Raw genomic sequence first — 141,975 nt, 5'->3', positions numbered from 1 at the left:
CGGCAGAATCAAAAATAAATGTAGAATTATTTCCAACATTATTTTCTAGTAGCTTCCTACCTATTTCAACTGGCAACTTTGATGGCTAACTTAGTGATAAGAGATGAGTCACTTATATAGCTGAGGAATCTTTGTATTCATAGTGAACAAAGAGGGGTGGAGGGGAAAAGGGCACTGAGTTTCATTTCCCTGGACAATCTGGTAAAATTCTGGATTTTATAGAATACCATGGAGATGTTTTACATCCTCTAACTATGGCCTTAGATCATGTCCTAAAAGCTGGCCATTGCCTACAAAAGGACAAGGACTGGAAGGAAAAGCATCATGCTACATGGGACAGTGTCCTGAGGACAGAAGACAGGCTACTTAAAGTTAAATCTGGGGATAATAGGAAAAAATAAGGAACCCAATCATACCTTAACAATAGGTACAGAAAGTGAATTAGAGAATTCCTCTTGGAGTAATTTTGGCTCATTCATAGTGATAAAGAACAAACCATTACTTACTGCTGAGGGGTCTTCCCTGCATCTATGGTCTCTCTCCCTGCTTATTGGTCACTCAGCTATTCTGTTCAAAGTAGAAAGCAAAGGCAGTCATGATCCCATAGCTCTGTTCTCAGCCCCCTCCTCTGGTCCCTCAGAACACTCTTCAGGGAATACAAATGTTTTCCTTTTGGTTAGAGACCAGCTGAGAGGTTGGAGAGGCACCTTGTTTCAAATACAGAAACTTCTCTAGGGAAGGGCTACAAAAATATCTATGTTCTCAACAATTTTACCAAGGAGGTAGCATCCAAATGATGGAATTTCTTTAGTATAAACACACTTGCAATCAGATTTTCTTCTTCCTTATCTGAATCGCTTTCTCTTTCTTTTCTTTATGGATAAAGGGATGAAGAATTAATTATATTTCCATTCCCTCTTCAAGTAGTTTCAGGTCTACAATGTTCACAAATTGGGAGAGAAAATCCAGAAGGGCTGGCAGATCAGCCTCTAAAATGCTTGAAACACAGATAAATCCTGAGTCAGCAAATGGGAAGAGAAAGAATATTTAATTTATTAAAATGGTCACATTTCTAAGCAGTATTTGGCTTGTTACATCAAATACTGAATTGGGACTAGGTAATTGAATCTTGGCAATTGGAACTAGTAAATTAACAGATAAAGAGAGTAATATTTACCTTTATTTTTTTTTAATCATTTTATTGAGATATATTCACATACCATGCAGTCATACAAAACAAATTGTACTTTCGATTGTTTACAGTACCATTACATAGTTGTACATTCATCACCTAAATCAATCCCTGACACCTTCATTAGCACACACACAAAAATAACAAGAATAATAATTAGAGTGAAAAAGAGCAATTGAAGTAAAAAAGAACACTGGGTACCTTTGTCTGTTTGTTTCCTTCCCCTACTTTTCTACACATCCATCCATAAAGTAGACAAAGTGGAGTTTGGTCCTTATGGCTTTCCCAATCCCATTGTCACCCCTCATAAGCTACATCTTTATACAACTGTCTTCGAGATTCATGGGTTCTGGGTTGTAGTTTGATAGTTTCAGGTATCCACCACCAGCTACCCCAATTCTTTAGAGCCTAAAAAGGGTTGTCTAAAGTGTGCGTAAGAGTGCCCACCAGAGTGATCTCTCGGCTAGTTTTGGAATCTCTCTGCCACTGAAGCTTATTTCATTTCCTTTCACATCCCCTTTTGGTCAAGAAGATGTTCTCTGTCCCACGATGCCGGGTCTACATTCCTCCCCGGGAGTCATATTCCACGTTGCCAGGGAGATTCACTCCCCTGGGTGTCTGATCCCACGTAGGGGGGAGGGCAGTGATTTCACCTTTCAAGTTGGCTTAGCCAGAGAGAGAGGGCCACATCTGAGCAACAAAGAGGCATTCAGGAGGAGACTCTTAGGCACAAACATAGGGAGGCCTAGCCTCTTCTTTGCAGCAACCGTCTTCCCAAGGGTAAAACTTATGGTAGAGGGCTCAACCCATCAAACCACCAGTCCCCTATGTCTGTGGTCATGTTAGCAACCATGGAGGTGGGGTAGGTGAATACCCCTGCATTCTCCACAGGCTCCTCAAGGGGGCACTACATCTTGTTTTTTTTCCTTGTTTTTCTTTTTTTTTAACTTTCCCTTCTTTTTTAAATCAACTGTATGAAAAAAAAAGTTAAAAAGAAAACAAACATACAATAAAAGAACATTTCAAAGAGACCATAACAAGGGAGTAAGAAAAAGACAACTAACCTAAGATAACTGCTTAACTTCCAACATGTTCCTACTTTACCCCAAGAAAGTCACATAATATAGCAACCTTTCTGTGAACTTGTTCCTACTATATCCATCAGAAATTAACAGACCATAGTCATTCCTGGGCATCCCCAGAACGTTAAATAGCTTATCTGTTCTTCTTGGATTATTGTTCCCCCTTCCTTAATTGCTCTCTATTGCTAGTTCCCCTACATTCTACATTATAAACCATTTGTTTTACATTTTTCAAAGTTCACATTAGTGGTAGCATATAATATTTCTCTTTTTGTGCCTGGCTTATTTCACTCAGCATTATGTCTTCAAGGTTCATCCATGTTGTCATATGTTTCACCAGATCATTCCTTCTTACTGCCGCGTAGTATTCCATCGTGTGTATATACCACATTTTATTTATCCACTCATCTGTTGAAGGACATTTGGGTTGTTTCCATCTCTTGGCAATTGTGAATAATGCTGCTATGAACATTGGCGTGCAGATATCTGTTCGTGTCACTGCTTTCCGATCTTCCGGGTATATACCGAGAAGTGTAATCGCTGGATCGAATGGTAGCTCTATATCTAGTTGTCTAAGGAACTGCCAGACTGACTTCCAGAGTGGCTGAACCATTATACAGTCCCACCAACAATGAATAAGAGTTCCAATTTCTCCACATCCCCTCCAGCATTTGTAGTTTCCTGTTTGTTTAATGGCAGCCATTCTAACCGGTGTTAGATGGTATCTCATTGTGGTCTTAATTTGCATCTCTCTAATAGCTAGTGAAGCTGAACATTTTTTCATGTGTTTCTTGGCCATTTGTATTTCCTCTTCAGAGAACTGTCTTTTCATATCTTTTGCCCATTTTATAATTGGGCTGTCTGTACTATTGTCATTGAGTTGTAGGATTTCTTTGTATATGCAAGATATCAGTCTTTTGTCAGATACATGGTTTCCAAAAATTTTTTCCCATTGAGTTGGCTGCCTCTTTACCTTTTTGAGAAATTCCTTTGACGTGCAGAAACTTCTAAGCTTGAGGAGTTCCCATTTATCTATTTTCTCTTTTGTTGCTTGTGCTTTGGGTGTAAAGTCTAGGAAGTGGCCGCCTAATACAAGGTCTTGAAGATGTTTTCCTACATTATCTTCTAGGAGTTTTATGGTACTTCCTTTTATATTGAGATCTTTGGTCCATTTTGAGTTAATTTTTGTGTAGGGGGTGAGGTAGGGGTCCTCTTTCATTCTTTTGGATATGGATATCCAACTCTCCCAGCCCCATTTGTTGAAAAGACCATTATGGCTCAGTTCAGTGACTTTGGGGGCCTTATCAAAGATCAGTCAGCCATAGATCTGAGGGTCTATCTCTGAATTCTCAATTCGATTCCATTGATCTATATGTCTATCTTTGTGCCAGTACCATGCTGTTTTGGCAACTGTGGCTTTATAATAAGCTTCAAAGTCAGGGAGTGTAAGTCCTCCCACTTCGTTTTTCTTTTTTAGAGTGTCTTTGGCAATTCGAGGCATCTTCCCTTTCCAAATAAATTTGATAACTAGCTTTTCCAAGTCTGCAAAGTAGGTTGTTGGAATTTTGATTGGGATTGCATTGAATCTGTAGATGAGTTTGGGTAGAATTGACATCTTAATGACATTTAGCCTTCCTATCCATGAACATGGAATATTTTTCCATCTTTTAAGGTCCCCTTCTATTTCTTTTAGTAGAGTTATGTAGTTTTCTTTGTATAGGTCTTTTACATCTTTGGTTAAGTTTATTCCTAGGTACTTGATTTTTTTAGTTGCTATTGAAAATGGTATCTTTTTCTTGAGTGTCTCTTCAGTTTGTTCATTTCTAGCATATAGAAACATTACTGACTTATGCGCATTAATCTTGTATCCCGCTACTTTGCTAAATTTGTTTATTAGCTCTAGTAGGTGTATCGTTGATTTCTCAGGGTTTTCTAAATATAAGATCATATCATCTGCAAACAATGACAGTTTTACTTCTTCTTTTCCAATTTGGATGCCTTTTATTTCTTTGTCTTGCCGGATTGCCCTGGCTAGCACTTCCAGCACAATGTTGAATAACAGTGGTGACAGCGGGCATCCTTGTCTTGTTCCTGATCTTAGAGGGAAGGCTTTCAGTCTCTCACCATTGAGTACTATGCTGGCTGTGGGTTTTTCATATATGCTCTTTATCATGTTGAGGAAGTTTCCTTCAATTCCTACCTTTTGAAGTGTTTTTATCAAAAAGGGATGTTGGATTTTGTCAAATGCTTTTTCAGCATCTATTGAGATGATCAATTGATTTTTCCCTTTCGAGTTTTTAATGTGTTGTAATACATTGATTGTTTTTCTTATGTTGAACCATCCTTGCATGCCTGGAATGAACCCCACTTGGTCATGGTGTATGATTTTTTTAATGTGTCTTTGGATTCGATTTGCAAGTATTTTGTTGAGGATTTTTGCATCTATATTCATTAGGGAGATTGGCCAGTAGTTTTCCTTTTTTGTAGCATCTTTGCCTGGTTTTGCTATTAGATTGATGTTAGCTTCATAAAATGAGTTAGGTAGTGTTCCATTTTTTTCAATGTTTTGAAAGAGTTTGAGTAAGATTGGTGTCAGTTCTTTCTGGAAAGTTTGGTAGAATTCCCCTGTGAAGCCATCTGGCCCTGGGCATTTATTTGTGGGAAGATTTTTGATGACTGATTGGATCTCTTTGCTTGTGATGGGTTGGTTGAGGTCTTCTATTTCTTCTCTGGTCAGTCTAGGTTGTTCATATGTTTCCAGGAAATTGTCCATTTCCTCTACATTATCCAGTTTGTTGCCATACAGTTGTTCATAATATCCTCTTATAATTTTTTTAATTTCTTCAGGATCTGCAGTTATGTCACCTTTTTCATTCATTATTTTGTTTATATGGGTCTTCTCTCTTTTTGATTTTGTCAGTCTAGCTAGGGGCTTGTCAATCTTGTTGATCTTCTCAAAGAACCAACTTTTGGTGATATTTATCCTCTCTATTGTTTTTTTGTTCTCTATGTCATTTATTTCTGCTTTAATCCTTGTTATTTCTTTTCTTGTACTTGGTTTAGGATTGGTTTGCTGTTCATTTTCTAGCTTCTTCAGTTGATCCATTAGTTCTTTGATTTTGGCTCTTTCTTCCTTTTTAATATATGCGTTTAGTGCTATAAATTTCCCCCTTAGCACTGCTTTTGCTGCATCCCATAGGTTTTGGTATGTTGTATTCTCATTTTCATTCGTCTCTATATATTTAGCAATTTCTCTTGCTATTTCTTCTTTAACCCACTGATTGTTTAGGAGTGTGTTGTTTAACCTCCAGGTATTTGTGAATTTTCTAAGTCTCTGATGGTTATTGACTTCTAATTGTATTCCATTGTGGTCAGAGAATGTGCTTTGAATAATTTCAATCTTTTTAAATTTATTGAGGCTTGTTTTATGTCCCAGCATATGATCTATTCTGGAGAAAGTTCCATGAGCACTAGAAAAGTATGTGTATCCTGGTGATTTGGGATGTAATGTCGTGTATATGTCTGTTAAATCTAATTCATTTATCAGATTGTTTAGGTTTTCAATTTCCTTATTGGTCTTCTGTCTGGTTGATCTATCTATAGGAGAGAGTGATGTGTTGAAGTCTCCCACAATTATTGTGGAAACATCAATTGCTTCCTTTAGTTTTGCCAGTGTTTCTCTCATGTATTTTGTGGCACCTTGATTGGGTGCATAGACATTTACGATTGTTATTTCTTCTTGCTGAATTGCCCCTTTTATTAGTATGTAGTGGCCTTCTTTGTCTCTCAAAACATCCCTGCATTTGAAGTCTATTTTATCTGAGATTAATATTGCTACACCTGCTTTCTTTTGGCTGTGGCTTGCATGAAATATTTTTTTCCATCCTTTCACTTTCAGTTTCTTTGTGTCCCTGTGTCTAAGATGAGTCTCTTGTATGCAACATATTGATGGTTCATTTTTTTTGATCCATTCTGTGAATCTATATCTTTTAATTGGGGAGTTTAATCCATTTACATTCAACGTTAAAACCGTGAAGGCATTTCTTGAATCGGCCATCTTATCCTTTGGTTTATGTTTGCCATATTTTTCCCTCTCTCTATTAATATCCTTTATTGTACCCATACCGAATCTCTTTAGTACTGAACCTTTCTCCAAGTCTCCCTGTCCTTTCTTTGTTTCTGTGTCTGTAGGGCTCCCTTTAGTATCTCCAGTAGGGCAGGTCTCTTGTTAGCAAATTCTCTCAGCATTTGTTTGTCTGTGAAAAATTTAAGCTCTCCCTCAAATTTGAAGGAGAGCTTTGCTGGATAAAGTATTCTTGGCTGGAAATGTTTCTCACTCAGAATTTTAAATATATCGTGCCACTGCCTTCTCGCCTCCATGATGGCTGCTGAGTAGTCACTGCTTAGTCTTATGCTGTTTCCTTTGTATGTGGTGAATTGCTTTTCTCTTGCTGCTTTCAGAACTTGCTCCTTCTCTTCCGTGTTTGACAGTGTGATCAGAATATGTCTCGGAGTGGGTTTATTTGGATTTATTCTATTTGGAGTTTGCTGAGCATTTATGATTTGTGTATTTATGTTGTTTAGAAGATTTGGGAAGTTTTCCCCAACAATTTCTTTGAATACTCTTCCTAGACCTTTACCCTTTTCTTCCCCTTCTGGGACACCAATGAGTCTTATATTCAGACGTTTCATATTATCTATCATATCCCTGAGGTCCATTTCGATTTTTTCAATTTTTTTCCCCATTCTTTCTTTTATGCTTTCATTTTCCATTCTGTCATCTTCCAGGTCACTGATTCGTTGTTCAACTTCCTCTAGTCTTGTACTATGAGTGTGTAGAATCTTTTTAATTTGGTCAACAGTTTCTTTAATTTCCATAAGATCATCCATTTTTTTATTTAGTCTTGCAATGTCTTCTTTATGCTCTTCTAGAGTCTTCTTGATTTCCTTCATATCCCGTACTATGGTCTCATTGTTCATCTTTAGTTCTTTGAGTAGCTGCTCTAGGTGCTGTGTCTCTTCTGGTCTTTTGGTTTGGGTGCTTGGGCTTGGGTTATCCATATCGTCTGGTTTTTTCATATGCTTTATAATTTTCTGTTGTTTTTGGCCTCATGGCATTTGCTGAACTTGATAGGGTTCTTTTAGGGTTTGTAGACCTATTGAAGTCCTTATCTCTAATTTATCAGATCTACAGCTTCGTGGAGTACACTTTCTCTAACTAACCAGCAGGTGGCGTCCACGAGCCACCTGTTCTCCACAAGCCAGTTCTCCCCTGCTTAGCCTTTTTGGTGAGTGGGGGAGTGAGTCTTGTGGGGCCCAATTGGTGTACCAAGCTTGCGTGTGTAGTTGGTATTGCCTGCCCTGTATGTGGGGCGTGTTTCTGGGCAGTCGGGGAGGGGGGGTGGCCCTAACAATCAAATCTCCCTGATGATCCTAGAGTTTTAAAGCTGCTGCAATAGTCTAATCCTTCAGTTCAGTCCTGCCACAGTTTGTCTCTGCCACTGACCCACAAGTCTTTGGTATTGGCGTATGGCTTCTGAGACTTGCAAGTGGGCCCCTCTTCCAGGCCGTGCACCCCGGGTCCTCTGTTGAGGGATGACTGTGCTATGTCACAGGTGAGTGCCGTCCCCCCAGGGCAGTTCTGGGCTGCTGGGCTGTGTAGGGAGGCTCCCAGTCTGCTGAAATGATGGCTGAATGGGGCTTTGTTAATTCACACTGCTCCACCTTCCCATCTCTGGGACTATCAGCTGAGGTTGCAGGGCAGGCTAATGTCCAAGCCCAGTTTTGTGGTGTGTGCCTGTTATTTGAAGCACTTCCGTCACACTGGGTTGTCTGGGGCAGCTCTGGGCTATGGGGCTGGCGATGGGCAGTAGTGTTTCCTGTCCACCAGGATGGTGGCTGTGAGCGGACACCCCCCTTTTCTTGGGAAGTTGTGGTGTTTAGTGAATTTTCTCAGCCACTGGATTATTGCCTTTTGTCTCAGAGCTCTCTTAGTTCTGCTCTTGACTTGACGTGCCCAAATTGCAATTCTCTGAAGCTTTCTGTATTGGGCTTCTTAGAGTAATTGTTTTAGAAAAAGGAAAAAGGATTAAAAAAAAAAAAAAGGGCCCTCCTCAGAGATCTAATGGGTTCTTGAAATGCTAATAGACAAAGCAACCAGGGCCATTAAGGAAAGGTCCACAGGGCAGAGAGATCAGCTTTTCTTCGGGATTTGCATATGCGCCTCAAGGCCTGAGCTCCGCCCTTCCCCTTTCTGTGTTCACCGGAACTCCAAAAATCCTCCGCTTTTATTTTGGAGTTTTTCGTGTTTTTTTTTTTTTTTTTTCCTATGCCTGTCTCCTCTCTGCTGGGCTGGCAGCTCTCAGATTCTCTGGTGTCTGGTCTCAGTCTATCTATGGTTGGAATATGGATCAGTAGAATGAGTTTCCGATAAGAGCTGCTACTGCAGTTCTCCCTTCTCCTTCCGGGAGCTGACAGCCCCTCCTCCCACGGGACTGAGGCTGGCAGGGAGGGGCGCGGGTCCCCTGGCCGCAAAAACTTACAGATTTCGCTGATCTCAGCAGTTCGACATTTTCATGAGTGTTGTATGAAGTATGCCCAAAGACAGATTGCTCTGTGGTGTCCAGTCCACGCACTTCCTGGCTTTTTACCTACTTTCCTGGAGGAGTAACTAAAACTTACAGCTCACCAGTCTGCCATCTTGCCCCCTACCTTCATTTTTAAAGAAAGCATTGTTTAAAAAAGTCTGTTTCCACAATACCCTTGAATCATCAGTGTAAAACAGCACTTCAACAACATTGAAGGCCAATAACTCCAATGAATACAAGACTTATTTCTCATTTATTTGTGATTTTGCAGGGGCCCAAATCAGTGAATAAAAGTCAACTGGCTTTCACATAAAGGGAATCAGTTACTCCATTATTATCTTTAGAATCATCATAATCAACACCCTACCTGAGCCTTCACTCTCTTATTTCACTACTGTTGATAGTGAAGGTCAGAGCTTTGATGACCATGAAAGCAAGAGCAAAAGGAAACGTCAAGTTAAAGTTCTACTGGTTCAAGCAATTTATTAAAAAAAACCCTATTAAACAATCTCAACTGAAAAATGGGAATACAAAAGGGAACTTTAAAGTCTCAAAAGACTGTGCAAAATTCATAATTAGCATTTAAACAAAACAAAACAAAACTGAAGGTTTGGCGCCCATTCCCTTTCTGATGTTTGCACTCTGGTCTCCCAGGGCAGTGGTTTTCAAAGTTTGTTGTGTTATCAGAATCACTTGGAGAACTAAGAGCGCCTTCAGAGACTGAGGCTCATTTATGTAGGGAAGACCTGGGCTTCTGTATCTTTACCAAGTTCTCCAGCAATGGTTTTCCAAACCAGGCTGGTCAGAATCACCTGGGGAGCTTTGGGGAAAAAAAAAATCTCTGGGCCTCAATTCTGGAAATTTTGATTTGGAGGTTAGGACCTGGAAATTTTAAAACACTTTTCTCAAAAAATTTTTTTTTTTTACAAACAACTGAGGTGATTTTTATCAGCCAGGTTTGGGAACCACTGACTAAAGACACTTATCTAGGGTCTATTAGAGAACCTTACGGCTCTGAGTTCACTAAGAATATTCATAACTTCGGGTAGGTTATAAATCAACATCCTAGAGAGAATTTAACAAATTAAAGCACCTAGAAGTGATTTGGTACTAAAAACTCTACCCAATTTTGCACTTAAATTACCTAATGATTTTCTGTCTATTCATTCTCCATCCCCAGGCCAATTCCTACACATAATATTTGTTTCCTATGGCTGTTAAGTGCTAGCCACCCAAAGTTTTCCCACAGAAATTAGTTCTGTTAACCTCTTCTTCCATTCAGATTCTGAGACCTGCCAGGAACAGATCTATTTCAGGGCACCATAGCCAAGTGATGTCACTAGCGGCACTATGATCAGGCACATCAACCCAGAAACTGCAAACCTTGCCCCCACACTAGACACTAGAAAACTCTAATGTGGAAAGAAATGCTCTCATCACAGAAGATAGGTAATTTAAAAGCTTGACTATTCTTGAAGTCAAGCAAGAGAAAGCTAACTATGACTTTATAAACTGCAGAAATAGTGACTTCTGGGTCACCTCCAGTAGCCCAAAACCCCTAGATGTCCAGCTCTCCTCTTCTGATTCCCAGAATCAGATGTTTAAATCAAAGACCAAGAGAGAAAGAATCTGAAGGCAATGAGCTACAAGGAATTTGGAAAATGACATTTGATCTTATTTTCCTCTTGATCTTATTCTTAATACTAATATCCATCAAATGGAAAAATAAGCTAAAAAAACAACTGAGAATTATGATTTTTAACATATAGATGCTGAGTTCTAATCCTTCCCACAAAATTCCAGATAACAAAGTGAGGGATGACATAATCCTCCTTATACAAAAGACACTAACTCGGCCACATCAGCTAAAAACAGGTCAGAGCAAACATCCAGGAGATGCAGAAATGCACCTGGGTCCCAGGTTGTCTCTTCTAAGTGACGAAGGATCTCTTTTACTGGATAGTCAGCAGGAGACAGTTCAAAAGTACTTAACAATACTGCTGGGTGGGCAACCAAAGGGAAGAGATGGAAGGAATTCCTAGAACTGAAATGAAAAACAAGAAGTCCAACACTACTAGCAGCAGGCCCAGCTGGAGGAGGACTTGGTTTGCAGATTGATATAGTTCCCTTGGGTAGACAAAGACATGATGTCTTCTCTGGAATTGTTCATCATCTTTTCAATGAGAACTCTAAAAAATAAGCAAAAAATAAGCCTCAGAAGCTGGCTGCAGGAAAGGGAGAAATGACAGACATTGTCTGTCTTATCACTAGACAACATTCAGAAAAGCCACAGGTTTAAGTGCCCCTTGGTCATCAGGTATCTCAAGAGAGAAGACAGCATCCCTGACCTTTAGAAGCTGGCATTCCAACAGCTTGATCTGTTCTTGTTTGCTCAGAAACAAGAAAACAGGGTCCACAGGGTTGCCGTGGAAGGTGCACAAGACTGTGTGCATATCCCCAGAATAACATGGGCTACTCACCTCATGGCCTCGTTAACATTTTTATTCTCCTTGACTGACGTTTCTGTCCAACCTGTGAAACCGTTTTCTTTACTGAACCGGTCAATCTGGTCCCGGCTCACTGCCCAAGGGGACAGATCACACTGGCAAAGAGAATAAATAAAAGGCAACCCCATAAAGTCCCCGGGAATAGGAACTTTGTCAAATACCTGTGACTTTAAAACATTCCATGACCAATGGATAAGAACACCAGCATCTAAAATCTATACAGTTGACATTCTTCCCAAAGAAAGTTCACCCTCAACATCCCTGGAAAAGCGAAAGGGATGATGATTCTGCCAATTTAAGAAGGGTAAATGGACGCCCAGAACCAGAGAGCATTTTAAATACACTTACTCTCTGACCACAGATAAAGGCCAGGGGCCACTTTCCTAGGCTGACTGCATACCTTGTTGGCCAAGAGCAGGCAGGGCACGGGGTCTCCACTGGGCAGCGTGAGCTTGCTGTCCAAGTCCTGTTTCCATCTCTGGCTGTTGCTGAAGGTAGTGGCATTGGTAACATCAAACATAATAACGCAGGCAGAGGCATCCCGATAGTACAGCCTGGTCATGGAGGTGAAGCGCTCCTGTCCTGTGGAGAGGGGCGAGGGCTCCAGAGGAGGTGATCCTGAGAGCCAGTCTCAGTCCCCTCTCTGACACCTGTCTTCCCTATCTTTACTGTGGTCTGGGGCAGTGTGCATGGTGGTTAAGAGTCCAAGTCCCCACTCTGCCACTTACCATCTAGGTGACTTTGGGAAAAGTAAGCTCTTAGTGCTTCAGATTTCTCATCTATAAGGTGGGGCTAAAAGTAGTCGCTCTATCACAGGGTGATTGTGAGGATTAAGGAGTCAGTAAATCTAAAATGCTTAGAAGAGTTCTTGGCACATAAGTGTTAGCTATTATTATTATTGTCCTTATTGTCTAGGTATCTTGTTTCTCACCACGGTCAGCTGAAAACATAGAAAAAGCATCCTCAACCTGCAGTGAAAGCATTTCCTGTGGTCTGGACAATCCATGACCTTGCCAGTCAGCCCCTCCAGCCACACAAAGACTGCTCTACTTCTGTTCAGGGGCAAAACTTTCAGTTTATGTATCCTGAGAGCAATCGTTCCAGTTTCAGGAAAGAAAAAAAAAATATTCAGGTTTTGCCGCATCCCTTTTTCTCTGTGAGCTTGCTGGCTACACTGAAGTTTCTTTCCTTGTTCCTATCCAGCCTTCCCAGCTCACCTGCAATATCCCAAAGCTGGAGTCGCACCATCTCTGAGTCAGACCACTGGAGAACCTTCAGAGCAAAATCCACTGAAAATATATGCATATTATGCTTTAATAACATTTACCTTTGAAAAACCCCAACCAAATATACGGTTACAATTAAAATGTCCCCGTTCCCCTGTAAGAACATCCAGCAAAATGAAGGATTTAAAATTTCAAAGACCCTTTCCTGACCATTCTGCTTCCCCTCCTAAATAATATGAGGTTCTCTATCTCATGGATTTGGGTTAATCTCATTTATTTCGAAGCCTTCAGTAGGCCACGGTGAGCCCACACTCATGTATTAAGTGTGGGATAGATCATTTCTACTCACTCTCCAAAAGGGTCACCAGCTTTTACTCTCCTGTCAAACCAATTTATTTGATACTACTTGTCTCAAAGTCTGGGGACAGGAGGGTGGCAGTAATTATGTTTAACAGTTTCTGAGAAATTTAGGTGGTTTTCTCAGAGAAGGGTTGATGGGGAGGAAGGGGGAAATGAGGTAAGTTTGGACACTTCTGCATCTTCCATATCCAATTTCATTGTTATTTTCAAATCCAGCTCTATTATAAGAAAAACACACCCTGGGAGATTCTACATTCTCCATAAGGATGTAGGAATTATTCCAGACAGGATTCTCAGGGAAAAGGAAACCACTGTATGTTTACTACTCAAAAGCTGTGCTGGAATCTGCTACCACATCTGTACAGTCTTGCATTGGAGGTGACGAATCCATTGCTGAACAAGCAATCCAGGGGGAAAAGCTTTCTGACAAGGAGAGAAGTAGAACAATTTCTGAGATTCAGGCATACATTTTTCCACATCTGTCACAGAAGTAAAAGCTATGAGAAATTTAGAATAAACACTGAAATAATGACCTGGAATCAATTATATTCTTTATTAAATGTAAACTTGAGCAATTGCTAAAAGTTAGCTAGTAGGACACTTTTAACCCAAATCCATGAGATAGAGAACCTCATATTATTTAGGAGGGGAAGCAGAATGGTCAGGAAAGGGTCTTTGAAATTTTAAATCCTTCATTTTGCTGGATGTTCTTACAGGGGAAGGGGGACATCTTAATTGCAATGCAAATGCTTGTTAATTATTTTTATTCAGTATGAACACCAGCACAAAATTCAGATTAGTACACATATTTTTTCCATGACAAAAAGTTCTCTTAACAGAGATAAATGTTTAAATTATTCTGCCCCTTCACCATCTCTTTTCAGATAAACACTTTTAATTAAGGAGAAGGTATCTCTACCTCTGAAAACACAGTGCAGTTGAGTCCAAAGGCCACATCTAGGAAAGAAATGAATTAACTCTTGCTGTTACCTTCCTTCCTCCCAGGGAAAAGGGGTGGAAAGATAGGTCAGAGAAGTGGCATATTTCACATTCTTCAAAGAACTCCTAGGTTGCCTGTAAGTAATAAATGGACGGCAACCACACAGCTCACGCTGGTAAGCATCTGATTCTGTGGCCTCTGTCAAGGGTTCTGTGTGTCTCCCACCCCCGCCCGGGTGTCCCCATAACACAGATAGGGCCTTTCAGATCAGATTAGTGTCCCAGATTCTGCCTCAAGGTCAGGTTAAACACCTTCCTGTTCCTTCCTCAACAGGTGGCAGGAATTCCCGAGACAGGCAGGACAACGTCCCAACTGGCACCTAATCAGGCCCAGGGTCTCAGCTGGCTCTGCTGCTCGCTAACATTTTTTTTCTGTGACAGCTTCAACCCCTGCGGAAAGAGACTGGAGTTCGCAGGTCGCCCGCGAAACGCAGGAATTGCTCATAGTCGCATCCCTCCCTACTCCATTTCTCAATTTCACACCTTTGTCCTATGTGTCTCTTTCCAGGCAGTGGGCCCAAGCAGGGAAAACCTCACTGGGGAAACTAAAGAGGCATGTAAATCAAACATCCAGCAATTACTTTCTCCAGGATCCCAAACACGTATCTCCTGACCCTTCCTGAGGAAGGACTCAAAGACGCCAACCCCACCCCCACCCCCACCCTAATCCTCTTTCCCCCAAAGTGGTCTCACCTCCCACCGTGGACTTGTAGTGTTTGCTGAAGCTGTCCTGGGAATATCGCTGGACCAGTGACGTCTTCCCCACTGCGGCGTCCCCCACCACCAGCACCTTGAACAGGTGGTCGCGGCTGCCCATGACGGGCTGGCAGGGTGTGCTTTAGGGAAGCGCAAAGTGGGGGAGTCGCTTGTTTTAACCCCTTTGGCTTCGGACCCTCTTCAAACTGAAATTAGGCATTCTCGCCCACCGCCCTTTGAAATTGCTCTGAAGAGAAAGCAAAAAAAAAAAAAAAAAAAAAAGGAAACTTTACACTCAACCTATATGCGCTTCCTCCCCGCGAGACCGCAGCCTGGGTGGGGCTCCGAGCCCCGGGTTCGCACCTTCTCCCCCTCCCGGCCCGGCTGCCGAGAAACTGGACCGGGCAGGCACAGGGACTTTTCCCGAGCGAGCGGCCGGCGGGGGACTGAGTCCGGGCCAGTTTATTTCACAGTTGAAGCCAGAAGATGGAGGCCTTCCCCTCAGTGCACAAAACAAATGCAGTGGAGAGAGCACGCCGCACCTCAACTCCAGGACCTTAGCCCGCCGCGGGCAGCGGTGCTTCCCGCCTCCCTCCGCACGCGCGTCACGTGCACGGTCGCTTGCAGCACTACATTTCCCACCTCACCTCGCGGGAAGAGAACTAGCAGAGTGCGGAGGCTCGCCCGCGAGGCCTCCTGGGAAATGTAGTTTCTGCCCCATTTTTATTTTTAAAAACCTACATAAAATTTCACAGCTTCCAAACCCCCATGGACCCTCATCCCCGTTTAAAACCTTATTTGAAAATAATTCTAGATCAGAAAAGATCCTTCATAGGCGATTTGTTCTACATGATCTCACCTGCCTGAATCTGTTCTTTAAAGGTTTCATGGAGCCAAGATTAAAATTTATTCCATAAATTCCGTTAATTATTCCATTAATAAAAGTTCAACTCTCATCTCTCATCTCCAAGTGAAGTCCATTTCCTATTCCTTCAAGTTGATAGGCAAGCTCAGGACCTTATTAATATGATGAAGGCTGGATTTCATAGTTTCCACATGACCTAATACCAGGCAAGTTCAGAGAAATTTGATCCAAGATACCCACCCTCAGAAAAACCCAGTGCCCAAAGTTATAGTATTTAGTAACCAGCCACAGCAATAAATACAGACAGAAAACAAGAGACAGTTCCTCACTTTCACTTCCACAATCCCTATTCTAGCTGTAGTACTCACATACCATTTAAGCTGGAAGCTAATTGGAGCACACTGGGAATCCTGCTCCATTTATTACTGCTGTTGTTCATGAATCAACATTAAACTACAGTTTTGCAAATAGTCTGAATTTTCAGACTGTAACTTTTCTGAACTGCCTATCCTTTAGGCAGGAGGTAAGAGGACATGATCTTCATGGCAAGCAAAACGAGCTGCATTTTTCTATGCTTTTTCCAGAATAGAAGTGGAAGCAGCAGGACCATGGGAAAACTGCCCAGGGGCCTGACAGTATGAAATCCTGCTTAGGTCTCTTGGTAGAGTGGTCGCCACTTACGTTCGGTGAGGAAAGAACGTCAGCATGGTTCACCACTTATTTAGCTCAAAATGTTTGTTACTCCAGATGCATGAGGTCACGCTAGGTCACCATATCTTTAAGGATGTCTCAGACCTTTTTCCAATGGCTTTTTCTCTGTCCTCATTTGCTTTGACACAGTTGACCATTCACTCCTTGAAATCTATTTTTTGCTTGGCTTCTGTGACACTGTTCTTTGTTAGTGATCCTCTCACCTCCCTGATGATCACATTTTTCCTTTCATGATTTCTCTCCAACCCATCTTTCCCTAGATGAAAACTTGACTCTTGTTCCCCTACCAAGTGTAAAGTGCACTTGTCTTGACTTTATTTATGTCTTTATCTCTAATCAATCATTGCCCAACTGCCAAGAAGATATCTCCACTTGCCAAAGCCTCTCTCTCACTACATCTTGAACACAAAAACTGCTCCTTTTATTAGCTTCCCTATTTTGGTCATGGACCTCATCATTCCTTCCCTTCACTCAGGCTTCAAACCTTAAGCATATTAACATTTTCTTTTACACATGTCCCTTTAGATCCCCCTCCCCTTTTAAAAAGTCAATAAACACATCCTACCGATTCAACATATCCTACCATCAAAACTGTTTCTCCCATCTGTCTCTCTGCTCCGTACTCAGTGCCACTTTCCCACTTCAGCCTTTCGTCATCTCACATCCGGATGACGTCAGTATTCTGTTCTTTGGTCTCCCTGACTCCAGTTTCTCTTCTCTTCAGTTCATTCTACACAACTGGCCAGGATGATTTTCCTAAATCAGCATTGTTTGTTCCTTCATTGTCTACCATTTATTTTCTAAAAAACTAGCTAACCTCCCCAAGCAGCCTCCATTGAGGTGGCCCAACCCTATCTCACTAACTCCATCTCAACTGATCTCAAATGGGAATTTCCTCCTTCCAACAAGGTGAGTGAGGTTCCTATACTCTCGAAAAGCCCATCTCATTTTTGACTTTTTGTTTCTTTGCACAGAGTGCTTCACCTACAGGAATGCCCTCCAGGCTTCTTTCTACCCGTCTAATCTTAACAACACTTTAAATTCTCAAACACTAGAGTAAAGACTCACCTGGGGCATTGGTTATATATGGACATTCTGATTCTGCAGGGCTGGGGTAAGGACTCAGAGGAATCTGCATTTTTGGCAAGTACTCAGGTGAGTCTCAGACCAGATTCCACTTTGAGAAATGCTGCTTTAAGATCTGACTTAAGTATCACCTCATTTATGAAGATTTCCCTTATTATTTCAGGCTTTATTGATTACCTATAGCGTTTACAATCTTTTTGACCCCCAGTCATTTAACCATGTGACCAATTTACAATTATCCGATGTAAGTTACCAATATATTTCAAAGAAAACAGGAATTCAAATACAAAATTTTGGAATTGGCCCTGGCAGTCTGTGGGGGAGGAAAAACTATCCTTAGTTTCCCAAAGCAGAGAATGTGAGGAGTGAAGTTTTAAGAGGGAAGATTAGCAAATTACTAGTGCTCCCCAAAGGCATGGAGTTTCTATAAAAGGAGCAGACATTCCTTTGGTGAGGGTAGGGGCATATTTCTTCGATAATAAGTTGCAATTCTGATGGCAGTTCCCCAGAAAGAGGGTTATAAATAAGGGAGAGAAAACACAGAGTGCCAAACAACTGATTTGCATATACATGTTTGGAACACAGTGTATTGGAAGCTGGAGAAAGTGGTCAGCCTTGCTCTGTTACTGTCACACTTCATATGGGTGTCTACTTCTCTTTTATACTCTTTACTTACCACTTTTAGTTTGAAAAATTTCAAATTTATAGAGAACTTAGAGTACAATGAATATATCCTTCAGCTGGATTTACCAATTACTAACATCTTGGTACATTTGCTTTCTCTCTTTGTGCCTGGGTAGAACCATTTGAAAGTAAGTAGCAGATGCTTCATCTCTATATACTACAGCATACAGATCCTAATAATGAAATTATTCTACAAAACCAAAATATCATTATCACACTTTAGAAGATTAACTTTAGTTCAATAACATCAACTAATAATCAGTTGGCTTTTACCTTTCCCTACAGCCTCCCTCCCCCAACATTTTCTTCTTTTTTCTCCTCTCTTATGCAGGATCCAGTCAAGCTTCAAGCATTGCATTTGGTTGTTATATCTCTTTAGTTTCTTTTAATCTAGAACCCTGCTGTCCAATACAGCAGCCAATAGCCATGAATGGTTATTTAAATTTAAATTGATTAAAATTAAATAAATTTAAAAATCAGTTCCTCAGTTGTACCAGCCACAATTCAGGTGCTTGGTGGCCACATTTGGCAAGCAGCTACCATATTGGACAGTGCGAATATAGATTATTTCCATCATTATAGAAAGTTCTATTGGACAAAAATCCCTCCCTTTTTGTTTTTCATGATATTGACTCTTTTGAAATAGTCCAAGCCAGTTGTCAAGTAGAGAGCCCCACCTTCTGGATTGTCTGATTGTTTCCTCATGATTAGATTCAGGATAAACATTTTAGGCAAGAACCCTATATTGGGAATGTGGTGCATATTGCATTGTGTCACTAATGTCATGTGGTCCTGCTATTGGTGATGCCTATAGTGTGAATTCAATAAATACTTGTTGAAGAAATAAACCTAAGACTAGGCAATCTCCTAAGGGCTTGGGCGCTTGATTCAAATAGAAGAGACAGAGGTTATATGATCTCCACAACCTTCACAACCATATGAGGAACAGAGCAGAAAATGGTTTTTAACATGAAATGGAGACTGCAGACACAGTAAGTGGCTCAGCAGTACGAAGGAGAGGGACAGACTCAGGGAAGCTGTCCTCTGACCCCAAGACCCAGACTCACTGGGATCATAACTTTTTGGTGATTATTTTGGGAAGGAGAAGGCAGTTTGATGGAATGCCTGTGACCCAGCTAAGCATCCAGTTGGAAGGCTGTGTCTGCAGCAGCATGCCTAAGGAAAACTTCCAGAGAGAAAGCCTGGCAGGTTCAAAGAGCCACCTGCCTGTCACTCTGCTGGCTTGTGCCCAAGACACCAAAGCTAATTTTGAATCTGGGAGTATTCAGAAAAATGTAAAACCATAGTTCTTATTGCTTTTTTTTTCTTTTTTTTTTTCCTTTTTTATCTTCATTTTATTGAGATATAGTCACATACCACGCAGTCATACAAAACAAATCGTACATTCGATTGTTCACAGTACCATTACGTAGTTGTACATTCATCACCTAAATCAATCCCTGACACCTTCATTACCACACACACAAAAATAACAAGAATAATAATTAAAGTGAAAAAGAGCAATTGAAGTAAAAAAGAACACTGGGTACCTTTGTCTGTTTGTTTGTTTGTTTCCTTCCCCTATTTTTCTACTCATCCATCCATAAACTAGACAAAGTGGAGTATGTTCTGTATATGTCTGTTAAATCTAATTCATTTATCAGATTGTTTAGGTTTTCAATTTCCTTATTGGTCTTCTGTCTGGTTGATCTATCTATAGGAGAGAGTGATGTGTTGAAGTCTCCCACAATTATTGTGGAAACATCAATTGTTTCCTTTAGTTTTGCCAGTGTTTCTCTCATGTATTTTGTGGCACCTTGATTGGGTGCATAGACGTTTATGATTGTTATTTCTTCTTGTTGAATTGCCCCTTTTATTAGTATGTAGTGGCCTCCTTTGTCTCTCAAAACATCCCTGCATTTAAAGTCTATTTCATCTGAGATTAATATTGCTACACATGCTTTCTTTTGGTTGTAGCTTGCATGAAATATTTTTTTCCATCCTTTCACTTTCAATTTCTTTGTGTCCCTGTGTCTAAGATGAGTCTCTTGTATGCAACATATTGATGGTTCATTTTTTTTGATCCATTCTGCAAATCTATATCTTTTAATTGGGGAGTTTAATCCATTTACGTTCAACGTTATAACCATGAAGGCATTTCTTGAATCAGCCATCTTATCCTTTGGTTTATGTTTGTCATATATATTTTTCCCCTCTCTCTATTAATATCCTTTATTGTACCCGTACCGAATCTCTTTAGTACTGAACCTTTCTCCAAGTCTCTCTGTCCTTTCTTTGTTTCTCTGTCTGTAGGGCTCCCTTTAGTATCTCCAGTAGCGCAGGTCTCTTGTTAGCAAATTCTCCCAGCATTTGTTTGTCTGTGAAAAATTTGAGCTCTCCCTCAAATTTGAAGGAGAGCTTTGCTGGATAAAGTATTCTTGGTTGGAAATTTTTCTCACTCAGAATTTTAAATATATCGTGCCACTGCCTTCTCGCCTCCATGATGGCTGCTGAGTAGTCACTGCTTAGTCTTATGCTGTTTCCTTTGTATGTGGTGAATTGCTTTTCTCTTGCTGCTTTCAGAACTTGCTCCTTCTCTTCCGTGTTTGACAGTGTGATCAGAATATGTCTCGGAGTGGGTTTATTTGGATTTATTCTATTTGGAGTTCGCTGAGCATTTATGATTTGTGTATTTATGTTGTTTAGAAGATTTGGGAAGTTTTCCCCAACAATTTCTTTGAATACTCTTCCTAGACCTTTACCCTTTTCTTCCCCTTCTGGGACACCAATGAGTCTTATATTCGGACGTTTTATATTATCTATCATATCCCTGAGGTCCGTTTCGAATTTTTCAATTCTTTTCCCCATTCTTTCTTTTATGCTTTCATTTTCCATTCTGTCATCTTCGAGGTCACTGATTCGTTGTTCAACTTCCTCTAGTCTTGTACTATGAGTGTCCAGAATCTTTTTAATTTGGTCAACAGTTTCTTTAATTTCCATAATATCATCCATTTTTTTATTTAGTCTTGCAATGTCTTCTTTATGCTCTTCTAGGGTCTTCTTGATATCCTTTGTATCCCGTACAATGGTCTCATTGTTCATCTTTAGTTCTTTGAGTAGCTGCTCTAGGTGCTGTGTGTCTTCTGATCTTTTGATTTGGGTGCTTGGGCTTGGGTTATCCATATTGTCTGTTTTTTTTATATGCTTTATAATTTTCTGTTGTTTTTGGCCTCTTGGCATTTGCTTAACTTTATAGGGTTCTTTTAGGATTTGTAGACCAATTGAAGTCCTTATCTCTAATTTCTCAGATCTACAGCTTCGTGGAGTACACTTTCTCTAACTAACCAGCAGGTGGCGTCCATGAGCCACCTGTTCTCCACAAGCCAGTTCTCCCTTGCTTTGCCTTTGTGGTGAGTGGGGGAGTGAGTCTTGTGGGGTCCAATTGGTGTACCAAGCTTGCGTGTGTAGTTGGTGTTGCCTGCCCTGTATATGGGGCATGTTTCTGGGCAGTCAGGGAGGGGGGTGTGTGGCTCTAACAATCAAATCTCCCTGGCGATCCTGGAGTTTTAAAGCTGCTGCAATAGTCTAATCCTTCAGTTCAGTCCTGCCACAGTTTGTCTCTGCCACTGACCCACAAGTCCTTGGTATTGGCGTATGGCTCCTGAGACTTGCAAGTGGGTCCCTCTTCCAGGCCGTGCACCCCCTGGTCCTCTGTTGAGGGATGACTGTGCTATGTCACAGGTGAGTGCCGTCCCCCCAGGGCGGTTCTGGGCTGCTGGGCTGTGTAGGGAGGCTCCCAGTCTGCTGAAATGATGGCTGAATGGGGCTCTGTTAATTCACACTGCTCCACCTTCCCAACTCTGGGACAATCAGCTGAGGTTGCAGGGAAGGCTAATGTCCACACCCAGTTTTGTGGTGTGTGCCTGTTATTTGAAGCACTTCCGTCACACTGGGTTGTCTGGGACAGCTCTGGGCTATGGGGCTGGCGATGGGCAGGAGTGTTTCCTGTCCACCAGGATGATGGCTGTGAGCGGACACCCCCCTTTTCTTGGGAAGTTGTGGTGTTTAGTGAATTTTCTCAGCCACTGGATTATTGCCTTTTGTCTCAGAGCTCTCTTAGTTCTGCTCTTGTCTTGACCTGCCCAAATTGCAAGTCTTTGAAGCTTTCTGTATTGGGCTTCTTAGAGTAATTGTTTTAGAAAAAGAAAAAAAGGATTAAAAAAAAAAAAAAAGGGCCCTCCTCACAGATCTAATGGGTTATTGACATGCTAAGAGACAAAGCAATTAGGGCCATTAAGGAAAGGTCCACAGGGCAGAGAGATCAGCTTTTCTTTGGGATTTGCATATGAGCCTCAGGGCCTGAGCTCTGCCCTTCCCCTTTCTATGTTCACCAGAACTCCAAAAATCCTCCGCTTTTATTTTGGAGTTTTTCGTGCTGTTTTTTTTCTATGCCTGTCTCCTCTCTGCTGGGCTGGCTGCTCTCAGATTCTCTGGTGTCTGGTCTCAGTCTATCTATGGTTGGAGTTTGGATCAGTAGAATGAGTTTCCGATAAGGGCTGCCACTGCAGTTCTCCCTTCTCCTTCCCGGAGCTGACAGACCCTCCTCCCACGGGACTGAGCCTGGCAGGGAGGGGTGTGGGTCCCCTGGCCACAAAAACTTACAGATTTCGCTGATCTCAGCAGTTCGACTTTTTCATGAGTGTTATATGAAGTATGCCCAAAGTCAGATTGCTCTGTGGTGTCCAGTCCACGCAGTTCCTGGCTTTCTACCTACTTTCCTGGAGGAGTAACTAAAACATACAGCTCACCAGTCCGCCATCTTGCCCCGCCCATCTCTTATTGCTTTTGTTGCCACATTTGCCTCCTTCTGTGGATGCCCTCTCTTCTATCCCTACTAAGGATCAGAAAAGATAGGAAAAAGGTAAAACTTAGAGAGAAAACTTTAGTTTGAAGTACCCAGTGTGTGGTCCCAACTGTCAGTGTGGCACTGGGGAAGTCTCTTCCTTTCTGGGCATCTCTAAAATGAAGGAGTTCCCTTCCAGCACTGAGATGACTTCTGTTCTAATTTCCTATGTCCCTTTAACTTCTGAGAGAGGTGAGGAAGGCAGAGATTATTTAACCTGTGGCCCATATTTAGTTATCCACTGACAACACCCCTCCCAGAATTAAACTCTAAAATATCAATATGCAATAAGAGGTTCCTAGGCAGGAGCTGTGGCCTTACAAAAGGTATAAACACTTGTGAAGATGGGATGCATTAATCTGAAAGGAATTTGGTCAGCTGTAGAGGCAAACAAAACAAAATAAAACAAAACAAAACAAAAAAATTGAGATTGCTCGTCACACTGATTTAGGCTCTGTCTGTTGGAAAGAGTCCAGAGTCTTATAGGCACATCTGCCTGTCTGTCAGGTATACTTCTACTGTGGAGACTGATGCAGTGGACTAACAAGGCCTGATTCCATTATACTTTCAAATTCTGAAACTAACTTCCCTGTTAGGATTCCAAACCCTCCACGTCCCTCCTGATCATCTGCCTTCCCATGTAGCTTGCCTTCAGGCAGTGAACATGCCAGTTAGGCCAACCAGTGTTCCCAGCCCACTGACCAGTTTGCATCTGGTCATATGCACTGTCCCGTGAGTCTGTGGGTCAAAGTTAGCCTCCCTGGGTGAGACGACTGAGTTTCTGAGCCTCTGAGGATGAGGCCATGCCCAGGGCCACAGCACACTCACCCCATGGAGACCTGTCTGTGAAGCCAGGCTGCACAGCCTTGTCCAGCTTCAACTCTACCCAAGTCACAGGTGAGTACAATCAAGGGTAGATCCAGGCCTATCAAATTCTTGATTCACTACATTCTTTGTATCATCCCAAACTGTATATACAGTTTTGCTACCACCAATTCAATCCTCCATTATATAATAATAATAAAAGCTTCTGTTTAGAGAATCTTCTAGTACCTGACAGCCCCTCGGAGAAGGCATTATTGTCCCATTTTGCAGATGGGACAATTAAAGATGAAAAGAGACTAATTATGGCCACAAGATGAGAAAGCTGGGATTCAAATTTATGTTTGCCTACCTCTAAAGCTTGTGCTTAATTAACATTATTTTTAAAATTAAGCTGCATATAGGCACTAGAGATGTCCCAGAAGAAGAGTAGCATCCTCAGCATGTTTTTTAGGAGTTTCCTCAGTGCAAAAGTGGACAACAGGACTCTTTCTTATGGAGGGTGGGAGATAAAGAAAAAAGAGGTCTGCTCTGATTGGAGAAGGCAGCCTGGAGGGTGTACCTGGTTGGTTGAGTAGAAGACTTCTAAGTAGGCCCTGGAGCATCCTAGAGGACTGTGGCTGCCTGCTTTGACCTTGACACAGGAGAAAGCTGACCTAGAGGTTTAACAAAGCAAGAGACACAATGGGTGGGCATGAGATGGAGTGTTCTGTCCTTCACAGCATGGAGGCTACCATGGAGAAGGATGAGCTGCTCAGCTCCTGGCTTGGCGTGGCTCCCCCAATAGTACTTCAGCAATGCTGACATCTCCCATCCACCTTCCTGGAGCTATATGGCAGGGCGGTGTGGGTTTTTGGCCTGGCAATCAGGAAGGAGACCTTGTTTACTATTCCAGCTTTGACACAAATAGCCTACATCACTTGGTGGCAGGTCATTTATCTGTTTAAAGCATTAGTTTCTCTTTCCACAGATTTCTAACTCCTAAAAATCAAATATTTCATTTCTGAATAATTTGTGTAGTAGGGAATAACTTAGGTTATGTACTTGAAAGTTCTGCACGTGACAAACTGTGGCAAAGTCAAGGCCAGATACATATGTGGGTATCCCAGGCAGGCCACAATTTTGGGCTCCTTCAAAGCAATGTTTTCTATATACCTGTTCAGCCTTTCTTGGGTATGAGATTAAGAGAAAACAATTTCTGTAATGAAAAGTATGTTGAAAACAAGGAATTTATGCCATGCACAGAATACAACATAATGTTTAAACTTATTTGGATTTTTAAAAAAAAATCTCCAATAGCTAGATAGTGCTAGATAGTGCTAGTCATCCCTGCTTAACCATGAATATAGCCATAAAATCTTTTTTTTTTTTTAATTTTAACATTGCTTTAATCAAGTAACGTGGCTGTTTGAGAAACAGGGTGTTTTTAATAGAGACAGTTGAAAAGAGCAAAGTGAAGAAATTATTAAGATAACCTCTGTGAATAAAATTCAAGTTATGTGAATTTGAATTTCATTAAGTTTGGCACCAGACTGAACACTGGTCTAAGCCAATATTTTCTTAGTGTTTAGAAGTACTGAACACTTTTTCCTGCCATGAAGTCTTTTAAATTATATTTAAAACTTCTTTTCTGGTTGGCCAAACTGTCCTCACTTTTTTGAAATATTCTTTATTATTTTTTTAATTTTCCAAGCCAGATGTTTTCTTAGGCATCACATTAAAAGATTTTATATTTAGACAATAGAATATAATGTCTGTTTGCAGTAAACACACTATGCCAGGCATTATTCAGCTTCAGGATTTTAGCTGAAGGAGACAGCTGACTTCAGGAGACTGTCAGCTGGCTGATCTCAGGATGGTGTTGTCTGTAATTATGCTGCGAAAATATCAAGATAGGCTAGTGCCTGGGTTGTTTTTAAAAGTCCATTGGAAGATACTATTTTGGTAGACAACTAACATTTTGCAGTAACATAAGGTTATGAGCATAAGGTTTTTCTTATGAGCAAAAACGAGATAACAGGCACCATATTTCTGATTGTTTCAGCGATGTCTTTGTGTTCCTTGTAGAGGGGTACCCTGGCCAGCTGTTTCATTTGGCCCTGGGCATGGTAGGAACGCATGGCATTGCGTTCAGAGAGACCACCCAGTGTGTGGATGTCTGACCTTGGGCAAGACACTTAACCCCTTGCCAAATGGTGATAATATCTATCTTGTAGAATATTTTGAGACTTAGAGATAATGTCAAAGTCATATTTGAGGCTATTATTACTTAAAAGTACACTGTATAGTAAAACACCATACACATAATTAACAGTTATCTTCTTTACATTAACCCTTAATAGCCTTATTAACATATTGCTGTGTGAATTAGTTTTATAGGCCCGTCATAAAAGTCTGCTTTCTGAGGTCACCAAACATTTACACTCCATAAATTCTACATAATATTGTCATGTATCCTGGGTGGGCAGTGGTTCCTAGCCTAGAAGACCTGGGGCTGCACTGTGACTCTGTTCTCTAACTGCCATCTCAGAAAAATTGCTTAGTCAGAAATGTGTGCGTATATCTCATAAGGTTATCACTCTCTGCACACCAAACTCCAGTCTAATGGAACTATTTGTAGTTTGCAGTTACACCAGGCTCACTTCCCTGCTTAGCACATTGTTGTCCCTCCAGGAAGGCTTTCTCCTACAACCTTCTGCGAGGCCAACTCCTATTCTTCTCAGCTTAGATCCATCTCCTTCCAAGATGACTTCCCCAACCCCAAAGACTTGATTAGGTGCCTTTTCCATCTGCCTGCTCCCTTTGTACCCTTGATTTATCCCCAGGATTAGTGTTCTGACATCACTTCATCATTGGTCTACCCCCTCATACACTTCATTGCTGTTTAGTATTTTAGGATTTAATATATGTTGGGCACAAAGCTTAATGCTTTATGTACTTTATCTCACTGAGGTCTTATAACAAGTCCACAAAATAGATATTAGTATAGATGAGGAAACTGAGGCTCAGAGAGGATAAATTATTTGCCCGAGGTCACACAAAAATAAGCAGAACAGCTGGGATTTGAATCTGGGCCTGTTTGACTCCAAATTCTTTGCAGTCCATTATAAATTTCTTAAGGGCTGTTTTAGTTTGGTAAAGCAAACAAAATGCAACATACCAGAAATGGATTGGCTTTTACAATGGGGATTTATTAACTTACAATTTACAGTTCTAGGCCATGAAAATGTCCAACTCAAGGCACCAACAGGGTGATACCTGGACTCTGAAGACATCCAGGACAACTCTGCCACGTGGAAATGGTGCATGGCTGTGTCTGCTGGTCCTTCTCTCCTGGGTTTTGTTGCTTTCAGCTTCTGGCTTCATTGGCTTCCTTTCTCAGCTCTTCTGGTGCTCTTCTCTGTGAGCTTCTCTTAGTTTCATCTCTTCGATTCTGTATGTGGTTTATCCTTTTATAAAGGACTCCAGTAAAAGGATTAAGACCCACCTTGAATGAGGTGGGTCACATCTCAATTGAAATAACCTGATCAAAAGGTCCCACCTACAATAGATCTGTACCCACAGGAATGGATTAAAGGAGCATGATCCTTTCTAGGTACATATACAGCCTCCAAACTACCACAAGGGCTTACAGGGTGTAGCAAAGCGAAGGCATGTAGTAAGTACTCAACAAATAATAGTTATTATTTTATTACTATTAATTTGACTCAATCAGATTGTAAGCCCCTGGACAGAAGGAATCATGACTCATAGATGCTCGCAACCCTGGTCCAATGCCCCATCAAGGCTGAATGTAACCTGTTTGAGAGCAAGGAACCTGCAGTTGGATTCTTTGTTGGTTCCAGAGTACCATTACTGCTTCGCAGTAAATCACTGATGTGTGTTTTCTATCATACAATCGCCGTATTTAAGAGATGTTTCATTTCTTGTCCCCTTTCCACCTTGGAATAAGGATGGGATGGTACTGCAGATGGCACCCAAAACAAAAGCTAAAGCGCGTTTTGATGAGACACACAGGAACCACCAAGCACCTAAATAAACGACCTCTTTATTTTACCAAATATAATTTATCAGTTAAGTCGACATTTGTCAATTCAGTTATAGTAACTATAAATAATTCTCTTAAGACACAGTTTTGTAACTTTTTAAGGATGACAAGAGGAAGCCAATATCGTTCCTTGCAGCCAGGCCAAAAGTACATGCAGTTTGTGTAATCAGGGGAAAAGAAATTAATCTTCCATGGACGTCAACTTCATTTTCTTTCCCTCTCACCCCCACCGCCCCCCTTCTGCTCACATACTCAGGGTGTGGGGCATGCCTACCTTTCTGTTTTTTCAGGCAAAGGAGGGTGCTCTGGAGTCTTCCAGGACAGCCTGGATGAACTCCAGTGATAAAGAAGGGGTGTGTGATGGGGCAGGGGTGACTGGAGATCACACGGCACAGCCTTGGCAGAAAAGGAGTTGGTTTTGGTGCCTATACAAGAAAACTTGTGTGCAAGTGTTTTGAGGTTGAGGAAAAGATGAAAGAGCAGAAACAAGCCCAGCTGGTGCTAATGAACAACTCCAACTGGAATACCTCTAAGATCTTTCCAACTTTAAGGTTTTATGATTCCAGAAGGTGGCCTGGGTAGAAAAGGAGGGAGAGAAGAGACAGTCTTTGGAGGTAGAGGGCCTGTTCCTAGGACAAGATCTGGTGCTGGTAAGAGGCAAGGTTGTCACCTAGACCTTCCCTTGGAGGCGGGAACTTTAGGCTACAGAGGGGTGGGTATCTGGGGAGACTTCTAAGGAGAGGCTAGAAAAAACCTGCATCCAAATGTCCAGATCTGTACAAGTGTGGGTGTGGGCAGATTGCTAGTATGTTCAGAGCAATGTGTGGGGAAGATGCAGAGGTTCTAGTTTTTTTTCTCAATCTTGTGCCAGGCAGAGAAAAGTAGAAGCTGCTGGTCGATGTCCAGCCTACTGGTTCTGAATCCTCTTTTGGGTGCCTGATGAAGAGAGGCTGGGGGAAGGGAAGGTAGAGTAGTTTAGGGAAATGAACACTGGTCGGGCAGTGGAGGGCAGTGGAGCTAGGGACTCTAGCTGTGGTCAGCATTGCAGAGATGGGATCTAGGAGGGAGAAAGACACAGAACCTGGCTTGGTGAAGTAGACTTAAATACTTACAAACAGGAAACCTTCTCTGCCAGACTGAGAGGGGAATAGTACCTTTGTAACCTGGGGAAGCAGGCAAGGTTAGTGCTGTGTTTCCCTTACCACTGCCTAGTCAGTGCCTGGCACAGTACCTAACGTGTAGTAGGCACTCAATACTGCTGATTGAATGTTTCAGACCGTGTCTTCAGATGAGCTCCTCGTGGGGAGGCTGCATATTTGCTGAATGAGTGAATAAAGGATGACTGTTTGTGGGCAGAAGCCAAGAGAGAGAAAAGCTCACCTCCATGGCATGACAGAATGAGTGATTTTAGGAAGTGACTGAGTCCAAGGGGACCACACGAGATTATGTCCTCAGGAGAAACAGCAGAAAAAATCACCCTTGGTTGCCCTCAACCTCCCAATTGTAACTCCACATGCCCACACTTAGTCCCTAATCTTGGAATCCAAACTGGCAAGCTCTGGGGAAAGGATGCTTAGAGACTCAGTATGAAGGTTGAACAGAGACAATCACTCCTCTAGGCCCAGGGAGGATGTGGATCTTGGCAAACCTATGGGGTGGACATGAGTCAACAGGGGAGACCAGGTCAGTGCTCATTTCCTCCTGGATGCAACAATCTCTTGGGAAAAAATCAGAGGAAGGGGCTGGTGCTATTTATCAGGCAATTGGGTAAGAGGCACGTCTGCAATATGAATAGACGTCTACTTCACTCGCTGTTTCTGAGAGGAGGAGGCCTAGGTTCAGGGCACAGGGCTAGGGGTACAGGGGCCAGAAGCAGCTGTTTCACAGTGCTGTGAGCTTGGTCCACTGCTAGAAAAGGATGAGATGTGGGGTGGGGGGGTGGGGGTGAAATGATATTTATCCCTCTGTTCAAACGAAAAAAAAAAAGAAAGAAAATAAAACAGAACACAAACACAAAACAAACAAACAAAAATGACAGAGCCTACTCACAAAGGGTTTCTCACTGGGTCCAAGACTGTGGTTGCTAAACAAAGTGTCCCCAGATCCCAGACAGACACTCCCCACTCCAGGCTACTTGGAGGCACCCACCATGAAATTGCACTTGGTGATTATCTCAAAAATCTACTTGCACTGCTTGTCTCAGTCCATCTGTCCTTCCTGAATTCTTGCTATACAAACTTGGCTCAATGTATAAAAATTCCCATTGAAAATAATGAGAATTCAGTATCAAAGGGAAGTCATAGAAAGAGATGGGAGTATGGGGTTGGGTAAAAGGGAGGGGAACAAAAGAAAAAATTCAAATAGAAAGTGCAGAGGGGTGGGGTTGAGTGACCAGACTAGTCCCCGACATCTGTGTCTCGGTCCCCAATGAGCCAAAGGACATGGAAGCTGAGTGCTAGGAGCCCAGTGCCAAGCAGATCCCCCAGAGCTGTCAAATATGGGATGGAGAAGTTGTCTGGGTCCAGGCCCCGACCCCACATCCAGTGTACCATCCAGTCTGCGATGTACAGGAGAATCAGCACCTGAAGAGACAGAAAGGCTCAGCCTGTAGCCATCCCTCTCTCCAGGGGGAGCCAGAGGCCACACGATCAGACCCACTCACTTCATCAGAAGGCTCAGCCATCCACAATCTTTAGCCAAGGAGAGCTCATCATTCCAGCCCTGCAAACTGTGTCTATGTCCCTCCACCGCACAATTACCAACTTGAGCAGATAACAGGCATAATAGGAGCTCTTTGGAAAGGAAAAGACTGCTACCACCTGGGTCACCCACATCAGCATTACATTCTGCTCCAAATTCACCAAACAAGGGACTTTGCAACTTAAATCCTACTTTGTTGCAGGAACACAGCCCTCTTGCCTGTAATTCTGGGTCACTCCATTCTTGGGTGACTCCAATCCCTGCCCTGTTGGCCTCTCCAGGAGCCTGGCAGGGGCTGGGGGTTGGAGTTAGCTTTCCGTACAGGGATTTCTTCTGTGAGCAGAGTGTAACAAGGACAGTGTTTGAGGCTGCTGCCTGCACAGTTGTCTGAGTAACAGCTGATTATTCCAAGCTGGCTTCCTGCTGACCCCTTCCACTCTGCTGTTGTGGGCTCAAAGAAAGCATGTTTAACATTTAACACTAGTTAGCTAAATATAAAGCAGACAATGCCAACCAGTTCCAAATATAATTTGGATTGTCTGTGCCCTTGCCTTCTTTTCATTAGGACAGGTAATTAAGAATGATTTAGATTTGAACCTTGCTAGAGGTCCAAGATCAACAATAGCTGGGAGATTGTTGGAAATGCAGAATCTGAGGCTCCACTATCGATTGACTGAATCAGAATCTGCATTTTCACAAGATTCATCTGTACTTTTTGTTGGAGATGCACTTGATCTAGAATACTGAGGTGGGGCATGCTGCATCTTCTACATACTCTGTACTCCCTGAACAACTGTATTTATGTAAGAAAGAAACGGTTTCTAACGGTTAAGCTCCTAACACAGTCATTTGGGAGGTTTTACTCTTGACTGCATTTTGCAAATACTGTGGTATGAGAATTCTTTTGTAAGGCCTTAGATGCAGGAACCAGAGCCCCTGGTAGGATCCAGAAGCCAGAAGTGATACTATTTTCAGGCAAACTTGGTTGCTTTTCTGTCCTCTTTCCAAGGAAGCCAGAGGTGTCAGTCCCAGCACCCTTTCACATTCCCCCTTGCCCTGCACAAAGCTGTCTTGTATGCCCGTGGCCCTGGTCCTGGGTGAGGGCCAGCCTCCCATAACTTCACACCCTTTCTAGCAGCTGCAGAGAAGTCCCAAATAAAGAGTGTGGCCAGGAGGCCTTCAGGACGTGTCCCCGGAAGGGAATGGACTGCAGCTGTTCTCACATTCCAGCCTCCCTAGCAGGCCCCAGGACACGTGGCTGGGAGACTGCAAAGGGATCAGGGAGAACCTTTACAGGGGATCAAGTGCCATACTCTGGCTCTTCACGGCCTGGAGAAGAGGGAGGAGGTCAGCATCTCCCCCAGGGTGTTATTAACGGGTTACAGAGCCAATGCTTATTCTTCCCAACCTAGGCTAAGGGGGTAAGCTGAAAACCTTCAACCACAGACCCTCGCCATACCCCGTTCTCTCTCCCTTCTCCCACCAGATGCTGAACATTTTACCCCACTTGCAAGGGAACTTGGATGACTTGAGAAATTGCTGCAGGGTAACAGCATTAGGTTGATAGGGGGGTGGGAGGGCAAATGCTTATCAATTGGTGATAGGTTGAATAAAATATTGACATATCTATATAAAAGATAATACAGTCACAAAAAATGAGGGTGCTCTTCTATTTATGTATTGATAAGGAAGGATCTTTAAGATAAATTGTTACGTGCAGAGCAGTGTGTATACCATGCTACATTTGTGTAAGAAAAGGGGGAAAGTAAGAAAAATAGATATGTGTGCTTGTAAAAGTATAGCATGAGCTGAAGGCTACACAAGAAATTGCTAACACTAATGGCCCATGAGGAAGAGAACTGGATGGCAGGGGAGAGGGCAGAAAGGAAGACTTTTCATTGTATTCACTATTAATCTTTAGAAATGTGGAACCACATGACTGTTATTATCTATTCAAAAAACAAATATACAAAAATTTAAAATGGAATAGCAAGGGCAGGGGTGGCTACAAAGGGCCAGCAGGAGGGAGGCTGGTGGTGATGGAACAACTCTGGATCTTGACTGTGGTAGTGGGTACAGGAATTGACACAGGTGATAAAATTGCATTGAATTACACCCACACACAAATGAGTGTCCGTAAAACTGGTGAAAGCTCAGTAGATTGTCCTAATGCAAATATCCTGCTTTTGATATTGTACTATATTTATGCCAGATGTTACCATTGGATGAAACTAGGAGAACAGTATATGGGACCTCCCTGTACATTTTTTTTGCACCTTCCTGTGAATCTATAATTATTTCAAAAGAAAAAGCTTTAAAAATGTAATACTACAACAAGGGAGAAAGCATCAGAGAATTACAGAATGGCAAGCTGGACAGGATCTTACAGATGATCTAGTGCAGTGGTTTAGACACTTTTTCAAGCTGGGGAATACTTTATTCAAATTAAATCTCCCGAAAAAGCTCAACATGCAAATTGGAGCCAAATGGTGCTCTGTGGTCAGGCCAGGTGGAGGTGGCACCCAGAGCTCACCTTCTTAGCACCCCATAACATCAGGGCACTGCCTAAAAACCATCACTTTCGGTTTGTGACTCTTGATTTACAAATGTGTCACTGAGGCTCAGAGAGGTGAAGCAACTGGGCCCAAGTCACACAGCATGTTAGTGACTCTGCTGGAACTACAGCCCTATCTCCTGAGCCTGTTTGGTGTTTATGGGCAGCCCAGACACAGAGAAAGAGGTGGCAGGATGTCTGACGGGCTGAGGCTGGGCCTCCTCTCCCATCACTGCAGGGCAGCCCTGGCCCCTCCCGTGCCCCTGCTGGTCCGTACCTGGAGCAGTGCAGCTGTCATGTAGAAGATGATGAAGATGAGTGTGAGGGTGGTGTGCCCGCCCTGCATACAGCTGATGGTGTAGAGAAACACTAGGTGTCCCGGAACCACAAGAAGGAAGAGGACCCGGGCCGAGCGAGAATTCACATCTGGGGCCAAGGGAGAAAGGGCGTGAAGAGGATGGGAAGGAGGGGCCATGGCCACAGAAGGCCTTTCTAAGTCAGGAAGGACTGCACCACACTCCAGGGCTGTGAAGGCCAATTGTCTCTACATCTCCATCCCAGAGTTCCCAGCCTCTTAGGGCATCCCACGAAAGGGAGCCCTGCCTGTATGTGCTCTGCCTTCTAGAACAGCTGGCACAGCCGAGCAATAGGAGAACTATGTATCTGGCCCACAGCTTTCTTAGGTGAGGCCCCTTCCCACCAGGGCTTGAATGGACCCGGGAGTCTGAGAATCTGCCATTACCACGGCTGAAGAAGGTGGTACAAGGACTGGGGCAGCGGCGAGGAGCTTGCTCAGAGTTCTCCCCCGGCATCCCATTCATGTGTAGGAAGGTGGAAATGCGGCTGGCCTGGACTGCCACCAGATTGCCCCCAACTCCTGCAGAGACACATGCGGGCTTAGACAAGGTAAGGGGATTATCCTTTTGTTCTTTGTCTTTTATCAGCAGAGGCATCGACCTCTGTCTTCATTTGGGTCTATGTGGGCATCACCCACCCACCAGTCCCCACATGAAAAGTGAGCCACTAAGAAGGAAGACAAAGACACCTCCCCTTCCAGGCTCCTCCCAGCCTCCCTCCATGGAGATGTGGCCATCCCCTGTGCCCCTGCCGTGGCTGTGAGAGTGCAGGGACGGGCACAGGAAGATCTATAGACTCAAACAACCCGAATTCTCCACTAGTGCACTGTGTGTGCGTCTGCTTTTAGCCACAGCCAAGGGAAGAAGGTGCTCCCTTCCCTCCCCACTCCATCAGTGCTCTGAGCAGACCCTGTCACCACTTTCAAGTTCAGGTTTGAACTCTGGAATTTGGTGCCTCTCCCTGGAAATGTTACTGTTTCCCCTCCCACCCCCAACCTATTCCCTGCTCTTCTCAGCACTGCTCTGGGCCCTGGGAGGCTGACTTCTACAGATGGACAGGCTGCAGATTGACTCCTCTGCCCTGCATCCAATTGGGTTTGTTCAAGGGGAGGCACCAGCAGGAGACCAGACGGCGGCAGGAGACAGGTCAGGTATTTCTTTCCCGATCCCTCCCTGCTTTTTGGAGGTGCCTTATTCCTGTGGAGGGCAGGGGAGGGGCTATTCCTGGGCTCCTCTAACACCACAGCCTCCCCATGACCCTTCAAGTCTGGAGGCTTCCCATTGTGGTGAATCTCCAGGTGCCTCGATGTCCTTCTGGTCCTTAAACCTTGCTCTGTGCACAGTCCCTTCATTAAAGTCTCGAACTCTGAGCTGGATTCTCTTGATCCTGCTGGAACCCTCACCAATAGAGAAACCCACCCCTTATAATCGCTTTCCCTGCCCCTCTCTTTTCCCCTCAGCAGCTGACAAGACTCACCATTTATCACAGGAGTGAAGACAGCCATCCCTGCAAAGTTGGGGTCTGAGACAGTCTTGTCCAAGATAAGGCCTCCCACACTACATAGACACAAAGACAAAATGACACAGAGACCAACGAAACGATTCGGCTCCAGCCTCTGGATGAGAGGCACAGGCCCCCCAGGCCTTAGGGAGGGAGAGGGGTAACAGTGGCTCCCAAGGGCCTCTCATCTTCCAGTCTCCACCTCCTAACAGTCTCACTCGGCACAGTCCCCTCAGCACAGTCCCGCTCCTGTACCCACCCCCACGTTGTCTAGAGGAGCCGCCTGCAGGGCTACCTGCCCATGAGGGCCCCTGTTGTTCTGCCTGCTCAGCATTTATTTCTCCTTCTGGCAGCAGCACTGGGCTCTGCCTTTGGGATCCACCTTTCTCAAACTCAGGCACTGTGGTTCAGGTAACATTGCCCAATGACAGCCAGGTCCCAGGCCCACATGGCACAGCATCACATCCCCAAGGCCATGGCGATGGGGGGGTTCAGGGACAACCACGTGATATCTTAACAGAGCCAGTGAAATGATTCTGGGAGTCTGTGGAGCTGGTGGGGGAAAGAATCTTTCCACTGGGACTAGTGGGAGCAAAAAAAGTATAAACTGGGAACTGTGTGCAGGCCACCACAGAGAAAAGCAGAGCCAAGACATGGAGCATGCGGGGGCCCAGGTGAGGTTATTTGAGCCCATGAATCCAGTTGTGCTGTTTTAGTTGCATAAGCCAATACATTCTGTTTTTTAAATTCAACCCATTTCAGGTGGTTTCTTTCTGTCACTTGCAACAGGACACATGACTGACACGCTTGAGGGCATTTCCAGGGTCTATGCCCAACCCCTCTCCCCATGGCTTAAAAGGATGCCTGTGGCAGGGCGGGGGTGTGCACCCAGGCCTGAGCCTACCTGCTGATGGCCATGGCAATGACGACAGGCTCCCAGCCTGAGTACAACACCTCCCTGGTGGCTGGGCTCCGTCGGGCCAGCATCACCCAGACAGGCAGCAGGGCCACGAAGAAGGCACACACCAGGGGGTAGATGTAGTGCCAGCCATCTGAGAGAGGGAGAGACCAGAGGGAGGTGAGCGCTGGTCCCAGCACCCCATGGCCTGCTCAGCCCACAGATCAACAGCAATGCCACATGAAATGCCCGGAAATATATCACCTCATTTGAGCCACACTGTCAGTCCAGGAGGTACACAGGGCCAGTCTTTCCATTTTATAGATGAGGAAACCAAGGCAGCCAGCTGCCCAGGCACTGAACTAATTAGGACAGAGACCAGAATCTAGATTGCTTGATTTTGATCCCAGAATTCATTATCACCCATGGCCCTTCTTCATTTTGCAAGCAGAGTCTAGTCTTCAGTTCCTTCCCCTGATTCTTTCCACCCACCCTTCCAAAGGCAGCACAAATTCGCAAGACCAGGTGGGACAATGTTCCTCAGACACTTTCCCCCATTCCTGCCCCTACCATCTGCATGAATTTGAGAGTGGTACTGAGCTTCCCCTCTTTAAAATCAGGAGCTATTACAAACTACATTCAAGCCAAATTCAAACTCAAATGCTTAAGAACCTAGAAGAAATCCTTGCACATTTGCAAAACCACTACCATCTCTCCCAGGCCCACCAGGAGTCCACCCTGGCCACACCCTCGGTGGCCTCAGCCTCACCCCGCTCCAGGTAGAGTCCCCAGCTGATGCCTGAGAGCAAGGCCAAGGTGATGAGGTCGCCCAGGCTGGCGGCAATGGGCGTGGCCACATTGTCTGGGTTGATCCCAATCTTGCGAGAGCCAATGATGACCCCAATCATGATCATACCTGGTGAGGAAGGGGAGGGGGCCAAGGTGAGAAGAGATAGAGGGGAATCAACAAACAAAAAGAGAGAGGGGGGGAGGCACCAGTTGAGACCTCCGGGGTAGCTGTGCCTCTTACTCCCAGGCCCCACTCTTCCCCTCCTTACCCAGTACCAGGGAGGCAATGAAGGCAGTAGCCACGCTGCTGGCACAGAGCAGGAAGGCGTGCGGGATGCTGAAGTGGCCATCAGGGATCCAGCCGAAGACGACGGCTGCAATGGATGCCAGGAAACCCACCACTGTGGCCTGCACCTGGGGAGAGGACTGGCACTCAGAGGGCTCTGGGAGCAAGGAGTTTCTTAGCTAAGGTCACCGAGCTCTGAGCTAGACCTCTTCTGGCCCTCAGCAGCCCCAGGAGGCAGGCTGTGGGCTGGACCGTCCAGTCCTTGCAGGCTGGATGATGTCTTTATTTATTTAGTTTCACACCAGACACTAGTACTGGGCAGTGCACACTGCAGGAGTCTGGTACATGTTACTGGCAAAATGAGTGTTCTGGGGATTGCGCTGGAGTTCAACTGAGCTGGAGACTTCAGTCCAGAGGGAAGTCCTATTGCCAGGACCTGCTCCTACAGCCGGGATCAAAGCCCCCTACACTGCCTGGAGCAGAAGACTGGCATGGGAGATGCTGGGCTCCCAGGAGCCCCTCCCGCCTTGGCTGTTTTCCTGGGTAACTTGGTTGCCTCCTAGAGCTACTCTGAGAGAAGACAGTTCGGCAGGGTGCTGAAGCTTCCTTTACAGCCAGCTGGGGCTGACCTAAACTTTTTGGAGATTCCAACAAAGGGGGAAACTTAGCCCCCTTTCTCTGGCCCCTGTTCTCTTACCTGGATGAGGGCCATGTTCCCGGTGATCATCCGCCAGAGCTCCTTGGGTGTGTCCATGTGCCCGATGTTGGCCTGGAAGAAGGACGGCAGGGGGCTGGAGTCCAGGCTGGAAAAGACCTTTACACTCCATCCATTAGGCCCCTGCCTGGATCAGGAGGCAGTGCATGTGGCACGGGACTCGGGGACTAGGGACACTGACCTCCAGGGAAAGGGAAGCAGGACTAGGGGTCCTGAGGTGAAAGGAAAGGAGTGCAGAAGCCTTGAGCTCCTGCATCTGGGAGTGGGAAGGGAGATCCCAAGGCAGCTTCCTGTTCTCTCCTCTTCTCAGGACACCTGCTGAGCAGAGGCAGATTCCTCCCTCTGCCCCACTGGTCTACGAAGCTCATTCCACATGGGTCAGAATGACCCAAACTCTGGCTCTGAAGCCAGCTCACTATCTTGGGGAAGGAAAGGTCAGCCACTGGTGCCAGACTGAAGCTGCAGGAATGTTTGGGGAGGAATGAAGTGGCACAGGAAAGGAGTAGTGGCAAGTTGGGGGTGGGCTAGCCTGGTGGCCACTTCTCTCCACAACCTTCTCCCGACTGTTGGTCATGCAGGGATACCCCTGCCATCTGATTCCCTTAGCCTCCTGAGTTTTATTGTTTCCTGCCTCCCACCTCATGGACCTGTATCTGGTTCTGTGCATGAAGCCTCATGGCTGACCTACACGGACAGGTGGGAGTGATGAGCACCCCTGGCCCTTTGTCTGTCTCTTCCCCTATGGAAAAGCAAGCTGCCATGGGGGAGAGGGAGGGGATTGGAGGGGGGCTGGGAAGGGCTGGCTCTGCTCCTGCCCAGCTGCAGAGTGGGGCTGGAGATCAGAGGCGGCCCCCATCTGTGCGGATGGAAGGACCAGCATGATGCCTGCCTGTCAAAGCTGCACAAACAGTCACGAGGCAGGTGGAGAAGCAGGGAGTGGGGCAGGAGTCCAGGGATGGCTGGGATATTCAAAAACCAAGCCTGGGAATCGCTTTGGGCAGAAAGTCCCTTCCCAGGAGCAGGACACCCAGCCTGGGATCTCCCTACAGCTGCCCAGCTAGGCCCTTCCCTTCCCACTGAGCCCCACACTCAAGGCCTGGGCAGTTGAGAAAGGCCTGAAGCCAGCTCCAAGTCTGGCTCATGCCACCCAGAGTTCACTCTGTGCCCCCTTCCTCCCAACTGGGACACTCACGGCAGTGGAGAGCCTCGATGCCAGGGTCATTTCCAGGTTCCCCTTTAGCCCCAGCAGTGCAGGTACCAGGATGAAGACCTCTGTCACCTTCTGGAAGACTTCCCAGTGCTACAAGGTGAAAACAGAACCCAGGAATTTCAGTGCTCACAAGGGCTGGCACTGAGGTTGAAAAGACAGTCTGAGATCAGGAGCTTGAGGAGGAAATGGAATCAGCAGGAGTGAGGACACCAGTCGCCTTTCCTCCAAGAACCCTGGAACCAAACCAATTCCACGGTTCTCTAAACAACACAGGCCCCCTTCCTGCCACTCAGAAGACAGAAGATGCAGAGGCTCTTTCAGACCCCTAGCCCAGCTCTACATCCTCTGCCTGCCTCCCAGGAATCACCTGTCCAGCTGAGCCTCTCCAGGCTGGCTTATACCCCACAATTCCTTTGCAATCCCCCCTTAGACCACAATCCCCAAACCTTTTGCCTTCAGCCCAGTTTCTCTGCTGCCTCAGCCTTGGGTGGTGTTGTCTCAGCTGTTGAGAGCTGGACTCCACAGGGCTGGGGATGAGCTGATTAGAGAATTTGTTTGATTTCTGTCTCCAAGGGCTTTGGGTCTCGGCCTCAGCAGCTCTCCCGAACAGGCTTGGCGTTAAGGCCGTGGCCCCCAAACCTCTGAATTCTGGTTTGAAAAAGGCTTTTTATTCACCCCCTGCACCCCTGCCAAGATAACCTTCTCCAATATCTCAGCCAGGAGAAGCTAGTGTACCCCTCACGGAAAGAGCACTGGACTGGGGGTCAGGAAGTCTGGGTTCTAGTCCCAAGGCAGCCACTTAGGACTCTCTTGCTGATTTCTTCACTAACATCTACTACATACTAAATATGTGCTAGACTAAGTGCTTTTAGTGTATTTTCTCATTTCATCCTCTCAACAACCCTACAAGGTAGGGGCAGTCTTCACCCCCAATTTATAAATGAGGAAACTGAGGTTCAGAGAGCTAAGAGGGAAAACTGTAGGATCCAGGAGGGTTTATTTAGAAAGGGTTTATTTATTTTTTAAATTGAAACAGGATTTGCAAGGAAGGCTGGGATGGTGTCCCCCTCCTGGCCTATGTCTGAAGAAATGGGAAGCCTCCAGGTCTGGAGAGGGAGAAGGGGGCAGTTGGCTGAGCGGATATGTGCAGGTTGATTAGGATTTCATGGTCAGGGAGGCAAAGCGCAGGAATGAACAGGAGCACTGCACTGAGACTTGAAGGGGCCTCATGCTATCTTCTCAAGGGGCCTCCCCACATGGACCCTTGTCAGGGGCGGGGGGAGCTTAGCCAAGTTACAATGATCTCAATTTCCTGCCGTAAAATGTGCCATTCAGGGGCCAGATCAGATGGTCTCTACAGGCAATTCCAGCACTGACACTCTAGAGTTAAATGTGAGCAAGGATATTGGGGCCAGGGCTAGAAACCAGGGGAGACTGGACATGGAGGGTGGCAGCTCTAAGGCAAGGACCTCTCTTTTTTTCTCAGAGTTTTGGGGTGGGGGAGGGCCCATTTCATCAGGGCCTAGGATTCTGCTTCAGGAAGCCCCTCCCTGAGGCCTAAGGAGGGGAGGAGAACCACAACACCTCAGCCACAGCTGCTGAGCTTTCACGGCACCCACAGGAAGAGCCAGCCCCTTCCACAGGCTGGAGGGATGTGAATCCCTTGTCGTCCACAGGACACCCAGAGAGAAGGCAGCGCCAGTGAGGCAAGGGGTAAGGAAACCATCTCTTGGACACAGGTGGTGCATGCCACTGGGGTTCCAGCTCCCTGCAGTCATGGCCTCACTCTTCTTCCTTGCCCAAACTGGACAAGCAGCTCCAGAGACAGGATGAATTCCTCTCCTTCACATCCCCTGATGAGGGTGGCTGACTGCAGACTTTCGAAGCTGCTCTCAGAGCCGGGCCACATGGCCCATCACCACCATAAAACATCTGCTGCTCCCCAACTTCCCAGCTGCCAGCTCAGTGAAATGCTTAGTTCTCCAGGTAGGTGCATGCAATGTGTATGTACTGACAGAGGGAAAATGTCCAAAAGGAAATACCCCAAGGGCATGCAAGTAATATTTTCTGAATTGTTTGCAATGAAAGTTCCTTGTCTTTATTACTATTTAAGAAAAAACATATATATAAAGCTCAACTAAGCTCCTCTGGCTGCTACTATAAACAGCCCCAAATCCCTTCACCCCCTAGCACATCCACATCCCTTCCTTTCAGCTACATGAGGGCTTAGAAGGTGTGGGGTTTTAGTAGTGATCGGATCAGGGACACACAGGCAAAAGGGAGAGAGTCACAGGCAATAAGCAGCCACAAGAACAGCCCCTATCTGCCAGGACTGCTCAGAACCTCACACCAACTGCCTCCAACCCAGCTGAAGCCCTGGATTGGCTCACGGATCAGAGTGGCCAATTCCTACATATATATTTTCTTCACCCACAAAATCCTCTCCAAGATGCAGGGCAGGCATGGAAGCCTCGGACACGCACACAGGTGCACTCACTCCCCATCCCCCTTAGCCCTGCAGCATGCTGGGGACTCTGGGAAGAGATGCTGGGAAGTAGGTGAGGTGGGACCCACCTAGAAAGTAGGGTGGCCCAGAAGCCGAGGAGTGGCAGCAGGGACAGTCAGTGAGCACCTCTTCTTCCTCCTATGGCCTAGTCAGGCCCAGCCTGCTCATCCTGGCTGGGAGTGCCTGCCCCTGAAGTCAAACTTGTCTGCCGGGCTGCCACCCACACCTTCCTGCTCTACTGGGGATGGAAAAGGTCATGTTCCAGGAAATGCTGTCCAGTTTGGAGGTGGCGGCGGCTACAGATTTAAACTGCTTCTTGGAAACATGGCTCCTCTTCCCCTCCTTCTCTGTCTTTGGGGAGGGGCTCAGTGGTCTCTGATTGTCTAGGAGTGAGGGATTATACTGCTCCCCTCTACACAAAAACAATCCTGCTTCAGAGCAGCCACCCTAAGCCTTGCACCTCAGTGGCCCTGCTGGACCTTGTTCTTCTGACCTGCCTCTTCCAATCCGTTGCCAGCTCCTGCCAGCTCCCTTCACCCCAAAGCTCACATACAGACCCTGCCTGCCCTCAAGTGTTCTAGCCTGCTGCTTCTTCTGCTCCAGGAAGAAATGGGATCAAGATATTAAAAAGACTTAAATCCCCAGGTACAAACTCTAAGCACCAGGCTGCAGGAGAACCTGGGAAGCTGGGCTTGGGTTGACCTTTCTGGGCGAGGACTGAGTCTGATCAAATTCAGGTAACCCCGGCCTTCACCTGTTGGAGGCTTCTCACCACGGCCCTTCTTCTCAGGGAAACACCAGCTGGCTAGGGCTGGACAAGTGTGAGAAAAGCATGCAGGTCCCTGACAGCAAGCAGGGGCAGAGGCATGGCATGTGGACAACAAGATGCCCAAGTGAGACCACATATGAATGTCTTTCCTAGGGATCCCAGCAGCCCGAGAGCAAGCCACCCATGAGGGGAATGCTGCTTTCCCACTCCACTTCCCCAAGCCCCGCACTTGCCCCCCCTCCTTCATCTTTGAGGACTCTTCCATACCCACAACAGGGGAGAAGCAGGAGTATGTGTTTGGGGAGGGGAGTCTTCTTTCCTTGGGATGCTTAGCAAGTGTGTAGCAAGTTAAAACAAGGACCTGGGAGTCTCATCTGCCGTAACATGGCTGGGAGTTCCAGTGAAGGTCTGGATACCACCTCCTGCCACCCCCATCCCTCACAGAGGCTGGTAGGAAAAAGGAGAGAAGGGGCATGCAGCAACTTTGGACCAAACCAGGGGGAAGGGCACAAAGCATCTGCACCATGGGACCTCCCATAACCCTATCCCTTCCGATTCTAATACTGTTTTCCCTCAAAGGGCACAGGAACGTTTAGCCATGCTGGGGATGTCGGAGTGGATCACAGGCCATTTATCTTTCTCCTACTTTTGGCCAGTACACCAGCCCATTATCTCCCCTCAGTGGTGGGCTGTGCACGTTGAGTGGAGAGGAAAGTAGATAAGAAGAGTTAGAATAACGGGGAAAGCTCAGGGTGGGGTGGGGAGTAAGACTAAGGACACATCTGAACCAGGGCCAACACAGACTTCGGCTCAGTTGCTCTGACACACTGGGGACACTGTAGAGCCGATTTTTCCAGACAGTCCCAGTTTCTCCAGCTCCCTCAGAATCTCTGGCTCACTGAAGGCCATATTAGGCATATAGGTGTGAAACCTTAGGAACTGTTCTGGTCTTCCTGAGTTCAGGATTGTTAAGTCACCTTTTATGTTCCCCTGGATGTAGAAAAAGAATCCCCTGTGGTCCCATATCCTGGCCCTTCGGTATCCTCCTGTGATGTCACTGCAGCTATCTGTAGAGCCTACTCCAGCCCAGCTGCAGCAGGCAGGCTGGAGGAGGAGGGGACAAGGACAAACCAGACCTTGTCATTCACACCAACTGGACCCTAGCTCTGGGCAAGCCTAGTACCACACTGAGGGCAGATGCTGGCCCAAACATTCCCTACCTAGGCCTCTCAAAGTCTCAGGCTCATGGGCACACGGTAGGGGTGGGGCAAGATGTCAAAGGGTTTCTTCTAGCTCTAGAATCCTCTTAGTGTGTGGGGGGAGGGGCAATCCCTTCCCACAGCCTTTAAGAACTTTTGACCCTGCTCACTTTAGAAGATAACTTCAACTGTTACAGCATCCAGTCCACCCTGTTTTGGGTAGGGAAGACAAAAGTAAGACTCATTCTAGAGTCTTTAACCAACTAGTGAGCCATGGCCTTGGAGAAGGCTACAGAGGTTAATAGTGCAGGCTCTGGAGTCAGATGGCCAGGGAGAAGTCACTAATCTCTCTAAGCCATAGGTTCCCTCTGTACACAATGGAGATAATTAAGATTCCTACCTCACAGGCATACAGAACAGCCCAACAAACATTAACCAGCACCATTACTATCATCTAGAAAACAAGATAACTTTCCTTAGTTCACCACAGACTCCTTTGAAGGCACCAACCATAACTCAAAAACTCTAAGAATGAGAACCAAGGCTGCAGGAAAGGGACAGAGGAGGTGGAGAAACTGCTACCCAGTCCCATTTCTCCTCCTCCCACTAGCCCCATTCATTGCTCCAGGAGGAGGGGCAGGTACTGGGAGGAGGAGCCTAAAGCCCATCCTTTCAGCTCCAGGCTGACTTCCTAACCTCCAAGCAGGAACATTCCTAAAGGGGGAGAGGAGGCAGTACCAAGCACACTGGCACGTCATAAACACCGTCTTCATTAGCAATCAAAAGCTAGGTACTGGGATCTCTTGAAAAGCCCAAGTCAAAGTGGTTCAAGTGGTTCAAGTGGACCGTGTTGAAGGAACCCGCTGAAACCAGCTACCCTCCGTGCCCACATCTGCGTGAGATGTCCAGCAAGACCCACTGCATTACCACATGCATTGTCTGTAGCTGTGGTTTGGCTTAGGGGAGATGATGCTGAGCTCCATCTATCCTGGGGGATTTCATAGTTAGGGACCAACTGGGGCGGAGGGGTTCCAAACGGCAAAGGCTAGATCTCCATCTTCCTCTGATTTTCTCAGTACCCAGAACAGAGTCAGGTGCTTGGCAGGAATCTGATACACACTGCTAATCAACTTAGATAAATGCAGCACCTTCAGAAAGCTCTGCACGTTTTACTGCACTCCAAAAACTTTTGCTTGGAAACATGACTTTATCTTTTGGACCTGGAGGTTCTGAGCAAGTCCTGACCCACATATACTAGCACAGCATGTCCTCTGGCTCTCAGCTTCCAGGTCCTGATGATTCTCATCCTTAATTCTACCAGTAGCCTCACAAAGAGCCCTCTTTGCTCAGGGCAGGTCCATGAAAAACAGGTGATGAGCAAAGAGGGGAGACGGTTCTGCCCAGGTCTGGTTGCATTTTGTCCCAATTTACACCACATAATTCAGCACTTTTAGGCCTTGTATGGCAAACTCCCAAATCACAGATTAGACAGCATGTGCCCACCTCTATCCCCCAAGGAGGCTGTGCCAAGGTTACAGGCAGATAAGCAACACAAAATGCCTTTCAGAGCCTTCCCACTTAATTTGAGACCCTCTTGGCAGCTGGACAAATTCCTGCCCAGCAGGGTGACAGAGGGAAGGCTTGAAACTGAACTTTTTACTACGGGTATCCTTGAAACCCTAAGTAAGGGTAAAGAAGGCATGCAGTGAAGACCTGGACCCAGCAGGAATGCCCAGGAGGGAGGGCAAGAAATTACCCTGTTCCTTCTCTCCTCTTCCAAGCCTGGGCTCTGGAAACAATTTTGCTTAGTTAAGCAATACTGCCCTGACCACCTCCCCAGGGCTACTCGGCTTCCTCCAGGTTTCTGGAGAAAGAAACTAGACCAAGAAGAAACTGAGGACATGTTCCAAAGGGAAACAGTATTCTAGGAAGTGCCAGCAGCTTCTGACTTGGGGGTAGACAGAAAGCTCCAAGAGTCTTCATTGCCCCGTAGGAAAAGGCGGCCCTGGGCTCACAAGAGCTGCCCTACCCAGGTCCTACCTGCACAATGTCCAGCACCATGCCTGCAGCCACAGTCCCAAAGCCTGCCAGGAGGAAGGGAAACAGCACTTGCAGCCCGATGGAAAAGGAGGTCTCCTTGAGTGGGGAGGGTGGTGTGGGGCCATGGTCTGTGCTGACGTCGTCACTTTCATTGCTCTGGCTCCCATTCTCCAGCAGGGCGTCCTCCTCCCGAACCCCCTTGGCATTGGCCCGAGACTCAATCACTACCACCTCCACCCCAGCCCCATCAGTCCCCAGGAACTCCGAGGTCCCGGCCAAAGGCTCGCACCCGGGGCCATCTGAAGAGCAGGGCAAGGCAGTGGGGCCAGTCCCGTTGAGCTGGTGGACGTCCTTTGACTCCGGCTTGGAGGACATGACGGGTAGGGAGGAGGGGAAGGGGGAACTCTCTTTTTTCGCTCTCTCTCTCTCCCTCTCTAACTCAGGAGAGAACTTAGTCTTGGGGTGAGCCCAGGCTTGGGTGCCGCAGGACCTCTCCCCACGGCTCTCCACTCCCACCAGATGCTGCAAAAACTGATCCACCAACGGGCAGCCCCATCAAGTACTGAAGCTGCAAGCTGGAGGGAAACAAGCAACTCCTCACCAGGCACAGCAGCCAGCCACCAGGGGTGCAGATGCCTGACTCCAACCGGCCTGCAATGTGCTTGGGGGAAATTTATCTGGCCTCTTATCTTCTTTGGTTCTCAGCAGCAGGCGTCTCAGAGAGGGCATCCAGAGTAGTGGATCCCAGGCAGGTCTGGGATACCCTGTGAAGTGGCCCCTCTTTCAGGAAAAGTAGCTTGAATTGAAATCTTTCAGAACCCAGGCTAAGCCTGGGGCTGTGACTCCCTCCCACTCCTGCAGCTGGGGTCCTTCAGTTTCCCGCAGCTCTTCTGGCTCTGCTGATCCCAGGGCAGAGTCTGCCGTCTTTCCTTTCTCTTCCAGAAATCTCCCTTCCTGGGAAGACCTTGTACCGCTCCTAATCCCTGGTCCTTAAAGTCACGGGGACCTGTGTGGAACAGCTTATGTGGGAAGGAGAAGGAAAAGAAAGAGAATGTTACGATGCATCCAAGCACAGCAACCACAGCTCATAATTCTCTCCCAGGGCAGACATAAAGCGTTTGCTATTCGCCTCCCTCTGTCCACTTCAATCACTTAATCCTTCACTGCCACATCTGGAGGCCGAACAGATGCAATCCCCACCATCCTCCCTGTCAGCAACCGGCTGCCCCACAAGGATCACCACCAATGTCAACAACAGTGAGATCTGACCAGCCTGGGATTGGGAAGACATGCAGGAGATCTTGGCATTGACTTCTCAGTGCCCAGGGGTGAGCAGGGATGTCCTCAGGGAGATACCTTCTTGAATGCCCATTAAGAATCCAGGATCTTTTTTTTTTTTTCCGCAGTGAACTGGTAATTTATTTATTTTTAATTAAGTTTTATTGAGATATAGTCACACTGCATACAAACCATCCAAAGTGTACAAGAACCCAGGATCTTTTGAGTGAGGTCTCCCAGTGGGGTCAGTGACAAATTTAGTCGCAAACTGCCTGCTACACAGCCACCCTACTGTAGAAGGTGGCTGTTTACAGTCCCAAGACAGAATGACAACTGCATGGGGCAAATAAACTAGGAGAATCTGATCATTGAGCAAATGCCCCCAGACCCCAAAACACCCCAGCCCTGATAAAAAATTCCAAGAGGATTTTCTGGGCAGTGGGGCAAGCCTGCCAGACAAAAAGCCAAGAGCCAGAGGCCTACCCATGCCTGCCCTTGAGAATCAACAGTGTTACAAAAAGCTCAGACTCTGACTTGGGTCCAGGACTCCTCTTCTCTCCCTCAGTTCTTAGCCCTGGAGTCTGTCAGATAGGGACAAGTGAGTTATTTCAGTTTGAAGGAAAAGAGGGGAAAACTATTATTACCCACATCTCTCGGTTCCCTAGGCTCTCCCTGTTCTCCAGGGTTACTTGTAGCTGGAGTTGGTGGAACTCTTAAAAAACGAGTAAGAAACCAAAGCAGTCTAAGCCCATATGCACTTGTTTGTAATCTCTTTAGCTGGAATGGTCCCACTTTTCTTGCCTGCAGGAGTCTCCAGGCCTTGGGTTGGGTACCCTTCCCACCCACCCCCCCATCTGCTTCAACAGCATAATTCTAACAAGTAAAAAAGAAAAAGAGAATTTTCTCAGGTAGGATGAACAAGTCTTTAAGTATTCCAAAACACACACAGTCAACTCTCCTTTGGGAAAGGCTGGAACAAACCCCAGGAACTGGCCTATGGAAATTGTCTCCTCTTTCTATCAACTCTGTCACCTAACAGGACTCCCTTTTCCAGTTCCATTAAACTGTCGTTCTTCCCAAATGTCTCATGAGAGATCCAGGAGTCTGCTGAGCAAGAGAGGCCACTGTCCTCTGCCAGAAAAGTTTCTGAGTCCGCTATACCCCGACATCCCCTACCCTCGTCCCACTTTCTTGGCATGCCCCTTAACCTGAAAGGGGGCTCGCAGGAAGTAAATCCCTCACGCCACTACCCCCAATAAATAGACTTCAGACGGGCCTAAGGCCCTGGGATGAAAGAAGCAAAAGTGAACCAGGACGCCCTAACCCCTCCTCCCAGGCGGGGACAAAAAAAGACCCACTTCAGTACCCCCAAACCCAGGGAAGGGGGAGAACTAACTGGGTGGCCTCCCCCCACCTCCCCCCTCTCCCCGACTCAGACTCAGCAAATGCGCAGCGCGCCAGGACTCCCGCCCTGCACCGCTCACGGCCACCCCCGTTCACCCGCGCCAAGACCCTACAGGACCGACCTGCCCCTCGCGTGGGAGGAAGGGGGGCGGCTGGCGTGTGGCGGCAGGGGCCCGTGGTCTCGGGGGGTGCTGGGTACCCCCTCTTCTCATCACTCCTCCTCCTCGGCGGTCCTTCTCGGCGTGCCTCCCCTCCCCAAACCCCCAGCCAAGGCGAGCGTCCAGGCGCGACACCCGGCTCGCTACATTTCGCCTCCGCGTTTCAGCAAGGCCGCCGCTCGGCTTCCACGAGGGGTGGGTGGCCGGGGAGGGCAGGATATACCGGCCCGGGGCGGGGCTGGCGACCCAGACGGGGGACTCCGGGACCGAGCTCACTCGCCCCCAGGCGTTTCTTCCCCGCTGCTTGGGCCTGACTGGTTGGCTGCTGGTGGCAAACGTGATCTGGGGCAGACGGGGTGGAACTCCCCCCTCCATCAAAAATAGATTCTGGACGGACAGCTGCAGCAGCCAATCCGAGGCTTGGGAGAGGGCGGGTTCGGCCTCGGCCCTGCCTCTTTCCTTCGCTTCGTGTCTTAGAGGCGGGGCGCCGGGGAAACGCAGTGCGCGAGTGACGGGAACTGGGAGCCGGCTCTCGGTACCCGCAGCTCGCGGGTCCCGGCGCCCATCGGCGGAGGCCAGAGGCTCCGGCTGCCCAGCGCTCCCTGCGCAGTGCCGCCTCCCCCAGGCCCGCTCCGGCGCGCTGGGAGCTTCTCGAGCCCTTTAACAGCCTGTGCGCCTGTGCGTGTCCACTCCTGCATCGCCAATGGCCTTCGAGAAGACGGAGAAACATCCACCCAGCTCTGACCCCGCGGCCTCAAGCAGTCTTACCCGTGCTCCTTCCTAGCGCTCAGTACCCGGAGAGAACCGTCCCTACCTTGTTCTTGGACCGAGCTTCTCTCCTGTTGTCCCGCCACGCCGCGTTTCCGCCAGATTTCGCGTTCCTCTAAGCAAATAGCTCAGCCTCTACGCAACCCGCCTTAATAAAGTCCCAGCCTTGAAAGGGGTGGGGATTGGCGGGAGGGAGGGAAGAGAGGTCGGACTCACGGCTGGGGTCCTGCGTTCACCACCTGAGGTAGGGGCAGAGGGGAGCCTGGCTTCCTATTACCCACTGATCCTGATGGCAGCTTGGGGAGAGATCCCGCACTAGATGAAATCCAACTTTCCCTGACGCACCTTGTGGGATCAAAGAGGGGTGTTCCCATAATCGCCTTTTGCCACTTCCTCCCCGGGGTATTTCCACCTCTCCCACGCAAACTCAGGACCAGTTCTCTTTGGGATGTTTTTGAGCAGGGTGTGTGACCTCCCCCATAAAGGAACTCCCACCCCCAGGTTTTCCCTCTTGCCAGTGGAACCCGTGACTAGTAGTTCCTTCCTGTCCTTTCCCCCTTGGGAAGTGGCTCAGGGGGCATTCGAGCCTGACTTCAGACCCCTGGTTGGAGTTTGGAGCAGAGATGTGCTTGGGGAGAGAGCACAGCGCTGATTATGAGGCCTTGAACCTCTCCTTCCTCCTGCTGAGAGACACACACTCAAGGATACATACAGCAACCTAATCAGGTAATACCTTTGGACAAGGTTGAGGTTGACAAATACATAAACTCAACCGTGCTCCCTCCCCTCTCCCCCATCCAATCCACCCAGGATTATTCCAGCTCAGCTGCTGAGGGGTTTGTATCAAAGGGTTTGCATCATAAGGACCCAGTAGAGGGAATGTCAGTTTCTTAACAGAACCCCAATTTTGGCTTAAACACTGGGTTTCTCTGCCTGGAGATAAGAAGTAGCTGCTAGATCAGGAAACATTGGACCCAGTCTGAAAAGATCAGGTTTGTGAACAATAGGTGAGGGATTGAATGGGGGAATTAAGGCTGATGTATCTGGAAACACTTCATTCAGGCTGGAGACAGTTTCTACCCTGCTCCATTCAAAACCCCCATCCATTTAATCTTGCCACAGCCCAACCGCCTATATGTAACATCTTCATTTCTTTCCTATCCCCTTTTCTCCTTCCATTTGTCACCTACCTGAAAACTCTTCCCTTCTCCTGAGGGTATTTTTTTTTAATGACATCTACCAGACATGTGAGAAAGTGTGCAAAGTTTAAATGTACAGGTTGACAAATTATGAAACAGTGAATGTACCCATGTAACCACCACCCAGATCAAGAATTAAATCATTTCGGGTATCCCAGAAGGTCCTTTCTTATCCCCTCTACTACTCTACACTCTTTCCCAAAAGGTAACCTCTATCTAACACCACAGATTAATTTCATCTGCTTTAAAACTATATAAATGGAACCACAGAGTAGGCATTATTTTGTGCTTGGCTTCTTTCACGGAATCTTATGTTTGTGAAATTCATCCATAACATTTTGGTAGCAATAGCCCATTCACTTTCATTGCTGTATGTAATATACCATTAAATGAATATACCATAGTTTATCCATTATTCTATTGATGGACATTGGGTTGCTCCCAGTTTGGGGCTATTATGAATAATGCTGCTATGCACATTCTTGTTCATGTCCTTTAGTGCACTTATATTCATATTTCTCTTAGATAAATACCTAGGAACAGAATTTCTGGGTCATAGGGTAGGCATATATTTAACTTTGGTAAATGCTATTAAATAATTTTCCAAAATGGCCCTATTAATTTACACTCCTGCTAGCAGTTTCTGGAGTTCCAGTCACTCCACATCCTCATTGACACTTGTTATTGTCAATATTTTTAATTTTAGCCATTCTGGTGGGTTTGTAGTGGTTTCCCATTGTGGATTACATTTGCATTTCCCTTGTAACCAATGAGCTTGAGCACCTTTTCATCCAAATTTGACATTTGGATATCTGTTCAAGTATTTTGTCCATTTTCCTATTAGGCTTTCTGCCTTGCTTTGTGGGAGTTTATTCTTTCTTTTCTTTTTTATCCTTTATTTTTTTAGAGCAGTTGTAGATTTTCAGAAAAACCATTCAGAAAGTACAGAGTTCCCATAGACTGCAACCCCTTCTAGTTTTCTCTATTATTAACATTTTGCATTACTATGGTATGTTTGGTTACATTTGTTGAACAATGTTAGTATATTATTAACTAAAGTATATACTAAAGTATATTATGTAACTACAGTTTACATTAGGAGTCACTCTTTGTGTTGTACAGTTATATGGGTTTTTAAAATTTTTTGATTGTGGTAACATATAAAACATAAAATTTCCCATTCTAATCACTTTAAAGTATACAATCCAGTGGTGTGGGGGACTTTATATATTTCAGCTTTGAGTCCTTTGTTGGTTCTAGGAATTGCAAATATTTTTAGGAGTATAGAACCCAAAAGATCTTGGTTTGGGTGTCTTCCGAAGCCTCAGGGCCACAGTGGCAAAATTACAAGCTTTATGCCTATTTTAATCACTGGTGTATTCTTAGTCCTGGCACATAGTAGCTGTGCAATAAATATGTTGAATGAATGAATGGATGAGACTCATTCAGGTAGTTTGTCCTATGTTGTGCTTTTCCTGAGAGTCAAACACCAAGAGGGACTGGGGGAAGTAGATTTCCCTCCAGCCCAGCCAGCTGTGACCTTGGAAAGGAAAAGACCCCAGCCCTTATCCACAGAAAGAGCAGAAATAGCTACAGTCTGTGAAGAGAGAAGCACTGATGTAGGAGTCAGAGATCACATATGAAAAGACAGGAACTTACAGCAGATAGCAAGCCAGCCAGATGCTTCAGAAGGAGAGATTCAACTGGGGAGGGGTAGGGCTACTGGTGACAAGGAGACAGTGAGGGTCTCTGAGCATCATTGTGGACCTCTGTATAACAAGAACCTCCAGAGTTCATTTGGCCCTCCTCCTGCCTCAAGAATGCGCACCCTTAAAGCTTGTTAGCTGAGAGAGTTCTTCTATACTTAGAAATAACTTTCCCTCTTCAAAGGAGATCCTGAAGAGTTTGGTTACAGGGTCTTGTTCCAATATCCACATTGGGGAACTCTTCTGCAGATATGTCCTTAATTTCTTCAAGGCCTGTAATGTCCTTCCTGAAGATGGAAGGTCTTTAAGTTACCGCCAGCTCCTTCATCTCCAGAAAGAGCCTGTCACAGGCCTGTTGCATTCTACAGCACTTTCTATCGCTGTTGTACGCTTCAGTGCCCTCTCCTTCTCCTTCAGCTATGGTGCCGAGATCAGGTCAGATCAGAAGTTCCATTACTATGGGAGAGAGGGATACTACCCCCCATGGCACCCTAATGAACTTAAAGCATCCACTCCCCAGGTCCTTCAGGAGACATTGCCCTGAGAACAGTTAGTGGCTCCAGAATTTCCATATAGGATAAACGTAGAGGAAGCAGTCTAGTTGGAGAGGGGCTAGGTGACTTGTCATGTGTCTTGATTTCCTGGCTGCTAAAAGAAATACCACGAATGGGTTGGTTTAAACAGCAGGAATTTACTGGCTTACATTTTTGAGGCTAGGAGAAGTCCAAAATTGAGGCATCAGCAAGGCAATGCTTTCTCCCTGAAGACTGTGGCATTCTGGGGCTGGCTGCAGGCGATCCTTGATCCTTGGCTTTTCTATCACATGGCAATGCACATGGTGATGTCTTCTCCTTTCTCCTCTGTAGACTTCCAGCTTCTTCCTGTGTCTTTCTCTCTCTGTCTGAATTTCATTCCGCTTGTAAAGGACTCCAGTAATCCAGATTAAAGCTGAATCTGATTCAGTTGGATCACACCAAAGGAAGTAACACCTTCAAGAGAACCTAATTACAAAGGGTCCACATCCACCAGCATGTAGACCAAGACCAAGAACATGTCCAAATTGGGGTATACAGTTCAATCTACCACATCATGAAAATGTGTTCGTATAGCAAGCACAGTATTTTCACTGAAATTGAGTTATTTGGTGGGAGAAGGGAGGCTTTTGGGGAGACTTGCTGATCATTGCCAAGGACCATGGATTAACTTGTGAGGGAAGAGCCTCTGTGGCATAGCCTTCTTAAATCTTGCTTAGCAGTTTTCCTAATATAGGGTTCATTTCACCTCTATGCTAAGGCCTCATGGCCTTCCTTCAGGGGCGGCTGCTATCTAGCAATGGCTTCTCCGTGGACTACCTGGATACCCATCCTGAAATATCATAACATTCCAGAGCCCCATAGACCCTGAACCCTAAAACCAGCATGGCGTAGTCACAAAACTGGTCTGGCGTGGCTGGAAACTTTTCTGCTTTTTGTTTCTGCTGGGGGAGGGTGCCCCCTCCCATTTTTCCCTTGCTATAACCCCTCCCCTGCTATCTCCCTTACAGAGGTCAACTTCTTTCCTGCTGCCCAGAGCTGAGGTGACATCCTCTTCCGGCTTCATTCACTGCTAGGAGGATGTAGTGATGGGGGGTGGAATGGGGAAGTGTGGCCATCTGCACCCAGAGCTGGTTGCTCTCCCCATCCCCTTTGCTTCTCTCCAACTGAGCTCCCCTCTCTCAAAGCCTCCTGGATACCCACTCTGAGATTCCGCTAGGCAGGATGGTTCTAGGTATTTTGGAGCTGCAGGAATGAAATTACTGAGTAGAGCTAGGAAGCCTTAGCAGAAAGCAAAATTGTTTGGTGAACTATAACTGGGAATAGAGAAGTAATCTTTGAGAGGCAGTGCTGCACAGTGGGATGGGCCACATGGACCTGGATTTGAATCTATGCTTAGCCACATGTAAGCTGTGTGACCTTGGGCAGCACCTTAATGTCTCTGAGCTATATCTATACAATGCAGACACTACTTACTTTCTCAGAGATGTTGAGAGGAGTGATAGTGTAACACTTGGAATATTTCCTGCACACAGTAGGATTGCTACAATTTCAGTCTCACCAAAGAAAAAGAGCCATAGTAGGGATTAGGCATCTGAAGGGGGCATCTTAGGCTTTCTCTGTACCTTCCATGGAAGTCCAGACTTCCCAGAATTTGAGGGCACTCCTAATTGGAAAGGGTAAAAGACGGACATTCTGTGGCACATGGATGCTTGTAGGGGCGAGGCAGGGCAGCTTTCCTGCAGTGGGTCACAAGCCTAGGATGAATGACCTTTATCTTGGAGAGCCAGGATACAAGAAGATTATATTTTGCAAACCAGATTATGTAGTTTTAAACTATCCTCTGTGTTTATTGCCCTTTGATTATCCCTTGGTCCAGGCTTTCCTAAACTGACCTGATCATAGGAATCACCTGTGGGCACTTCTTTTAAAATATAGATTTCCAGGCCTCTCTCCTGGAAATTTGTTTCCAAAGGTCTGGTGCAGAGCCAGGAAACCCAACCTTTTAAAAAGCCCCCAGATGACTCCCATGATCCAAACAGTTTGGGGAATAGAGCTCCAACTTGGTGGTTCTCAACCCTGGCTACATGTTAGAACCTCCTGGGGAGCTTTAACAAAAATATATCTTTGTATTGTATACCTGAAGTGGTTAAATGGGGAATTTTGCATTTGGTGAGACTGAAATTGTTGCACTCCTACTGTGTGCATGAAATATTCCAAGTGTTATACTATCACTAATCCTCTCAACATCTCTGAGAAAGTTTGTGTCTGCATTGTATAGATATAGCTCATACCACAGTAAAGTTGTTGCTGTTGTTGTTGTTTAGTTTTGTAACCATTGTGATAAATCCTCCAAAAGAGGGGCGCAATAGAAAGAACTGACTTCATCAAGGAGGCCATGCAGGGTGTTGCTGAACAAATGATGGATGTGAAACTAACCTGTAAAGGAAGATAGGTGTTAACTAGGTAATGGTGGGGTGGGGGAGAAGGGCAGGGCATTCCAGGAAGAGGGACCAGCATGACATGGGAGGGAACCTAGGGACTTCAGTGAACTTAAGACCACTGTGCTGTAGCACGTACAGCAACAGGCATGAGAAGAGTCTAGATTGAGCTGGATTGAGGAGGGCTGTCACAGTTTCCTAATGCTGCCCTTTTGCAAAACACAAGCAATGGACTGGCTTTTATAAAAGGAGGTTTATTTGGTTACACAGTTACAGTCTTAAGGCCATAAAATGTCCAAGGTAACGTATCAGCGATCGGGTACCTTCACTGGAGGATGGCCAATGGTGTCCAGAAAACCTCTGTTAGCTGGGAAGACACGTGGTTGGCATCTGCTCTGGAGCTCTGCTTTCAAAATGGCTTTCTCCCAGGACTTTCCTCTCTAGGCTTCAGCTTCTCTCCAAAATGTCACTCTCAGTTGCTCTTGTGTCCTCTCTTAGCTTCTCCGGAGCAAAAGTCTGCTTTCAAAGGCCTTCTCCAAAATGTCTCTGTAAACTGCAGTTTCTCTCTCAGCTTCTGCGCATTCTTCAAAGTGTCCCTCTTGGCTGTAGCAAGCTTGCTCCTTCTGTCTGAGCTTATATAGTGCTCTAGTAAACTAATCAAGACCCATGCTGAATGGGCAGGGCCACACCTCCATGGAAAGTATCCAATCAGAGTTATCACCCACAGTTGTGTGGGTCACATCTCCACGGAAACACTCAAAGAATTACAGTCTAATCAACACTGATACATCTGCCCACACAAGATTGCATCAAAGATAATGGCATTTTGGGGGACATAATATATTCAAACCAGCACAGACATGACAAATGAAAACAAAATGTGTACATTTTCAGTTCAAAAAATGTATATTTATATACCCTTGTCTTAGGAAGAAACACTAAACTTGTCTGGGAAGGATCAGGACATCTTCAAAGACCTAGAGAGGCTTTGATCCAGCCTTACTGTGCAGGCTTACCTGACAGACCAGGGAAGAAAATCATTCTAGCTAGAAGCAACAGAGTAAAATGGCAGACAGATAAAGCAGAATGCAGAATCTTCAGGGAACATCAAGTTATTCACTATGTGGCTGGATGTGCGTAGAGAAGTGTAGGGTGAAAGATGAAATGGTAGGCAGTGCTAGTATTACAAAAGGCTTTGATGAAATGATGTCACGGAGTTTGACTTCTTTTATATTGACTTACTGTTTTGTGTGTTGGTTTTGTTTTCCCAGTTAGATTGCAAGGTCCTTGAGCACAGACTTTATGTTTCTAAATTGAAATTTACATTTTAAAAAATGCTTTATAAATTTCTTTGATGTTTGCTGACATTTTCTAATTTAGACTTACAAATTTGTCTCTTCTTTCTCTACCAGACCCTTAGTTATTGGGTCTCATCCATTCTCATAGTGTCCATTGTGCTCTGTGGATGACTCCCAGATATCTTTGTTCTAGTTGTCTCTTCTGATCTCCAGACGTGAATGCCTCAGAACCTCCAGCATATTATATCCAAAAATGAAGATGTTCATCTACTAGATATCTGCTCTGTCTTCAGTCTTCCCCAGCTCAGTAAATAGAGTCACTCTCCCTGTTCCTCAGGTGAGCCCCCTGAAATCATTCATGACTCCTTCTGCTACTTCTCTACTCACCCCCTACCTCCACCATCCATCAATCACTGTCACCCACTGATTCTACCTCCTAAATAACTTTTTAATCCACCTACCTTTCTTCAATCCAGTGAGTTCATTTTTCACTTGTTACATTGTAGCAACCTACTTTAGAGGGTAATTATTAGGATTAAATGAGTTAATATTTATAAATCACAGAACCTGGCATAGGATAAACATTGTATAAATGTTAGAATGAAGGAATGAAAGGAAGGAAGGGAGGAAGGAAGAAAAGAAGGAGGGGGGCTGGAAACAACCTCTTAACTATTCTTCCTTTGCCCATTGTCTTTAAGTCCAAGTCTAAAATTCCTATCCTGGCCACCAAGGCCCAAACTGGCCCCCTTTCAGTTTCCTGAAGGCATCTGGCTCTCATTTACCTTAGATTCTTTGTATACTCTATTCTTTCTGTCTGTCACAGTTTTCCCCCAACTCTTTGCTGAGTTAACTCCTACTCAACTTTGAAATCTCAGCTTAATCGTGACCTCCTCACCACAGAAGATTTTCTGAATCTCTAGACCAGGTTCTATATACATATATATATTTCTCCTGCTGGAGTATATAAAGAGATGCTATCTCTTAGACCAGGGCAAGAGAGCCTCCTGCCTTAGGCTCCAAGCTTTCGAACGCACCACACGGTACGACCACAAAAGAACTAAGTCTATTGAAAACAGGGGTGTCTCTGTCACTTGGGATTCAGCACTCAGTGATGGCACAGAACAACTGGTAACCCTAAACACATATTCCTGAGACTAATACAGTTCAGTCCCCAGGGAAATACGTCTCCATGTCTCTTACTCTATGCTCTCCTGTGTGTGTGTATGTGTGTGTGTAACTGGGCCCCAGTGCCCTGAAGGTTTGTGAGTTGTGTCACTGTGAACTTTGGAGACAGACATGGCTTAGGAGTGCAGGGAGGAATTGAACAGTGGAAGTGCTTAGCTAAAAGAAAAGAAAATTAACTTGCCAAATCCTTCCTCTCAGATAGCATGACTGCAATGGATTCTTGCATGACATGTTTCCCAGCAGTGCTGAGCGTCTGTTTCTTCTCTTTTTGTGTTACAATTGCTAGTTCTGGAGGTACTCATGAATTAGTGAGGCATTTGCAACAGTTGCATATGGTGGCTGAGGAATATTTTGTAGTATTAGACAATTTATATTATTCTTAAGGTTTTATATTTGTAGGTCTACATATGTTTATTAGGGTTCTCCAGAGAAGCAGAACCAATAGGAGAATATATATTTATTATATAGAAATATTATATATAGATTAGATATAGATATAGATATAGATAGATATATTATCAGGAATTGACTCACCTGACTGTGGGGACTGGCAAGGCCAAACTCCATAGGGCAGACCACTGCAAGCTGGAAACTCCTATAAAGGTGGTGCTTAAGTTCTTAACCTGCATTCCTCAGAAGGTGGCTGGTTGGAAATTCTGGCAAGAGCTGATGCTGAAGTTGAGGCAGAAATTCTTTTTCTGGCTCTGAGATCCTCAATTCTGACTTTTAAGACCTTCAACTGATCAGTCAAGGAGATTCCCCACATTGCTGAGGGCAACCTCCTTTGTTCACTGTAGATGTAACCAATGGATTGTAAATGTAATCAGCTGATTATGGATGCAAATCCCATCTATGAAAACTCCTCACAGTAAGAAGCTGGCCAATGCCTGACCAAACAACTGGACATCATAACTTAGTGGAGTTGATACGTGGAACTAACCGTCATGATGCATGAAACATGATACTGATTCTTTTTATTGAAAACTAAATGGTCACTGAACACTGGAATTGCAACTGGTTTCATTTTTATAAAAATATTCAATAAAATTTCAGAACATTTTATTAAAATGTTCAGCTCTTGAGTAGGAACTTTGTCTTCTTCTATTATCTCTCCTGGAAGAAAAGAATACCAGTCCAGAGTGACCTGGGTTCTTCGCAGCCCAAATTCTGAATCTTCAAGGGATTTCAGCCAAACTTTATTCCTTTCCTTTCCCATTCTCTTCACTTACAAATATTTTGTCTTCTTTTCTACCCTAGAGGGTGAGGTGTGAGAAAGAAGCTTGAGTTAAGTCCCTGACTTGAGTTGAGGGGTAGAGGTAGGGTGCACTGGTGATTATCTGCTGGGGTTCTCTTAAGGTGGACTTGGGGAGTGGTAGATGGATGGGGGCAGGGGTAAAGGAATGTTCTGGATTTGTTGCCCCTTCCTGCCAGAATCTCTGGGCTCATGTTGTCCTGGCCAGGCCAGCAGTTTGAGTCGTTTTCTCCAGAGCCCTCAGGGGTTGCAGGGCTGGAAAGTTTTGTGTTTGCAGAGCCAGGATTTGCATCAGTTCCCTCTCAAGGAACTCCCTTCCCTCTCCAGGGGCTTGGAAGACTATGCTTTTGGGGGCTGGAGGAGAGTGATGAGACTGGATGGGGGACAGGGGTCCTTTGCTCATTCTTCTCATCGTTCCTCCACAGAACCTTAAAGACCTGGCTGTTCCCAGTCTCAGAGAATAAGGGAGAAGAGCTGAATCCAAAAACTGGGGCTGGAGGTGGTGAGGAATGCTGACAGACAGAGGGAGAGGTGTGAATAGGGAGAGGTCAGCCAGGGGAACACAGCCTAAGCTAAGAACTAAATCCAGCAGGAGAACAACCGGCTTTGTCCTTTGGATCTCCCTGGATTGGAATGAATGAGCCTCACACCACAGGTTCTTGTGGCAGGCAGTGTGGGTGCAATTGAAAAAACACTAGACTTGGGGATTTTTAACCTGCATTTTAATTCTGGTGCTGCCCCTAAAGAACTCTGATCTTGGGCAAGTGACTTCTCTGAGCCTCAGTTTCCCCTTCAGCATTATTCGCATAGGCTTTGGATTCTGATAGACTCGGCCCTAACACCCATATGACCTTGGATGAGTTATTTAACCTCTGAGTCTCAGTTGTCTCATCTGTAATACAGAGGCAATAATACCTTAGAGCGGTTGTGAGGATGAATAAGATAATTGATGAGCAGTAGATTCCATTAACAACTTAGGATCATAGAATAACAGTGAGTGTGGGGCCAAGCTTCATGGGTTTGAGTCAACTGCTCCCAGCTGTGTGATTTCTCTGAGGCCCTAGTCCTCACCTGTAAAAGGAGTAACAATACCTTCTTCACAGGGTTCTGATGGGGCTCTGATGCGATAAGGGATGTGAAAGCATTTTTACAGCTCTGTACAAATGTGAAGGATTATTTTTGTTCTTTTATTCTTAAACTCATCCTCTAACAAAGACCGACTAAGTTCTGAAATGGAAAAAAAAGGTGGGGGGGGGGCTGAGGGAAGGAATGAGAATTCTTAATTCTTAGGGGGAGTAGCAAAAAAGCTTGAATAATCTGCAACTCTTTTTCACACTTTTCATTAAGCCGGAGCTCCTCAGAGTAGCTCGCCTCCATGGGTGAGAGGTGAGGAGCTGGGGGCAGGTGAGAGGCAGGGGAACTGTGAGGAGAGAGCTGAGTCCAGGAAGGCATGGAAGGTCTTTGGTGAGGAAGAAGAGAGGGAATCTCTCAAGTCCCAGCCCCCCTCTGTGTCTCCCTCCATGACCCCAACTACCTCGTGATTCACAAAGCACAGCTCTTAGCCTTGAGCCAAGAAATGCTGCCTTCCAATGCCCCCCACCTGGCAGCTACTGAGCGGATTCAAATATGCTCAGAGTTGGCTTCCAGAGGGGAAAGACCGAAAGACAGGAGCTCAGCTGTCCCCTAAGAGAGGACAGCTTGCCCTTCCTCATGCTTCACCAGCCAGGGCAGAGTCCCTCAAACCGGTCTCGTCCTCCTCCCCCACTGGGCCCTCCAGTACCCTTTGATCAGTCTGAACCAGGATCTGCCAGGCTGGGCTCCACTGAGAGGCTCGGTTATCAAGTGCCTTTTCCTTGGGAGCTTATCCCACAGGATATGCCAGGGAAATGTTTCCATAGATTAGTGCCTCCTGGGGTGAGACAGCAGCAGCAGGTGGCAGGAACAGAGCAGGGGAGGGAGCAAAGCCCAAGGATTCTTTGGTGGGGGCTGGGGGGACCAAGGACAAAGTGTCTTTGCTCCAGCCTCCCACCTTGGGAACCAGGACGTTAGGGAATTCTCCCAAGCCCCCTGCCTCAGTCTCACCCCTCAGTGACCCGCTGGTGCTGCATAGATTGTTTTATTTGATTAATTGTTGTGGCAATTATGGTAACATCACAGTTTGACTATGTCCCACTCCAGGTGTACAATAAATTAGAGGGTGGGGGAAGGGACACAGGGCCAGGAGAGAAAAGATGAAGAGAGAGCCAAAGAATCCAAGGGGAGAGGAGGGGGAAAAAAAAAAGAAAGAAGTCATCACAAGAAGAAATATATCTTCTCTGGAGGAGGCAGCCTTACAAGAGTGCCCTAAATTAAACACTCACACCAGGTAAAGCCTGGTTAAGATTTTTCAAATCTGCATTTGTTAAGTCAGGTCTGGAGGGTGAGGCAGTTAAATAACCAGCATAAGATCAGACAAGTCAGATACCTCTAAGATAGGTGGGACACACATGACACTCAGTGGAAGAATGGAAATGCTGGGCGTAAGGAGAAGCCAGGTTGTTGCTGGGCCTCTCTTACCCCCTGCCCATGGCACTGGGGGAGTCTAGGAGTAAGAAATGCAAGTGGGCAATGTGTTCAATGTAGTTTTGGCCACAAGTATCCTCAAGATTGGCTTTTCCCCTTGGGTTATGTCCAGGTTGGGCATCTCTAACTCATCTGGCTCCTTGACCTCACAGTTCATGCCAATGAGGAGCCTGTGCCTGGAATATGTCCGCATTCTGGATCAATTCAAAGATGAATTTCACCTGGGTCTCGTAGGCTTGCACTGAGATTTTCTCGTTGATTCCGTGGATGCTGAGGGAACAGAGATGCATGTTGGGAAGGAGAGGAGAGGGCCAAATGCTATAACACAAGTGTTATTACAGAGCTCTCCCCTCCCCCTCTCCCACTGGATCCGCACCCCCCCCCCCCATCTCCCGAATCCCCTGAAGCTACTGGCCTTTGACCTTCCAGGGCTGGGAAGTGGGCAAGGTGGGTGAGCCCATTTGTAAATAGTAAGGTTTCATATGACATGCCTTTTAAGGATCCATGCTCATGGCTAAGAACACGGGGGTAGACAATGAAATAAACCCCTAAGGACTTCAAAATCATCTCCTGATCTGAAATCCATTCCATAATTTCACCTCTGGGGGATCGATCCTCCTAATTCTCTTCCTCTTGGCCAGGGTCCCTAGCTAGACTTATTTCTAAGCCAGCACCCTATTCCCCAACTTTCTAGGGGTATGAGAAGGTAGGAAGGACAACTGCTCAGGATACCTATCCACCCCTCTGTTCACTTAGCAACTTAGTATAAGATTTCATGCCCATCATCCTGCCTCCCCACAACAACAACAAAAATAACCAACAAAAAATGTAACCTGACAGATGAAAGGAAATAAAGATTTGCTACCCACCTCCCATTTAAAAACCACACCAAACATGAAAGCTGTTCTTAAGCTCATATTCAAATATTTTCATTGTGTTGGCAACCAACTATGGTGGGGAAAATAGGTCTGGATGTGATAAGGAGCAGAAAGGAAAATGTCTTGGATTTCCATAGTGAGAATTCAAAGCACATGCTCACTTTTGACTTCATGTGTGTCTGCATTTCACTGCATGGTAAGTGAGAGCTCTGAGGAGTCTTCCCATTTTGTAGGTGGAGAAAATGAGGTCCAGAGGGTAAGTGCTCTCCCAATGGGAGGAAGAGCTGGGATCAGCACCTAAGGATCCTAATTCTACCAGGTTCTTACCAATCACCTGATTTTATCTCCATTCCTGAAAAATGGGGGAAATTGCCACAAAATCTGGGGAGTAGCAAGACTGGCAATTGGAGCAGTTGGCTGCTAGGTTCTAGGATGCCTCCATTTTAGTTCGTGCAAACAAGAATGAGGCTTCCCTTCATTCTGTGGACTTTAAGGAGAATGCTCAAACCTATTCCACTCACCTACTGAAGTCCTGAGGCTGGAGATAAAGGGGGTTGAATCGGTAGATGCTGGTCGAAAGGTTCGTATAGTGTCGGCTGTCTGTGTTGCCAATGCAAGTGCCTAGAAAGGAAAGACCAAGAGGGATGGGGCTTTATGTGAGGATCCAAGCCATGGGAGTGGGTGGAGGTGGGCTGGCTGGAAAATTAGGACCCCTCAGTCACTACAAAGCAGTGCCTGGGCCCTCTTGAGAGCCCATGGCTATGAACTTTTGTCCTCCTGGCTACCCATTCTCAAAGCCTCACTCAAACACCATTTCAGCCAGGAAGATGGAACCCCCTCCCAAGGGCATCAGTGAGATAACCCTTGAATGGCCCAAATCCCTTGAATGGCCCAAAGCTAAGTTCCCTCTCTCCATGAAGACCAAGTGGCCAACATTTTCATGTCACACCCATAGCCATAGTCATTTGCTATTTTAGAAACCAGAAGTCTAGATATCATTCCTTTATTGCCTCATCTTTGTTCCTCTGGGAAATTTTACTTCCGGAAAATGCAATCCTCTTGAAGTGGAACATTATTTCCTTTTATTCTCATCCTTTAAAGAATGAATCTGTCTTCCTAGAGTCAAATCTTAGATTTGAAAAGTCCCAGGATACTCTCTCTCCTGTCTCCCACTCCCCAGGTGGCAGGAGATCACCCCACTTCCCAGCTGGAGCTGGGACTTACTCCCAATACCAGTGATCCTGGGAAAAGACACCTTGGAGAATCAATTCAAGACTGGTTGTAGGATATGAGACGGTAATTTGTGTTTTGTTCTATTTCCCTCTCCTCATTTCAAACAGGTAGCCAGGCCCTTCACAATTTCTTGCTTTGGGGATTTCTGCCAATTGATTTCTGCCTGTTTTTTTCCCCTGTAAAAGCCTAACTCTGTTGATGGGATTAGGGCAGGTGCCCCAGAAGAGAGGGGGTAGGATAAGGAGACTTTGAGGACCAAAAGATGAGAATCTGGGGACTGTGAGGGCCAGGGCCCCTGGATGGTGGGGACCCGGGCCCTGCTCTGTGACAGGACTCTGAGGAGGCGGCAGGACGTCAGAGGGAATGGCTGCCTGGTATGCTCAGGGAGGTGGGGCCTTAGGTCTAGAGTCAAATACCCCACTCCCCAAACAGGCCAGGGAATCAGAGGAAACCTCCAGCCTGAAGTGACCTTGTGCCTAGAACTTAGATGTCTCAAAGGTAGCCACAAGGACTGATGACCACTGGCTTAGTGACTTTCTGATGCTGCATAAGACCCTGAGGACTTGATTCAAGGGGGTGGTTGCTGGGAGGCCTCAATAATGTCTGAGATTGACTTTCCTGAGGAGTGGGGGCTCACAGTCAGGTTTAGCTTGACTAGGAAAAAGAAAAAAGGCTACCTTTTGCACACTTGAGTTTGTGGATGCAAATTTTTACTGTAAGCTCCTTAAGGGCTCATGCTGAGCACAGGGGCAGAACCTAAGTATAAGCTCAGCAAATGTTTGGGGGAATCAAGGCTTAAACCTAGATGAAAGGAAACTGGACAGCAGGCCTTAATCCTACTCACATCATAGACCAGAGATTCTCAAACTGTGGTCAGCCATCATCTGTGTCAGAATTCCCAGGGTATTTGTTAAAAAAGCAGATTCCAGGACCCTATCCTGGGTTTCCTTAACCAGAATCCTTGGGATTGGGTCCAGGAAATCTGTATCTAACAACTTCTCTAGCTGATGCTTTCCCATTCTTAAATTTGGGTGCTACTGTCTACACATCATAGACATCAATTGTATACTGTAAGACGGGAAAGGGGCTATTGAGATTGACCTGAGCTGGGAGACGTGAATGGGTTAATGAAAATAGTGTAGGCTGGAAGCTTTTCTGGGCTGAGAACTCTAAGTCCTGCTGCTGAGTTGTTATCCTAGGATGGATCTGAACCAGAATCTGGGGAAACCTGGCCCCCTCTGTGGCTCCTCCAGAAAAGAAGGGTGGTCTAGGCCAATCCTCCCCTCCATGCCGGAGTGATTGGCCCAGGTTAAGCAAGGGCCCAGGTTTGACTGATCTAATTTATTGTTTCTGCTCCTTTCCTGTTTGCTTTCTCACTTCCACTCTAGGGGAAAATACATTTCCAGTCCCATCAGGAAGGGAAGTAGCCAGCTGTTGCCAGGCTGAACAGCTGGGATGGGGTGGGGAGGCAGACATTGGATAGGAAACTGTCCCATCCCCCCACCTCCCTCTAGCCACAGCTGATGAAGTCATTACCTGGGACAACAATATTGATTTCCGGGAAGACGGACCGTATGGTCTGGCTGAGCAGCTGGTAGCCGAACGCCTGGTCATCAGAGGGGCTGACAGGCAAGGGGTCAAAGGCACTTAACACATGGTACTGGACTCGGTCATCAGCCACAATGTCCTTGACGAGTTCTAGCACCTCCAGGGTGGAAACAAAGGCAGTTTGATATCTTATTGATTTACTATCCAAGAACCACATGAATTTAAGTAGTCCTGATTTTTCTTCAGTAAGACAGAGTCCTGGAGTTCACAGAGATGACTACTTGTTTTAGAATAGGGACCTCAGTTTTAGCTGACTGACTGTAGGAGATATACGAGCAAGGTCTTCTTGGAAAGTAATCTAAAGCATGACAGATTTAGGTTAAATATTTGAAAGGCTTGTCTTATAGCCACGAGTGAGGTAGGGAATTGGAAAATCAGGAAATTAGGTGTTCTCTGGGTTGGCTGATTAAGCATAGAAGAAGGATGACAATGTGGAATAGACAGCAGGATGTGAATCTCAATGAACTCGAGGCAGAGAGATGGATTTGATGACCTCCTTTCAGCCTGGGGGAGTCTCAGACAGGTGATGAAAGGGTCACACACTTTTCTTTTCCTTCTCTGGGCATCCCTGTTTCCTGTTTGCATCAATTGCACTGGAGCCAGGAAGTCAGGGACTGAGATTCAAACATTCTCTCTTTGCCTCCTTTCCACAGGAAGGAACCTGAGGAAGCTCCTAAAAATTCAGTCTGAAATGGCTAGAGCTGAAACCAGCAAAATTCCTGGTCCCAAGCAGGATGTAGATCAGACCCTGAGGATCAGGCCACATGGAACCATGCGGGAATGGGCCAGGAGGGTGGTTTAGGGTGGCCCCCAAAACTTAACAGACACTCAGGGAAAACCCCAGCTCTAGTCTCAACTCATCTGATGAGCAGTTGCTTTAAAATTACCTCTGCCCTAGAAAGGAGGATGTTCCATAGCTGGGGATCACCTGAATGGAGCACTTCATCCCAAGATTTTCCCTTGTTAAGTCAGTGTCCCTTGGAAGCATGAGAAGAGCTGAGTTCGGAAAGGAAATGAGGGTCCCCACTGCTGGTTCAGAAACAACCATTTGAACCAAACCAAATTTCCTGCGGTTGGATGGTATGTCAGTTTGGCTATCTTATGTCCCCCAGAAAAAGCCATGTTCTTTGATACAGTCTTGTGGGGGCAGACATAATAGTGTTGATTAGGTTGGAACCTTTGGATTAGGTTGTTTCCATGGAGTTGTGACCCACCCGACTGTAGGTGATGACTCTGATTAGATAATTTCCAAGGAGGTTTGGCCCCACCCATTCACTGTGGCCTTGATTAGTTTGACTGGAGTATTATAAGAGCTCAGACAGAAGGAGCTCGGAAGAGCTGCAGCTGAGATGCACGTTTTGAAGAGGGCTATTGGAAGCTGACACTGACATTTTGGAGAATGCCATTTTGAAACGCAACCTGGGAGCAAGCAGACGCCAGCCACCTGCCTTCCCAGCTAACAGAGGTTTTCCGGACGCCAATGGCCATCCTTCAGTGAAGGCACCCTATTGTTGATGCCTTACATGGACACTTTATGGCCTTAAGACTGTAACTCTGTAACCAAATAAACTCCCTTTATAAAAGCCAATCCATTGCTGATGTTTTGCAAAACAACAGCATTAGCAAACCAGAACAGATGGGTAAAGGTGTCAACTCACTTATCAGGGCTCATTTTCTCTCTAGCACTTTTGACTCAAATATTTGAATACAAGAATTAACGTACAGTTTTGATATATTCTAGACCTGCTAGGAGATTGCTGAAATCATTCCCCTACAAGGTGGATTGAGACCATGCCCATGATCCCCTGCTCCAAATTAGTTGGAAATTCCTGCCCTTGGAATCCTCCACAAGAGTCCAGGATTCCCAGTAGCTGCTAGGTCAGGTCCTGACTCACAGGCACCAGTACCAAGCACATGAAAGGTATGCAGTAAATGTTAAATACATGAAATTTAAAACACATAAACCAATAAAAATAATAATGGGAGCTGTGTCATTAAGTAACACACCTGGGGTTATACAGTTAGAATCACCGGGTTGGAGTTTTGAATCTGGTCTGTCTGACTTCACCAGGACTGTGATTTGCTGCTTCCTAAGTACATACAGGTTGAGGTGGTGTGAAGCAGAGGCAGAAAGAGGGTGGGGTTCATCTAAGATGGATTCCTCATGGTATGAATTTTGAGCCAGAGTTTGAAGGAAGGACAAGAAACTTTGGGCCTCAGACAGCCACTTATAGTTGCATGACCTTGTGCAAGTTCCTTAGCCTCTCTGGGCCCCAGCATGCTCATCTGTTAAAACGTGGAGAGGATACCACCCACCTCATGTGGTGGTTGTGAGCATTATTTGAGTTAATATACGTAATAGGCTTTGGCCAGTGCCTAGCACATTGTAAGTGCTCAATAAATAGTAGCTATCATTTGTTCTTTTGAATAGAAGGACCACCCTGAGCAATAATCAGAGACACTGGAGTGTCTGGGACTCTCCTTGGGAGACTTGGAGGAGAGGACACATCAGTGGGAAGGGCCCTTGAAAGTGGCTTTAGAACATATTGACCTCTAGTTTCTCTATCTCCTGTAGTCATTACAGCACATTCCCACAATTTTATCACTGCCCAAGCCATCATATTCCAAAATTATCCCTTAAGTGAGGCTTCCTGCAACATTATAAACCATTATGTTGTTCTCTAATTGTTTTATGTCCAAGTATATTTTCCTCTTAAGTGAGCTGTAAATTTGTTGAAGGCAAGGACAATGGATACTTAAAAATTGGTAAGGTCTTAGAGTTAGCAAGTCCAGTTTCCGTCTTGCTGTAGGATTGCTCACTAGAATATCCATGACAGTTTGTCATCTAACCTCTGCTCAAACACTTCCAGTGGCAGGAAGCTCACCGTCACGTTATATGCCATTCCATTTTTGAGCAACTTGGTTATGAATGTCTTCCTTATAATGAGCTGAGATATGGCTTACTGTAACATCCAGAAACCCCCCTCTTTTTTTTTTTATATTGTATATATGCTGCATGATACAATAGGATACTAGACACATTGTAAACACTCAGAATCTGGCCTCTGTCTGAATTGGAGGGCATCTAGTGCTGTTTCCTGCCTGTGCACTTGAGGTCTGGAATGCTGTTCCCCAGGTCTTTGCTCCTTCTCAGGTCCTGATGTAAATGCCTCCTCAGAGGGGCCTTCACTGACCACTGTACCAAAGTAAATCCTACTTCTACCCCCACAATCCCTCTGTGACACATCATCCTATTATTTTCTTTGTGGTACCCACCACTTAAAAAATCACCTTGTTCATTTATTTGATTACTTGCTTATTGCTGTCTCTTCCCCACTAGAATGTAAGCACCATTAGGAAACTTTTATCCCAAGTGCCTAGAAGAATGTCTAGCCCACAGTAGCCACCTCAATAAATACTGCATGAAGGAAGGAAGGAAAGAATGAAAGAAGGAAGGAATCTTCTCTACAACATTCTCAACATCCTCTGTTTTAGTGATGAGGAACTCATTACCAACATTCTCAACAGCCTCTTTTAGTGATGAGGAACTCATTACCACCCAAGGCAATGTATTCTAAAATTCTCTCTTAAGTGGAGGCTCTCTGAAACATCTCCTTTTAGCCTTATTTCTGCTCGTACAGACCTATCCAGAGCAAATCCTCCTTTCTGCATGACAGCCTATTAAATTTCTGAAGGCTCTTATTCCTCATAGACATGTGCTGGAGACCTATCTATGTTCTGAAATGGGAGAGACCAGTCAGAAAGGGAGGAAGAGGACTCTGGGAGCTGTCTGTGCTCCTGCAGGGTCCAGCCCCAAACCCTGCACCTGCCCAGCAGGGAGTGCCCCTGGCACATGGAGCTGGGGCACAAGAAAGAGGAATGACTAGGACAAATGGCCCCATGAGCTTTCTGAATCATGGAGGCTTTCCATTCCTCGCTGGGGCAGGGGGGCAGGATGGGCCTAGGGATTCCAGGGATTTCATCAGCTCTACCGGGAAGGAAGTCCACAGTGGCAGGGGACTAGAGGGGAGGGAAGAGTGCCAGAACCCGGGGAGATGAAAGCCCCAGCTGGGTGGAAAACACCTCTTGGAAAGGGTATGGAGTTGGAATGAGCCTGGAAAAAAACTGGTGGAAAGCTCAACAAGGGGAATTCAATGATTTCCTGGCCTTGTGAGCCCCCAGGAGAGGACAGAGGTTGGCACCTGATAAAGAGTAGTACACTCCAAAGCTCACATGGTCCCAGCTCCCGGCTGAATGCTGGGTGACTCCGAGCAGGCGGTTAACTTGTTACCCACTCTGCAGTGAGGAGTGTGTCTCCCCCCTGGGTGAGGATAAATGGAATCCTCCATGGAAAAGAACTTGGGGAGATAGGACCACTGGAGCCTAAGTGTGGCTGATCCTCGATTATCTGTGCCAGAGAGTCGGGAATCACTACCTGCTCCTAACTCTCTTTAATTTTGGAATGTATTATTTATCCAATAACTTCTGGGTTGCCTTTTTGGATCATTTTTTTGAAGATTCAGATTTACCTTTTGAATTCTTTTTAACCCAACCTGATATTTAAATAAGCCTGCATTTCCTGTAGACCTCAAGCATGCTGTGTAACTTCTTCTCACGCTTTAGATCTCAGCTCAAATGTCACTTCCTCAGGGACAGCTTGCCTGACCTGCAGACAAGGTCTGGTTCCTCATCATGTTTTCTGATAGTACCAGGTTCCTTTTTGTCATAGCATTTGTCATAGTTTGCAATTGTACATTCATTTTTGTAATTATTTAATTGGTGTTCATGGCATACCATTGCAAGGTTCTGTCCTCAAATCTCTTCTCTACTAATTTGACACATCCTTCCCAGTGGGATTTTATTGACTTTAGAGATTTAAATTATGTTGATAATGCCCCAACCCATCTCTCTTGTTTATGTCTTTTTTCAGTCCTGAGGTTGCCTATTATATCTCATAGGCTTCTCAAACTTCTAAATCATTAGTTCTCTCTTTAAACTTGCCCTTCCCAATCTTAGTTAAAGGCACCTGCAGTTAGCCAGTTACTCAGGTTAAAAATCTTGGAGCCCTTTCTCTTACCTCATATCCATTTATTACCACATCCTGTTGAACCCGTCTCTCTGGAGGGTGCCCTCTTCTCCACCTCATGAGGATCTCAATACCCACTGCCTGAGATGATGCAACCATTTCCTAAATATCTCTTCCTACTCCAGCACTTCCTCTGCATTACCACCAGCATTATCTCTCTTAAAGCAAATCTGGGTATATCACTCCCTTGTTTGAAGACCTCTGACAGTTCTCTTTTGACAACAAATTTGAGCCCAAATACCTCGGCACAGCAGACAAGGCCTTGATCCCCAACCTATAACTCCATTTCCATCTCTCATTGCTTCTCCCCAATTTACTCTACTCTTTAGCCACATGAATGACTTCCTTCTGGCAAACTTCCATTCATCCTCTAAGTCCCAGCTCAAATTTCTAGTGCTCAGAAAAGGCTTTCTTCACTCTTAAAGATAGCACCAGTCCCCTTCTTTTCAGGACTATGGTAATTTGTTCATCCCTATTTGTTATGATCCCAGTATAGTATTGTAACTCAAAGCACAAACTCGGGATCAAGACTGCTAGATGTGTATGTAGTCTTGGGCATGTTACTTAACTGCTCTGTGCTTCTGTTTCCTCACCTGTTAAATGAAAATACAGTTCTTACCTCATAGGGTGGTGTGAGGATTCAATGAGTGTGTGTGTGTGTGTGTGTGTGTGTGTGTGTATACCTTAGAACAGTGCCAAACATGTGCAAGTCGTGATATGTGTTTGCTATTATGATAATTTATTAGTATTTGTCTCCCATCCCCAGCCTCCAAGTTCCCCCAACCAGAGTTCTCCTATCCTAGCTACATACCTGGTACATAAGAAGCTTTTGAAGAATGTTGGTTGAACAAATGAGAATCTGGGCCAGCCCTGGGATTGCAGGTAAGCCTGGGTCCCCAGGGCTCTTACCTCCCTGATGTTGAACCAGTTGTCTGAACATATAGTATGTACCTCCTGGACAGTCTGTGCAGGGTGAATCCGGAAGTTGATTGTGGCCTGGGCCTTTGGGGGTATTACATTTACCTAGAGAGAACCACAAACCCTGGTCTGAGCCATCCTCAAGTCCTTCTGTACAAGATCCCTGCCCAGGAAAAGCCAATCATCAGGGACAGAGGAAGCTGATTTGATTTAAAGGTGCAGGGCCTAATTTTCTTTAGTCTGCTTCTTGTCTTTTCTGGTCCCTTGACCATTTCAGAGGGGTTGTAGACCTAGACTTGACATGTGGCCATGTTCAGAGCTAGAGAGGTGTCTCTGCTTTATCCTTCTTGGTCCTGGAGGGTTACAGAGAACTGCTCACAGCAAGATTGCTTTTGCTGTGACTGGGTAAACACCTCTGTTTTGGCCCTTGCTGCACTTTTGTGATTCTTTTGTGTGTACTATCTTTCCCAGGTCACCAGGGACATATCTGCATTTAGCATTAGTGCTTAGTCAGAACAGGGCCCTGTGCTTCTGAACGCCTTATCACAGTGTGTTTGATACCTGAGGGGAATGATGATGGTAGTGGTGTTTTCCCAGGTCCAATTACAGAATTTGATGTTCTTTGCCTGGCCAGGAAGAATCCAGGATTAATTGGAGAAGAGAAACTATGGAGGAATTTTTCTTTGGAGGACACACGAGAACAGACCACCCAACTATGTATTTTTCTTTGAAGGGCTCTGGTATACAAGAGCACTAGACTAGGGACAGGAAAACATGGCTGTTCCAAATTATATGTATGATTTTGAATAATGACAACCTCTTTGGACTTCTGTTTTGTCAACTGACAAATGTGGACAATAATACTCATAGGGCTGGTAGGAAGATCAAATGGATGTGAAAGTATTGTGGGAAGGTGAAAACACGATTCAGATTCAAGGTCACCATACTATTATTTTGGTAACCATTAATAGGCAGCTGTGAAGACATGTCAGGTCCAGCTAATACACTGGATATTCTAGTTGTCTGTGGTAGGAATTAATTTGGAGGCCCCATGCACTTATTCCTAACCTGAGCTCCTCTTCAAGGTCACGTTTTACTCTACAGAAATGTCCCCCCACCGAAGTTGTGCTGGTGGTACTGGCAGTAATAGGAATGGCTTAATTTCCTTCAAGATTTCAGAAAGACCCATGCCCAGGTTAACTAGTATGGCTGTGACTTGGCCCTTTAACTTGGCCAATCCTATTGGAAATGGACCAATTTGCTGAAAACTAATTCTTGAAATAAAATTTTAGCAAAGTATTGATTCACCCAAAACTTACTTCTATAAAAGTAAACCTCATATAGAGTTTATAGCAATTTATGTTTGCTAAGGCCACGCAATATTCAGTGTATTTTGGGAAATGACAATGTATATATTTTAAGTGTTGTATATTTCACAACTGTTACAGATTTTATAAATAGAAGGTGAGTTTCTCTCTTTGAACACTGGGTAACACCAGGAGAAAAATACATTAGTCACTTATTATGTTGTCAGTGGATAAATCCTTCAAAAAATGGGGAAGAAGGATAAAAAAAGATCCTTAGTAGTAGAAAGGCTAGAAACCTTTAGTCTGCAGGAGCCAAATGCCAGGTTAATATAACACATGTTTAACTACAGGCTGAACATATGTCACAAGAATTAACCCCCCCCCCACAACAATCCCCTTTAACACTAGAGTAGTGTCTTTTTTTTTTAGGGGGTGGGTGGGACAGGGTTACAGACCTGCAGAACCCGAGGGGGCCAGGGACACCCCTGCTAAAACACACATATTTGGTCGGCAGTTTCAGAGAAGCTGTAGACCTAGGCTAGAACCCTGGCTCTTGAGGCTTACCCACCTGACGACACAGGACAGTTTGGCACTGGTCCTTTCTATTATTCAAATTGTATACAAGAGAAGGAAGGAGGAGCCAGGAGATGAAGCCCAGAAGTGTAGGGGTGAGTGGGCAGCGAGGGAAAAGTATGCAGCAGGAGACAGGCGATGTTACCTTGACCCCTGCATTGAACATGGTGAGTGCTGTGGTGGTCCTTATCATCGCATTGGTGATGTAATTTCTCTCCATCAACCTAAAGAAAAAGAATTAAGGTCAGATGTTTAGAACGAACTGTACAATGGAGAGAAGGAGGGTTGGAGGATGACCCCACTTTCCTGAACTTTGGAGACATTTAAGACTAGGAGGGACATCTTGAATATGAATTAGATGTAGTGTCTCGTGGCTGAGAGGTGAATAGTCAGGCCCAGTTAAGCCAAGGAGAGGGGACTGGGGAGTGGGTAGGTTTGGGTGTGGGGGGAGGGAGTGAGGTGGGAAGATAATACTTTACCTGCTTACCAGGGGTTGAAATAGCCACAAATTACACAGGATAATATTGATGGGGAAGGAAAACTGAAAGGGAAAGAACCAGGTCAGCAGAATTACAAACGGGTTAGCATGACAGGGTCATTCTACCTGAGGCCTGGGTAGATCTGCCTTGAGGGCCCTCCACCGTCAGGAGAGCAGCTGGGTTCAGCTGGCTTAATTGCTGCTAGAGAGCAAGGGACACGGAGGCAATTACCACCTGGCTGGGCTTATCTGATTGGATAGAATAATTGTACAGCAGCCTCAAGGATGAGTGGGAAACAGTTTTCTGGGTGGATTAGATTTTAGGATCTCAGATAAGCATCTCAATTATGGCACAGGGAACAAGCCAGATCCCTCCTTTTTGGCTGAGCCACTGGCTGGGAAAGGGTGGGAATGGGCAGAGCACTGTCAGCAGTAGGACCCTCTTATTACTCTAAAGTTCTCTGCTACCCTTTCCTCCTCTTCCATGGTTTACCAGGAGTATGTGATACTCCTTGTGCCAGTTTCTCCATTCCACACACCTCATTTCCCAATTGCTCCAATGCGATCTTCAATGGCCCCTCTCCAAACATGTTAGGCATTGGTGTTTGTTCCAGTCTAGAAGAGAAAGGGTATACTCAAGACTTACCCAACCCCAGCCAAAGATCAGCAGCCTGAAGAGGAGGAGGAGGAAGATAAGAGCAAGTTTCAACATGCCTGGCCAGGAGATCTCCCATTCTAATCCTATCATCTCTGCCAACCCAACCATTCTGAAGATCTCATAGCACCAGCAAGGTCACCTCTGCTCCACCAGCAGGAGCATTCCCTATCTACCAAGTCTGAGTTAGAACGTCCCCTCCTGCTCCTCCTCAGGCTTCCTGTGCATCCACTCTCATAGCACCTACAACATTGCAGCAGAATTATCATTCTCCTCCAGTAACTGTGAGTTCCTTGAGGACAGGGACTGTGTCGGCTTTGTCCACCACTGCATGCCTATCACGTGGCACAAAGCCTTGTACATGGTAAGTACTCAGTTAACTATTTGTTGAATGAATATAGCTTTCCTTTTCATTTCACTGATAAGATAACAGCCACAGATGAGCTCTGTTGTTCCAGGCCCTGCAATCTGCACCCATGGCCAGCGGCCCTTATTTACCTTTGCCCTCCTACTGGGACAGGTGGAGAATTTGCACAGCTCTATTAGTCATTGCCAACTTGTGATTTCTAACTTCTTCTTTAGACTCCGGACTCTTCCAGCTACCTGACCTAGCTTTTGTCAGCTGGCTTGCTGTCTCGCCTCTGAGTCTCACCTGCTGTAAGAATGTAGTAAGAGATCGTCTTCTGAGCTCTAGCCCTTGTCTGGGTACTCACGTCTCTGTCCCTTCTTAGGCCTCCACCATGGCTTCCCAGTCCAGTTTCAGGGCAGGAAACTTAGACTCCTCAAACTCAAAGTGGGAAAGGGCCAGGAGTTGCTTACCGGCTGACAGCGGCTGCGAGGATGCCAATGCTTGTCTCCTTTGGAGGAGCTGAAGAGTGGCCTGGAGTCATGTTTACTTCCAGCATGAGGTTAACTGCACCTTTCTCTGAGACTGCAATCCTGTAGGATCAGAGATATCCTCCTGACGTCCCCCGGACCAGGCTCATCCCACAGGCCCACAGGCCCATCTGTGCAGTGGTCTGGTGGACTAGGAAGTCAGCTTCATGCTGCTTAAAACATTTACACTAGAGGAGGAAGGGAAGGGGGGCCCAGAACTGGCTGAGAATTGGGGTAAAGGAGGCAGGAGGGACAAAATAAAGAGCTGTCTCAGCGTGGCTTACAGATATCAGGCTGGAGTCATCTCAAATGGGTAAAGCCAAGGTGGGGCTATACTCACTGGGCAAAGGGCTTCTTGAGGTTGGGAACGAAACCATCCAAGATGAAGCTGCCCTCATCCACAATGAAGGCTAGCTGGACACCCCTTGCCTGTAGCAGGGTTGAGATCTTCTGAGCCCCATTCTTCCCTGATACCTGCAGACATTGAAACCAGACCTACAGTCCTTCTCAGCCTCTCCTCCAGAGATGGCTAGTGGAGAGCATATCAGTCTAGCTAGGGGCTGCAGAATCTCCTCGACCAGTCTCTTTCCTGAGGGACAGGGTCCTAGACAATCTTGTCTCACAGAATCCTGGAAAGTCAGAACGAGAAGGAACTAACCCCCTCATTTCACATATGAAGAAACTGGGAACCAGAAGTTGAAGTGACTTGCCTAGGGTCAAAGCAAGTGACGTTACTGGAAATCAAACACAGTCATTTATCTCCCTGTTTTGCTCTCTTTCCATCACACCAGTATTTCTCAGTGTGTGCTTCAGACCTCCCCAGGGAGTTAGTTAAAAATTCAGAGTTACTACACAGGGCCCAGGGATCTGTATTTTGGTGAAGGTCCTCAGTTCTGGCACACAGACACCCAAAGAGAAGTTTGCAGACCACTACACTACATCACAGAGACCCTGAAGCTGGGGAGCAAACTGGACTAGGCTGAAGTATCCCCACAAATGGGGACCCCAGAGACATAGGGTAAGGAGGCTTTACCTCCTCATCATGGCCCAGAGCAATGAAGAAAGATCTTTGGGGGATGTAGTTCCTGATCAGCAGGAGCTTCAAGGCCTGCAGGATTGCCTGGTGGACAGAAGCACAACAGAAGAAAAAGCCTTATTTTCTAAGTAGGTATCAGGGCAATAGAGACTTTCAGCTGGCTACATCAGGGCTAGTGGACTAGGATCTAACAGGTTCCCTTTAAAGGAAACAAATTTAAATGGTCCCAGGAGACTGGATGTGAAAAAACAGAGCTCTGCATAAAACTTTAACCACCTGGAGAAAAGCATGAACTTATGAATGTCAAAGTGGAAAAAGTCCCTGGAGATCATCTACTCTAATCCCTATTTCACAGCTGAGAAATAGGGAAGAGACAAACTGATGGCTAGAATCCAGGTCTCCTGGAGCCAAGATTTTTTCTACCACAATCTCCTGCTTCCCAGGGTTCAGCTGAAGCACCCCTATCCTGGGTTGATCTTTAGGACCCCAAGGCAAAGGTAACATGTTGTTTCAGACCATCACAGAGTTCTTGTTGTCCAGTGTGCCCCGACCATGGATGAAACCATCACGCTCCAGCCCAGAGAACGGGGGCACGTCCCAGCCTTCTCCAGGGGCAGGCACCACGTCAAAGTGAGCCATCAGCATGTAGGGCTGCAAGGTGGGGTCTGAGCCTTGGACAGTGAATAGGTGGCTGTACTCTCCCACAACTTCATGCTGGATAAAGCTGGTGTTGAACAGTGTAGGAAAGACTAGAGGCAAAGGGGTGAGAAATAGGCAGAGAAAGCCTGGATTAACAGTTTCCGTAGGTTTACCTACCTCGGTGCTCCCCTGCACTTTTTTGTTTTGTTTTGTTTTAAACATGCAGCCTCCTTTGAGAAGCCTTCTGGGGCAAAGCCAGTCTGTTTCCAGACCTGCCCAGATAATCTCTGCAATTCCTCTTTCCCATATTTTAATGTGCTATTACTCTGTAATAATATGTACATCAGGACTCCACCATTAAGACAGTGAATTCCTCAAGATCTGGCTTGGTCTGATCTGTAACATGTTATCACAAGTGTGTGGTACAGGGCTATGCAGACTGGGGGTGTGCTAAATTTTGAATATAGTAGGCCCCAGTATCCAAAATACTTGGAACCAGACATGGCATATATATATACACACATACATACATACATACATATATAATCAGAGATATTTTTCAGGGTCCTTTAAACAAAACAACACTCCAACTATTTGTGTAATATGGAGGTAAATATTCCATCTAGCACAAAGCCACACTTTTATGCAGAGGTGTGGATCTTCCCAGGGTCAATTATTAACAGAGGTGGACTTAGATACAGGGGAAAAATAACTTTTATCTCCTCTGGGCTATCCTAGAATAATTCACATATACATTTGTGGATACCTGAAGACCAAAAATGGAAGCAGAATATGCTTTTATCTTGTCAGTTAGATTATCTAATTTACTGCCACTGTATATTTATTTTCTTATTTTTATCTTCTATTGTTTAGGAAAGACTTTCCAGCTTGGTTTCCACTTGGCTACTGGGGCTTAATCCCAGACCCACCTGCCCCAGAATGTTATCATGGAGGCTACTTGCTGCACCAAGGTCAGCATTTCCCACCCCTGACAACTTTAGTGGGAATCTTTTCTTATTTGATTTAGGAAGGGGGACCTCACTACTCCCCATAAGTTTTTTTTTGCAAGCTGGAGGTGGGGTGGGGAGGAGATGTGGCCCAAGTCTCCTTTTTTCCCTGACTCATTTTTCTTCAGTTCTGTACTCCATGGGTAGTGGGTCTGAGAGAAGACTGATGTGAATGCTCAAAGTTGTTGATTGTCTAGAAGTTTAGAAATGTGTTAGCAATGAATCCAGAAAGGGCCCTGGGTAGGTGGATTGGGCATGTATGGAGGTAAGGGTGGGAGGAGGGTGGGACACAGTTCTGGAAACTTGGAAGAGTAGGATGAATTTCCAGTCCTACTTTTTGACTGTATATTTATTGGCAATGCCTATTTAGTGCAAAGATTGAGAGAATTCTGCCTCTGCTCTAACCCCTGGGTTCTCCCTTCTATACCTCCCCACTATGTACAAAACTCAAAGGAGGCCTGTGGGAACTAGATTGTCCTCTGGCTCAGTCACAAAATAAACTTCTTTACCACCTTGTAAAGGAACAGCATCTCTAGTGCTATCTCTGCCACCCCTTACCCATAGTTTGTGGCTGACTATTGTTATTACCTTTCTGCATGTACTCTCCAAACTCAGCCAGGGCTGTAGTATTAGACTCCTCGTCACTGAAAGACACCGTTGGGATCTGGATGGCACCTGTCAGAGTTAGACAGTCAGGGATGGGAGATTAAAGATGATAACAATCGGGTTTTTTTCTATGGTGCTCTGCTGTGTAGAAAGCTCTTTTGCATACACTAATTGCAGTTAATAATCTCTAATTATTAATCCTGTAATGTTGGGGCTGTTATTTTTCCCTAATTTGAAGATGAGGAAACAAGCTTAGAGAATTAAGTGAGCTTCCCAAGACTGCTTAGCAAGAAGCAGCACAGCTGGGATTTAAATCCAGGTCTTCTGGGTTACCTTAGGCTAATGTGGTTCTTAAAGAAAAAAAATCCAAGACTGCGTGGGAAGCTACTATAAGTTGTTCCTAAATTCTCACTTTCTGCCTTTGAAACCATTACTCCCTTTGATGAATTCAAGCTCTGTCAGTCTCAAGGAGCCCATTGTCCTGGGCCCCTACATCAATAAAGCTTTGTGTGCTGAGAGTTTATTCCTCATGGATGGTTCATGCAGAATCTCAGCCAAGGCCAGCTTTTTGGGCAGATAATGCCCTGGAAGGGGCGGATTCAGAAGCTCCCAAACAAGCTCCGAAGTCCTAAGATTACCTCTTCCTCCCTACTTAGAACTCTTAGTTCCTGAATTGCCACCACTGGCTCATCCCTTCGAGTTTGGAAGGCTTTACAGTCTTCAAGAGTTCCATTATCAAAGGTAAATACCACTGGGAGGGGAAACTCAATGAATCATGAGAATATTTGCTTAGATAGACATCTAAGAATGCAGAGGAACAAATCAGCTTGATGTTGAGGAAGGGGCTCTCGCAAACTTAATTCTGTAGTCAATTTTGCTAAGGATCAACCTTACATCATAGTCCACCATATAGATGAGGAAACTGAAGTTCAAAGAGAAGCAGAGCCAAGATCTGAACTGAAGTTTTCCCCTTGCTCAGAGTTCTAAGCCGTGTTGCTATAAAGTCCTACGCTATTCTCATCTAGTTTTTGCTTTCTTTCTTTGAAAAGAGGCTCTTGAGAGCTGCTGCCCAACACCTTTCAGAGAAATGTTTCTACTATGCTTTGGGAGAAACCCGCCCTGCTTGTGAGACCTATAACCCCAGCTCATGCACAATTTAAACACGACTACAGAGATTAGCTTTTGGTTCCTGCATCTGTCTGCACATGTTTATGTAGGCAGTTTCTCTTAATCCATTATTTCATGGGAGGGAGAAAACTGGAGCTAAGCCAATGTTGAGGAAGAATCCTGTTATCCCATAGGATCTAGTACACAACAGAAACTTCCCTCTTTCCTTGTGGAAAATGCAGATTCAGAAGACGAATCAGTTTTTAGTCTTGTGTAGAGGTCTAGAGAAGAGAGGTCCTTCAATTAGGAGAAGGAATATCCTACGCTCTGGGGCCAGCCCACACCCCATGGAGCCATCTGGAGCCCAGTGCCCACTTGTTGCTGTGGGGCCCTGGAGATCATTCAACTGACCTAAGTCTTGATTTCTGTCTTCTGCAGAGAAGTTTAAGATCACTTAGTCTTATTTTAAGATATTGCAGAGATTTAAGCAACACGAAATTTTCCAAAGCTTAAAAGTGGCAGGCAGATAAAAGCTACACCAGGCAAGCAGGGGGTAGGGTGCTAAGAGGGAAGTGGGAGCTTTCCAGGGTTATGCAGGGGACACCCGGAGTTTCCAGAAGCCAGGTCTGGGTGAACATAGCACCCATGAGGCAGGCCGCAAATGCTGGGACCTGCGTTGGGGCTGGGGTGAGGTGGGTTGCAGAGGTCAAACTCGAGTAGCCGACCCTCTGCGAAGGGAGAAGGGGAGTCATGGGTTGACCCAAGGAGTGAAAGACCCACATCTGAGCATAGGTGGACGAAGGGGACTACGGCTCACCTTTCAGGGCCTCTTTCATTGCGATGCGCTCCTCTTCTCTGAACAGAGAAGGGATTCGCGACACCCCCTGAGGCTTCTTTCCCCGCAGGCCCTTCGATCTGGAGACGGTGGCGAGCCCTAGCAGCAGCCCGGCAGCCACGGCCAGCATGCAAGCGTATCTCCGAACCATACTTCTCCCGAGTCCTCGCTGCCAGTTTGCAGCCTCACTTTGGACCCAAACGCCAAGACCAGGTCTTAGTCCTGTTATTGCTCCAATTCCCGCAATCTGCCTTAGCCCCACCCCATTCCCAGATCTGACCAATCATAGCTTGACTGGGGCTGCGGAACAACCAATCGACGAGTCAGCCCCGAAAGGCTTTTTGGGAGTTGTGGTTTGTTCCCAGGAAGCCGGCGGCTGTAGGGTAGAGTGAAGTGTGACTGCAGATGATATTCAAATTTTGTCTGCACTTGATCTTCCTGTTTGAGATACTCGTAAATCGCTTACTGTAATAACAACAAATCAAATTAAAGGGGAAAAAAACCCAATAAAACAAACGAAGCGATCATACTTTATTCTACTTCTAACTTTTCTGAAGCTGAGAACTGGACTACAACGCCTCCATATTCCGTTGGGGGTGGGGGTGGGGGCTCTCTCGGCCCCGGACTTGATTTCATCTGAAATTGGAACTGTATTGCGCGATTTAGGGATATTGCTTTGAAGTACCAACTCAGAAGGTTTGCTCCTTTTTAGGAATTTTGCTGAAAATGTTTTTGATGCTAATCATGTCAACACTGCATTTTTCCCACTCTAGGCTAAGACCAAAGAATTTTTAGAACAATTACAGTATAAATATTTAAGAGAATTGTGATATATTAACAGATATTCAGCAAACTAAAATTTCATAGCTATTCAGAAATAAATCTTACAACACAGAAATATAAAATTAGGTTTTTTTAGAGCCAGAAGATATTTCTTCCAGCACCCTCGATGCAATTTCATCTGGCACCAATCTCACATTTTAGAATTCTCAAAAAAAATTAAGTGCTATATAGTCAGTCCATATAGCTGCTCATAAAGCTGCAAATTCACAATCCTGTGTTTGCCAAAAGTCAGAGAGGGAGTGCTTTGCTCTGACCCTTCCACTAATCCTACTTAAAAAAAAATCTAAAATCAAATAGTTACTTTTCCATAGTCATTTTAAAAAGCATTATGAAATATTTCACACATACAGAAAGTATGTATGTAAACATCCCTCTATTCACCACTCAGGTTAAAATATACACATTAATAATGGAGTTGAAATGAATTTTTAAGTGTTAATATTGACAGAGTTTGTAATAAATAAATATTTTAATTACAACCAGACTTAAGCATTTTAAGATTATAAAATTAATATACATTTATGCCCTGTGACTCATTTGGAAAATACAATGAAGTATGAAGAAAAAAATAAAAATCACGTGCCATTCCAATATCCAGAGATACTGAGTCATAATATTTTAATGTGTTATCCAATCTTTTTTCTATGTACACAGGTACTCCCATATGAAGTTGGTCTGTTTTAAAATGAAACAGATGAATCCTACATATAAAGTCCTATGTTCTGCTTCTTCCCTTTAACATTTTATCATAAACATTTCTGTGTCCTTAAATAGTCTTTAAATTCTCTTACCATGTAATATTTGATACATACAAAAGAATATATGCAATGTATATTCATGTGTTCAAAGCAAATAATGAACACCTGTGAGTCGTCCCTCCCTCCCCCATCAATAATGTTGAGGGTCTGTGTGTCCTATTGTCTCTTATCTCCCAACTCCCTGCACATAGTAATCACTAGCTAGAATCTGTGTGTGTGTGTCTTTGTGTCTATTTTAAGTAGTTCTACCACATTTATATGATCCCCCAAAATATATACTGTTTGGTTTTGCTTGCTTTTATAAAAATATCATGCTGTGTGTAGTGTTCTGCAATTTGCTTTGTTCATTCAGCATTGTGTTTTGTGGGATTTGTCCATGCTTTTATACGTAGCTGTAGTCTATATACATTCACGATGGCATAATATTGCTTTCTGTGGATATATCAAAATTTATTGTACATGTTTCCTGGGCCGTAGGTGAAGGAACAAACACTGTTCCTTTCCCCCTCCATTCCCCAACTTTTTTGTTGTACTTGTTAAGTCCAAACTATACATTTATCATCGCCGTTTTTGCGTTTGCATTTTAGAAGCTGTAAGAAGTAAAAAGTTGAGTTACATACCAAAATACAATACAATAGTACTGGCATTTATATTTACCCATATGTTTACCTTTACTGGAGGTCTTTGTTTCTTTATGCCACTTTTTCCTTTCCTTTCCTTTCAGTCTGAAGAGCATCCTTAAGATTTTACTTGTAGGGCAGATCTGCTGGTGACAAAGTCCTTCAGCTTTTGTTTATCTGGGAATGTCTTAATCTCTCCCTTATTTTTGAAAGACATATATAAAATTCTTGGTTTTTATTTCAGCACTTTAAATACTTCATTCCACTTTCTTCTTGTCTCCATGGTTTCTGATGAGAAATTGGCACTTAATCTTATTGGGACTCCCTTGTACATAACACATTTCTTTTTGGTTGCAGCTTTCAGAACACTCTCCTTGTTCTTGGCATTTGACAGTTTGACTGCATGGTATGGTGGGTATGGTTGTCTTTGAGTTAATCTGTTTAGAGTTTGTTGGGATTCTTGAATGTGCATATTTATGTCTTTCTCTAAATTTGGGAATTTTTCTGCCATTATTTCTTTGAATATTCCTTCTGCTCCTCTCTCTCTTCTCTTTCTCTGACTCCCATAATGCATATTTGGGTATACTTAATGGTGTCCAACAGGTCTTTTAGGCTCTGTTCACATTTTTTCATTCTTATTTCTTTCTGCTCCTCAGCCTGAATCATTTCGATTGTGTTATCCTTGAATTCACTGATTCTTTCTGTTGCCAGGTTTAATCTGCAGTTGAATCCCTCTAGGCAAGTTTTTAGCTAAGTTATTTAGGTCTTCAACTCTCGTGTTTCTGTTTGGGTCCTTCTTATAATTTCTATTTATTGAGATTCTCGTTATGTTCATCATTGTTTTCTTGATATCCTTTAGTTCTTTCTCAAAGTTTTGCTTTAACTCTTCAAGTATATTAAAAAATTTTTTTTCTTAAGTCTTTGTGTGTTGTGTCCAAAGTCTGGTCTTTCTGAAGTTTTTTCTTGTTCCTTTGGATAGGGTATCATTTCCTGATTCTTTATTTGTCTTCTATCCTTTTGTTACACACTGTTCATTTTAATACTTTAATGTGTTAACTCTAAGAGTTAATTCCTGAACTGTCTGTTCCTTAAGTTTGTATCCAAATAATGACATGGCAGAGATTTCCTTTACTTCCAGGAGCTAACAAAAACAAACAAAACAATGCAAAAAAGTTAAACTATGGACTACAAATAAATAGCACAATTATAAAAAATATGCTTTCATCAATTGTAACAAATACACCACACCAATGAAAGATGTCAATAATGGGAGGATATATTGGAATCCTGTATTTTGTGCATGATTGTTCCGTAAACCTACAACTTCTCTAACACAAAAATAAAATAAAGAAAATAATAGCAGCCTAGATTCAAATATCTGGACCTCAGGTGATCTACTTAACTACTTTCATTCTCTTGTGTTAATTGGGCATAATAGCACACCAACTTCATTGACTAATTCTGAGGATTCAATGAAATAATGCAGGAAACAGCTTAGCACACATCCTGGAACACACTGTCTTTGCTGGTTGGCTCTGCTTTGCTTAGGGCTCTCCTTCACAGTTTATCCCTCCTCCCAAGATGATCAGCCTGAGGTGAAAGCACAGGGTCTTTTCTATCTTTTCTGAGCCTGCATGTTGGCTTGGGCATATGCTCATGGACTTAGGCATTTCCCCAGAAATCCGAATGCCCCCTCTACTCCCTATGAAATAGATTTTCCCCTCCTCCAAGGTGCTCTATTGTATGTCTTAAAGCCAGTAATCCTTTACACCAGGCTGCTTCCATTTGATTGTTTCTGACAGTGCTTTATGTGTGGCATGTCCTGGAAGGGTGAGACAGAAAGGATGTCTTGGTTCAGTCCTTCAGGCTGCCACTTGATAGATTGGCACTAACCTTCAGACATCCCAGTATGCATGTAGGGGTTACTCTGCTCTCTTTGGAGCAGGGCCAGGGATCTGCTTAATTTGATAATGGTGTTTGTGAAGTGTAAATATGTAATGTAATATTTGTATTATTTAAAATCAAGCCCTATGTAATTCTGCAACATCTTCTTGCAGTGTTTAGATATTCTGTAATCTAATAAATATTCATTTGTTATTTTATTATTTTGATTAAAATAATGGCATTAAGAAATAATGGTGAGGTGGAGGGGCAAGACGGTGGCATAGAGAGGAGTGGAATTTAGTCAGTTCCCTGGAACAACTAATAAACAATAAGGAACAACTAGTAAATAATCTGGAATAACTGCTAGGGGACAACTGTGACTGTCCACACATTGTACACCAACCTGGATTGGCAGGAATGCCTGAGATTGCAGCATAGAATCTGTAAGTAAAAGCTGCAGGATCACACTGAGACCCCCCTCCCCCCATGGCAAGCTTTGCTGCAAAACCTCGCTGTGATAGAGGGCAGCACTCTCCAAGCAAGTGAATATAGCTCAGCTGAGCTCCAACTGGGGTTTTAATTAACAAATGTAGACTACTGAATACAAGCTACAAATCCCCAACAAGCAGACAAAGGCTTTTAGTGACAACTGACCTTAAAGAACCAGAAGACTCATCTGTACTGGGAGGGGGAGCCCAGAAGACCAGGTGTTACCTCCGGCTGATGAGTGAAACTGGGGGGCTGTGTACTGACTCCAAAAGGGGGCTTTCTGTTCCTTTTTCTCTCTCTCAACCTCAGGGGCTCAGAAGAGAGAGCCGCAGCCATTTTCAGTTTGCAGCGCTCTGACCCAGACAGGAGTGGAGATAACAGAGACAGAGAGACAATTCAAATGCAGATGATAAATCCCTAGGGGGTGTATCTTCCCTAAGAGTAAGGAGGTGGGGCCCAGCTTTCTCTTCAGAACCAGACCCCAGAGTCTGGGGGGAAAACAGCCAAAACAGAAACTGAAGCCAAAACATACCTCCTTATACCAGTTGGGAGTGACAGGCTGACAGGTGCCACCTGCTGGGCAGGTTAGGAAAAGCACAGTGACTGGGAACTTCACAGGAAAGTCTGTCACTCCTCTAAGATACACCCTGAATATAACCCCATTTTGAGACCTGAACCCATTCTGGTCTGGGAAAATCTGACAGGGGTAACCAAGGAGACCAGATGCCTAGACAAGAGAAAACTACAATCTATACTAGGAAAAATGAAGATATGGCCCAGTCAAAGGAACAAACACCTCAAGCAAGATATAGTTGAGATATTGTTTCACTTTAATGAAACAATCTATTAAAGATTTTCAAAGAGATACGCTAAATCAAATCAAAAACCAAATCAATGAGTTCAGGGAAGATATAACAAAAGAGACAAAGGCTATAAAGAAAACACTGGGTGAATATAAGGTGGAAATTGAAAGTTTGAAAAACAACTGGCAAAATCTATGGAAATGAAAGGCACAACACAAGAGATGAAAAACACAATGGAGACAGACAACAGCAGATCTCAAGAGGCAGAAGAAAACACTCAGGAACTGGAGAGCAGGACATCTGAAAGCCTACACACAAAAGAACAGAGAGGGAAAAAAATGGAAAAATAGAAACATCATCTCAGGGGACTGAATGACAACATGAAATGCATAAATATATGTGTCACGGGTGTCTCAGAAGGAGAAGAGAAAAGGAAAAGGGGCAGAAGTAATAATAGAGGAAATAATCAATGAAAATTTCCCATCTTTTATGAAATATATAAAATTACAGATCCAAGAAGCACAGCATACCCCAAACAGGATAGATCTGAATAGGCCTATGCCAAAACTCTTAATAATCAGATTATCAAATGTCAAAGACAAAAAGAGAATCCTGAAAGCAGCAGGAGAAAAGTGATGCATCACATACAAAGGAAGCTTGATAAGACTATGTGTGGATTTCTCCATAGAAACCATGGAGGCAAGAAGGAAGTGGTGTGATATAGTTAACATACTGAAAGAGAAAAACCGCCAACCAAGAATCCTATATCCACAAAACTGACCTTCAAATATGAGGGAGAGTTTAAAAAATTCTCTGATAAACAGACAATGAGAGAGTTTGTGAACAAGATACCTGAATTACAGGAAACACTAAAGGGAGCACTACAGACAGATAGGAAAAGACAGGAGTGAGAGGTTTGGAGCACAATTTTGGGTGATGGTAGCACAGCAATGTAAGTATACTGAACAAAGATGACCGTGAGTATAGTTGAAAGTGGAAGGTTAGGAGCATGTGGGACACCAGAAGGAAAGACAAAAGATAAAGTCTGGGACTGTATAATTCAGTGAAACCTATAGAGCTCAACAATTGTGAGGAAAGTTACAAATATGTTTTTACATGAGGGAGAACAAATTAATGTCAACCTTGCAAGGTGTTAAAAATAGGGTGGTATTGGGAAAAAAATGCATTCAATGCAAACTAGAGACTATAGTTAACAGAAACCTTGTATTATGCTTCCTCTAATGTAACAAAGGCAATATACCAAAGCTAAATGCCTGTAAGAGGGGGCATAAGGGAGGGATATGGGACTCTTGGCATTGGTGATGTTGTCTGACTCTTTTATTCTACTTTAGTTTAATTCTATCTTTCCTTTTGTTGCTTTTTAGCTGTCATTTTCTTTCTTTCTTTCTTTTTCTTTTTCTCTCGACCTCCTTTGACTCTTCCTCCTTCTTTGTGGAAGAAATGGAGATGTCCTTATATTGATAGTGATGATGGTGGTGAATACATAAACATGTAACTATACAGGGAACCATCAATTGTTTACTTAGGACGGAAAGTATGGTGGGTGAACAAGACTGTCTTAAAAAAACAAAGAAAACGGGTTGATGAAGAAACCTGGAGGGCACTACACTGAGCGAAATAAGACACAGAAGGACAAATATTGCAGGGTCTCACTGATATGAACTAATTATAATATGTAAACTCATAGACATGAAATATAAGTTAACAGGATATAGAATGAGGCTAAAGAATGGGGAGTGGTTGCTTATTATGAGCAGAATGTTCAACTAGGTTGAACCTAAGTGTTTGAACGTAGGCAGAGGTCATGGTAGCAGGTTATTGTGAGAATAACTAACAGTGCTGAATGGTGTGTGAATGTGGTGGAAAGGGTAAGCTCAGAGTCATGTATGTCATCATAAGGAAAGTTGGAGGTTAAAAGATGGGAATGTAGAAAACAGTGAATCTTGTGGTGTACAATGCGATTAACTGTACAAATACTAGAAATCTCTTTCATCAATTAGAACAAATGTATGACACTGTAACTAGAAGCTAATAATAGGGGGGTATATAGGGAAAAACATATACCTATTGCAAACTATGTTCTACAGATAACAGTATTTTAACATTTTTTCATCAACAGTAACAAAGGTACTGTTCTAGTTTGCTAAAGCTGTCTTTTCGCAAAATGCCAGAAGTGGATTGGCTTTTATAAAAAGGGGTTTATTTGGTTACACAGTTACCGTCTTAAGTCCATAAAATGTCCAAGGTAACACATCAACAATCAGGTACCTTCACTGGAGGGTGGCCGATGGCATCTGGAAAACTTCTATTAGCTGGGAAGGCATGTGGCTGGCGTCTGCTCCAGGTTCTGGTTTCAAAATGGCTTTCTCCCAGGATGTTCCTCTCTGGGCCGCAGCTCCTTTTCAAAATGTCACTCTCAGTTGTTCTTGGGGCGTTTGTCCTCTCTTAGATTCTCTGGAGCAAAAGACTGCTTTCAATGGCCGTCTCCAAAATGTCTCTGAAATCTCTCAGCCAGTGAAGCTTTATTTCATTTCATTTTGCATCCCCCTTTTGGTCAAGAAGATGTTCTCAATCCCATGATGCCAGGTCCAGATTCATCCCTGGCAGTCATATCCTGCATTGCCAGGGAGATTCACACCCCTGGGAGTCAGGTCCCACGTAGCGGGGAGGGCAGCGAGATCAACCGCCAAGGTGGCTTAGCTAGAGAGAGAGAGGGCCACATCTGAGGAACAAAGAGGCACTCAGGGGAAGAAGAGAGGAACTCCACTGTCAGGTCTGCATTTCTAAGAGAGGGGATTAAAAAGATCAATACTCTGTGACTGCTGGCTGGGAAGTCCCAGTGACAGGTGGACCCGGATGGGCAAGCAGAAGGGTCCACTCTTATAACAGCCTATTTAGAGGGGGAAATTGATTTGTAAACAATGCCTCCGAATTGTTGTCCCTAGAGGCTTAGGTTCACCCTGACTGTAAGGCACCGCCCCACAGCCAACCTTCGTGGGCAACAGCCAAAGCATTCATTTGCTGTTAGAGGAATCAGTCATCCAAACTCAGCAGAGATTTTTCTGGCTGCAATGTGTTTATCTGTTGTCTAACCATTAAGCTAGCAACACCGGCCAGTAGTGGCCTTTGTTTTAAATTTCAGAATGTGGATAATTAGAAGCGAGAGTTCCTAATATGCTGTCACTGCCTATTCCCCTATTGCTCTGTCACAAGTTATCCCACATTAAAATAAAATTTTTTTCCACTGGCCTGCCCCTTTTCATACATATAATTATTTTAGCCTGTGGGGGAGGTGATTGGAATGCATGGAGGAAAATAATATCCTATAGTGTTAGAGAAATTATATCCATTTCGAAGGTGAATAAAAGCCAAGGACCAGAAGCAAAGCCACTGGTAGCATATTCTCCTTGTGGAAGTGTTTTCCCTCCTTTCACACATTATCCTGGTGAATTGGATTCACAGATTCATGTGCTGGATCCCCAGCAGGCATTGCCAAACTCAGCCATGGGCAAGGAGTCCTCTTTCAGATAAAAAGGCTTCTTTGCAGAAGGTTCCAGAAAGTTGGATGCCTTCTCTAACTGCCCCCAGGGCAGAGACAAAGAGTTCTCCCAAAAAAAGCCTCAGAAGTTGTGAGGGCTCAGAAAGGAGTCACTGCTGCTAAAAGCTCCAAGGGAAACATTGTGCTCTAGAATGACCCTGCCAGGGCCCCACTCCATTGTGTGTCCCAGAATTAAATTGGTCTGCTAAGTTTGAGCTTCTCTAAAGCAAAACACACAAATGATCTGCATTAGTTTTGTGCTCTCCTGTGCATAAGATGTTTGGAAGTGACTCTGTTCAGCTTTCTGAGGGGCTCCGACCCGGTCTGCTGAGAAAGGCAGGTCCCCCACAGGGACTCTGTTCAGGCAAGATGTAGGTGCATGCGTCTGGGACAGGGGAAGAGAACAGCCGATTGTGTTTATCACTGTCCCAAACCCTTGGGAAAACCACCAGCAAATGAATACCCCAGAAACACCCTGGGGCATCCTGGAGCTCAGGGCTGGAGCAGGAGCTTTGTCTCATACAGCTGCACACAGTCAGCAACGAAAACGGCGAAACGTCATTACCACCAAGGCTGAAGAATAGCCAAACGCATTCCCAACTTTGTCACCATAATGGGCTCATAACTCAAGGTGCAGGGTCCAGAGCACCTTTCCATAAAGAAAGGCCTTTAACAATGTCAATTCCTGAGGAGTGTCTCCATCCCTGAGGGTTAATACTGTTTGAGAAGCTCTTGAATAGGAGAAAAGGAGGAAGGTGGTTTAAAATGCTTATCCCCAGCCCAGGGGTCTCTTACTCTGCAGCAAGTATGCATTTATCCATGGGGGTCCATGAAGGCAGGTGGGGGTTACAAAAATATCCTTATCATTTGCAGAGAATAGAATGACCCCATTGGCATCCATGTTTCATTATCCTCAAAATCATCATCTACGGAGAAGTCAGAAGGCACTTAAGAAGGTGTGCTGGTTTGAATGTATTATGTCCCTCAGAAAAAGCCATATTCTTTGATGCAATCTTGTGGGGCAGACATAATAGTGGGGATTAAGTTGGAATATTTGGATTCGGAGATACGCCCCACCCAACTGTAGATGATAACTGATGGGATATTTCCACGGAGGTGTGGCCCCGCCCATTCGGGGTGGGTCTTGATCAGTGGAGCCATATAAATGTGCTGACTCAAAGAGACTGAACGGAGTGCAGCTATGAGTGACGTTTTTAAGAGGAGCAAGCTTGCTAGAGAGGAACATCCCGGGAGAAAGCCATTTTGAAACCAGAACTTTGGAGCAGACGCCAGCCACGTGCCTTCCCAGCTATCAGAGGGTTTCCGGACACCATTGGCCATCCTCCAGTGAAGGTACCCGATAGCTGATGCATTACCTTGGACACTTTATGACCTTAAGACTGTAACTGTGCAACCAAATAACCCCCCTTTTATAAAAGCCAATCCATTTCTGGTGTTTTGCCTTCCGGCAGCACTAGCAAACTAGAACAGAAGGCTTTTTTTTTTTTTTTTTTCCTTTCAGTCATATGTGGCAAATTACTTTATTAATTTCTAGAAGCACCATACAAATTATTTAAATACCAGATCATTAATTTAGAAAAACCTTTTGAAGTGATTCATACTAAGGATTACATTTGATTTTCTAACATTTTACAGCAGCTGAATTCTGTGGGAAGTAGCAGTATCACAAATGTGCCTTACTTCATCCTTATGGGATTGACAGACTCTGAAAAGATCCAATAGGTCCTTTTCATGGTAATTCTCCTCATATATCTGATTACTGTGCTGGGGAATGCAGGGATGATACTGATAATTCACCTGAATCTCCAGCTTCACACCCCCATGTACTTCTTCCTCAGTCATCTGTCATTCCTTGACCTCAGTTACTCAATGGCCATCACACCTAAAACCTTAGAGAACTTACTGAGTTCCTCCAGGTATATGTCACACACAGGCTGAGAAGGCTTTTTTTAAATTCTCTACCTTGATCTCTTCATTTGCTTTTGTCCTGGTGTGGCATATATGTTTTTTTTTAAACTTTTAAAAAAATATTTAAATTAGAGAAGTTGCAGTCTTACAGAAAAATCAGAAATATGGTGTTCCCACATACCTCTCCTATAATTAACACTTTGCATTAGTGTGGTACCTTTGTTACAGTTGATGAAAGAATATTATAATTGTACTTACCTATACTCCATAGTTTACATTAGGGTATATTTTTCCCCATATACCATCCAATTATTAACACTTTTCATTAGTGTGGTACGTTTGTTATAATTCATGAAAGAACATTTTTATAATTATATTACTAACTATAGTCCCTCATTTACAACAGGGCTCACTGTGTTGTACATTCCTATGTTTTATCTTTTAATTTTTATTCTGCTAACATATATGTGACCTAAAATTTCCCCTTTTAATCACATTCACATAAGTCAGGACTGTTAGTTACACTCACAATTTTGTCCTACCATCACCATCATACATTTCCAAAACTTTAATAGAAATTCTGTACATTTTAAGCATTAACTCCCCATTCCCTACCCCCAATCCAGCCCCTTATAACCTATATTCTAGATTCTAACTCTATGAGTTTGCTTATTCTAATTATTTCATATCAGTGACAGCATGCAATATTTGTCCTTTTGTGTTTCGCATATTTCATTCTACATAAAGTCTTCAAGGTTCATCCATGTTGTTGCAAGAATCAGAACTTCATTCCTTTTTAATGCTGGAGAATATTCCTGTGTGTGTGTGTGTGTGTGTGTGTGTGTGTGTACACAGTAGATATAGTGGAAAACAAGGACAAGGTCCATGCTGTCATGGAGTTTATAGTTGGAGGTGGTGGCAGAATAACTGAACAAAAACCCAAACACATAGATGCATAAGTAGACAAACAGATGAACAAGGAAGATGTCAGCTAATAATAAATGCTAGGTAGAGAATTAAAATGGAGTGATGTGAAGAATGATTGGCTGAGTAATTTGGATTGGGTGGTTGTGCCAGTTTGGATATATTATGTTCCCCACAAAAGTCATGATATTTTAATCCAATCTTTTTGGGTGGAACCTCTTGATTGAGTGTTTCCATGGAGATGTGACTCATCCAATTGTGGATATTACCTTTGATTAAATTATTTCCATGGAGGTGTGGACCCTGGCCACTTAGGGTGGGTCTTGATTGGTTCACTGGATTACTCAAGAGAACTCAAGAGGTGACACAGATGCTTTCTGATACTTGGAGATGCAGACAGAAGGACATTTGGAGATGCTAAGTGATGAAGACCAGAGTTTGCCCTGGAGAAGGTAAAAGAGGACCCCTAGATGCTTAGAGAGAATGCCCTGGGAGAAAGAAGCAAGGATGTACAGATGCTGAGAGATGGGAGCAAAGGTAGAAGCCCAGACACATTTTGGAGAAAGCCATTTTGAAACACAACCCAGGAGCAAAGAACCAGCAGATACCTGTCACATGCCTTCCCAGCTGACAGAGGTGTTCTGGACACCATTGGTCTTCCCTCATTGAAGGCATCCTCTTGTTGTTGCCTCAGTATGGACACTTTCATGGCCTTAGAACTGTAAATCTGTAATCTAATAAATTCCTTTTATAAAAGCCAATCCATGAGAGAACCTAAGATGGAGGCTAGGAGAGACAAGGCAAAAAAACACCTCCATGAAAAATACTAGATAAAAGTCAGAAAGTGACCCAGAACACCAGTTCCAGTAATGCACCAGCTGGACAAGTTCTGCTAAATCCACAGGGACCATGCACTTGGTGAAACCAGGAGTCTGCATTCTGAAATGAGTGAGTAAGCCTGCTGAATATCCAGCAGCCATGCTGTGGTGTGGGGAAAATATGGGTTGGCGTTTGGAAGTGGGCTAGTTCTTTTTTAAAAAAAAAACCAAAAGTGTCTGCAGATACGGCAGCGAGAACTGCACAGTGAAGGGCAGCAGGAAAGGTCTGTGTGGACGCCTCAATATCTGGTGTGGAAGATAGCCTTTTGTGCAACCACTGCTAATTGTCTCAGAGCGAAGAAGGCAGAGGTGAGCCAAAAGGGGAAAATAACCACACCCCTTGCAACCATCTTCCCAGCGGGCTGGGAACGCTCCTGCCCGGCAACAGTGCCACAGCCCAGAGCCATGCCAAAAAACCCAGTGTGACAGGAAGTGTTTCCAGCAACACGCACACATGCCACAATATCGGGCATGGACAATAGCATTTCATGCACCCACACCTAATTGTCCTGGACCTTGGAAGGTGGAGCTGTGCGAAAAGGGGGAAATTAACATACCCCATTCAGCCATCCTTACAGCAGGCTGGGAATGCACCTACACAGCCCGGCGGCCCAGAACTTCCCTTGAGGGATGATGCACACTTGTGACATAGCACAACCTTCCCTCAGCAGAGGCCTTAGAAGGGCACAGCTTGGAAGAGGGACCCACTCAGAAATTCCAGGGACCATACGCCAATATCAAGGACTTGTGGGTCAGCGGCAGAGACAATGTGTGGTGAGACTGAAATGAAGGTTTAGATGCTTGCAACAGCCTTAAATATCCAGGAACATGTGGAAGGTTTGATTGTTAAAGCTGCTCTCTCTTCCTAACTGCTCAGAAACACGCCCCACATTCAGGGCGGACAGCACCAACAACACACCCAAACTTGGTGCACCAATTGGACCCCACAATAATCAGATCCCCACACACCACAAAGACAAAGTTGGGGAGAACTGATTTGAGGGGAATAGGTGACTTGGGGATGACATCTGCTGGTTAGTTAGAGAAAGTGTACTCCACGAAGCTGAAGATCTGACACATAAGAGATTAATCTTTGAATTAGCCTACATATCCTAAAAGAATCCTATCAAGTTAAGCAAATGCCAGGAAGCCAAAAACAACAGAAAATTTTAAAGCATATGAAAAAAACAGACAGTACGGATAGCCCAAACCCAAACACCCAGATCAAAAGATCAAAGGAGACACAGTACTTGGAGCAATTAATCAAAGAAGTAAAGACAAACAACAAGTACATGGCACAGGATATAAAGGACATGAAGAAGACCCTAGAAGAGCATAAAGAATAAATTGCAAGAGTAAATAAAAAAATAGATGATCTTATGGAAATAAAAGACACTGTTTACCAAATTCTCATAGTACAAGACAAGAGGAAGGCGAACAATGAATCAGTGACCTTCAGGACCACAGAATGGAAAATGAAAGAACAAAAGAAAGAATGGGGAAAAATCTAAAAAAAATCGAAATGGGCCTCAGGGATATGATAGATAAAATAAAACATCCAAATATAAGACTCATTGGTGTCCCAGAAGGGGAAGAGAAGGGTAAAGGTCTAGAAAGAGTATTCAAAGAAATTGCTGGGGAAAACTTCCCAAACCTTCTACACAATATAAATATACAAAGCATAAATGCCCAGTGAACTCCAAATAGAATAAATCCAAATAAACCCACTCTGAGATATATTCTGATCAGACTCTCAAATACTGAAGAGAAGGAGCAAGTTCTGAAAGCAGCAAGAGAAAAGCTATTTACCACATTCAAAGGAAACAACATAAGACTAAGCAGTGACTACTCAACGGCCCCATGGAGGTGAGAAGGCAGTGGCATGACATATTTAAAATTCTGAGAGAGAAAAATTTCCAGCCAAATTCCAAATTTGAAGGAGAGCTTAAATTTTTCACAAACAAATGCTGATAGATTTTGCTAATAAAAGACCTGTCCTACTTCAGATACTAAAGGGAGCCCTACAGACAGAGAAACAAAGAAAGGAGAGAGAGATATGGAGAAATGTTCAGTACTAAAGAAATTCAATATTGGTTCATTAAAGTACAATAAGAGAGAGAGGGAAAAAATATATCTGATGAACATAAACCAAAGGATAGGATGGCTGATTCAAGAAATGCCTTCCCAGTAATAACGTTGAATGGAAATGGATTAAACTCCCCAATTAAAAGATATAGATTGGCAGAATGGATCAAAAAAATGAACCATCAATATGTTGCATACAAGAGACTCATCTTAGACACAGGGACACAAAGAAATTGAAAGTGAAAGGATGTCAAAATATTTCATGCAAGCTATAGCCAAAAGAAAGCAGGAGTAGCAATATTAATCTCAGATAAAGTTGACTTTAAATGCAAGGATGTTATGAGAGACAAAGAAGGCCACTTCATACTAATAAAAGGGGCAATTCAACAAGAAGAAATAAAAATCATAAATGTCTATGCACCCAATCATGGTGCCACAAAATACATGAGGTAAACACTGGCAAAACTAAAGGAAGCAATGGATGTTTCCACAATAATTGTGGGAGACTTCAACACATCACTCTCTCCTATAGATAGATCAACCAGGCAGAGGACCAATAAGGAAACTGAAAGCCTAAACAATCTGATAAATGAATTTGATTTAACAGACATATATAGAACATCATATCCCAAATCACTAGGATACACATTCTTCTCTAGTGATCATGGAACTTTCTCCAGAATAGACCATATGCTGGGACATAAAACAAGCCTCAATAAATTTAAAATAATTGAAATTATTCAAAGCACATTCTCTGACCACAGTGGAATACAATTAGAAGTCAATAACCATCAGAGACTTAGAAAATTCACAAACACCTGGAGGTTAAACAACAAACTCCTAAAATAAATGGTTTATCATGTTGAATGTAGGGGAACTAGCGACAGGGAGCAATTAATGAAGGGGAACGATAACCCAGTAAGAACAGATAAGCTATCATGGGTAAATTTAACGTTCTGGGAATGCCCAGTAATGACTGTGGTTTGTTAATTTCTGATGGATATGGTAGGAACAAGTTCACAGAAATGTTGCTATATTAGGTTATTTTCTTGGGGTAGAGTAGGAACATGTTGGAAGTAAAGTAGTTATTTTAGATTAGTTGTCTTTTTCTTACTCCCTTGTTATGGTTTGTTTGAAATGTTTTTTTATTGTATATCTTTAAAAAAATTTTTTTTTGCTATAGTTAATTTAAAAAAAAGTTAATTAAAAAGTAAAAATGAAAAAATATGCAGAGCCCCCTTGAGGAGCTGGTGGAGAATACAGGGGTGTTGGGCTTCCCCACCTTGGTGGTTGCTGATGTGCTCACAGACATAGGGGACTGGTGGTCTGATGGGCTGAGCCCTCTACCATGGGACTTGCCCTTGGGAAGACTGTTGCTGCAAAGGAGAAGCTAGGCCTGCCTATAATTGGCCTAAGAGCCTCCTCCTGAATGCCTCTTTGTTGCTCAGATGTGGCCCTCTCTCTCCAGCTAAGCCAACTTGGCAGGTGAAATCACTGCCCTCCCCCCTACGTGGGATCTGACACCCAGGGGAGTAAATCTCCCTGGCAATGTGGAATATGACTCCTGGGGAGGAATCTAGACCCAGCATCGTGGGATGGAGAACATCGTCTTGACCAAAAGGGGGATGTGAAAGGAAATAAAATAAGCTTCAGTGGCAGAGAGATTCCAAAAGGAGCCAAGAGGTCACTCTGGTGGGCACTCTTACACACAATATGCACAACCCTTCTTAGGTTCTGATGAATTGGAATAGCTAGTGGTAAATACCTGAAACTATCAAACTACAACCCAGAACCCATGAATGACGATTGTATAAAAATGTAGCTTATGAGGGTTGACAATGTGATTGGGAAAGCCATATGGACCATACTCCCCTTTGTCCTGTTTATGGATGGATGAGTAGAAAAATGGGGTGGGGGGGAAGGCACCCAGTGTTCTTTTTTTACTTTAATTGTTCTTTTTCACTTTAATTTTTATTCTTATTATTTTTGTGTGTGTGATAATGAAAATGTCAAAAATTAATTTTGGTGATGAATGCACAACTATATAATGGTACTGTAAACAATGGAACGTATGCTTTGTTTTGTATGACTGCATGGTATGTGAATATATCTTAATAAAAATGAATTAAAAAAAAAAAGCCAATCCACTTCTGGTATTTTGTATAATGGCAACTCTAGCAAACTGGAAGAGTGGTCTAGGATTATCTCTTTGGGGATATCCAAATAGCAAGAAGGAAATGGCAAAAACCTTGCCATCAGAGGAAAGAGAAGGGGCAAAGACTGTAGGTGGGAACTAGCTTGGTACATTTGAGGAACAGAAAAAAGGCCATTGGGACTGGGATCGAATGGGTGGGTAATAGTAGGAGAAGAGGTTGGTGAGGCAGTCAGTGGCCAATTCCCACAAGCTCTGTATGCCAGGAAAGGAGTCTAGGTTTTCATTTAAGTGCCACGGGAAGCCTTTGGAGGGTTTTAAGCAGGGGATATGTATAATATGATTCATGATTTAAAAATACAATTCAGGCTGTGTGGTGAACTGCTTGAGAGGGAGCAAGAAAGGAAGTATGAACATCTGTTGAGGGTTTTTGCAGGAGTCTCAGTCTCAGATAGAGAGGATCATGTCTTGGGCTAGGGTGGGTTTTGGTTTGTTAAAGCTGCCAGAATGCAGTTCTAAGGCCTTGAAAATGCTCCAGTTAAGGCATCAACAGGATGATATCTTCTCTGAAGAAAGGCCATTGGCATCTGGGGTTCCTCTGTCAGATGGTAAGGTGCATGGCTGACATCTGCTGGCCCTTTACTCCTGGGTTTCGTTGCTTTTAACTTCTGGTTCCAGTGACCTCTCTGAGCATCTATGGCTCCTCTCTCCGGGTGTTTCTCTCTGAGCTCTCTGGGCTTTTTCTGAGATGTGGATGGGTCACATCTCCATTGAAACAATCTAATCAAAAGTTCCCACCCACAATAGGCCTGCACCCACAAGAATGGATTAAAAGCACATGGGGTACATAATTTCAAACCAGCACAGGTGATAACAGTGAAGATGAAAAAAAAATGGATGATTCTGGGTAATCATGCATTCATTTACTCAGTAAATATTTTTTGAGTACCTATTATGTGGGCACTGTTCTAGGTATGAATATTTTTGGAGTCTTCTTGTTGATGGATTAGATATGAAGGGAAGTTGAGGGAGTTAAGATTTCTCCAGGGAAAAATCAAATATAAAACCTAGGTTTTGGGTTGAGCAACTGGGTAGATGCTGGTGCCATTTACTGAGGTGTAGAAGACTAAGAAGGGAGTATTTTGGGGTGGAGGAGTGTTGAGGAAATCTTGAGTTCTGTCCAATTTTGGCAATTTTATATATGAGTTATATATTAGACACCCTAGTAGGCATTCGGTTATATGAGTTTGAATTCCCAGGAGTGATCATTGTTGAAGAAACAAATTTCAGAGTTATCAACATATAGATGGTATTTAAAGCAAGTGAGATTATCTTCTAAGAACATATAAATAGAGAAGAAAATGGCAAGGACCCTCTAACAGAGGATGAAGAACCAGCAAAAGGGACTAAGAGGGAGCAGCCAGTAAAGGGGGAGGAAAACTAGGAAAGCACGGATGCTGCAGAAACCAGAAGAAAGTGTTTTGAGAGGGATGGAGGAGTGTACTGTGCCATATGCTTCCGAGAAGCTGAGTAAGATGAAGATAGAGAGGTTTCCATTGGATTCGACAGCATGGGGATCATCAGTGACCTTGAAAAGGGATGTTTCAGTGTAGTGGTGTGGACAGAAGCCTGATTGGAGTAGACTAAAGAGAGACTGAAAGACAAAGAAGGGGAGACAGCGACTATAGAGAGCACTTTCTTGAAGTTTTGTTGAAAGGGGGGAACAGAGAAATGGTAAGGTAGCTGGTTGGTTCAGTTATTGGCACTGACAAGCTCAGGAGTTTGACAGGGGAGTGGGTGACTGAGATGTGGAAGGAAAGATGGATGCAGCCAAGGAAGTGGCAGAACTGAGAGGAGGAGGTGTTGGATGGATCATCCATGTGGCTATTGAAGTCACCAAGGGTGATGGAGAAGAGAGCAAGTTGGGTACTAGAGTTCACAGTGACAGTGAATGAGGAGCAGCGAACTGGGGAAAGAAATAGAGCACCCAGGAGAGTGGTGAAAGGTAAAGTCCACTGACATGAACTTCTTAGGACTTGGGGGTTTTAAACAAGGAGGGAGGAAAAGTGGTTTGGAAGTGGCAATGAGGAACAAGGAAGACACATACTTCACTTTTAAGGTGTAGGAGATGTACCCTCAGGGGCTTGCAGTGGAAGAGGTGTTGCTGGGGAGAAATCCAGGCTTTCGGATAGGTAGGAGTTGAAAGGATAGTTACAGGAGGAGGGAGATGATATGGGAGAGTCTGTGGATTGCAGTGTTCTAGAGGGCAGGGCAAGGATTTGAGAGGCGGGAAATTGTAAGGAATTGGATTGATTAGTAGAGGTAAAGGGATGTGCAAGGAAGTTAGAAAGAGAGCAACAAAATGAATGTAAGAAAATCAGAAGAAAGAACTAGTAAAAATTGAAGTAGAAATTAATGAATTACGAAGGGAAAATTGTGGAATGAATGAATAAGATGAACCATTAGCTCCCATAACTGAGGAAAAAAAGAGCCAAATACAACAAGAAATAAGGGGAAATAAGCCATAGATATAGAGGAAATTACAAGAATCATAAGAAACTGCCTTGTTCAGCTTGATGCAAATACATTTGAAAACCTGGAGGAAATTAATAATATTTTTGGGAAAATATAATTTACTGATATTGACTTCTATTATCACAGAAGAGATAGAGAAATTTGCAAAGAGCTACTTCTTCAAAAAGCATCAAACCCAGATGGTTTCACAGAGTAATTTTGTCAAATCCTTAAAGATCATTCCAATGTTATTTGAACTGTTGCAGAGGATAAAACATGTAGAAAGCTTCCAACTTCTCTTTATAAAGCACATGTAATATTAATATAAAAGCAGGGTATTAATTATGGCTCTTTTTCTGTACTCTATTCTGTTCCATTGATCTATTTGTATATCTTTATACCAATGCTGCTACACTATCTTACTTACTGTAACTTTATGAGAAGTCTTGAAATAAAGTAGTGTTAATCCTCCAACTTCGTTCTTCTTTTCCATAGCTGTTTTGGGTATTCTAGATCCTTTGCATTTCCACATGAATTTTAGAATTAGCTAGAGACCAGACTTACTTCTGCAAAGAATGTTAACATATCAAATAAAATATTAAGAAACAGAATCTAGTAGTAGCTGAAAAGACTAGCATGTAATGACCAAATGGGGCTTATCATAATAAAAGGATTTACAATATTTGGGATTATTCTATATTATTCCACTTGCAATGCAAATAGTGTTGTTCTTACACCTCCTTGCCCTACCTCTGGACAACATTCTCCTCCTTCCTTCACCAGTTTCTCCCCTTTCTAGTTCTTCTGATCTCTTTTTTCCCCCATGTATCTCTATGTTGCACCCGTTCATCTCCCTCCCTTTGTCTTTATTCTTTTATCTCTTTCTGCTTCAGCTGTTTCTGCCTCCTTCACACCTCTACTCTTTGTTCATCTGTGATTGCTCTTGTCTTCTTCCATTTCCCACTGTTAGTAAATGAAGTTGGGACTCATCCTTTAGTCCTTTGGGCCCCTTTGGTCCTGTGGTCCTACTCTCTTTGCATTGTCTTCACAGACCGGGAATATAACATGGGATTAGATTGTGTGTTCCCTAGAGCTGAGGGCTCTAGGAGCCTTGATGGGTATTGATGGGATTGACCATTAATAGACATATCATAAAGGGTAAAGAATTAATGAATGAAGATTTGGGTAAACATTGAGGATGATGGGACTTTGCTTTCCCTGATAGCCACGAAAGCCAGAGTTGGCTCTGGGGACTGGTCCCTGGTAGGTGAATCCCTCAATCCAGTTTTTTTCTCCAAGACTTCGGCTCTTCAGCTAGAATGGAAACTTCTTCATTCCTGGGAGTGGAAAACCAGAACCTGGAGAGGAACTGGGAGACTCATGAAGAAATCTCAGCCCCCTACTCCCCCAGAATAGCACCAGGCAAGGCCGGCTTTCCCTTAGGGCAACCCATTTTGCCTCTCTGGAACACTAAACACATTGATTTGTTTACATTTCAAAACCACTTTATTACCAAAATGAACAAAAGAAGAAGGGCGTTTAAATTAAATAAATTACAGAAATATCTCAAGAGTCCCAGTCCTCCCTGGGAATCACATCAAAACAGGTCCGTTTCACTAAGAACATTCATAAGTACTGAAATTCTGGATTATTTCACTACCTTGTCCCCTCTTCTTGCCTCAGTCACATCCAGAGTAGTCTGCGTGAATTTGTGTTATTTCCAAAGTAATTGACTGATATTTCCGACAGTGACGTTTTCTTCAATATCTCCCCTCCTCCCTGTGTGTTTCCAATCTTACCTCCACAGTGGGCTCTGTGAATATTTATAAACTTGGATATGTTGTAGGATCTCTTCTAAGCCCTGGCCAACCCCAGGTCATGGTGAGCCACAAGCTCCTTCAGTTCTGGGGCTGGCCTGGGGCCTAATAGTCACTTCATCAAGTCCTCAAGTCCTCAAGGGTCCTAAATGTTGCCTCCAAGGGGGCCTTTGACTTGGGATGTCCTGAGGCTCTGTGACCTTCCCCAGACTCCTGGGCCTGAGCTGGACTTTGGAGGTGGAGTAGGGGAGGGTGAGTTGTCATTGGCTAAGGTTCTTGTCCTCCTGAAATTTGGCACTTTGGGTGCTGGGCAGTGGTGAATCCCAGATAACATTGTCTTTTGCCTTCCAAGTTTTGAGTTCCATTGGCAGCCAGATGGCATAATGAATTCACAGAGAAGCAAATGCTCTCAGGCCAAGAATGTGTTGGCTCTTTGCCAGCACCCACTTCTTTAACTCTTAGAAGACTCGCTAGCTGACACTCACTCAATACAGATGAACAAAGCAGATGAGGCTGAAGTTAGGAATTGGGACGTTTTCCAGGCTGGGCCAGCCCAACCTGTTGGGGCAGGGGATATTTAGTTGAAGGAGCTTGGGAGAAGCAGTGGGAAGAGGCCAGAAGGTTTTCTGTGCACTTCCATGGAAATTTTTACAAAACACTTGCACATGGAACTTATTTATTTTCAAGTCAACAGCAGGGTTTCCTGTAGTTACCTCCCCTTAGGTGGGGAAAGTAACCCCTATTCTCATCTTTCCTAGAAGGAGATGGCCTCATGTCCTGAGTATGTTTAGGAATCCTGTGGAGGAATATCCAACTTGGATCAGCCCTTCTCCGTGTTCTGCACCAGCTGGGGCCTTAGTTCCTGGGGAGCTTCCTCCCTTGCTTGGCTGAAGGGGCTCATCATGGTTCTGCACTACAAGCTGATAAGGGAGAGTTAAAATGATTGGCAGATTTCCCAAGGAGAGGAGTTGTCATCCTGACTGACCTTAAGGTTGGGGGGTACTGACAGGGCCCGACTCCCACCAGCTTGCCCTGTGTTAGCACTAGCAGCTCCTCCCCCACTAAGTCTCAGGTACAAACAGGGATTCCCAACAGCCTTTGTGCAAAATAACTGCTATCTATTGTTAGGTTGCCAGAGGATTCTGCCCCCTTTTTGGGTTTCTACCAGCCTTGAGTGATAGGGAGCAGCTCCTGAAGTGATAACGTTTCTTGAGGCTGACACAGCTGCCTTGGTGGGGCTGGCTCTTAGGGTGGGAGGGAGTGCTGGTGGTCTTGAGGGTCCTGGCCACTCCCAGGCTAGAGTCTGAGGTTTTGAGTAACAGCGATGGTCTCAGCAGCCTTGGGATGAGAAGGAAGGAGACATAGTCACCAACACACAGATGCTGGCTTGTGGGGAGCACACTGTTCCAGGGGTGCAGAGCTGCCAGGGATGGAGTTGGGGCAGCTGGAAGGGGCAAGCCACATAGTCCTCTTTATCCCTGCACCCAGTGGCAGCCTGACACCTCTGACCCAAGGACACCTCCGAAGCTTATGCTCCACATCAGCACAGTTGCACTTTTCCTTCCGCCCTCGGCTCACTCTTAAGTCCTGAAGTCAAGGGGTCCTGCCAGCTGCCATGGGTAGGACCTGATGGGTGGGGTGGGGTGAGCGAGAGGCTTGTTCCTTGCTGGCCAAGGCCCTGAGAATCAGAGGAAGAGTGAAGAGGTGGGCTCCCCAGGCCCGGTTCCAAAACAGCAGGCTCTCCATGCTGCTGCTCTCTAACAAGGAGAGGAGGGATGCAGGGGTAGGAGCCAGGAGGCAGAGGAAGGTAGAGAGGAGCTGAAGTCCTGGAAGATGTGTTCTCCACTACCCACCACTCGCAGCAATCCTGGGCACATCCTTCACTGTAGTCCCAGGAATCAGGCACTCCAGAGGCAGCAAGGGAACCAGCCGGGCCTCACAGGGCGGTCAGAGTCTCTGTGTGAAACATGCTTCCGAACATCTCCTGCAGGGGCCACAGGAAGGAAAAGGAAGGGAGGGCAGAGCATTAGACCTGTTGGGTTCAGAGTGGCTGTAGCCAAGAGGTGGCCCTTTGGACCACAGGCCAGAAAGAGGTGTGTGTGTGTGAATGAGCATATGTGCATGTGAGTGTGTGAGTGTATGTGTATGTGTAGGAGCAGGGAAAAGGCAGAGGCAGCCATAGAAGTGAACTGGTAGAGCATTGACACAAGAAGATCCTTGAAATCTAATTTTGAATTGCCATGGGTGTGCTGTGTGACCTTCCACTTGCCTCTTCCCCCTTTTAGCTTCAATTTCTTCATCAGGTAAAATGAGAGGGTGGGACTAGAAAAGTTCTAAAGTCCTTTCTCTATCTGATAAGCTATTTTGGCCCTATCCAGGAATTTTGGAATATGCTGGAAATTCCAAGAGAGCACAGAAACCAGTCTGAGAGCACAGAAACCAATCTCCAGTTCTATTTTCTAACATCTCCCACATGCCATAAGCATCCTCATAGATTGTTCAGAGGACTGGAGAACCCAAGCTAAAACGAATGGGGAGAGGCACAAGAAGAGATGTTATTTCTAGTAACTCCAAAGTCAGATTTCGCTAAACCTAGTCATTTGGGTTCCTTTTAATTCAGGACATTGGGTTAGTGCTAATTTTCATGTCAGGGCCCTTAATGGATAGTAATCCTTCAGATTTGCATAGCTTTGAGTTCATAAGGTCTGCCCACATGCAATAATAATTCATTTGAAACCCTAGAATTCATCTGAGGCATTTGTTTTGCTCACTGCTGTATGGCTACCTTGTCAGGCCAGTCACAGGCACTCCACAGATACCCGCTGAATTAAGGAAAGAACAAATGAAGCCCCCACTCATTGTGTGAGGAAGGTGGGGCAGGTAGTACCAATATTTCCCTTGTTTTACAGATAAGAAAAACTGAGGCTCAGTGGAGGATTGTGGCTTGCCCGAAATCATGTGGTTGATACACTGGAGAGTTAAGAATAGATATAAATTCTCTAGGACTTGGTCTGGTGTCTCTCCCTTCCCCCACTGTGCCTTTCAGGGGAGTGAGAAGTACTAAGATCCGCTAGTAAAAGAAAGATGAGAATGAAACTGTGTTGCCTTGGAGGTGACTGCTCTGGCTAGGAGGCAGAGAGCCTGACCCCCCACCGGCCGCCCATCCTCCCAGCACCTCCCGCACCCCAGCTCACCTGCTCTAAGTCCCAGTAGCTGGGGCTGTCCTCTTCGGAGTTGTACGAGAGCTCAGGGTCGACTGGAGCCTGGATGGGGGAAACAGTGAAGAAGAATGAGAGCTAGTGGCTGGGGAACAAAGTCATGCGCATCAAGGGCCAATGGCACAGGGCATGCACCACGTTTTCTGATGTGTACTTTGCCCTCTTGCACCTTCCCACGCCCCCCTCACCTGCCTCACAAATAAAGTGCAGCTGTGGTCTTCCCCTGGTACCAGACAGCTGTGCCTCAGGGTCTCCCCCCTTTACTGGGCATCTTGGAGGCATGGAATGTTTCCCCAGCTTATAAGGACTAGCTGCCTGACCCTGAGGAATTCATTTACCCCTCTGGAAATCTGTTTTCTCATCTGTGATCTGTAAAAGTAGGATGACCAGATTAGCTTCTCTGGCCATCTGCTTCATCATGCTGCTGAAAAGATATATATGTGTATGTGTATGCATGTGTGTAATGTATATGCGAACATACATGTACATACACACATTGATACACACACACGTGTATATACACATAAAGTGTGTGTATATAATTTGTATGTATGAGTATTTTGTGAACTGAAACAATTGGAAATTATTATGCAATAATAAATGACCAGGATTCTTCCAGAAGCTCCCTCTCTTTGCTCTATGGATGAGGTTCATGAAGTGGGAAAGCCCATTGCCTCCCTCACCCCCCCACCTCCAGTTTCCCTCTAAGCAAGGCCCCGTGTTTTCTGGGCAGTCTTTCAGCACTCAGAACAGATGGCTTCACCTTCACCAGTCTCTGAAAGCAAAGAGCAAATCGTTGCACTAGGGCCAGAAACGCCTTTCTTATGACCCATGGAGGGCAGGGGTGGTTTTTATCGAGGGCTAAAGCATAAACAAAGTCTTGGGAGGTCAAGGGCAGGATCCTGGGGGTGGGCGGCAACTGGCAAGGCCTGGGCAGGGACCCCAGTGGGGTGGGCTTTTTTGGGTTCTTCAGCTTTCTGGAGTCCTAGACAGTGTTCTTTGAGTCTCATTTGCATACCCCTCACTGAGCTAGTAAATTAAGTGTCAAGAAGCTGGGACAAAACGCAGACCCAGCCACTTCATCAGCACCAGACTGAGATCTTCAAGCTCTGTTAAATTAAAATGGGCAGGCCCTTTCCTTCCCTTCCCCAACCCCCCTTTAGGGAAAGTGAAGGAGCAAGGGGGTGAGCAATCACAGATACTAGGCAGAATGTAATTTGCTTTGGATGTTCCTGAGATCAGGAAATTAATATTGATACAGGATGCTCTATAAAAACGCTTTCAAGTGACATCTGAGATATCTTACCACTTAATCCTAAAACAAAGACAGAAACTGAAAAACCCTGTGAAGTAGGTAATATTATTTTATAGTGCCCATTCTACAGACCAGGAAACCAAGATTCAGAAGAATTAAATGACTGAACCAGAGTTGGAGCTCAAACTTTCTCCTCTGTTCTTTCTTATGTTCCACAGTCCTGCTATTTCATTGCCCTAGGAGCCTAGGATTTCCCAGGTGCAGGGACCTTACCCCTTGAAAGTCACGTCCTGGGTCTACTTCTCCAGCATTTGCCTGAGCAAAGAGGACTGCATCATGTATACTGGGGAACACATGGCAGCGCTCCAGACCTCCATCTTCAAAGACGCCTCCATGGCTAATGTCATTGTACACCTGGGCTGGAAGGAGGAAAAGACCACCTTCAGGAAGATGACAGCCATGATGGGGTAGGGGTGGGGGAGGATGAGGGCCAGAGCAGGGAAGGAAGGAGAGTAACAAAGTTCTGAAGGCTGTGCTCTTGCTGCATCTGCAGGCCACCGGCTTTGCAATCTCAGTTCTGGGCAGCAGAGGGCAACGTGAGCCTGAGGATGCTGAGCCTTCCGCCCAGGGCAGCAGGAAGCAGTTTGATTCGGGCAGTGATTGGAGAGGGAAAGGCTAAAACGCCCACGAGCACGCTGCTGCCAATTCTATTCCCGAAAGTTACCCAGACCTTTCCTGCAACCTCCGGTGTGTGGCAGAGCCCTTACTTTCACCAGATCCTAGAGATGGTTTCCTGAGGGAGTGTCCAGAAAGAGTGGGAGGAATTCCACTGGAGCACAGCAGGTCATTGCCTTTCCAGGACTGCTCTCCCAGAGCAGGGTCCCCACAGAGCCTGGGACATGCTCAGGCCAGTTCTGAAGTCGGGCAGCCCGGCTGGAAGGGATCGAACCCTTTATAGGAAGCTGGCTGTGTGTTACGGGACCCTTAACATCCTCTTGTGCAGCTGTGTGTGCTCACTGTTTCCATGGCTGCACATTTTGCATCCACACTAACGGAGTGTGTGTACACGACTCTGTGGTCAGTCCTTGAGATTTGTATGTGCACCCTTTGGAGACTGTGCATATAAAAATGAGTGTCTGTGTGTTCCCTGAGTAGTGTCTGTGTGCTCTCTGCTTATTGAGATTCATGGACCCTCAGATTTGGAGGACTCCCAAATTCATCTAGTCAGCCCCCTCATTTTATGCGGGAAGAAATTGATCCCTAGACAGATAAAGTAACTTGGTCAAGGTCCCTTGACAAATTGGCAGATTGGAATCCTAGTTGTCCTTTCTCAAGTTCGTGATCCCCCCGCTCTGCTATTGGGGCTTCTGGGAGGTAGACACTATCTGGCCTCAGTCTGCCCTGACTGGTGTCTGAAGTGCTCGTGAGCAGTTTGGGGGAATATTTGGATGCACTTACCCCCCTCCTCCCACCACTTTTCAGCACCCACCAATCTGCCCCTGCCCCACACCCTTGCCCTAAACTGGCCTCCTTCTCTTACCATGAATGTTCACTAAGAAGACTTCCACACCGATCTTCTTGTAGGTGGAGCTCAGCTAGAAGTGTTGGAGAGGGTTTGAGGGTAGGGAGACAAGAGGGAAGGAATGTTCTGAGTGGGTCTCAAAAGCGATTCACAAAATGTACTTCAGCGGGGAAGCCAAACAAATAAGCACCCCTGAGGGCCCTGACAGACCGGGATAAAAATAGCACAAAAACACACCACTTCCCCCTGGAGTGTTGGCCGAGGAGGGCTCCCCTGGAAAATGGAATTGTGGCTTTGCCAATGTGGTCATGTGGCTCCTTTCTACAGGGCCAGATCTTTTCCTTTGTAGCTCAGATTCCCAGACTTCCACCTTTTCCCCAACTCTGTGGCTTCAGGCAAAAGCCACAGGGGCGGATGGAGCTCAGAGAGGCTAGGGCTTCAGCCAAGGCTGGCCTGGCCTCCAGTTCCAGGCTAGGGAAGCAGGCTGAGGCCCAAGGCTGCGGGGAACGGGCCTCTTCCTCTGTTTCCCCTGGGCTGCCTCTGCCTGGGCCAGCTCTGAGGTTTGCTGACTCCCTGCAGAGGTGACCGCTGATTAGTTATCAGATGGATTCATTTATTCAAGATGTCCCGTGGGCTGCCTGTTTGGCCTGAGGGTGTGGGGCCCTGATATTATTTCTTCTCCTCTTCTAGGTTGGCCTGAACTGGCTGACTGATAGAATGTCAAGGTGAGGGTGGGCAGGAAGCTGGCCATGAACCAGGGGCAAGCTGGACTCTACTCAAAGGACTCTGGGCCCCAACAGGGAACTTGTGATGGCTTCTGCTGGGGTGGAGTGGAACAGCAGGGCCTGAAGCTTTGGTACCCTTTCCAGAGACTCGTTCTCAGGCTGCTCTGGGCCTGCTCTACAGAAAGCATTGGGAAAGGAGGAATCCTAAAGAAACTTCAGCCTCCTTGGAGAGCTTCCTGCTTCCCCTTGTGGAAATGAGGTCTCCAAGGAAAGGCAGTGAGGGAGAGGAGGAGTGGGCACACTCCTCCCTGAGGGCCTCACCTTGGCCAGGGCCTTGATGCCCATCAGGTCCACAAAGCTGACCCCACTCATGTCGAGGATGAGGGTGTGGAAGGTGACAAAGGGCGGAACACTGGCCAGGATGTCACTAGGTTCACCGGCAGACTCTGCAGAGGCGGGTGGCTTGCAATGGGTGGCTGAGGAGGTGTCAGGGCTCAAGGTGATGTAGGACACGCTGGTGCCGTTGGCAGGTGTCTGGTTGTTGTTGGGGTCGGTGGGTGAGGCATTCTCAAAGTCCTGCTGGAGCTCCTGCAGGGAGACGGTCTGGAGGGGTGGGGGATGGGGGCGCGGAGTCAGGGATCATCACACTGAGGAAGCAGGGGCCAGTAGAGTGGAGGTGGCGGTGGAGGTGGATAACTAAAGTTGGTGATGGGCAATAAAGGGCCTGAACACCCCATGGGAAAGGCCACCCCCAAAACCCCTTCCTTACACAGGGCCTGTAAGTTGGGGAGGAACCTTCCAAGAGAAGTACTGAAGCCAGTTTGCTCCGTTCTGGAAGGAAGATCCTTTGGAAATAACTGAGCATCTTTTTGCATTTGTCCATGTCTGCCTGCTTCTCCCTAGAACTCCCATGCCCACCCTGGCCTTACTAGCTTTGGGTTTGCTGGGAACCCCAGTTAACTCACTAGTGCTCCCCATTCAGGGTTGTTCATAAGTCCGAGGGCAATGCACTACCTTAGCCAGAAAATGAGGAGGGGCTGTGGGAGTTTGCTGGTTACCCTGGGAGCTGGCAGCCCCTCTCCCATGGAGCAGAATGCCCAGTGGCCATCAGGCAGTGCTCAGAGGGACTGTCTTTGCCTTGCGGGGTGCTGGGAGGTGGGGCACCAGGGACAAGATCAGGACAGACAGGGGAGCAGGTCATGGAGGCTGTTTCTAGCCTCAGTTCACCTTGGTCTTCATGAATAGAGACTTCCTCCACTGTGTGGGCATGTTTGTCCCCATTTCATGCTTCTTAATATATTTTTGCTTGGCCAGCAATACTTTCTGGGGGTCTACACCTGTCTGCAGAGAGAGAACCAACAGCAGTTTTCACTCCCACCCTCTTTAGAGGCAGCCTGCTCTTGCCTCCCTGATCCCTTCTGCTCTCGTCTTCTGGCCTGGATCTCTGTCCATCTCCTCTGGTCACCAGAGGATTGGGCCTTACCTTGGCAATGACCTTTTGCCTGAAGATCTCTGAGTTGGCAAAGTAGAGAGGGGAGCAGTAAGTGACGATCTTGATTCCATGGATTTCCTGGACCTAGGGCAGGGAGATTGAGCTTAGGCGGCAGGTGTATCTTTACGGGCAGAGCAAAAGAGGGAGGCTATAAGCATGGATTACCCACCCTGTTGTAGGTCTTGGGATTCACATAAATGTCAGTGTCTATGACCTGGGCCAGAGCATGGCCGTTTCGACTGCATGAAGAAAGAAAAAGAATAACATAAGAGAATTCTCATAGCACAGGGGCCTGGGAGAATGCTTGGGGGTGGGGGCTGGGGCCAGAGGCAGGGCAGGAGAGGGCCCCTTCCTCATGCCCTGGCTTGTTTTGTTTGTCTTTCCGAACTGCAGGCATATGACTGGCGGCCTGGGCTGGGGCTGTAACTAGGGATGATGGGCAGGCCCTTGACATGGCTCAGGGGAGAAGAGGGGTGGAGGTACACAAGTCACAAGCTTTGGTGGCCCAAAAGTCACCATGCCTGGCTCTGAGTTCTCAAGGAAAGAAGACAGGCTTCCTCAGTGTTTTGCATTCTCCCAGCCACAGCCCAGACCCACTCCCCTCCCCAGCTGGTACTGTGTAATCTCGTTCTAGAAAGGACACAGTCCTGTAGTCTGCTGTTCTTCTGGGGTGGAGGCCCTATTTGGTCTAGGGCTCTGGCAGTACCTCTGGGAGGACTTTGAGTCTTACCCACCTGTTGTCCCCCCACTGCCTCTGTGGACCCCCTCCCCCCCAGCCCTCCAGACCACAGTGACTTTTTCTGGGGTGTTCAGGGTATGGGAAATCATATGACCCAAGCTGTGCCCATGGTCCTGGGTGGGTGGGCTCTCCTCAGGTCTGGAAGCACCTCCAGGACCAAGCCCAGAAGGAGGAAGGGGGTAGTGGGCTGGGTCGGTGAGTGTGACTTACAACTGGGTCTGGAAGATCACAACCAGGACGGAGAAGGTGACGCCCACAGCCACGCCATAGGGGAGGCTCAGGAAGAAGGAGGAGAGGAAGCTCACCACCCAGACACACTGTGAGGAGAGAGAGATGTCAAAAGCAGGCCTGGGGAGAAAACTCCCTCTTTCAGGAAGTCTTCCTGGGTCAGGCCATTCTCTGCTAGCACAACCTCAGATCCACCCTTTCCTTTTTATTGCATTTTTGCTATGTTTTACATATTTGTACTTCAGTTCAAACAGTGCACTCATCCATTTTTAGTACCCTCATCCATTTTCCCTAGATCAAGTGTGGCTCCCCTATCTTGTCTGTGTTATTTTTTATGGACAGCCCCGGCACACGCAGGAAGGTAGCATGACATAATATAAGAGCATGAGCCTTGGGTCAGATAGGCCTGGGTTCAAAGTTTGTTTCTCCTACTAACTAGCTATGTGAGCCTCAGTTTCTTAATCCACAAAGAAGATGACTAATACGTACTTCATAAAAGAATTAAAGAGTCAAGGAATGCAAAGGTCTTAGCCTAGCAATGGGCACCAACGGGCTTGCAATAAATGTGAGCTCCCTTTCTCCATTGAATCGTGGGCTATGTATGCCTCCACAGGCACTCAGTGACTGCTTCTTGCCCTGACTGCCTGGTGCCTGGGTATGTGGCTGGGTTGCAGGATTTGATGCAGCTTTGAGAGTTGCCCCTATGGACCACATACTGGTATAAATCTATTATGTCCCCCACAAGCCATGTTCTTTTAATCCTGTCTTGTGGGAGCAGACTTATTATGGGTGGGATCTTTTGATTAGGTTGTTTCCATGGAGATGTGACCCACTGAACTGTGGGTGAGTCCTTTTGATTAGATTATTTCCATGGAGCTGTGATCCTGTTCATTCAGGGTGTTTACTGAAATCCTTAAGAGAATTTAGTGCCGACACAGACTCAGATGCTTACAGATGGAGAAGCAGACAGAAAGACATTTGGAGATGCTAAGCTAGGAGACGAAGCCCAGAATTTGCCCCAGAGAAGCTAAGAGAGAGCCCCCAGGTGCTTAGAGAGCAAGCAAGGATGCACAGGAGCTGAAAGAGAGAAGCTAGGAGAGACAGAAGCCCAGAGACATTTTGGAGAAAGCCATTTTGAAACCAGAACCTGGGAGCAAAGGATCAGCGGAGGCCAGCCATGTGTCTTCCCAGCTGACAGAGGTATTCCAGATGCCACTGACCTTCCTTCAGTGAAGGTATCCTCTTGTTGATGCCTTAGTTTGGAAACTTTTATGGCTTTAGAATGTACATTTGTAACCTAATAAATCCCCTTTATAAAAGTCAATCCATTTCTGGTATTTTGCATTTGGCAACCTTAGCAAACCGGAACAGACCCTTAGGGTACCTCAAATTCTTGTATGGAATCGCTATGAAGCTTAAACGAGGCCATAGAAACACAAAACACTGTATGAACATAAGGGATGAGGACTATGGCAGGGGAATTGTTGAATGTGTTAAAATCAGATCCTTGGGTTGGGAATTGGGACCTACATTTCTCTCCCTATCCTCATCATCCACTAATTGGGGGATCCCAGATGGACCACTCAATTCTCTGACTTCCCTGAACCATGCAGGTGAGCCTCCTTCCCATAGTGACGGGGCAACCCAGAAGTTTGGAATCTAAGATATTGGGTTCACATCCAGACCCTACCACTATACCTCTGTATTACTTAACCTCTCTGAGTCTTGGTTTCATCATCTTAAATAAGTGTGGTAAATCCTCTCTCCTAGGTTGTGGTGTGGCTAAAATCGAGATACTGCAGTGTCCTCAATGTGTGGTAGCCTTTATTATTGTCTGGGGGCAGATGTGGTGACGGATGTGACTAACCATAACGATAAACTCATGCTTGCAGAGTGTCTTATGGTTACATGGTGCTTTCCCATTATGACCTCATTTAATCCCCAGAACAAGTATATGACACCTTCGTGACTATCACTCCAATTTACAAATGAGGAAATGGAGCTCTGGAGAAGTCCAGTAACTTGTTCAAGACTCTGGTCCTCTGACTTTATGTTCTGGGCTTTTGAATTTTTTGAAAATGACATCTCTTTGCCTTTTTGGAACTATAAATCACAATGATAATCTTAGCTAAATTTATTGAGCACAAGACGCAATTCAGACAATGTGCTGCTTACTTGTATAATGTCATTTTCTCCTCATGGGAACCCTAGGGAATGCGGAGCATAAAATTCCCTTTCACAGATAAGGAGGCCAAGACTCAAAGAGGTTAAGGGACTTGCTGTTGGTCACAGAGCCAGTGAGTGATTGGGTTAGGGTTTGAGCACCAGAGGTCTTGGCCAGAGCTTGGAATCTTAACCACTCAGTTATGCTGATTAGGGAGCAGCAGATGAGGAGATGAGGGTTAGGCGAGCAGACGTGGCTGGGCGGTGTAGTTGGAGAGAGGGCGAGGGTTGGGATGGGTCCCCAGGGGCTGCCCAGTACCTACACAGTCCAGCCTGCTCTTCTGCCACAGGTGGTAGGGGTCAGTGAGTTGCTTGAGGGAGTTCTTGAGGTTGACAGCTATCAGGGCTCCTAGCACAGACTGGGGAACAGAACAATGTCCCATGTCACCTGGGGGTGTCACTTTCTTCTTGCCCCTCCTACAAACACCTGACCCTGAAGCCCGGCAGGCCAGAACTGGAATTTTAGAACGTTTCCCTCTGAGGGAAGTTCCCAGCTTGGTACACGCAGTCTTTGGTTTGGAGAATACAGGCACTAGAGTCAGGCGGGTCCAGGCTATCCCCTGTCCCCTTCTAAATGGTCCTATGCCTAGAGCCCTCCTAGCTGGGCTATAAGATGGCCTGGCACTCACAGGTACTTGTCACTGCTGGTTATAGAATGGACTCCAATGTCAGGAGACGGGAGTTTGAGCCCAGCTCTGCACTTTTTAGCTGCCTCACAATGGACATATCAGCCTCAGCTTCCCTCCCCTGTGAAATGGGGAGAATAAATCCTACTTTGACTACCTCTCAAATTTGTGAATAGGATTAAATGAGACCATGACAGCACTTTGTAATCTGTAAAGCAACAATTGCAGCAGTTCTTAGGGATTCTTTTTATTCTCTCCCCCCTCCCCCCCCCCCGAATCTCTTCCTGTCCTCTGCTATCCTGCTGGGCTCTTACCTTGGGGAGAGGGTACAGATAGGATCCCAGGACCAGCATGGTGATCATCACCACCAGGGACACACACAGGCTTGCCACCTATTCAGAGTCAAGAGTACAGGGTGGGTGTGCAGTTCTTGCTTTGGCTTTATTCCCAGTAGATGACTTTGGAGGGTAAGGAGGGGTGAGGAAAGTCAGGAGGCATCTGGCCTGGCTTGCAGGTGTCTGGATTTCTCTGTGGCAATTTTTCTGTATCCCCGTCAGCTCCCTGCTCCCCCCACTTCCCTGGAACAGAGCTCACCTGGGATTTTCCTCCAGCTCCATCTACAGCCAGAGTGACTGAGAGAGCACAGCAAATGACATGGATTTTAAAGAAGGAGCCAAAGAAGTTGCTGCAGCCCAGGGCGATCATTTCCTGCAGGGAGAGGAGCAGGATCGGAATCTGGATCCAATGCTGGAGTGTGGGTGCAGGGTTACGGGGGCACAGGGCCCAAGCCTGGTTGGGCATGCAAGCTCGCTGGCTCGTGGGCCTAGGACTTGTGCACAACCCTACAGCTATAAAACCGTACACTCCTGATCAGCCAGCCTCTTGGGGTGAGGGAAGTCCCCCCACCTGTCCCCAGCTGGAACGCAGCCTGCCTCACGTCAGCCCAAAGGGCCCCTCTCTTGGCCCTGTCCTGTTCTGCCCAGCCCTGCTGGGGGTGGCCGGAGCTACCTGGTTAGGATCCACATCATAGCCGTGTTTGTTGGCCAGGGTCCGGCCCATAGCCAGGTTGATGACGTAGCCCACAATGGCCAGGGAGAAGGCTGTGCCAATCATGTCCTTCCACTGCGAAACCACAGGCAGCACTGCAGAGGGGAACCTGCCGAGGAGCCGGAAAGGAGGCAGGGCCCGAGGGTGTGAGGAACGGGAAGGCAGCCCATCCTTCGCCAGCCCACAGGAAGCAGCCCCTATGTGCTGGGGTCTTTACAAAAAGCGTCTCATCGGTACAACCCGCCAGGGTAGGTTCCCTCACCCCTGCTTAACAAGGAGGAATCTGAGGCTTAGAGAATCTAAACTCATCCAAGGCCACAGAGCCAGGAAGAGGTAGGGCCTGGTTTATTCAAGCCTGGATTCTGGACTCTCTCCACTGACCCTTTCAGGATAATGGCAGTGCCGTGGCGGGGCGGGGAGGGGAGCTTCCCTTCCTTGCCTGCTCCAGCTCTGCAGGGCACCCGTTGCCCTCTCCTCCCAGGGCCCAGGATGGTGCTTGGCACTGAGTGGTTTCTCGGTGAGTTCTGTCAACCCTAATAGATTCCTTTCCACATGGATAAAAAGAGCCAATGCATCAGAGCAAGGCGAAGAACCAGCAAGGGGCTGACCAGAGAGGCTTGGCTTGAATAGTGTGGTTCTAATGAGACTTTGGTGGGGAGAGTGGCAGTTAAGACTGAGTTTTCATCAAACAGCCACCACTGCTTAGTGCTGTGGCTTTTCGTCATCATAAGTATTAGTAATAATTCACATCTCACCAGTACCATGCAGTTTGTAATGCACTTTCATAGAGCTGGGCTCATCTCAGTCCGGCAGAGCCCAGGCTTTGAGGGGGAGTGTGGGGGGTGGGGTCTGGGCTTCTGGGCCGCCTGGACTCACCCATGTTGGATCTCCCCCACGATCTGCATGTGGTACTTTTGGGGCATCTTACAGCTCCCGGAGATAGCTGTCGCCACCACCACCTGCAAACCCCAAAGTGGAGAATGGGGATTGGCCCTAAGTGGGCTCTGGGGCAGGGCTCTTTCCTAGGTCTCCCTTTCCCATGGGGGATCAAACCCCTCTCCCCTGCCTTCTTGAGGGGAACTATGGGGAGCAGAAAGAGTGGAAGCTATATCCAAGGGGATGGATGGAATTAGGCCTGACTTCCTGCTCCCCTGGCCCCAGCTGAGAGCTGAATTCCTCTTTCACTGCCTCTTCAACCTGGCCTCTCAAGACCCCAGCCCCAAGCCAAGTTCTTACCACAATCATCTCTGTAGGGATGGGGAAGTGGATCTTGTGCATGTAGCGAGCATTGAGCTCCTTCACCAGCACTAGGAAGGCACCACTGATGAGGGCGAAGACGAGCGAGGCGATATTGGTGTGGGGGAGGCCTTTGCAAATGTCAATGAAGGTCTGGGGGAGAAAGCACCATGCTCATAGGCTCCCACCCCTTCTTGCCATACTGTTCCCAACCCTGGGTGCCTGACCCAGTGAAAGGATGTCAACGATGCTTAATGGAGGCAGAACCAAAGCAGAATTCAGACTCTGGGCATGAACTGTCCCATCTGCCACCACCTCCCGCAAAGAACACAAAGGAGCTCATGCAGGGATGCAAGCCTGAGTCCCTTTCTCTTCCCCTGAATAGAAGAGGAATGAGATCAAACTAAAGGAGGAAGGATCAAGATTAGACATAAAGAAGGACTTCCCAGGAAAGGAGGGGAGGAGGCACTGGAATGGGGAACTGATGGAGGGTGTGCATTGTTTTTCCTGCAGGGATTAAGCCCAAAGAACCTGGGCAAGCCCTCTAGGTCATGTGTTCGATTCTCCCTCCCAAGGTGGGAACCCTCTCCAATTCCTCTCTGAACCATGGGTCGGCCAGCCCTTGCTTGAGAATGCCCCACAAGGAGGAGCTCACAGCTTCTTCAAACGGCAAACCCTGTGTGTGTGTCTGCCCAAGCCCCTTCCAATCCACGGAGGTACGTCCCCAGACTCACAAAGACGATGGCCCCTGGGCCCGTGTAGGAGGGGACGGTCAGTCCGAAGATGTACTTAAGCACCGAGATGAGGATCTGCAGGCCGGCGGCCGTCATGAAGCCCCGGATGAAGGACTCGGAGAGGTAGATGGCCACAAAGCCAAATTGCATGAAGCCCAGGCCCATCTTGGAAGAGGAAGTGGGGGAGAGAGGGAAGGCACGCTGGGTCAGCAGCCCTCAGAGCCTGCCTGACCTGAACCCCACGCTGGAGTTCCATGCACCCCTGGGACAGCAGTAGCTCTTGGGAAATGAGCTTTTCTTTGACCTTGTCTTGACTTTTTACTGTGTCCTGTGTGCCCTGCCATCAGACCTTTAGTTTCTTTAGGGCACAGTTCTCTGTTATGCCACCTCTCTGGCTTCAATTACTTTATCTGTAAAATGAGTCTGCTCCTCCTTCAGTTTTTCCTTTCTCAGTAAATAATGCCACTACCCAACCAATTGCCCAACCAAAAACTTGGGAGTTATCCTACCACCTCCCTCTCCTTCCCCTCCCACATCCACTCTATCCCCAAGCCCTGTTGATGCTGACGGCCAAATATTCCTTAAATCCATACCCTTGTCGTTCTTCACTGCCATCACCCTGGTCTGGGCCCCCTGTGCCTTGTCTCTAATCCACCTTCCCATCCATGATCTTCTCTGCTGCCTCAAGGATTCTTCGAAACTACCAACCTGACCCAAATCTACAGACCCTGGATTTCATTGTCTGGCCCCTGCCTACCTTACCAGCCTCATCCTGGGCCTTTCCCCAAAAGTTTCTCTACCCTCCAGCCACACCAAACTCCTTGCCATTCAGGTCGGATCACACTCTCTGAGGCCTCAAAGCTTTTGGGTTTTGTTCCCTCTGTCTGGGCCACCCTTCCACACCATGTTCACTGGTTATTTGTTAGCTTCTACTCATGCTTAACAAGTCAAGTCAAATGTCACCTCCTCTTTGAGGTCTTCCCTGACTTTCTCTTCTGAGTTCCAACAGCTATTTGTATAGAACTCTATTGTGCTGCATATCTTACTGCATACAAATTTATCTGTTTACATGGCTACTTCCCCTACTAGGCTGGGAACTCCTTGAGAACTGGGACTCTTTCTTATTTATCTTTGTTTCCCTGCGGCCTCATCTAGTTCCTGGCACTGCGAAACAACCAAAAAAAAAAAAAAAAAAAAACCCAAAAAACAAAAACCATGAACTGAATGAATGAAGGGTACTCTCTGCTTCCTGCTTTTGCATTCTGTCATACTGTGCTTCCCTTCACAAAGCCTAGCAGAGCTCTTGCACAGGGAAGCAGCTCAATTTATATTGTGCAGCTGATGCTGAGGTTTGAAGCAGAGGTGGTGGGAGGGGTATGAGGGCTGCTAGAGTAACTGAGTAACCTGGAAGCATAAGAGGGAACAGAGGGGGAACCTGTGCTGATAGAATTGCTGGGCAGGGGAAGAATCAGTGGAGAGAGGCTATGAGTCTTTTTGACAGTCTCTCAGCTTGAATAGTTGTATCAGCTGGGGATGCTGGTCTCATGGTCCTGCCTGGAGGTGGGTGAGGAGATACTCTTGACTTTTCAAGGTCCTATTTTGGCCCTGGGAATGGGGAAGAGGAAGGAGGTAGAACCCTCCCTCAGCTTTATCTGGGGCTTTGTGGCGGGGGCAGGGTTGTCCGGTGCCCTCCCGAGGCTGGGCCCTGGCAGCCCCTCACCTGGATGATGGCGGTCAGGCAGGCTAGGGTCGCCGACACGTGCAGCCGCTCCGCCTCCATGGCCGCCGTGTCCACGAAACTCTCATTGGTGGCATTGTTGAAGACCCGGAATTTCGACTCTGGGGCCAGCTGCAGACAGATGTTACCCACCAGGATGCTGATAACGGCAAAGGTACCTGTGGTGCCCCACCCAGCCGGCACAAGTCAGAGGTTTGGACCACGCCCATGGGAACCAGAAAGGGGCCCAGGAATGCTCCCAACCTCCAGGGTGATGGGTCCCCACACCTTCTCCAGCATATGCCAACCGCCCTTCACGTCTCTCCACAATCTACGCTTTCAAAGTGCTTTCACCTTGAACGTTACTGTTACCTCGTTGGACACATGAGGAAACAAGCTTTGAAATACAAATAGAGCCTGAGCCGGTAACCAGGCCCAGTGACCAGGCCCTTTGTTCCATCTTGCTTAGTACCAGAGAGCACCAAATATCTCCACCATGGCCTGCTGGGACCAGCCTGGGAGTTAGAAGGTCACTTCTCACATTGGTTTAGCACTTTTTGGCATATGGGGAATCTTGTTCCACCTGGCCTTCCCCAGAGCCCAGGGAGGGAGGGGGCAGAGCAGCAGCACTAACTGAGCTCACGGAGGCTCGGTGGTTTTGCCAAGGTCATGGCAGGCTGGGGCTGATTCACAGTGACGCTCCCTCCAGGACCAACTAGCACCAACTCCAGGAACCCCCTTGTCACGCCACCCATCCTCACCTTCCAGGGCATCCTGCCCACCGGATGGGGAGAGGCCTTACCTGGCACCATCTGGTGCACACCCCCCAAGAAGAAGTAGGTCAGGAGGGGGAAGAAGGAGGAGTAGAGGCCGTTGACGGCAGGAAGGTTGGCCAGCAGAGCGAATGCCATGCCTGGGAGGACACAGAGGTGGAAGGCTCAGGGCAGCAGCTGGGAGACAGAGGCCACAGAAGGGAGGGGTGGGTGGGGAGAGGGATACGGGGGGAGCAGCAGGCCAGGCCTGGCTGAGGGGACCCCCTCACCTTGTGGGACCTGGATGGATCCACCACTGAGCCCACCGAGCAGGTCAGGGACGATGTAGTCTTTGATCTTGTACTTGGGGAGCCAGGAGAGAATGGGGAAAAGCCCGAACACCACGGTTTTGAACTTGGCTGAGGAACATCTGGAGGGGAAGAGGACAGGTTTCCATTCAGCACAGCCTGGCTCAGACACTCCAGTTGGGGAGGGATTATAATATCCTGTTCCTGGTAATTCTTTCACTTATTCAATCATTCATTCAAATGTCATTCAAAATTCAGGCATGACATTGAGCACCCACACTGCCCTGTATGCCAGAGATACTGAGAAGAAAAGCCAAGAGCTTTCTTTTGAGAGGCTGCCAACACACCCTGGGCATCAGCTGCAGGTCTTTTGATCTTTTGACCTCTGGCTGTTCACCCTGAGACGTCTACAAGACTTGGTTTAGAGGTGTGTGTCTTGTGGTGGCTGAGCCTTCTGAGATACCCAGTTCACCTCCCGGCTCAGATGGTGTTTCTCCAGGAAAAGCTTCTCCGAATCTCTGTCTTCACAGGTGCCACTTGCTTGGGCTCCTGCAGCTCTGTGTGCGCCCTGTATTGTAACCACTCACTTTTTGCTGTCTCCACGACTAAACAGCAAACCCCACCATAACAAGAAGTCAGTTTCTTCTGTTTGTCTTTGTATACCTTGTGCATGACAGAGGAGTGCTTAGTAACTATTTGCTGAATAAATGGATGAATGAATAAGTGAAAGATGGGTTGGTATTGAAACGCAGTCTGAGTGGGAGCTGCTGCCATTTTTCTTAGAACTTCCCCTAAAAGGACGGTTCCATTGTCCCTTCAGGGTGTACCCCTGCTGACCCACCATCCTTTATGACTCCAATACCCGAGTTCTTTCTCCTTTTAATTCATTGGCAGGGAGGAAAGAATAGAGGAGCTGTTCATTGGTGAATGCAGGGTGGGGAGAGTTGATCCCTTCCCTGTTTGTTGAACACCTTGAGGTCCTTTCATGGAAACTCAGGAGCGGTCAGAACAAGAGCCTACAAACTCAAGGGTGACAGCTGGAGAATTGATGACTGGAAGGCCCATGTGTGTGCTTGTGGTGTGTGTGTGTGTGTATTTGCTTTTCTTCTCCCAGTTGAGGGAGCTCCAGTATTCAGGCCCTAGCTGGTGACTCACTGGCCTGCTCTGATCAGGTCTCCTTTCCTGCCCAGCACCAATTCCTGCTCTTTGCTGTTGCTCAACAATAGTTTCTCTGAGACTGGGTGTCCTGGATGTCACCCAAGACTGAAACTAACACAGACAATGCTTTGTACCCTGCAAGGTCTGGGCAGATTTTCTGTCCTCACCAACACTCCGTGCAACGGCATCACCATCTGACTCCCTGATCTCTTCTGGGGCTGGTGGGTGCCTATCCCGTCCTTGGGATGGCGGAAGGGAGTTGGACTGATGGTAAATAGCTTAAAGCATTTCTAAAGTCTTATCCTAAGAGAGAACCAGCCCTGCAGGGATCTATTAGGTTGGTTTTTTTCTTTTCTTTTCTTTTTTTTTCATCAGAGAGAACAGGACTCATGAATAGAGGGGAAGAGAAACAGCTCCATTGAGGGCTAGTACAGGCCCAGGCTTACTTGCAAGCCTGCCATATTTTGGGCAAAGCCATCTGAAGCTAGAAAGGAAATCTGGAAACAGATGCCAAACAACCATAAAGAGGCCCCAGAGGCCATAAAAAGGGAAGTGAAGAGAGGGATTAGCTTTCTAGACATTCATTCACTCTCTAGACAAATATTTATTGAATACTTTCTGTGTGCCAGGCACTGTTCAAGGCTCTCATGCCAGCTAATGGGAACTGTTCATTCCCTACATCCCTTTATGGCTTTCATCACCCTAATCTTTCAAGACAACAATGGACACCCCCATCCCTCTAGCACAGAAACAAACCAGACTTGAACTCTGGGCACAAAAGCTGGCAGAGCCCACCCACCTGAGGAGCACAGGTGTGGGAACGTGTCCAGACACTGGGGACCCAAGACCTAGGCTGTAACTGGGCTGAGATAGAGCCTCCCAGGAGAAGCAGGGTTGGGCCAGGCTTTTAGTCAGGTCTCTCAAGCGGGTGATTCCCTGGTCTGGACCTGTTCCACCTGCATCCCTACTTCAGCCATTGCCAGTGACCTCAATCCAGGTAACTGAATCAACTGCTTCCCCAGGAGAGTGAGGGAGCATGAGCCAGCCCACAGCTAGGGCTGAGTGAGGTCTGTCAGAAAGTCTGGGAAGGGGGAGGGAGAAGCTCACAGCCTTAGGCTTCTGGGGTATGAGTAAAGAGCACCTCATGTAGCCCCTTCCTTAGAGGCAAGGTCTCATGAGCCAACATCACAACCCTGGAAAGGAATGGTCAGGGATCTGAGCGTGGAAAGAGCCCAGGGGCTAGTAGGACCTCATCCAGGTCCCCTGCAGGAGATGCTTGGAATTTAGGGCCTCCTTTGAGTATTCTCTGGATCAGGAACATCGTGCAGGTGAGAGGACAAAGGGCATGGGGTGTTGGTTGCTTCAGTTTTCCTTGGATGAGAAGGGAAGCTGATTTTGTTGTAAGGGCTCTGATGTTCCCTGCCCTGCCATATTGGTAGTATGCCCATCTACAGCTCCCTCAAAACCCCAGAGTCTTGGGTGGGCTGAGAAGGTGGGAGATCCCTCATGCAGGGGGTTGGGGAGGACTTATAACCTGTCTGAAGCAGTGGGTGGTTCTTGCGTCTACACCCCTGGGGGGGTAGGGTTCTCTCGGTCAAGATGGGGCTGTAGATCTTACATACTGAGTTCAGAACCTCACCTCCCCGGGGCCTCCCCAACTGCCATCTTCGGGAGACTAGGGCAGGGCCACATCCTAGTACAGAAAGGATTTTGGTGGGAGAGGAGGTGGGGTGGGGGGTGGGAGAGCAGAGGAAAGAGGAGTCTGGGCTCTAGGCCACGTTACCTGAAGGCATTGCGAAGTTTCTCTCCTGCTGGGTACGTCCGGTCCTTCTTCTCAAACTCATCATCGAAGAGCGTGAGAGAGTATGTGGCTCTGTCTACCACGTAGCGGGGCCTGGGCTGGCTCATATCTGGAGCATTTACAAGCTTTGGGAGAAGCAGAGTAGTGGAGAGTGAGGAGGGGATCCCTTCCCGGTGCCAGCTTGGGCCTTCTCCCTCTTGTCCTTGCTGCAGCAGTTTTATTCTGGTCTTCCCCGCCCCCCTCCAGAAAGGTGCCTCCCTTTTCTCTTTCAAGTCTGTCCATCAGGCCCACTTCTTCTGGCGGCTTCCTTCCCAGGCACTGATGATGCACACACTCGCCCTGGCTGTTTTGCTTGGCGCCCGGCACGTGGCTGGCACCCCACACCTGTGACATCACCTTCACCCCCGTGAATATCAGGCAAAAAGGAGGTGGGAGTTCAAGGACAGGAGTCACAGCTGGGACTCAGCTCATTGAACCTATTCGCCATGGGCCCCTGGCACCCCCATAAGCCAATCTCCGTCCCCAGACCTCAGTTTCCCTGGCAGAAAGGCTCATACAGTCAGCCAGTCGGCTTGGAAGAAACTGAGAAAACAGCCTGCCCGGAGGCAGGGGGATAGCCAAGGTGACCTCAGAAGGACCCTTCCTGAACAAGACATCTGGGACTTCACCAACAGGTTTCCCCAGGGGGACCACGGTGTGTCTGGGGAAATTGGAATGGTTTGCTGCCAGCTCTTCTCCCACGGCTTCCTGTGTCTAACTTTTCCCCCACCCTCGTGTACTGATGTCTCTCTCCTCCTCGCTCTTTGCGCAACTTCGCTGACATTCCAGGAGCTGAGGGGAAGAGAGCTGAGTGCCACGGCCCCTGAGGCCCAGAGGAATTCCCTGCAGGAACCTTTTCTCTCTCCTCCAACCTCCGGTTCCCCCGCCTGCCTTCTGCCCCCCAGAGCTGGGAGAAGCCCACTGGAGGATTGCAGAGGAGGGAGAGGGAAAGAAATGGGGCATGCTTAGAGGGAGACAAGGAGTGTGGGTGGCTGTGGCCAGTGTAGAAAGAGGTTTCAGATGGGGTTGAAAGTGAGTAACCACACAGGGCGTAGGGAGACTTCCTGCGGGGAGAACCTGGCTGTGTGTGTGGGGGAGGTTATCAGAGGGGAGCAGGTTCATATATGGAGAGAGATAGAAAGAGCATTAACTAAGGATCCAGAAACCTGTTTCTAGTCCTGGCTTGATTGATGGGGAGGAACAGGTGACATTACCTCTTTCAGCCTCAGACTGCTCATCAGTAAAATGGAGTAACAACCTAGCTCACAGGGTTGTTGTGAGAAGTGAGTGAGTAGATGAGAAAGGGTTACACGAACTGTAGAGAATGATGCAGACATGAGTTGTTATTAGTAATAAGATTATACTCAGGCAGATGAAGGTCAGGCTGGTGCATTCCATTCACTTGGTCTTAGGACCCCGAGGTCCACTGAGAACTCTAAGCAAGGGCTGGATCCCTGGCAAAAAACCCCCCCGGTTTTGCTAGACGGGAAAGTGGGGGCATGAGCCTACCCACAGCAACTGTGCCCAGCCCAGTGCCCGGCACTTAGTACGTACTCAATAAATAATTGTTGAATGAATCAAGAAGTGATGTTTGGAGCAGACATGGGCAGCTGGCCACGTGTGACATTTCAATGGGAGAAGTGAGAGGCAGAGTGGCATAAGGGAAACAACACAAATTTTGGAGCCAGAATGACCTGGGTTCAAAGATTCAGTTTCTTCATCTGTAAATGGGGATAATAACAGGCCTGCAGGTTGCTATGAGTATTAAATGAGATCTTATGTGCAAAGTGGCTGGCCTTTTATAGGCACCCGATAAATGGTAACGGCTATGATTACTATGATTAAGATGGGAAGGTGCGTCCTTCCTCTTGGAGGAATACTCAGTGGCTTCCAGCCCTTCACTCTCCTGGGGAGGTAGGGTGGCCTCGTTCTTCTGTCCTACCCTCTCTGGGGTCCAGAGGGTCTGGCTTTCCAGGTAGTTTGTCCAGCGGGCCCTTGGGAGAATTGGGTGGGGGAAGTGACTCTACAGAGGAACCCAGAGCTCCAGGCTTTGCTTCAGAGAAAGACCATGATTTGGGAAATCTATCCCAGGCCATGGCACATACCACTCACAGAGGAATAGCCAAAAGTTGCAAGGGGCTTGAATCAGCAGAGGGGAGCCTCCTGGAAGAGGGGTGCTGGAGACCCTGCATGCCAACAAGCAGGGCTGATCCCTGAGGTACCTTCCCAGGCTGCTTTTCAGGGCTAAAAGCTCTAGTAGAGCACGTGTGGGGCAAAAAGGTTGCTAACGTCTGACCCCTACCAACCCAATTTGGTAGCTACTTCCTTCCAGTGTCTCCCCCATCCATCCCCTCCTCCATACTGTGTTTCCACCCTCTCCCCATGTCCCCAGTTTGCTCCAGTCTTATCACCTCACACCTGGACGACTGCAATAACCTTCAGACTGATTTCCTGGACTCCAGCTCTGGTCCCTCCAATCCAGCCCACACCCCCTGCTCAGAAACCTCAGCTTTCCTCATTGCCAGGAGGATCAAACCCAAACTCTTTGTTTTGGCATTTTAGACCTTTCACCATTTGGCCCAGTTTTGGTAGATTTGGTAGGTTTGCCAACTGGGAACCTCCACGCCTTCCGGGATGGTCTGTTCAGCAACCCCCAAACAAGCTTTGCTCAGTTCCACCTCCAGGTCTTTGTTCACACTTTCCTCCTTACCTGAGATTGCCTGACTCATCTCAGTCCTTCTAGACTTGCCCATCCTTAAGGCAGCTTTAAGTTCCTCCTCCTCCCCTCCTCCTCCTCCCCTCCTCCTTTCCTCTCCTCCTCTTCTACAAAGCCTTTCCTGTCTAGCTCGGCCCTAAAGATCTCTCTTTCTCTTCTGACCTCCTCTAGCAGGTATCGTTAGTGCTTCTCCAGCCTGTACACTAGCACCAGCTTTAGCCATTCCCGGCTGTCACTTCCAGGGAAGGGAAGGAGGAAAGGGGGCCATGTGGAGGAAAAACCTTCAGAGAGCAGCAGGTGAATGACTCAGGATGGTTTCTGCCCCTCTGGGCAGCCTTCCCTACAGATGGGTGGCTCGATACTAGGGGAGTCCCCTCTTAACACAGGTGAGCAGAGGAGGAAAGCTCCCTTGCTTTACAGGAATACAAATGTCCCTTTTCCCATACACTCTGCCTATTCCATTCCAGAGAGAGAACGTTGGAGGTCCTAGCTGATCGGTTGGGACCTTTCACAATCCTGAATTTATAATACATGAAAAAGGGGAATCCAGCAGCCAATCAGACTACTCATAGAAAGTTTTGTCTAGAACAGAACTGGGAGACTATGCTAGTCCAATCCTGACATGTTACAGACGAAGAAGCTGTGTCTTGGAGGGAGGCAGGATGGGGCTTTGAAACAGGTCTTTGACTCCAATTCAGGTCCTGTTGGAAGGAGCCCTTTCAGGGGCAATGCTGTTCCCCGATGCCTGGAGGTTGTCCCCCGTGCTGCGTCCAGAGTGCGCCTTTCAGACCACCTGGTGTCCTTGTTGTCTCAGCTGATGAGACTGGACTTCTGGGTTCTGATTCTTCTCTCAAGGGCTCAAATCTGCAGCCACAATATCAGCCCCAGCTCCCGGTGAGGAGGTGCCCTTGCCACACTTCCTAATTCCAAGAATAGGGGTTGAGGTGGGGTGGGGCTTAGAAGGGGAGGTTACTTCATCCCCAGCCAGTCCTTCAGGCCACGGAGCTGGTGGAGGAAAGGGGGATGGGCAAGGCGAAAAAAGGAGAGCCCACGTGGTGGGCGGGCACTGCTTCTTGTAGACCGGCTTCTGGGGTTCTCCAAGGGGGCCGTGGGATCCCAGTGACCCCCAGAGAGGGCTCCTCACCCTGCTAGGTTAGGGGTGGGAAGGTGAAAGAGGGAACAAGAAAGGGAGGAAGGAATGGGGAACGTGAGCGCTTGATCCCTAGTTGAACAAACACACAACCCTGCTGAGTGATGTCAGCATTGCTGAAAAAAGTCAAGTGCTCTGTTGCCTTTTTAGGTGCCTTATAGGTGTGTGTCAGTGAGTCCTGCCTCATGTCAAATAGTGTCAGCCCTACCACCGTCCCTCCATCACCCCCCCCCATCAGGGATTAATAGCAGGTGCAATGTGAGAATACTGAGGGACAAAAGGGTGACTTTGCCACCCTCCCCCACTGTGGAGGAAAGGAGGGGCAGGTCCTGAAAGCCTGGAGAGACTGGGGGAGAGGGGGTGTTAAGGAAGGTAGAGAGAGAGAAGGGAAGGCAGAGGGTAGGAGAGGTGGGTGCTGTGGACAATTCCTAAGTCTTGGCAAGGGAGTGGGGTCAAAACTGGGGAAGGAGGGATCCAGGGATCTTGTGGAGCTGAGGATGGGGGGGAGGCAGGGAGGAGGGGAGACAGAAGAAGAGGAAATGGACTCTGTGGGGAGAGCACAGGACAGAGGCTTCTCCAGCACCTCCCATCAGAATCCTAATCACCCCACAATGAGCTCATGCAAAGGAAAGCCCAGTGGTACCTCCTCCCAATCATTTTTCTGACTAGAGATTGTCAACATTATCATAATACTGTGGGCAGAGATGGGCTTGGGCAGAGTGCCTGAGTTCATGCCTGGAAAATCTCAGAACAGTGCCTAGCCATGGTAAGTGCACAATGAAGGCCAGCGGTTGTATAATTTTTTTTCCTATCACCCTAGAGGGTTCTCTTCTTTGCTCCACTATCTCAGGCGAGTCACTCTGCCTTGCCTTCCTTCTCCCAGGTGCTCTGTGTCTCCCTTGCCCTATAGCCTTGTGCCTCCAAAATTTCTCAGGATTGGTGAGAGGAAAGGCAGGAAATTATTTTAGAAGAGAGGACATCTGGGGAGCAGGGACATGAGGGGGCTCTGGTCAGATCTGGAGGTGATCCCGTCAATGTGGCCCAGACTGACTTCCTTCCCCAGCCCTGCTCAGGGCGTGTGTTTGGGGGGATTTCTTTGACGCACATGTGCCAGGCACGGGTGCAGCCCTGGCTTGGCCAACCCACCCCGGAGTCCTTATCACTGGTCCCAACCTGGGTGATTACTGTGTTCTGGGGAGAGGAAAGTCACTTTGAGGTTTCCCCTTTGCTCTAGCTGCTGGAGGCTGTCTCCCCGCCTCATCTGGGCTGGGAGCCACAGGGAAAGAGCAGCCCCTGAGTGGCCTGGGTGTGTCAGGGGCTGAGGATGGGATCAGAGGGATGAGGGAGACTCCAGGTCATGTTATAAGTCCTCCTTTTCTTTCTGTTGTCCCCATGTTTCTTGGACAAACCTCCTATCCCCTCCTAACCCAGCCTCATTTTCTCATCAGTAACATGGTGGGGTGGTGGTAGTGGTGAGATGCCCCTAAGAGGCATCCCACTCTCTGTTCCAGGGTCTCATATCCCTTGTGGAGGAGAGTTTGACTGCCACCATCCCCCAAATCTGGACTCCTATCTCCAAGCCCACCCTTCCCCTGTCTGTTTTCCCTGCTGGGGATGAGTGGAGGGGTACACAGGTGGATGGGTGCTGGGCTGAGGAAATGAGCTCCAGCAAAAAGAATTGCAGCTGGACTTTGAAAAGCACTTTCCAACAGTGAGACGTGAGCAAGGTCATGGGATCCCTGAGACAGGCATTTAAGTTTAGATTCCTGGAAGTCTTTAAGGAGACTAGAGCTAGTCTCACTTGGAAGCAGGGAAATGGGCAAGGAGACCAGGGAGAGTCTGGCTGTTCTGGTCCAAGGAATGCAGCTCAAAGTCCAGTGAGGTGTCAGGTGAAGACTGACCCTCCTTGGGGGGGGAGCCCTGTAGCTCCTGAAGTCTAAGGGCTGACCCCTCAGCCTCTGGAGCTTGGTTGGTATTGTGAAGTTTCCCCATTCCCTCAGGGAGCTGAATGGTGATCAGATAGACTCTGGTAGTTTGTTTCAGTTCAACACACACTCATTAAATACCTGCTATGCACCAATCCATGGAAAGGCGAAGGACATAAAGAGATAAAGAAGACGCTGTCACACAAATGAGCACCCAAGCATCTGACTGGGCTCTGAGAAGTGTCCAGGAGGGGCCATCCTGGTGGTGGAGGTGGTGAGTGTGCTCATCTCTCTGCTGCCCAAGGAGGGTCTTGCCAGGTTTCTGAACACTAGGATGGAGGCGAGGCAGTGGGGAAGGTTGAGAGGCTCTGGGAGAGGACTTGCCTGTGTGAGTGAAGCCATCAAGTCTGCTCTACTGGGGTGGCTATGCCACTCTGAGAGGCACCTGCCCTCAAAGTTGGTCTTCTTCCAGTGTCTAGACCCAATGGAGTCAAGGATAAGTGGGTGTTTATTCTAGAATAATAAACGTTATGCTTGGCTTAGGCTGGGGACCATGTGGGCTGACTTTGAGGAATGGGAGCACTACCTAAGGGTGGCTTGGGACCCCTCAGAGCTGCAGGATGAGAGGCCAGAAGTCTGGGAGCCAGTGGGGTTGGCTCATCATCCATCGTCCTGGCCCAAACCCTCCTGTGTTGAAGTATTTGCCTGGGAATCAGGCCCCCTAGGTTCTGTTCCCACTCTGCCTCACAGACAACTGATCCCTTGCTTGCCCTCTCCCTCTTCTACGTTTTCCCTCCAGTCACCTCTTGCAACTTCCCACTGTTAGTGGGACAGATGGATTTCCATGCAGTCTATGCTGGTGCCTGAGCTGGTGAAGAAGTGCATAGTGAAGGAGGATGTCTGAGGGTCAGTGGGAGAGAGAGAGACAGTCAACAGAGCAGACTGGTGAGCCAAACATTAAGAGATTTCTGCTTCGGACACTTGAAAAAAAAGGGGAGAGAGATGGCCAGCAGTTCCAAAGGCTGCTACTCTGAGGGAGGTCAAACATTTTTGCTCTTTCCTTACCCTTGCAAAGAAGCTGGCTATTATGCCTCAATCTGTTTTGGGGTCTGGGTGATCTTCTTCTACCAGAGCCTCCTTCCCACAGGCTCCCTTCAGCCCCCTGCCTTGCAGCCGAAGTCCTTGTATGGAAGTGAGGACCCAGTGGGCTGGCTGAGAGGTGAAGGGCTAGGGGCTGCTCTCCGACTCAGAGGCCAGGGCATCTACTTTTGCAAACAGCCCACCCCCACAACTAGCTGGTTCCTGTTATCCCTCCCCTCTGTGCTCTTGGTGCCTGCTCTCTTCTAGGGATGACCCCCAGCCCCTTGAGGTGGGCTGGGTGGGGCTTACCGGTGGGTGAGCAGAGCTGGGCTGGGCAGGGCTGCAGGTGTGTCTGGGGAGCGGGCAGCCGAAAGGTGTTCCAGAGGTGTGCGAAAGGGCTCTGCTCAAATAGTACAGGGAGGCGTTTATAAATAACTTTACCTCAGGGCTACGGGTTGAGCCTGGGCTTCTGATTGGCTTGCAGGGGAAGTGGTTTTGAACACTACACCATAGCTAAGCCCGAGGAGATAGGAAAAAGAGATAAGGGGAAAAAGTCCCAAATGAACAGCCCTTTTTTTGTTTTACCTGGGGAGCAGGGCTGTTTGATGGGAGCTTGGCACTTCCTAAATCCACCCCGAAGACAATAGGTCACATTCAGTGGGGCCCCTGCCTCACAGGCTCCCCCAAGGCGGCCGGCAGTGAGGCAGAGGAGGGGGATGAGGCAGACTCCTTTCTGAGCTTGCTGTCCTGCTGCTTTTGGGGCTGGAGGGTCAGGCCAAATAGCCTCATGGACAATGGGCCCCATTGAGGCGGCCAGGAGGGGTGGGGGTCCTGGAACTGCTTCCTTTGAAGGTTGGAGAGCTGGGGTGGGCGGGGACAGAGGGCCTCTGAACACCCCTGGGGAAGGGGACCAGCCCCGTCTGGGAGGCACTGAGGGCCAGTGGGAGGTTTGGGGCTGTGTTGGTTTCCGGTTCTCTCCCTGACCTTAAGTCACTTGTAAGCTCTGTGCTTTGGTCTATTCATAGGAGCAATGGGGAAATTATTCATTGTCCTCCTAACTTCCCAGCTAGGAAGTGGTGGTTTGGGATCTGGTCAAGGAGCTCAAGAAACTGGACTTACAGCTATTATATATAAGGTGACCTTAAGGCTAGCAAACCCCCGATTCCCAGGCCTCAGCCACGTCCAGGAATTAGTGTCTATCAATGTCCGCCTGGGTTGTGGCTCTGCTCAGGCTGCTGCCTGCCTTCTGGGTTAGAGCTGCCCACTCCACAACCATCGACCACTTTGGAAGAACCTTGGAAAGCAGCTCTGGAGACTGGTGTGGGTGGGTGGGTGGGGGAGTTTTTCAACATATCTCCTTGGGAGGGGGTGAGTCCTCACCTGATGCCAGGCCCCCCTTCCTTCTCGACATCTGTGGTAGCACTGCCCCTGCCCTGAATTGTGCCCCCTACCTCTCCAGAAGGAAACAGGGTCTCCAAAGAGGGTTGGGGTTGGAATCAGTACAGAGGGTTTCAGTAAGGCACCCCTGGTAGTTTCAGTGAAAGTCCCCCTGGGGAGGTGGAAGGAATTAGCTACAGCACTTAATAAGGACCCAGTAAATATTTGTTGATGAAGGAAAGAATGAATTATCTGCATACCCAACCCAAGGGACGGTTTGCAGCTGGATTGCTTATGGGGACTTGGGAAGCACCCTAGTTCACTCAGAGTTGTCAGCCTAGACTTAACTGAAAAGTCCAGAATGCAAGTTACCTAAGCTTGCCCTGCCACCCTCTGAGCCAAGGATGTGTGCTAGATGCTTCCTCAGGGAGCTTCTCCCCAGGCCCCTGCACTGGCTTTAGCGGCCCTGTTACCTGTTTTTTCCCATGGCAGTGCTACCTGCTTCACCATTCTAACACTGATCACACATATGGTAGTTACATGTTCAATTATCGGCCTTTCTCGCAAGACAGTGAACTCTATGATGTCTGTCTTGTTCGCTTTTGGATCCCTGGCACCTAGCCCAGTGCCCAACACTCGGTGGGAGTTCAATATACGGTTATGGAATGGATGAGTGATTGTGGCGATGGAGTATTTCAACACAGCAGAGCCACAGGGCAAGAATTTGTCGATGTGTCTCTGGCGTTGTCCGGTGGTGTGGGTAGGCTGACCTGTTCCAAACTTTGCCCGTGCAATTCCTAGAAAGCAGATGAGTCACTGGGCTCTCCCTATAGAGGGTGAGGGTGGCCTTCAAGATCAAACAAATAAGTCCCCTTGCTGGGATACCTTGTTGGCCCAGGGAGTCTTCAGGCTGTAATTTGGTTCCTTCAGGGCAGAGAATGCACGGTCCAGCTGAGGGGAGCATTTAGGGCTGCCTGCAGGTACATTTCTCACTTTTAGGTATTCCAGGGGCATTGTGGTCTATCAGTTGGTCTAGTGTGAGCTTTGTTAGTGTGACTCCATCTCCCCTGAGCTGACTGACTGTAATAACAGTTGATTTACAGGGGGCTTTCACTAAGTTATTTGGTTCACTTCTCATAACAACCAAATAAAGTAGACATCCTCATCCTCATTTTTCAGATGAGGAAACTGAGGTTGACTGAAGTGAAATAATTTGTCTAGGGTCACAAAGATCTGGAGAAAAGAAACAGGAATCTAACTCAGGTAGTATGGCTTCAAAGCCTAGTCTTAGTCTATTATATCACTTTTTTAAAAATTCAGTTTTATGGGGATATAGTCACATACCACACAGTCATCGAAAGTGTACAATCAATTGTTCACAGTACCATCATATTATTATATCACTTTAATCTTTGAAACTGAAAACCTAAGGATGAGAGCCTACAAGACCCTACTTCTTAGACACTTTCAGCCTTCCTTTCAGGTCCATCTCTCAAGGTAACTGGGATGAAGTTCCTTGGGGCTTCCAGAACACTTTTTGGAGTTGGGAAACAGAGGAAAAGAGAGACAGAGGCTCACAAACACACAGAGAGGAGCAAAGGACACACCAAGATCCAAAGCAGTTTACAGTCACATAAAGAGTCATGCAAATAGTTATCTTGTTGAATCACTGTTGGCGATGAAAGCAGGTGGGCATCTACCCTCTCCCCCTGTATGGAGAGGTGTAGATTCTCCTTTGGCAAACCACTCCACCCACATCCCTAGGATTGAAAGCTGTATCATCCATGCACTCATTTAAAGGCAGGAGCTCCCGGATCCTATCTGGTATGGATATTGAGAAAAATACGACATAACCCCTGCCCTGTAAAGGTCTCACGGTCTGGTGGGGAAGACAGGAAAGTGAAGACTATTGTGATATGGAAACAGAGAGAACTATGGGAATTCAGAGGCAAGGCACCTGGCTCAGCCCTGAGCGGAGGGGAAGGAGGTCAGGGAAGACTTCCCAAGAGAGGGACCCAGAGGGATTGCAACAGCTGAGGCCTGGAGACCTCAGCCACCACCCCAGGGTGGAGCCAGGATGGGGGCTGCCCCTGGAAGCACTATTTCTGCAAGGGGTTTCCAGCTTGTTCCCAAGCCCTATCTGACTTCTGAATCCATTCAAGGGTCTCTGCTTTAAAGCTTATCCCTGGGTTCCCTCTGACCCAGAGCTCGGTCATCCTATCATCCTCCCTGACCCTGTTCGACACAGCACACCACACTGCATGTTCATGCACACGCACGCACATGTACTCACACTCACACACTCTCATGCCAAACAGGTTTTGGGGATTTACTGAGTTCTGCAGATAAACCTAAAGTATTTACAAAGTACCTTCTCAATAGACCTCACTTTGAGCTAGTCCAACTAAGGAACAACTGTTTTGCAGATGAGCAAACTGAGTCTAGACCCTGAAGAAAGAGACTAATTATTCTGCCTCTGTCCTTATCTATACCCTGGGCCTTCTGGCCTCATCTACACCTGCTGGCTTCCTGTGCGTGTCCTGTGCAGGGCCTGTGCCGAGGGTGAGGGTGGGGTCATGTCTTGGGCAGTGCAGTCCAGTGACTTAAGCAAACACCTCAAGGCTGAAGACAGACATGTCTTCACCACCCTGCCCTGCAGTGATAGGATCTGACCTGGTCCTGTTACTGCAGGTTTCCCCAGACCTTGGGAACTAGCAGGGCTGCAGAGATAGCCGAGCAGAGCCATATTCTGGCCGCTTTCCCCAGGGAAGCCCAGGGGCTCAGTGCTCCTAGCTGTGAGCATCTTAGGAGATGGGAGGAGAGAGAACAAGTGGGAGGGGGGACAGTGAGGACAAGGTGGCAGGCTGGTCTCCTAACACCCAGAACTTGAGCTCCTGCCATGAGCCTGGCACTCTGCTGGGCTCTGGGGATACGAGATCAGATGAGAACCAAGATGCTAATGGGAGCAGGCAGCAGGGGAGGCAGAGCTTGGGGACAGTATGTTGGAAAGCCCCTTAGAGTGGACTCTGAGGTGTGGAGGGTACAGACAGCATCTGTCTGGAAAGAGTCAGATTGGAGTTGGCCAAGATCCCTCAGCATCTGAGGCCAGAAGAAAGGGAATGTTCCAGAACCACAGAATGGGGAGAAGAGGAAGGAGCTTTAGGGTTTATCTGGTTCACCTCCCTCATTTTACACTTCAGAAACCTGAGGCCCAGAATGGGAGAGGCAAGGTCCCTGTCCAAGGTCACCCAGACAGGCAAGGCAGAGAAGATGACTCAAGTCACCCTGGCCCTGGAGCATGAACCAAGCTCTCCTTCCACAGTGGGGCAGGAGGTCACTTGGGGACCTTCCCTCACTCCCCATTCTCAGTATCACTCAGTTGTTACCCAGGGAAACAAACCGTGCTCTCTGGAGGTGGGCATTCTCTGCCGCAGAGGGATGGCTCTGCTTGGCTGAGCTCTGGCCGACTTTGTTGAAGGAGACATTTGGGGGAATGGGTTCTGCAGTGTCGGGACCTGGGAGCCCAGGGGGGCACGGCTTATGGGTGGGGTGGTCCCACAGCCTCAGAAAGAGGAAACGATTCTGCTTGGAACCAGAAATCGGTAGAGTGGGTGGGGGTGTTGGAGGCAGTTTGCACTGCCCTGGGAATGCTGCGAATGGGGCTGGAGGTGGGTGGTGGGGGTTTCCAGGTTGTTCATGTTGACTGATGGGCCTCTTGACTGCAATTCTGACTTTGGGGCTTAAAGGCAAGTACGTATTAACTTGCGGTAGGGGCTACCTTTAAGGGGTGGGTGTAGAAGGCTGGGAGACCCAATTCATAGAGAACTGGGCCACTGAAGGAGGGAATTGATAAGTCCGGGTTCCAGGGTCTCACTCCATCTCCAGGGTCTAGATTGGGCAAGCAAGAGAATTAGACCAGTTGTCATTTTGTAACCTTGGAAAAGTCACTGGCAAAATGATGCCTTCCCATCTCCCCACTCCTGTTCCATGTTCCCCAGGAAAGAGTCCCAAACGGGAAGTATCTATCACCCACCACCCAGCCCAATCCAACCAACTCCTCCTCCCAAGCTTCCCCAACCACACAGAACTCTCCTCCCTTAGTGCTGGCAGCCACACTATCTGAATCCCACTATTGGCCCCAGGTGAGGTGTTCTAGGTCTTCTATCTTAGTTTTGTCTCCCCAACAGCTTCTTGAGGTCAGGGACTGCGCCACATGCACTTGAAAAGCTTTGGGATATAGTGGAAAGAACAAAGGCTTTAGGCTCCAGTCCTGATTCTGGGGTTTGCTAGTCATGTGACCTCAGGCAACGTGTTAACCTCTTGGAAGTTCAGTTTGTTCATCAGTAAAAGGGACACATGGCAACAAGGAATTGCTTTTGTAGAGTGAGTTCCTGTCCCTTGGGCACAAACCCATGCCCCACGGTTGACCGTGTACTGCATGGCCATTTTGCTTATCTCCGTCATCTTTCTGACACCCCACTCCATTCAGTCCTTCAGTCGCACCCCAGCCACATGGTACTCTTCTTCGTCCTGCACAAGGAATGGCCCTTCTCCCTTCTCCCTTCTCCCAGGGAGTCTGGAGTCTTGAGCTCCCACTTGTTGCTCTTTCCCAGGGAAGCAGCCAAGTAGCAGAATGGGTTAAGGAAGGCTTTCCTCCTAAGCTGCTCTAGAAGAGCAAATACATCATGGTATTACCTGCATCCAAGCTGGGTAACTCTGCCCCCCTCTGCCTCTTCTGCCTCTGGGGATACCAAGTGAGTGTCAGTGAGTGCGTCTGGGGTATGGGTACTGAGAAAAGCAAGGATGCTTTTCTGAAAGGGAGAGCCCTTGGGGCCTGCTGTCGTACACACTTTCTCTTGCTCCCTCTTCACCCCCACATGCTCCCTGATGGCCTCTGCCTGTGGTCCTTTTGCCCTGTCTTTTCCAGCTGGCCATCTGGTGGGTCAGGGTGAGCCCCCTCTCCTTAGATCCCTGAACCCTCCTGCCTGGGAAATAAGCCAGACTCTCTGGGCCCAGAGCCTGGGTGGACCCACACTAGGGTAGGCAGCCTTTGCAAGGACAGCCATGCAGCTGGGGCTTCCCTCAGTATGTGTTGGGGAGGCAGGAGCGGGGAGGAGGATGGGGCCAGCCTGGGTTTTTTTCCCAGGGACAGTGTTTGGGGGACAGATCTGGATTTTATCAGCACTCCCCCGAAGTAAACCTCCTGTTATCATTGTTTTATTGTCTAAATGCTCAGCCCTAGAGTAGAGGCAGGTGCCACTGTGGGCAGGGAACCGTGACTAAGCCAGGGCTTTAACCTGGGATGCACTCAGCGTCCCTCGTCCTGATCAGCCCTGACCAGCCTGTACTCCATCCTCCCTCAGGGAGGGGGATGTGCATGGGGTTCCCTCAGCAAGGAGGTCCCAGCGTGAAGGTGCAAGAGGGGACCAAAGATGGGGCTGCAGCTGGGACCTGGGTGGGGTCAGAGGCAGAGTGCAGGGAACAGGCCAGGCAAGCGGGTTCTGAGGAGGCTTTGGGGACGCCTCGGTCGGCTGGGGCTAGTTCCTGTCAGCCCTCCAAGGGCTGTGCGCTGGCCTGTGCCGCTCACAGAGCTGCATTGTTCCCTGGGAGCCTCTTGAGCATTTTGGCTTGTCTCATCCTCCTGGTACATTTGTTGGCTGCGATTCTCACTGAAGGCATCTTAAGGGGCAGGCAGGATGCCAGGCTTGCGGGCAGGACCCAGAGTGCTCCACCGAGCAGGGAGCTCAGAAGCAGCAGGGGCTTTTCAGCCTGGGATGTGACCATTTTGGGTTATTTGCCAAAGACAGCAGCAAATTTACCCGAGAAGTTCTGACGCTATCACGGGTTCTAGTGAGGAGGCTGAGAGCTCAGACTCTGCAGACAAAGCAACCTGGGGCTGAATCCTGACTCCTGCAGTCATAAGCTGTGTGATTACGGGCAACTTACTGAATTTCTCCAAGTCCTCGGTTTCCTCTTCTGCAAAATGGGGATAATAACCGCACCTACCTCAGAGTGATGTTGGGAAGATTAAGCAAGATAATGTATGAAAAGTACTTAGCCTGGGGTCTGGCCCTTCCACAATGAAGATGGCCCACCCCATCAACACTGTTCTTTCTTTTATGCCCCCTCCCCATCCAGCTTGGAATGTTCTCCCTTCCCTTCTCAGTTTTCCAAGTCCTTCAGCTCAAGCCACTTCTCTGTGAAGCCTGCCCTGCTCACTCTGGTTGTACCACTCTCCCATAGTATTTGTTGGTGGTACCTGCAGCTAGACATTTGACCATGTGCTATCAGAGATTTGGCTTTAATGGTTTATAATAGGCTACATTCCAAGAGCATGGGATTTGGATGTTTTGCTTCTTTTGTGTCCTTCACAGACCAAAACATATTAAGCACATTAACATGGGTGCTAACATGCCCATCCTGGCTCCTGCCCCAGGGAAATTAGAAGAACCGTAATTTATTGCAATTTCAGCCATGCTGTTTGTAAGCCCAAGGGTTCCAAAGAGGTATTTCAGTTGCAGCTGCACCCCACCAGCTGCTGTGGCCATATTATTGTGACTTACCCACATTTTGCCAGCTTCCTTCTGATTCTGACTCAGACACTTGTGTCTCCTCTCTGGCTGCAGCGTCTTGTGGTTACGCTTGGGACTCTCAGAGGCATCTCTGGGTAGGCTTTTCTGCTCCAAACTTGTTCTTGCTGCCTATGGTCCACTAGCCATGGGGAGAGGGCCCCTCTTGAGTGTGCCACTCTCCTGCTCTGGTGCTGCCTCCTGGAACTCTGACCTTCCAGGGGCCAACATCTCAGTGCATACCATGACCTAGCAGCCACACCATGCATCACACAAAAGTGGGGTGGTGGCTTCTCTCCCATCTATTGTGCCAACCCAGATGGTGCTGTGGTGCAGACCGCTAGCTGTCTACCCAAATCTACTCTACCATCTCTCCACTGGGACAGCATGATGGTTGGGTGCAGGGTGGCCAAGCCGGACTCTAGTTCCCAGCTCTGCTTACCACACACAGGCCATTGTGCCTGTGCCCTCGCCAGTAGAATGTAAGTGGAATGACGTGAGCCACTTCCAGTTCTGGGCCTTCAGATGTCGAGTGGGCCTCCTCCACTCTCTTTCTTCTCCCTGCTGGCTGGAACCTAGATGTGGCAGTGACTTGGCTTCTACCATGCCTGGTGACGATGGCCCGGCAAATGAAAAAGCCATGGGATGGAAGGAACCTGGGACTGTGAATGACCTCCTGAAGCCAAGGACTCTCCTGACCTGGACTTTGGGACTGTTCCATGGGAGAAAAACCCCTGTATTCTTTAAGCCACTGTATTTGGGGTGTCCTTGTAACAGGAGTTTAGTCTTTTTTTTTTTTTTTTTTTTTTTATTAAATTCAGTTTTATTGAAATACATTCACACACCATACAATCATCCATGGTATATAGTCCACTGTCCACAGTATGATAACATAGTTATGCGTTCATCACCACAGTCTATCTCTGAACATTTTCCTTACATCAGAAAGAACCAGAACAAGATAAAAAATAAAAGTGAAAAAAAACACCCAAATCATCCCCCCATCCCACCCCATTTGTCCTTTAGTTTTTATCCCCATTCCTCCACTCATCCATACACTAGATAAAGGGGGTGTGATCCACACGGTCTTCACAATCACATTGTCACCCCTTGTAATCCACATTATTATATAATTGTCTTCAGGAGTCCAGACTGCTGGGTTGGAGTTTGGTAGTTTCAGGTATTTACTTCTAGCTATTCCAATACATTAAAGCCTAAGAGGTGTTATCTATATAGTGCATAAGAATGTCCACCAGAGTGACCTCTCGACTCCATTTGGAATCTCTCAGCCACTGAAACTATTTCGTCTCATTTTGCATCCCCCTTTTGGTCAAGAAGATACTCTCAGTCCCACGATGCCGGGTCCACATTCATCCCCGGGAGTCATACTCTGCGTTGCCAGGGAGATTTACACCCCTGGGAGTCGGGTCCCACGTAGGGGGGAGGGCAGCGAGTTCACCTGTCGAGATGGCTCAGTTAGAGAGAGAGAGGGCCACATCTGAGCAACAAAGAGGTACTCAGGGGGAGACTCTTAGGCACCATTACATACAACTTTAGACTTTCCTTTGTGGTAATGAGCTTCATAAGGGCAAGTCCCATGCTTGAAGGCTCAGCACATCAAACTGCCAGTCCCAATGTTTGTGACAACATATGCTAGGGGATCAGCATCTTAAAGTTTAGAGATAGGCCTTACAATTCAGGGATAGAGTTAACTGCTGTAAGAGCTTACAATCTTGGAACTATTACAATTATTGTGTCCACGTTAGGCTATGTTCTAAGATTCAATTCTGAGTTTACACATTGTAGTTAGTCCATATTAGTGAGGCATCATCCCTCTCACCATGTTTTCTCCAACACTTTTACTCCTATATATATATTTTCCTACAATTTTATAAAGTTATATTCACATACCATACATTTATCCACAGTGTACAATCAGTTGTTCATGGTATCATCATAAAGTTGTACATTTATCACCACAATCAGCATTTGAACGTACTGATTACTACAAGAAAAATTGTTTTTTTTTAGCAATAAGAAAAAATGATAAAAAGAAAAATAACATGTCATACAAGACAATACACTACTAAGGACAGCAAATAACACCACTACCAAGAATCCCATATTACTCCCCTATATCCCCTTCTCATATACATTTAGCATTGGCGTATTGCCTTTGTTACATTTAATGGAGGTATATTACAATGTTACTGTTGACCATAGACTCCAGTTTGCTTTGATTATGTTTTTTCCTGAATACCATCCCTTTTTCAAATTTCTACATGGTTGACATTCATTTGCTTTCCCACATGCAAAAACATTTTTATATTTGTATATTTAGTAACAGTCATTGGCCACTCCAGTTTTTGCCACGTTATACAGTCCCAGTCTTTATCATCTATCTTTACCTCTGGTGTCATACATTCTCCTATCCCACCTCTTTCAGCTTTACTCGCAGACATCTATGTTCAGTGTACTTACAATACTGTGCTACCATCACACAGCATTATGCTATCTATTTCTGGATCTATGCAATCAATCCTAAACATTCTGTAGTCCTTCAGCATCAAATGGCTGATCTCTGCCCTCTTTCTATCTCCTGGTCACCTGTGTTGTCAGCTTTTAACTCCCAAAGTTTGTTCATTAATGTCTGTTCATATTAGTGAGACCATACAGAATCTGTCCTTTTGTTTCTGGCTAACTTCACTCAACATAATGTCCTCAAGGTTCATCCACATTATTACATGATCCATGTCTTTGTTCTGTCTTACAGCTGCATAATATTCCATCATGTGTATATACCACAGTTTGTTTATCCACTCGTCCTTTGATGGACATTTGGGCTGTTTCCATCTCTTGGCAATTGTGAATAATACTGCAATAAACATTGGTTTACAAATGTCTGTTTCTGTCTTAAGTTTCAGTTCCTCTGAGTATATACCCAGCAATGGAATAGCTGGGTCATATGGCAAATCTATATTTAGCTTCCTGAGGAACCTCCATACTGTCTTCCAGAGTGGCTGCACCATTCTACATTCCCACCAACAATGAATAAGTGTGCCTCTTTCTCCACATCCTCTCCAGCACTTGTCATTTTCTGTTTTTTGGATAATGGCCATTCTGGTAGGTGTGAGATGATATCTCATTGTGGTTTTGATTTGCATTTCCTTAATAGCCAGTGAAGTTGAGCATTTTTTCATATGCTTTTGAGCCATTTGTATTTCCTCTTCAGAAAAATGTCTGTTCATGTCTTTTGCCCATTTTTTTATTGGATTCTTTGTCTTTCTGTTATTGAGATGCAGGATTCCTTTATATATTCGGGATATTAAACCCTTATCTGATATGTGGTTTCCAAATATCATCTCCCATTGTGTAGGTTGCCTTTTTACTTTTTTGACAAAGTCCTTTGATGTACAAAAGTGTTTAATTTTGAGGAGATCCCATTTGTCTATTTGTTCTTTGGTTGCTCGTGCCTTGGGTGTGAGGTCAGGAGTTTAGTCTTTAACACACACATGAACCCCAAGTCCCTGGTGAGGCCAGGCCCTGAAGCTGCTGCGTGTAGTTCCCACCCTCTCTCTGCGGTTCCTGGGGCCTGGCTGGGGAAAGAGACCATAGGGGCCTGTTTCCCGGGTTCTCCTTCTCCGCTGCCAGGGATCTGATCTCCTCTTCCTCTCCTGTAAGTAGAGGCCTGGAGGTTCTCTGGTTCACCAGTGCATCAGACACACCCAGACCTTGGATTCCAGTTTCAGCTGGGACACCCAGCCCTGTGTGTCTCTAACAGCAGAATCTTTATAACTGACACCCCCAGTGTAAGGTGAGCCTACCTGGGTGAAGGCTCAGCCCTCCTGCTTGGCTCACCTCTGTCTCCTGCTTAGAGTGAGAAGAGAGGGGAATAGCTGGGGAGTCTTTAGGGTCAGGAAAGAACTTTGTGGATTGGTAACTTCTAGGTCTTATTGTCTCCCTGGAATGGCAAGCAGATAAGGGATGAAGTTGTGCTATTAACCGAGATCAGGAAAAAATAGTGCTTTAATAATTCCTTGTTTTTGTGGCGCACTCACAGTTTATACAGTGCTTTTGCAGACATTATCTCATCTCATCATCAGCAATGGCCCTGTGAGGTATTCAGGGGCCATTCACCCCCTTTTAAATATGTGGACTCTGAGGATCAGTTACCCATACCTAGGAGATGACCAAGCTTGGGTCAGATCTCAGGGTTCCTGACTTCTCATCTCGTGGTCTTATTTCTATACCCAGTCAAGCTGAAAAAATGATGTGTCTTGACTTATGCTTAGAAGTATTGAACATTGAGGATGGCATTGAGAAGGGGACATTGTACTGACTGTGGGTGAGCTAATTAATCAACCCAGGCCTCAGTTTCTTATTTTGTCTATGGAGAGGACATCCCTGCCATTCCCAGACCAAATGGAGGGGTTTTTTTTCTTCCCAAACACCCTGACCCCATTCCAATTCCTGTCCTCACCCAAGACTGCAAGGTAAATTGGCCCATGGGACTAGACCTGTCTCATGTCTGGAGAAGAGAAGGCATCCTGGGGCTGTGCTCCCAGGTGGGCTTGCCTGGGGTGATCCCCACTAGGTTGTCTTCTAGGGAAGAGCCAATTGTGAAAAGTTCACAGTCCAGGGAGACTGGGGTTGGGAACTCACCCTTTCACTGTAGGTGGCCCAACCACACCAGGTGCCTGGGTGGAAGGCAGGGTAAAGGGCCAGTGAGGGAGAAAGGTTGGTTTGATCCCTGTACCCCTGATTTTGCTTCCCCACCAATTACACAAGCACAACCCTAAGTACCTGGCACGAGCCTACCCCATGTGCTGAGAGCCACAGACCCCAGGCCCCACTGGCTTTTATAGGAAAGCAGTGTGCAGGACTTAGGTTAGACACAAGGGAGAATTTCCCAATGTGAAGGTGGTTAGATCAGAGACTCATACAGAAGACACTGTGGAATCTTCTGGCAGATGTGTGATGGTCTCTGTAAATGAAAGAAATGCATATCCTTCTGGTGGTGGTGGCAGAGGTGGGGCAGTTAAACTGGACTTGCCCAAAGGCAGCAGGGTGGATGAAGTGGGAAATCCCTATTGGCGCAAGCCTCCAAGCACAGCCATTTGGAAAAGCAATAAAAGAATGAAGCAAGAGGCATGTAGGAGCTATACC

The 141,975-nt window shown here is 46.4% G+C and overlaps 4 protein-coding genes across 11 annotated transcripts; all 4 read right to left on the bottom strand.

Annotated features, from left to right (window-relative positions):
• Nucleotides 1-9,318: 9,318 nt before the first annotated feature.
• RAB29 (RAB29, member RAS oncogene family) lies at nt 9,319-15,231 on the bottom strand. Its single transcript, XM_037811989.1, has 6 exons — nt 15,013-15,231; nt 14,647-14,896; nt 12,586-12,657; nt 11,769-11,950; nt 11,342-11,463; nt 9,319-11,050 (listed from the first exon to the last, which is right to left on the bottom strand). The coding sequence occupies exons 2-6, from the start codon at nt 14,768-14,770 to the stop codon at nt 10,936-10,938; spliced, it is 615 nt and encodes a 204-aa protein (XP_037667917.1). The 5' UTR covers nt 14,771-14,896; nt 15,013-15,231; the 3' UTR covers nt 9,319-10,935.
• A 14,519-nt stretch (nt 15,232-29,750) lies between these two features.
• Nucleotides 29,751-49,008, bottom strand: SLC41A1 (solute carrier family 41 member 1). Of its 3 annotated transcripts, none has more exons than XM_037824893.1 (11): nt 48,946-49,008; nt 45,292-46,310; nt 38,760-38,867; nt 37,550-37,621; nt 36,836-36,980; nt 36,547-36,693; nt 35,784-35,931; nt 34,856-34,935; nt 33,765-33,899; nt 33,300-33,448; nt 29,753-30,350 (listed from the first exon to the last, which is right to left on the bottom strand). In XM_037824893.1, exons 2-11 carry the CDS (start codon nt 45,664-45,666, stop codon nt 30,165-30,167), a joined length of 1,545 nt encoding a protein of 514 aa, XP_037680821.1. In that variant the 5' UTR covers nt 45,667-46,310; nt 48,946-49,008; the 3' UTR covers nt 29,753-30,164. The 3 variants fall into 3 exon arrangements, with proteins under 3 accessions (XP_037680822.1, XP_037680821.1, XP_037680820.1); XM_037824892.1 differs by lacking the exon at nt 48,946-49,008 and adding an exon at nt 48,096-48,462; XM_037824894.1 differs by lacking the exons at nt 33,765-33,899; nt 48,946-49,008 and adding an exon at nt 48,096-48,462 and having other exon boundaries at nt 29,751-30,350.
• A 10,671-nt stretch (nt 49,009-59,679) lies between these two features.
• PM20D1 (peptidase M20 domain containing 1) lies at nt 59,680-80,162 on the bottom strand. Of its 6 annotated transcripts, none has more exons than XM_037824886.1 (13): nt 79,900-80,162; nt 77,958-78,044; nt 76,240-76,472; nt 75,721-75,807; nt 75,028-75,161; nt 74,631-74,750; nt 73,696-73,771; nt 73,158-73,219; nt 72,824-72,902; nt 70,790-70,903; nt 64,723-64,891; nt 62,475-62,574; nt 59,680-61,345 (listed from the first exon to the last, which is right to left on the bottom strand). In XM_037824886.1, the coding sequence occupies exons 1-13, from the start codon at nt 80,066-80,068 to the stop codon at nt 61,222-61,224; spliced, it is 1,554 nt and encodes a 517-aa protein (XP_037680814.1). In that variant the 5' UTR covers nt 80,069-80,162; the 3' UTR covers nt 59,680-61,221. The 6 variants fall into 6 exon arrangements, with proteins under 6 accessions (XP_037680814.1, XP_037680815.1, XP_037680819.1 ...); XM_037824887.1 differs by having other exon boundaries at nt 70,832-70,903; XM_037824891.1 differs by lacking the exon at nt 64,723-64,891.
• A 20,701-nt stretch (nt 80,163-100,863) lies between these two features.
• On the bottom strand, nt 100,864-122,060 carry SLC26A9 (solute carrier family 26 member 9). Its single transcript, XM_037811980.1, is given in 23 exon segments — nt 100,864-102,758; nt 102,761-102,841; nt 102,885-102,929; nt 103,057-103,156; nt 104,367-104,435; nt 105,919-106,064; nt 107,186-107,240; nt 108,214-108,495; nt 109,120-109,233; nt 109,376-109,468; nt 109,554-109,623; nt 110,334-110,440; nt 112,838-112,933; nt 113,515-113,592; nt 113,795-113,908; nt 114,209-114,356; nt 115,124-115,206; nt 115,484-115,636; nt 116,218-116,382; nt 117,938-118,113; nt 118,737-118,847; nt 118,977-119,116; nt 121,936-122,060. Coding segments are annotated over 23 exon segments (2,772 nt in total). The 3' UTR covers nt 100,864-102,537.
• Between the last annotated feature and the right edge of the window lie 19,915 nt (nt 122,061-141,975).

Source organism: Choloepus didactylus, chromosome 2 (assembly GCF_015220235.1).
Source record: "Choloepus didactylus isolate mChoDid1 chromosome 2, mChoDid1.pri, whole genome shotgun sequence".
Lineage (NCBI taxonomy): Eukaryota > Metazoa > Chordata > Mammalia > Pilosa > Megalonychidae > Choloepus > Choloepus didactylus.
The sequence above is the reverse complement of the archived record's forward strand: the minus strand, read 5'-3'. Positions and strand labels throughout refer to the sequence as shown.

Coding starts and splice junctions, on each gene's coding strand:
- RAB29 (XM_037811989.1), bottom strand. CDS start 14,770: ATGGGCAGCCGCGACCACCTGTTCAAGGTGCTGGTGGTGGGGGACGCC. Junction 12,658..14,646: donor CTACAAGTCCACGGTGGGAG/GTGAGACCACTT, acceptor ATATATTTTCAG/TGGATTTTGCTCTGAAGGTT. Junction 11,951..12,585: donor CCAGCTTTGGGATATTGCAG/GTGAGCTGGGAA, acceptor CCCTCTCCACAG/GACAGGAGCGCTTCACCTCC.
- SLC41A1 (XM_037824893.1), bottom strand. CDS start 45,666: ATGTCCTCCAAGCCGGAGTCAAAGGACGTCCACCAGCTCAACGGGACT. Junction 34,936..35,783: donor ATTGCCATGGCCATCAGCAG/GTAGGCTCAGGC, acceptor GTGTCTATGTAG/TGTGGGAGGCCTTATCTTGG. Junction 33,449..33,764: donor TACCACCTTCTTCAGCCGTG/GTAATGGCAGAT, acceptor CCTTGGCCCCAG/ATGTGAATTCTCGCTCGGCC.
- PM20D1 (XM_037824886.1), bottom strand. CDS start 80,068: ATGGTTCGGAGATACGCTTGCATGCTGGCCGTGGCTGCCGGGCTGCTG. Junction 74,751..75,027: donor CTCAAGAAGCCCTTTGCCCA/GTGAGTATAGCC, acceptor CTGATCCTACAG/GATTGCAGTCTCAGAGAAAG. Junction 61,346..62,474: donor CAGCCTCAGGACTTCAGTAG/GTGAGTGGAATA, acceptor CTGTTCCCTCAG/CATCCACGGAATCAACGAGA.